Source organism: Medicago truncatula, chromosome 3, assembly GCF_003473485.1.
Source record: "Medicago truncatula cultivar Jemalong A17 chromosome 3, MtrunA17r5.0-ANR, whole genome shotgun sequence".
Lineage (NCBI taxonomy): Eukaryota > Viridiplantae > Streptophyta > Magnoliopsida > Fabales > Fabaceae > Medicago > Medicago truncatula.
In genome coordinates, this window is record NC_053044.1 from 13,365,908 (window position 1) to 13,510,086 (window position 144,179).

Genomic DNA, 144,179 nt, shown 5'->3' on the forward strand with positions numbered 1-144,179 from the left:
TATGTGTGTGCACAAATCCTAGGCCAACTGACAAAAATAAGAAAATTGTTAGGTCGGATGTCCCAATTGATGTTTGAAACGTGTCTCCTCCACTTATGCAGTAAATTTTCAATGGTTATTATCATTTTATCTATGTAACAAAAGAGAAAAAATGTAATTATGCAAGGAAAGTTAAACGGGCATGCAATGTAAGTTTTTTTTAATTTTGCAGTTGAATAAATACAAACAATGTTAAAATATATACTTTAAAGAATGATATCACATGGTCTATTATTGAACCTTAGTGTAAATTTGAATTTAGGTACCCGTGATTTGTCCTAGAAATGGGGTTGAAGAAGCATAAGATTGAAGATTCCCTCTTGTTTATATTATGAATTGTGTTGGAATCCAAGGAACTGTTTTATTAGCTAGACGTGATTTCATAGGAGGGGAGCTGCTGCTGTCGAATTTGTTTGACTGCTGTTGGTGCATCGGTTTTCTGTTGAAGCAGCTGCGTCTGTGTTGTTGGCTGCTGTCATGGTCGCATGTAGGCTGTCATATTGCCGAACTGCTCAGCTGCGCTGAAGATTTGGGGCTCGTTTATTGGGTTTTGGTGGTTTATAAGTTCCGCATATAAACGGTGTCTTATCTTGTTTGTTCATGTTGTTAGCGCGCTCGCATTTCCTGTGCAAGTGTTGCACTTTTTTATTAATAAATAATTTGTTGTTTAAAAAAAAAATTGAATTTATGAAAGTTTTTTACATTTTCAATTAATTGTGATCATCATATAATTAAAATGTCTATGATTAATCTAACTATTTCTGTCATCGTGAGCTTAACTCAGTTGATAAGGATAATGCATAATATATACAAGGTCTGTGGTCCAACACCAAAAAAAATCTAATTTTTTCTAAAGTTTCGTCTATCTTCGATTGTGATTTATTAGTGTATGAAAATTAATTTCAAATAATTTTACACTCAACAACACAAGATGCAAATCGTGCATCTATCAGAATACAAAATGGCATTATTGCACATGCAACAGGTAAATGACACATACCATGTGCATCAGCCATGAAGGTACAGGCTACAGTCTCATTTGGTTGGTGTTCTCTTATTATTATATGATGATGATGATAATATTGATAGAGAAACGATATTTGTTTATAGGATAACTTTTTCTCTTATACTCACATGAGATTTTTATTCTTTATCTTCATTTTTCTCTTTCAATTGTTTTTGACCAATAAGAAGAGAGAAAATTAAGGTTGTCACCAAAGTTGTTTGGATGTACAAATATCACTGCTTATATGGATAAGGCAATCTAGTGAAAAATGCATGTCATTTGTTAAATGCAAATTATATCTGGATGGATCTATCTACAGTGCACACAGTTTCGACCAACAAAGGCTGAATCACGTACTGATACTATTATCCGGAAAAGGAAGGGAGGAAAAGGCTGCATAAATATTTGGCTAAATTACACTTTCTCTTTGTTTAATTTCAGATAACAATTTTGTTTTGTCTTTCCTTTTTTTTATTTCAATTTTGCCCTTTTGACTTGATTACGCATAGTTTTAAAACTCGACTCGATCATCGACTCGGCATAGGTACTGGGTCATTGAATCGATGGTCGAACCATCGGGTCATTGGTTGAACCGCGTGACTGAATCGGATCAAACCGGATGACTCGGTAAAATAACCAGGTGTTTAGATTAAATTTGTATAGGTATTTAATGAGATTAAATCGGATTGAACCAGTGACTCGGTCACGCCAAAAACTAAAATAATAACACATAGAATAAAAAATAATATCCAACAAATAAAATTTCATAAACTAATTATTATGAGCTTTAAATAAAATATTTGAGCTTAATAAATTATATATGAGCTCATGTTTTTAACAAAGGTTATATACATTTACATGTGAGGTTTTATCAGAAGAAAAAAAAATAGAAAGGTAATTGCTTTGCTTTATGGTAAATAGTCCGAAAATATGAAATGATGTTTACCTAAATATATGTTATTATAATTATGTTGAAAGAATATTAAACACCAATTGGTGTTTTCTACAATTGGTGTTGCAGTGGTTTGGAGCGTTTTCTACAATTGGAGGGTCACAAGTTCAACTTCCATTGAGGCAATTTTTTGCAGCAGCAGAATTCAATTAAAATTTGTTATTGCTTCAGATCGGTCCGGTTCAAATAGAACCGTCAGGTCACCGGGTTTTACAGGTTTAGGCCGAGTTGCACCAGTTCTTATCGAGCCAGTTGCATGAACGATCCAAAACATAGACCGGATCGGTCAAAGGTCCGGTTCACAGTCCAACCGCTCGAACCGTCCGGTCCAAGTTTTAAAACTATGTGATTACTTATGAATTTTTAAGTTTTATATTTTTACGACTTTTCAATCTTTAAATCTAATGTCTTTATCTGTGTTTGCATAAGAAATCATGAATTTGAAATTTGAAAAATCATATGAAAATAAATCAGAAAGACAAAATTATGAAAAAAATAAAAATAAAAAATCAAACTATTATCGAAAATTAAGTTAAGAGACTAAAAATATAATTCTACCTAAATATTTCAGCATATTTGTTATTCGTTATCTAATAGTTCAACTAATGTGAGTTGTAAACATATTCGCTATCCATTAATTTATCATTGTACGCTACAATGGATCAAACATTGCCTAAATATGTTTTTTTTTTCTTTCTAAATAAATAACCATGCATTAAGTAAAGAAAATATCGGTTGGTAGCTCCATTTACATTGATATGTAAGGGCTAAAGTTTGAGTCATGAATTTTTCACTTCTCCACACATATAGTATGAGTTCAGCCACTCAATTATTTGACTATTAAAAAGGTTTATATCGGATAAAAGATGACTTAAACATATGCTTATAAGTGGAGGACAATCCTCCTTCAAAAAAAAAAATTGGGGGACAATCGTTTTTTTTTAACAGGCTAAAAGATATTAAATTACCACAAACACTGAGTTATAAGCAACACAAGTTGTGTCGGTCTAAAACTCAACAAGTGTAATCTGAACAACTGCAAAGAGAACCAACAAGATAACAATATAAATGACCACTCCCAAGTATAAGAGGAGATTAAACTACAAAGAATGAAAGTCAAAAACGAAATTATTAGTATTTTTTTTCCTTCAACCACCAATAAGAAAGCACTTTTACTTTGTCAACAAGAGATTGCAAATATTCATCCATCTGTCGAAAGAATTTAAAAAATTTCCTTCCAAATTATTCAATCAGTAGATAACCAAATATGATGTAAAGATGAATACAACTTTTCAAAAAAGAACGTAGATGATCGAGCTAAATTAGGTGGTCAAACAAACACCACAAACCGACTGAAACCATGCCAAACCAATTTGCTAACAATGGCCAGATACTATCATACTACCAAAGAAAACACAGCCCAAAAATAGATGATCAACATTTTCAATGCTTCTACGAACACTCACACACAATTAAGAATTAACCAGAATATTGCCTCTATGAATCAAATTATCTTTTGTAAGAATTCGATTATGGAACAAATCTCCTTGGTTTTGTGAAATTGCATTAAACTCAAACACATTTTTTTTTAAGAAACTAAATTATTGATAGTGTAAATCCGTAAGTGCACGGTTTACCGATGTAGTAATAAAGAGTATCGTTCTGACAGTGAGTTATGAATTCAATTAACGTTTAACAATGATTAGAAGAGAGTTCAAAAGTTGAAGTTGGGATTTTGTTTTAAGAAAATTACTATAATAATAAAAGCACCTTGGGATTATTGGTTCGTCATGGCGACAAATCCTTCACAAACCAAACCCTAAACCTAGAACCTTATGTTGGACCTATTTTCTAAAGACAAGTTTCTCTTTAGCCTATCACATCTCCTTTCGGTCTCAGTGAGTGTGTTTCGTTAGCAACCACGCCTATTTCATGGTTGATTGCCATTGAAACCTTGAAGCTCGAAACTTTATTGTCTCAAGGTTTTGCTAGACTATTTTCATGTTTCGCAATCCTTGTCTAATTTCACTTGTTCCAATATCAAAACTTCATATTTCGATCCTTTGCTTGATATTTGTGATGAATCAATAACAACTATTAACCTTCATCTTTCGATCCTTCAATTAATACTTGTTATTGATTATAAAAACGGTGAATTAGATTAGAAAATAGATTTACATAAAATTAGGGTTTGAGGCTTGGTTTGATAGGGATTAGGTCGTTAGACTCATCCAACAATCCCAAGACAAAGAAGTTTACTCACACATGTTCATTGTAGACAAGAAGAAGAAGAAGAAGAAGAAGAAGAAGAAGAAGAAGAAGAAGAAGAAGAAGAAGAAGAAGAAGAACATAAAAGTAAACAACAATAAAATAAAGGTGATCTTTTATTCAATGAAATAATTGTCACCTAGAATTCCCAAGAACAAAAGATGATTCAATATAAAGATCAAACCAGCGGCTACGATGAAACTTTGAGAACATAAACTGAGACACTCTCAAGGGACTAGGTACTCAAGTACTACAATAGCCTTTACACGTGGCCTCAAGGAACCAAAGTTCATGTCTCCTCAGTCTCACCCTCAAGACGTGGACATTAATGGCTTAATGACAAACGATCAACGCTTTGACGAGGGAATCTTTCCATCTCTCAGCAACATAGATGAATACATGTATGCCGAACACACCTTACACAAATCTGGGGACTTATCCTATCTTGAATGACGAGCACATACAAGGGTTTGGTGAGCATAGCCATATGCATAACACCATTAACCCTGATTTCGACATAATCATCAATATGATAGGTCTTGAGGTAGGTTCGCTTCCTCCAACGAAACAATTCGCTCTTGGTAGAACTTGTGAGGTTGAGAACAATCTAGTTCCAACCGAGCATCCCCAAGATCCTGACGGGCACATTCTTGTGAACGACATCGTTAACCCTAACGTCAACATAATCGCTGATGTGATAGATTATGAGGTATTCTCATATCATCCACTTATCTAGTCCACTCATAGTAGAACTTATGAAGTATCTCATTGCAAACAATCATTGTTCTATCGTGGGTATACCAAAGAAGCTTCAACACTAAAGCGGGCTCATCCCTCGCATTATTCACTTTACCAAGATATGCGGCAAAATCTTCACAAGGCATCCGCGATCAGTTCCCTCGCTCGATCTTAAGTCATCACTCTTCGCCAAGAGCAACGACTTAGGGGACTACTGTTCTAGACCAATCAAAGACCTAGGGCCCAATTTCTTAGGCTCAATAATAAGTCAAGCCCAATATAGTATTTGGCAGTTTACTCGCAACACATACCTTCTCCGCGAGGGGGGTACACGAAGCAACTAAGACCAGTTCAAACGAACTGCAATGTTTCTTTCCCACGTTCCCGCGAATCTCTCACTGGCGGTTACACTTCCCACGATTTTGTAACCACGGGACACACGTGTACCATACAACGGCTCTACATACACCCACCTCTATATAAAGGGGACTCCTCGCAATCCCCGAGGTAGAATCTCTCTCAGCTATTAATCCTTATTTCTGACCTCTATTGACTTGAGCGTCGAAGTGTCTGCAAGTACACACACCCCCGTCAATCCAATACTCAAGTTGACGCATTTCCACCACCAGCAACCGCCACATTAAAGAGCACCGACATTCACCTTCTGATCAGGTACGTTTAATATATATATATATATATATATATATATATATATATATATATGGGAGCTGCTAATTTACATTACACCCACCCCAAAACACTAAGGTGTAAGTTATTGATTCAATGGAAAAACAACGTTTTTATCATTAGATTAATAATTATCGCACCATAGTTCGTTTAATTTAATGGAGAAATTTATTGATTCAATGGTTAAAACTAATTTATTCATGATACAAGGATTCTTTAAAGAAAATGATGCAATAATTGTCCCACTTATGCACCATAATTGGTCTTGATTTTGATAGACCCCATATGCTTGTTATTTTATTGATTCTAAAACATATGTTTATGCGATGCTTGTTATTTTCTTGATTCTAAAATATATGTTTAAGAGATTGAAGTCTAAACTGGTTCCTATCAAGAAAAATAAAGTATAAACTGAATAAAAAAGTATTATGGTTTCATTTTCCACAAAAATAATATATATTTTGACAAAATTATTTTATGAATATGACAAAATTATACTAGAATGGTATTATCTATCATTATAGAACAATAAATTACCACATGATTTTTCAACAACGAATGCTTTTCTTTTACAAAAGCTATAATTCTTGTATAAAAGCTAAAGTGAACGTATTCATTTAGCTTATGTTTGCCATCACGATGAGTATGTGAAAATTACGTTGACCTACCATAATTTTCTAAAAGCTACATAATGTATTTTTTGTAAAATTATATTGGGTCACTGTGATTATGCGTATCGATATAGTCTTATATAAGTACAAGTATTTAGATAAAAAATTTAGGCACACATATAAATAAAAAAAGTAAAAGATAAATAAAGTAATCACATCAATTAATATTACTTTAATCCTTTTCTTTATAATTTTTTTTAATTTTATGTGTGTACCTAACATGTAATATTTAATGTTGTGTATAATCATGTATTTCTCCTGCATATCCACCTTTGTACCTTTTTTTTCAAATTTGAGAAGATTTTATTCATACAATTGTGCCATACAATTATTTTTATATGGTTTGTGTTCAGTTTTGTGTATAACCATGATTATATCCATTGAGTTTGATATGCAAATGGGGATGTAGCTCAGATGGTAGAGCGCTCGCTTAGCATGCGAGAGGTACGGGGATCGATACCCCGCATCTCCAATTTTTTTTATTTTTTATTTTTTATCAATTTTAATTTTGAATCGCATCAGATTGTGTTTGTATTGTAATGATCTGGGCACTGGGCTAGCTCTAAGTAGCCAAGTTTGCGTTGCCACACTAACTTTTACTCTGCTACGTGCACTTCTAATAGACCCACCACATTTAAGTTATCTTCTATGTTAATAACCCAACATGTTTATGTGTCACATTTTTCCTCTACCAAGGCAACACATTTTTCCTTATTAACTACATCTACTATTGTTATTATATAGAATCTTTATATAGAATTCTTTTTGTCTTCCACCGATTAATAATTACAAGCTAGATGCTCATTTGTTTTGGAATTTTTGTTCTTGTTCACTTTATCTTTCAATTAATTTGTGTTTGTTTATATCTTTGCCGATCAAAATTGTTATTCGTTTGAAAATGGGGGCAGGAAATTATCATTAATGAAAGAAATACTAATGGAATGGATCAAAAGGACTTGCATTTAGATTTTATTGATTTTGAGAAGGCATATGTTAGAGTGTTTAGAGAAATTTTGTGGAAAGTCCTATAAAATAAAGATGTTAGAAATGTCTATATTTAAGTTATCAAGGATATATATAAGTCGATGTTTCGACTTATGTGAGGACACGTGATGGAGACACTGACGATTCCCCATAAAAATAGGATTTGTAGCAAGGTTCAACAGTAAGCCCTTATCTTTTCACTTTAGTTTTGAATGTGTTTACGAAACACATTCTAGAACGGACACCCAGATGCATGTTTTTTGTGTATGATATTCTCCTACTTGAAAATTCGAGGGAGGAATTAAATAGGAAGTTGAAGACGTCATACTACAAGTTACAAAGTTTAAATATATCGGGTCTATGGTACAAAATGATTGAGAAATTGATGGAGATATAAATCATAAGATTCAAACTGAATGGTTGAAATGAATGAATGTCTCAGGTGTTTTATGTGATTCGAAAGTATCGCTCAAGTTGAACGATAATTTTTATAAGGTAACAGTAAGACCAGCGATGTTGTACGAGACAAAGTGTTGGAAGGTAAAGAACAAGAATGAAAATAAATTAAGTGTGGAAGAGATGAGGATGTTGCATTGGATGTGTAGTAAGATAATACAAGATGAGAGAGAGAGAGAGAGAGAGAGAGAGAGAGTTAGGGTAGAACCTACAATAGAAAAGATGGTAGAAACTAGACTTAGGTGGTTTGGGTATGTAGAGAGAAGACATGTGAATTATGTAGTAAGAAGAGTACATCAGATGTAGGTGAGTCAAATCACTAGAGGTATGAGAAGACCTAGAAAAACTATAAGAGAAACTATTAAGAAAGATCTATAGATAAATGAGTTGAAGAAAGACATGATTTTTTATAGAACATTATGGTATCGTTTGATTCATGTACCCAAACTTAATGAGATAAAGCTTGATTGTTGTTGAAAGAAATATTAATGATCATTTAACAATTATCTGCCTTAATTGACTAGATTTATGTCTATTAAGATTACAACGTTAAACCCCTACCAATAACACGTAATGATTTTTTTTTGGAGTAAATTACACTTCCCTCTCCTTAAAGATGTTTGAATTACATTTCTCTCCCCTCTTATGTTAAAATATACACTCCCCTCCCCTCTTATTCAAAACATATTAGAAAACTTTTCACTCCTCTCCCCTAAGAGAAGCTTGAATTACATTCCCCTCCCCTAAGAGAAGCTTGAATTACATTCCCCTCCTCTCTTATGTTAAAATCTACACTTTACTCCTTCAATAATTTTTTTTATTTCTAATAATCTAGCAAAAAAATAATAATCTAACACACTTCGAAAACAAATAGTATTGCGGGTCTATTTTAATATAACCAAAATTTGAATACATATTTTTTCGCTATTTTTTTCACAATTTCATTAACATATAGTTTTAAACCCTATTATAAAATATGAAACAATTCAAAATAAAATTTAAATATGTTAAAAATTACTAAAGATAATAAAATATGGTTATTTAAAAGTTAATTTTATACTTTAAATTATAAAATTGATAGCAAAATATTTAAATTTAATTATCATTGACATTTAAACTATAAATAAATGAATTTACTCTTCTAAGAAAATAGCATCTAATTAGGTACATAATTTTATTTTACTTTTGATAAACATTAAATGCAAAAAGTGTGTGGGAAAAAATTAGGTTAAATATAGCGAGACGAGTTAACATTTATATATAAGAGAAATAGCGAGACGGGTTAATGGTTATTTCTTTCCAAACAAATAGCATCTTATTAGAAACATAATCTTTCTAATACAGCTTGTCTGGTCAAGCAATATCATACCCTAATTTTAACCTAATATTTTCCCTCCGTCATCCAAACATTAAATTCTTCTTAGTGTTTTTCCTAATAATCACTCTAGGTTCAAATCTTAAATTTTCCTCCCACAACAGTTGTAGTCTGCCTTAGTATGTACTCCCTCCGTTTCAAAATATAAGCAAAATTCTTTTTTTAGGTTCATTCATTTAATGATGTATGTGGTTTATAATAAAACCACATACATCATTAATTATAAACCACATACATCATTAAATGAATGAACCTAAAAAATGAATTTTGTTTATATTTTAAAACGGAAAGAGTATCTAAGACATATATGAAATATGACATTTAATAGCTTCTGCACTCATTTCCGTTTCCAAGCTGCCTATTACAAGTTTCTATATTGCATTGCTCCCACTTAATTTGAATTTGAAAGGCCACATATCAACTTTCAAAGACCATCGGCCAATGAATGACACACTAGCCGCCTAATAGTTAGTATCCTTGAAAAAGCAATTAGTGAACCATTTAACTTATCACTACAACAACTATGATTGATTACAATTTTTCAGATTTCAATTTTATCTCTGCACGCATCTTTCCTCCTTTTTCTATACCTAATATATCAAGAGCAATGCTAAGAGCAGTCGCTTGAACTAATTTTTTATGTTCCTAGTTAGATGCTATTTTTTTGCAATCTTTTATTTATAAATGTTAATCCATCTTGCTACACTTAATCTAATTTTTCCATTCACACTTTTGCATTTAATGTTTATCTAAAGTAAAATAAAATTATGTTTCTAATTAGATGCTATTTTTTTTGGAAAGGAATAATCGTTAACCCGTCTCGTAATATCTCTTACTTATAAATGTTAATCCGTCTCGCTATACTTAATCTAATTTTTCCCTCCACACTTTTTTTTAACAAGTCCAATTGAGATTATTAACAAAAGGTGTTGGTCCCTAGCACAAGGAGTGCTAAAGGAAACAAAACAAGGTTACAAAAGAGTTCTGATCAAAACCACAAAAGACAGCAAGAAAAAAATATAAATCAACCAATCCCGAAACAAGCAAGGAGACGCTGCCACCACATATGGTAACCAAATGGAAAACACACATTTTTTGCTTTCAACAATTTGAGAGATGTAATCTTAACCTTCTCAAGTAATTGCTCTGTTGTTCTTGCTGTGTTGGCAAACAATCTTTGGTTTCTTTCATTTCAAAGAACCCAAATACCACAAAGCCTTATAAAATTAAGAAAGGACATTCTTGCAGTATAACCACCTGAAGAATAAACAAACTGATAATAATGATCTGAAACCTGTTGAGGATCCACAGAAAACAGACCAATCCAAGTCTTAATTTGCTGCCAAAGATCACCCAAAATAGGACAATGAATGATCAAGTGATCTATTGTTTCATTTTGGCCACATCTTGTAACAAATAATTGGGAATCATTAGAAATAACACCCTGTCGCACCAAGTTATCCTTTGTTGGACATCTATTGAGGAGAAGACACCACACGCAAATAAAAACTTTCAAAGGAGCACTCCTATGCCAAGGAGAATCCGAAACGACGTCGTGGTTGTGAATCTCCTGTCGCGTGAGCATTTGATACACACCACGATTGGTGTACCCATCACTAATGTTGGGCCGCCAAAGCCAAACATCTAATTCAGTATCCTGCAAAGAAATGTTAGTAAGCAAATTCCTGATCTCCACCACCAACTCCTCCTTCCAAGCTAACAAACGACGCCTCCACCTCCAAGCCTCCCCATATTCGCCCAAATCTAAGTATTTAAACTATTACCTAAACCATATTCATCCAAACCTAAGTATTTAAACCATTACCTAAACCTCCAAGCCTCCCCATATTCACCCAAACCCCGTCCCCACCTAGCAATCCGACCAAAAAATAGTATTCAAACCATTACCAAAACGTTTTGTTATACTTTCTTCGAACCAACTACTACCCTCCACACCTATTCCATTTTGAATTTTAGCTCTCTCCCTCCACCAAGCTAAACCTATCGTGCCACCCTCCCTCAACCTACCTCTCTGCTCCCCATACCGAGAGGACAAAACCTTAAACCACAGACCCTCCATGTCCATTAAACACCTCCAACACCATTTACCAAGAAGAGCAATATTAAACTCATGTAAACTTCTTACCCCCAATCCACCAACCCCCTTTCTCATGCAAATAGTATTCCAGTCTACCCAAGCAATTTTTCTATGATCCTCACCCCCACCCAAAAAAAAAATTAATTAAAATAGATTCAATGGAGGAGATTATACCTGCGGGAGCTTTGAAAAAAGAAAGAGCGTAGACATACAATGAAGATAGGACAGACTTAAGGAGAATCAAGCGGGCACCGTAAGACAAATTTCGACTTTTCCATTCCGGCAGTCTAGATTTTAAGTGCTATAATACTGGTTCCCAAAAAATCAAGCGTTTAGCATCTCCACCAATGGGCAGCCCCAAGTAAATAAAGGGAATTTTACCAATTTTACAAGACAAAATAGAGGCGGCTTCATGTAACCAAGATTCAGCAATATTAATACCAACAAACATGCTCTTGTGGTGGTTTACTTTCAAACCAGACATATTCTAAAAAATAACCAAAATTGCCCTCAAAGCGCGAACATTCGCCCAACTCTTGACACCTAGCAGAAGTGTGTCATCTGTGAATTGCAAGTGGGAGAGCACAGTGGGGGTGTGCGTTCCTATAGAGTAACTAGTAAACAGATTGAAATTTACCGCTGAAGTCATTAAAACATTCAAACCTTCAGCTGCTAAAAGGAAAAGAAAAGGCGAGAGTGGGTCGCCTTGACGTAATCCCCTTTGCATTTGAAACTAATCAGTATAGGGCTGCCATTTACCAGAACCGAAGCAGTTTTTGTACTAACACATTCCTTCATCCACTTCCGCCACAAAGCTGGAAACGCCATTTTCCCTATAACATCGTCAAGATAACCCCAATCAACTGAATCAAACGCTTTTTGGAAATCTACTTTAAACAAAAGCAAGTCTTTTTTCAACTTGTGAGCCTCATCTACCAACCGCAGGTATAATCTCCTCCATTGAATCTCTTTTAATTAATTTTTTTTGGGGTGGAGGTGAGGATCATAGAAAAATTTCTTGGCTAGACTGGAATACTATTTGCATGAGAAAGGGGGTTGGTGGATTGGGGGTAAGGAGTTTACATGAGTTTAATATTGCTCTTCTTGGTAAATGTTAACCTGTCTCACTATATCTCTTACTTATAAATGTTAACCCGTCTCGCTATACTTAACCTAATTTTTCCCTCCACACTTTTGCATTTAATGTTTATCTAAAGTAAAATAAAATTTTGTTCCTAATTAGATGTTATTTTTTTTTGGAAAGGAATAACCGTTAACCCGTCTCGCTATATCTCTTACTTATAAATGTTAACTCGTCTCGTTATACTTAACCTAATTTTAACCTAATTTTTCCCTCCACACTTTTACATTTAATATTTATCTAAAATAAAATAAAATTATGTTCCTAATTAGATGTTATTTTTTTAGAAAGGAATAACCGTTAATCCGTCTCGCTATATCTCTTATTTATAAATGTTAACACATCTCGTTATACTTAACCTAAGTAAGAGATTATATTAATTATACTTAACCTAACTATTTTATTATTACTTATTTCCATCATATATTACCTTCGATATGACCCTTGTTAGAGGTGAAAATAAGTCTGACTGCTCGCCAGGGTTCTATGGCCAACCTACTTAAAGTCTGACTTGACATAAGACATAAGTCGTTTAGGCTTGGCTCTGACCACTGCATTTTTTTTTATTTTCTTTTGCTTTTTCTTTTTATCCCTAAAGTTATCATCGTATTTTGTCAAATCGGTGAACCTACCGAGTTACGACATGGATTAATTGAGTTATGAAGAGGTTATTGTTGTTTCTTTTATCTGTGCAATGAATACTTGAAAATTCAAACTTTGCTAGTGACATACATGTGAAAGTAAAAATACGAAACCGATTAATTCATCTTTGAACTTTGAATATGCTTTGGACGGAGCAATATGTTTGGTGAAAGGTATTAATTGGTGTACTACTTTGTTTTATACCCAAGTCAAATTTACTTTTTTTTTTTGTTGACAATCAAATTTACTCTCCTAGCATCCGGTAAAATTCCACGAACATAATAATAATAATAATATAATAATAATAGGATTTTTTTTAAGTGGCTAAAATAGAATATATTACCAAAATAAAGAGTTCTTCCTAGCACAAGATGTACCATGGAAGAACAAAAGAGTCATTACAATAATTACAAGATAAAAACGAAAACACCAAAGAACTAACAGAGAGAAACAAACTAATTAGTGCTCAACAAAGTTAATGGACTAAGCCACCACCCATGAAAATTTAATAAAAGAGAGGCTAATTTTGCCTTCAACCACTCATAGGAAAGTGCATGGAGCACTCTTTTGCCTTGAAATAGAATTATATGTAATCAAAATTTATTTGTAAAAAAAAAGTAATCAAAATTGATGTAAATGCATTCATAAAATCTATTTAAATTCAGCTCCTGAAATAAGATCTATTAATTTTTTTTGGTTACAAAGCTAATAATAACAGAAAAGAAAAAGAGAAGGGTAAAATAGAAAATTAAGCTCTTAGGAAGCAGGTTCCCATAGCATCAATTTTAAGCTTGCGGATCAGATCAAGAGGAGGGGCCTCGTGCTCCAAGAGAGCTGCATTTGACGAGGCTCCAAGCTTGGCTAAAAAATCTGCGCAATGGTTTCCTTCTCTAAGAGTGTGAAAGATACGGAAGTTATGGGAAGCTATTATATCCTTGATATCTTGGATTATCACCGCATAGACATGGTATTTAGAAACGTCTCCTGAAAAGAGATTTACTGAAAGCTGAGAGTCTGAGAAGCAGACTAACTCCTCAATTCCCATGTTCAATGCCAGGCGAAGTCCTTCAAGGATTGCGGTGAGCTCAGCTTGAAGAATGCAGGTTGAGGCTTGAATAAATCCGAAAAACCCCTTTAGAAATAGCCATGCACTGTTGCGGATTAAACCTCCATAACTGGCACGAATTGGAGTGCCAAGACAGCTGCCATCGACATTGAGGATGTGGCAATTATAATTTATGTTATTCCATGAAATTCAGCGATCGGAACCAGCAGCAATGACAGCGGACTGAAAACTCTTTTTGATTGTTTCGGCTGAGTTATGGATGCTGATGTTCAAACGCGTGAGAGACCATACCTCGTTATTGAAGCACAAGTTGTTGCGGTGCAGCCAAATCCACCAAAGAGAAGCCAGAAAGATGATTGAACGGTTGCTGTCAACGTTGTTTTTTATCCAATCTTTTGCGCAGTTAATAGAGAAGGAATGTGAGTCCGAGAAATTAAGCTTCTGCCAGATAAGTTTCGAGAATATGAAAGACTCTACTACAATGTCAATCAGATTATTAATAGAGATTAGTTGTCGATAAATAATCCATATGTGGTCTTGTATAGACGATGAGTTTTTTGTCATTATTGTAAACAAATATTTATCTTTTTTCAGATTTATTGAATAAATGATATATATATATATATATATATATATATATATATATATAAATCATATACATCAAATATTAATCATTTTAAAAAATGAATAATTATTTAAAATAGTGATCAGATGAAGTAGTTATAAAAAAAAAATATAGTCTATTTTGGTTTGCGAGGTTAATAAAATATTTTTCTCTAAAAATGAAAGAGTTATGGTCGTTTTTTCGGTTCTAGTTCTAGTAATTCTTTTCAAAAAGTTGGTTAATAAAAATATTATTATATTATTCTTAAAAATATTATTATATTAGAAAAGGTTACAATCGTGAAATTTAATATTTGCTAGAAACTTTGACATGCATGTACGGACGACCTGTTTTAGTCCTCAAAGGTTAATATACAATGTTTCTTAAAAAAATGGTCTATGTTCACACACACTGGTAAACAAATTGACCAAATTCAGTTAGTGATGACAAAAGACTGAAACAGAGAATTATGTGAAAAACAGAACTAGTTGATGCTCGATAGCTAGTTATTGTTAATTGTTAAATTGCATTTAAGTTTAAGGTACTCATTTTCATGAGCAAGTGGCAAGGACAGTTTTTACTTGCATAAATTATAAATATAAAAAATAAATGATAAATGGAAGTAAATAGGTGTAATAATCCAAGCTAATCCGTTTGTTAAAAAGAAAAATCCAAACTAATCCAAAAAATTGTTTTTTTATGTTTGGGTTTAAACTCGAATACGGATGGTTCATTTATTGATTAACATGTGTAAATCAGGGATACAAGACCTGTTTTATAGAGATTTAAGACCACTTTTACACAAAAATAGGTCAGAAATCTCTAATAACAAGTCTTGTATCGCTGATTTACACTAGTGATTTTATGTCATCAAAATCGATCTCTTGAGAATCATAATCAAACCATTATATTTTATCGTTATTTTTTATAGGACAAATGTAATGTGGATGCGACAATCATCAAGGAACAAAGTTGTTATGGCATAGGAATGAGTAGCATAGGGGATGGATGCGAGTTCATAGCAGAAAAAATGACAAGGTTTTAAGGATTACCACAACCTCATAAACTGAAACTTGAGGCTCAAAGGAGGTGATGATTTGATTTGATATTAAACTTGATTGTAAATAAGGGGAGGAAATTCTCTCTCATGTGTAATCGAGACCCTCCATCAAATAGGTGAGACGATATGTTGTATTATTAAAAAGGGAGAGAGAGTGTAATTAAAGGTGGATGATGGGCCACAGCAGAAAACAGGAGAGATCTCCATCGGAGAGGATCCACTCCCTATTTGTTAACATCTCTAATAAATTTAGTACCAATTCTGAATTTGGAGCTGACTTAAATATTTTAAAACTTCACTTAATTTACAATATCGGAAGTTGAGTTTTATCATGAGAGATTTAAACAATGATGTTCACTTCTCAGTAAAGTTGCCATTGTCGAATGTTAGTTCCCAAATTCATAACATACATGTCACCTATTATTCAGAATAAGGGTGAGAATGGGTTGGGCCGAACCGAGCTTTGCTTAAATAGGTCAGACCTAGTTCAAGAAACTAAAGCTTAAGTCTGATATGTTTGTTAAGAGTCTCACATCGGTTAGGAGTTGGCCTGACAATTTGTTTATAAGTGGGGGCAATCCTCACCTCACAAGCCGGTTTTGTGGGGTTGTGTTAGGCCCAACCACGATTTCTAATATGGTATCAGAGCCTCTTCACGATTCTTTGGGCCACCTGTTATCAGGTTTCCGTTATTGGGTCACCTGCCATTTATGTTCACGCTTCAGATGTGCAATCCTGAGCGTGAGAGGTGTGTTAAGAGTCCCACATCGGTTAGGAGCTGGTCTGACAATTTGACAATCCTCACCTCACAAGCCGGTTTTATGGGATTGTATTAGGCCCAACCACAACTTCTAATACTATTAACTTGTCAAAGGCTTTAATTTTAGTCTACCTATTCCCACCCTTAATTAGGAAATATATTAGTAATGAAATGAGGTTTCTTTTTTTTGAGAGATAGTAATGAAATGAGTTGATTTAGTATATGTAAAAAAAAAAACTCTACAGAAATACAAACGTGAGTTTAGAATGTCTACACGTGTCAATCTCTTAGCAAAGTTTACAAGAGAAAAATAATAATAAAAAGCACATGGTTTACGAGTAGCATTTTGTGCTTTGCATAAAATACGAAATTGCCGAACTTGGCGGTATTGGGTCCCCACACTTCACACATGTGTCACTTCTTTTGTTATGACGTTGGTTTATTAAGCAACAATACTCTTTGTTCCCTCACAGATTTTGATTCTCTATCATGACATCGGTCATCCAATTATTAATTTCAATCGTCTGATCTTAAATCAATAGTTAAATTCTTTTAAAATTAAATTATTAACAATATATTTTAAAAAGTATGATCTTAAATCAACGATTGAAATCTTCTCTGACGCGTAACCGTGTGAACATAATACCATAGACTATCCAAGTCCCTCTCCCCAACATTCATCTATTTATTCTCCTTACATTCTCATCTTCTTTTCCTCACAACTCATATTTTCATTGCCTCTCAATTGAGGTATTGATTCAATTAACACTATAATTTTTCTCAACACTCACCACTTTCTAAAGCAAAAAGATGGCTCTTTTGGTGCTTTTCTTTGTTGGATTACTCTATTTAGCATCAAGTGTCTTTGCATCCAATGATGGTTGGATTAATGCTCATGCTACCTTCTATGGAGGAGGTGATGCCTCTGGCACAATGGGTGAGTAATTAACACTTCACAATTATGCAACATAAAAATATTTTTCCACACCAAAATTGGTCTCCTCTTTATGAATTGAAATGATCTATGATATTTTAATTTTTTGTCTCAAAATTGCACCACGTACAAAAGGTTTTATGGTGCACAAAGTTGTAGACCATTAGAATTAAAGAGGGAAAATTTCACTCTCTTAATCTAATGTTCAACAATCAATTGCACCACAAAATGGACAAGGTCTTGCTGTTGTAACAAATGCACGCAGTTTTCAATCTCAGCCGTCCGTTTGAGATCGAACGGTTGAGATTAAAAATCGTGTCTTTAGTTAAAACAATCTCAACCGTATAATTGTGATCGGACGGCTATCAATCATTACAACACCCTGCTGTAACAATATTACTGGATTTCAGTCATAATATAAAACCTTAAATATTATAATTATATAATTTTGTGTTCATTGTTTATTGTAGGTGGAGCATGTGGATATGGGAACTTGTATAGCCAAGGGTATGGGACTAACACAGCTGCTTTAAGCACTGCTCTATTCAACAGTGGATTAAGCTGTGGAGCATGTTTTGAGATAAAATGTGTTAATGACCAAAAGTGGTGTCTTCCAAAATCAATTGTGGTCACTGCAACAAATTTTTGTCCTCCAAACAATGCACTTCCAAATAATGCAGGTGGTTGGTGTAACCCTCCTCTTCATCATTTTGATCTCTCTCAACCTGTTTTTCAACAAATTGCTCAATACAAAGCTGGAATTGTACCTGTTGCTTATAAAAGGTATTTTAATTTTTCCTATTGTGTATAAGCCTTTTCGGTACACCTTATGCTGAGGAAACTGCTATAACAGTGTTAATATGATTCATTTTTGCTTGTTAAAAAAAAAATTCCTATTCTTTCTCTCTTATTTTCAAGGTAGTTTTGGAATATTTTAGTAGGAAATTGTCGACACCGCTTAATTTTACCAAATGTTTAATTACTTTTGTTAGTAATTGTGGTTACTAACCTATCTTAAACATAAAAAATAAAACTATATATGATTTAAACAGTGATATGTCGTTGAGGTAGCTTTAAAACATAAGTTGTCTTCATAAAATCTTTTAAATAGTCTTACAAAACTTATGTCAATAAATAAATTTAAATCAATCAACTTAAAGAAACCCTAAATCTTTTCTTTGATTTTCAATTTCAAATTATGAAAGTTTTAATGCATTTTGTTGGTCGTGCTCAAAATTTAAGTTTTAATATTTTTCTCTATAAAATATCTTTCAAAAAAAAAAAATTCTCTATAAAATAAAATAATATATGTGTAATTATATATATATATATATATATATATATATATATATATATATATATATATATATATATAAGAAATAAAATCCAATTCTCAAACCGCTAGGGGATTCTCAAATTCCATTTTTATCCCCCAAAATTTTCTTGATTATATTTATATTAAAAGCTTAAATACATATATTTCTATTTTTTACAAGAAGACAACATTATATTTAACATGTTCTCATTCTAGGAATATTTTCCACTGGCATGGTGACGGCACACCTTAACTTGTTATACCCCAAAATAAATCTTGTTTATAAAAAATGATATATGAGTAATTATATAAAAAAAATAGTGAATTCCCAAATTCCATTTTTATCTTCCAAAAAATCTTGTTTATATTTATATTAAAAGATAACATATATTTCTATTTTTTACAAGAAAACAAGATATATTTAACATGTTCTTATTCTAGGAATATATTCCACTAGCATGGTGACGGCACTCCTTAACTTGTTATACCTTATCTTGCCACTTTAATTGATTCTCTTTTAAGTTTCTCATTTAATTAATTGTTGATAACGTATAGGGTCCCTTGCCAAAAGAAAGGAGGCATTAGATTCACAATCAATGGTCATTCATACTTCAACCTTGTACTAATTACCAACGTTGGAGGAGCTGGTGATGTTACAGCAGTTTCCATTAAAGGTTCAAAAACTAATTGGCAACCAATGTCTAGAAATTGGGGCCAAAATTGGCAAAGCAACTCTAACCTTGATGGACAAAGTCTCTCCTTCAAAGTCACTTCTAGCGACGGTCGCACCGTCATAGCTAATAATGTTGTACCTGCCGGATGGTCCTTTGGTCAAACCTTCACCGGCCTTCAATTCTGATCGGATATGATCCAGTGCATTAGTGCTGGTACATTTGCACTTGAGGATATAATATAAACAAATAATAATTTTGTCATTAGGTGTGTTGGGTAGGCAAAATTAAGGAATTACTATAAATTTGTTATACTTAGTAGTAGTATGATACAATTGGGGTATATAATAGAAAAATATCAAATTTAATAATATTGATATATAGGAGTGAGTCATTAGTGATGAGTTTTAGAGGCAAATGAGAAGGGCTTATTTTAAGATGCCCCTGTCATTTGAATTATGGTATGAGGCATTATATGTTTTGCTCTCAATTTGAAGAGGGAAGAGACAGTTTAGATAGCAGAGGTGGATGCTTGCTTGCAATTTACCACCCGCTAGTTTATTTTATTGTATGGTTTGTATTATGTATCAACCCCATATTAAAAATAAAAGTATTATATTTACTTATAATCGAAGGTTCAATTTTTGTTTTTAGTCTCTCAAATATTGTTTACATAATTTTGATCTCTACTTTTGAATTTTACAATTTGGTGCCCAACTTCAGTCCGCCATATAAATTATATTTACTACCGTAGGTATGCTAGAGAGGGAAGAAATGAGTGAATTGCGGTTGAAGCATATGGTTAGACCTCTGTCTCATACTAGATGTGATTTAGGTTCTAGATCACAATGATACTAGATGTGATTTGGGTTCTAGTTCACAATTTCGTCATTTAATCAATAAATTATAGGTAATTTCATTCTAAATTTCAAGTGAAGTTGTACCACCAACCTCATTCAAAATGTAATACTTTTTCTTTTTGAGCAAAGACAAAACTAGTTCATATCATTTAATAATAAAGTGTTCAAACCAGACGGTACATCAGAGAAAATATGGGGACTAGGGTGAGATAAGTAAGCTCTAGCTGTAACGCCCACTTTCGTTTAATTAATTATTTAATCGAGTTTAGACGATTATATTATATTTATATAGTATATGTGTGAATTTTGTTGATTTATGACGATTTAGATGATTTGGACGATTTTGATGTGTTTTGATGATTTGATGAGATTATGAGACTTATTTTATTGTTAAATAAAATAAGATTTGAAAATAAAATAAAATATTTAGTTGAGGGCTGTTTTGAGATTTTAGAGAGTTTTGGGGGAGAAAGTGAAATAAGATAAGATATTAGGAAGAGATATAAAAGAGAAAACCTAGTTTTAGAAAAACACTTTGTACGTACGATCAAAACTTTGGAAAAGGAGGAAAAAGCCATAGAAGGGAGAAGACCAAGAGGAGAGCTGCGATTTTCATCTAACAAGGTAAGGGTGAGACTAATGATTCAGTAATGTTAATTAGTATAATTCTGATGATTAATTAGCAAGAATTAGGATTGAATTGGAGGAATCGAAAACTAGGTCAAATCCCTAAAATTGATGATCAAACGGTGAAAATTGATTATATTGATGTAGAAACTGTCCCTTGACCTTATAATACGTTTAGAATGAATTCTGGAATCGAAATTAGGCTTTTAACCATGAGTTTAGATGAATTTTTGAAGAAAACTGCATTCTGCCCGAGCCAACATTCATCGCTCGCCCTGGCGAACGATGATCCTCGCCTCGCGAGTGATGAAGTTCATCGCTCGCCACGCGAGCCAATACCCTCGCCTCGCGAGTTACAAGTCGTAGCTCGCCATAGCGAGCAACCTTACTCGCCATAGCGAGCATGACCAGAGAGCATGTTGATTTTCGTATTTTGGACTTTTTAGTTGAACCTTAGATGCTTTTGAGTACCTTTAGATGTGTATTAAAGATTAGAGGATGACTTAGAACAAGATTGAACCTGGAACAACCATAGTTGGAAATCTGGCAAGTACTCGCCATGGCGAGCGGATGCTCTCGCCTCGCGAGCACTTCCAGAACTGAGTGATTTTGATAATGTCGTGACCTGAGTTGAATGAATTTATTAGGAATGGACATTAGGTAGTAATGAAACCTATTTAAGATGTTAACTGAGACCTGTGAAGTTGTTAAGAACTGTTAAGTTGTTTATAATGTGATTTAACGATTAAATGCATTACTTGAATTATTCTCGAATAAACTTGATGTTGTTGAAAATGAATTGTTGTTATGAAATTATAATGTTGTTATGATCTGATTATGCTGCTGCTGTTATTTAACTAAGTTGCATGAGTCATTATAAGATGAATAGATGTTGTTGAGCTCCAAATTATTGGATGCATATTGAGATGTTGATTAAGATTGTTTTAGATTGATTGAGTCCATGCATTAGCATACTTGATGGGGGCTCATGCCCTGGAGCTTTGTCCTCACCACGAATTGAGCTTTGTCCTCACCACGATGCCTTAATAATATATTAATACTATGATTGTTGGGGGCTCATGCCCTGATTGGTACCACATGCATAAAGAGGTTTAGATTTGCATTGTCGCATTTGTCGAGTCAAAAGATGTTTTGTTATTGATGATGATTGAAATGATGTGATTACTTGATAATTGTTTATTGAAGATGCAATGATGCTTAAGATTGATTATGTTGTTAATTATGATTTTGAATTATATTGATTAATATTATTGTGTTATGAAATCTCACCCCTTCTGCTTGAAAATGTTGCTCTTCGTATGAGTAACTTGCAGGTGATCGTGCTTAGAGTGCAGTTTGCTGTCGTGAGTGGCCTTGCCTCACCGAGTCGTCTAGGTCGCTCTGATACGTAACGGGATGGGGTCTATGTTATGCATGCTTCATTTCTTTACGTGAATCATTTATGATATGTTATGATGTTGATTATTTAATTGAGATATTTTGATGGGGCCTACGTGCCAAAACGATTTACTGATTTTCGAATTAATTTCCGCTGCAAAGTTTGAGATATTTGTTGAAGTTAAATTGTTATTTAACTGATTTTGGATTATGTTTCGAATGTGATATCCCGTTATTCGATGTTTACTCTGATAATTGTTTAGAAATTTTTATATTGGAAAAACGGGGTGTTACACTAGCTATGTTATGAGCTACCTTATTTGTTTGCCTCCTTACAAAACGCACATAATAGTTAGTGTGCAAAGACAAAAGTTGTTTACAATAAGAAATAATGTCACCAAGTTCATTGTGGGGGTTGACACTAGAGTTTACACCATCCATCACAATTTTGCAATCCGATTCAAAGATAACAGATTACATGCCTCGTGCAATAGCCCGTTTGACTGCTTCAAGAAGTCCGGTAGCTTCCGCCTCAAATGGAATGACTATAAGAAACTCATAATTAGACATGCCAAGGAGAAAAAGACCCATGGAGTCTCTGACGCATAAACCATATCCCATGATAGAGTTATTGTTAAATAGCGCGCAATCAAGATTACATTTAACAACTGTGAGCGGCGGCTTCTCCCACAAAGCATCATGTGTTATTTCTTGCACCAGATGTTTTGCTTGTTGCATGTAGCTCCATTCATAGAGTGTGTCTCTGCTCGATCAATGACCACAAGCGGCGGTGTATCAACACTGTCCCAAAGTTTGCTCTTGCGAAATTTCCAAAGGCTTCATGGAGTCATAGCTGCCATTGCCACTTGAGAAATGGATAACCTATCAAAAAAAGCGAACAACATAGAGGGAAAATCGCTGACAATGAGAAGAAGATCACGATAGAGATTATCCAGCTTCAATAATTTCCAACAGCTTGTTGCCTTAGAGCAAACAAAGAAGATATGCATTGGTGTTTCTGCTAATTCATTACACACCACACAAGTATCGTCGCAAGGGATCCCCTTTTGCGCAAGTCGAGACTTTGTTGGAAGGCATTGGTGTACAAGACGCCAAATGAAGGAACGAACACGCGGTGGTGCCTTCAACTGCCATATTCTGCTGCACATTATTTGTCTCGGCAGCAAGGGCTATGCAACTATTATATATAACACTTTTAAACTAATTTATTTAAGGATTTTAATAAACTATTATATATATTTCAAGGAACTAGTTATATTTTTAAAAGTTTCTTTTTGTTTCTCTCAAAGAAAAAGCAATGTTATTTTTGTTTTATAATCCAATCAAACACATTTTTATGAACACTATTATAACAATGAAAAAGTTTTTTTTTTTTTTTAATACAATAGACCAACTATACCTTTTGCATACTTCAATGTTTTCTTGTTGTTTTTCTCTAAATGAGACAGTAAAGAGTAACACTAAAGTTTACATCTCTTAAATGGGTCAACCGTCTGTCGGTAATTAATAAGTTCATTTTTATACTTTAAACTAGTTACAAACCCGTGTTTCGCACGGATTCAATAATGTATTCGATAAAAAAAAAATTGAAAGAAAAGATATTAAAACGACGAAACATTGTGATTCATCATAAAATATGTATAGGCTGATTTAGAGATCATATAATCAGTTTACATGTGAATTATGATTACATATTATCCAAAGTTATAAAAAAGAGTGTTGTTCTTATAGAGTTACCAAAAAAAGATTGATACCCATATTTACATCAGATGAAATCAAGCAAAGAAGTAGCATTGGTGAGTGAAGATAATCTTGTCTAAGATTAGAGTTAAGGTGATCTGTTGAAAGTGCGGATCATGAACACCAAATCTTTATTTGGGAACGACTTGAATGTGCATATTTTTAGGTGGCTTCTCTAGATCAAAAATTAGCTTATCACCTACCTCTAACATATGTTCTCGGCAAAAGTTGAATCATTGACCGCCTAAGTATTTTTCGTAACTTGCTCTCATTGCCGTTATCAAGCGAAACTTATACATATTTTTTGAGTTTGTTTTTCGATGAGTGTGATTTTTTCCCTGTTCCTTTTAGAAATGTCCTTGATATCTCATTTGGGAAGTTCTAGGTACAAAACAAATTGCACTGTTAATTAGATATTATATATATAAGTACATTACTAAAACATTTACCAAAGCATTATAAAGATTTGCTGTAGGAAAAGAACATGTTCTATTTTGTTCAAGAGATTAGGAAAACAACATTATAATTAACATGATAGTAATTGGAATCAATGAAGGAACCAACAATGTGCAGATTAACGTTACATAATAGTTAAAGTTTATAAAAAAGACTGCAAGTGTCATAAACTAACAAAAAATGGTTTTTTGCCAATGTTTACATCAGACAAAATGAAAAGAACAAATGACATCCCAAAGTCAAGATAGTTTACGATAACAGTCCAAAGCAATGCGTCAAAATAGTAGAAGTTCAAATAGTTTAGTAGAAAAGATCTACTTTTGAACAACTCGAACATGCAAGTACTTCGGTGACTTTTCGAGATCAAAGATGAGCTTACCACCTTCTTCCATTACACGTTCTTTGCAGAAATTGAACCACTTTCCACCCAAATATTTTTCATAGCTTTCTCTTTCGGCAGTAATGAGGCGACACTTATATTTTCTCTATGTCTGGTCATCAATGAGGGTAATTGTTTTGCACTTTCCTTTTAGATTTGTTCTTGACACCTCGTTTGGAAAATGTTAAACAGAGAAATAACAACAATATTAGTCTAATGCATATTAACATGGATAAGACGTATGCGAATATAGTTACATATAATTTATAAAATAAAGGTAACGTAAGTGATTTTAAGCTAAAGAAAATGTATCATGACTTCTAATTTATCTTCCTATTATCTTCCTAAAAAGGCTAGATAAATGCACTCATATGCATTATATGAACCCCGTTGACCAATTAACATTGTTGAAACAAATGGAAATTAAGCATCGCTCCTGCATGTGCATCTATAGCTAGCACCATTTGACATTGATGTCTTCGAACATTTGGTGCAACTCTCATAATATCATCCAAACTGATTAGGATTGAATTTAGTTGCTTTTCAAATAGTTATGCAATATCTATCCTAACACAAATTATGCACATGAAATAAAGAATAATGCAATATGTATTTTTAATTTGTGTGTAAAAAAATTCAAAGCATGTTTGTGCATAAAAAAAGCAGACCTTGACTAAGTTTATAAATTCAACAATTGGCCTAACCTGAGGCAGATTGGAAAAATCGTTGTACGGAGTACATTGAGAAGAAGCCGAACTATGACTTAAGTTCTGACTGATGCTTTGACTCTAAGCTTGAGAAGTGTTAAGGTCACGACAACAATTCAAGAAACATTGTCATAAAACAATCAAATCAGATTTGTGAAATAATAATTTACTCTAACACTATTATGTGAAATCATAATGCAAACTTACTAAGTTTTAAACTTCTCAACAACCGGATAATGTAGGTAGATGAGCAACCTCGAACCTGACCAATTGTTACATATATTTGGGTTGCCATTGACTACAAAATGGAAGCAAAGAACTCAAGGTAAATGATAAAGCTACGGAATATTTTTTCCATAGTGTTACATCAACTATATTCTCACTGCATAAGGAAAGACATCTTTCAGGTCATTATCAAACTTATACAAAATCCTATCATCTGATGCTGACAAATTAGAAAATAATATCTTTTATCTTTCAACACAATGTTTGTACACAGTTTCTTTCTAGTCCCAATTGACATTGTCTTGACAATCTCATGAAGAAGCCCGATGATTTCTTAAAAAAAAATTACTATTATAAATGTTGGAATTTAATTAATGCCATATTTTTGTATAAGAATACCATATTTTTGGTGTCTTTCAAAAAGATAAGAATTTATATTATATGATATTATATTTGTTACATTGTTGGTGTCATGGAAACATATATGTTTAGTTTTTTTGAATAAGAAAAAGATATACATAGTTTGTTACAATATAAAGGTGCAATATATATATATATATATATATATATATATATATATATATATATATATATATATATATATATATAGGGCATTTCAAATGAGAGGAGTGATTATTATGAGAGATGAGAGGACTTAATAATAACCATTGGATCTAAACTAATCATGTTACTTCATCAATAGCTATGCAATCAATTAAAACAAAAAACACATCTCTTCGTCTTTCCTCTGCACACGCTTCTCAATGCAACTTGTACAGAACCCTTTAGCTGGCGATGGCGATGCTTACTCCTTTTGTTAGAAGATTTCTATGGCCACCTAAATCATACATACCCCAATTGAATGTTTTTTTCTATTTTCCATTTTTGTGACCCGTTTCTTATCAATTGATTGAATTTTTTAAAAAGGGTTAATTTAAGTTGGATTTGAACAATAGTAGAACTAAACTATAAATTCACTCTTAACCAAATCAGCTTGTGATTATTTGTTAGTCTTCTACGAAATTACTCTAACTAATTGGAATTTCTCTCCCAAAGCTATCATAATCTTTCTTTTCTTTGACAAAATCTTATTATGTTTTCTTTCTATTGAATCTAAATTGAGGGAGAGGAAAGAAAGGAACAGAAGAACGTTGAAGAGATCCTTTCTATAGAGAGAAAAATCAAGGAAGAACAATACATAGAAGAGGTAAAAAGAGCAGTCACTTATGACTTATGCAATAGAGAGAGAGAACGGGATAAGAGAAATGGAGAAAACCAATTTACTCTTAACACTCCTCTCATTTGATATGCCTTATATATATATATATATATATATATATATATATATATATATATATATATATATATATAAGTATAATTTTTTTAGGCATCTAGACCTTTTTTTGAAGGAAAGACATCTACAATTTTACTTTTAATTAAAATCAAAATTTTATAAAAAAAAAACTATAGGCATTATGCAACTCAAAAAAAAAAATTATACGCAGTAGCGTAACAAAAAAACAGACACACATAAAATATTACTCTAAATACTAATGTGTGTGTGTGTATATATTTGTGAGGTTGAAGAAAGAAAATAAAAATATTTGGTATCATTAAATAACAACGTGAATAAAAATATTTGTGAGGTTGTGATGATTAAACGATATTGAAATTAAATATATAAATGATAAAATAATAATAAAATTCCCTTGAAAAAAAGGTAATAAAATTAAATGGGACCTCCTTAAAAAAAATTAAATGGAACGATTCAAAAAAAAATTAATTGGAAGAAAAAAACGTATTGAAATATAATATTAAAAAATAAAATAAAAGGTTCCCAACCTGAATTGAAAAGAGATACTTGTGAAATAAATTGTCGAGAAGTAGTTTTTTGAAGTAGCATTCAACAACTTTTGTCCAAAGCTCATTCCATTCAATTTTATGCATTAAAAAAACCGGGTCAAACGGTATCTTATTCACCCATAATGGTAGTGTAGAAACAACTGAATTTGGGAGAAAAAATTGGAAAATAGTTAAAAATAAAAAATTGTAAAATAGTTAAAAATATAAAAATTGGAAAATAGTTAAAAAAAAATTGGTGAGGTAGCACTCAACCAAGCAACACTAAAAAAATTATATGCATTAGCGTAACAAAAAAAAACATACAGACGGACATAAAATATTACTCTAAACGTTAATGTGTGTGTGTGTATTCGCGAGCGAGGTTGAAGAAATGAAATAAAAATATTTGGAATCATTAAATGACAGCGTGAATAAATATTTGTGAGGTTGTGATGATTAAACGATATTGAAATTAAATATATAAGTGATAAAAAGATAATAAAATTTCTTTGAAAAAAAGATAAAATTAAATGGAACCTCATTAAAAAATTAAATGGAACGGTTAAAAAAAATAAAGTTAAATGGAAGAAAAAAAACATATTGAAATATAATATTAAAAAATAATGAAAAAGTTCCAGCGTGAGTTGAAAAAAGGTGCTTGTGAAATAAATTGTCGAGAAGTAGTTTTTTAAAGTAACATTTAACAGCTTATGGTCAAAGCTCATTCCATTCAATTTTATGCGTTAAAAAAAGTTCTTTTTTTAGTAAGTACTTAATTGATATTGTGTTTGGCCTAACTTCTCCTTAAAAATGTAGAGAAGTTTGAAAAAAGTCGGGTCAAACAATACCTTAATCTCCCACAATTGCAATGTAGAAGCAACTGAATTTGGGGGAAAAAATAGTTAAAAATATAAAAATTGGAAAATAATTAAAAGTTAATAATAATATAAATATTAGAAAATAATTAAAAAAAAATTAGGTAGGGGCAAAAATGGAAATTCATAGGCCATTGTTCAGAAAAAAAACACTCAACCAATTAATAGATTACTGAATTGCCCCTTATAGGGGCAAAATGGTAAAATCAACGGACATGGATTTTTATATTAGTATATAGATAAAAAATGAGAATAATTATAATATATTAATTATAATTTATTATAAAGACCATATTGATTACATGAAATCATATAGGGCTTTTAGCTCCTTTGTAGAGTTATTTTAGAGTTAAAGTAGCGAGTTTGATTGTATTTTTGTTGAGTTTTGCAAATGATTCGATAAAAATTCATGAAAGGGCAAAAAAAGGAAAATACCGTTGCAACCATCGAAATCCGCCTAAACCATACAACTATGTAATCGTGCTATGTTTTTCACAAGTCTATCATGATTGATTCTTGGAGCATAGTTGTTAGAAGCGTTTTGGTTAGAAGAAATGGTGCAAGGAGTGAAAAAAATAGCTTGACCCAACATCGGCCTCACTCGTGATATACACTATGAGTATAGTGTCGCCGGATCTCAAGTAATTAACCATGTTCATTCTCGCATTGAATCACATCACATATTATAAGTTACGCATCATGGGATTTAAAAGAAATGCAAGGTGTTAGCTCTCGTCGTAACTCGCATCGTGACATGAAGAACTTGCATTACAGGAAAATTGTTCCTGAAAAGTAGGGAAACACCTAGGTCAGTGGAAAAACACCTAATGGCAATTAGAAGAAGGAGATAATATGATTTTGGAAGATTAGGAGTGACTGGAGCCATTCAGGAGCCAATGAATCATCCATGGTGATCCTTTATTTATATTTTCCTTTTCATATGCAATAGTTTATATTTAGGAAGCATGAATAGCTAATTCTCTAGGTTAGGTCATGAAGGAGAAACTTCTTTGTAATTGTTTGATCATGTAACATTTATTATCCTTTGAATACCGTTGATTGTCTTGATTTTATTGGTTAAATTTATCCTTAATGTTTTTCATGTGTTTATGAATATTCATAAATCGATCTATATTCATAAGATCGAATGTGAGATGTGGTTCCACGTGTAAGAATTATCATGGTGATTATTGCAAGGACCTTATATAGAAAAAGAAGAGTAGTTAGTGATCGACATTGATTACAACTCTTAACTCCAAAATACTTTAGATGAATTCTTGAGGACTAGTCAAGTTTCATTTGATAGATTGAAACTTCAATGTAGTGATCTAGTTGAGAAAGTAGATGATTGTGAGAAGAAGTTGGTTGAAATTGAGATGGAATATCACTATGTTGTAGAGAAAGAAGAACAATTGAAGAATGAAAGAAACGACATAGATGAAAAGCCATGAGTGAGGGGGGTCAATCTTTATCCAACAATGGAAACTCAACCAATAGTGTTTAAAGAGAACATTCATTTGCAACAAAAAAATTATTCTTCTCTAAGTTGGAGAGCACAAATCCCAAATGTCAATTTGTGGGAGCATGAAAACATCTATTTATTTATATCAAATTTATGAAATTCCTACCAAACAAGACGAAAAAGAAGTATGATGTGTTCTTTCTGTCATACATACCACCCTAAAAAATCTAACAATTCATACCCACCCACATGCTTTTATGAAAATTAATTTTAAGCCTTGAAATCATCTTAAAGAGGATAAGATTGGTCTTTAGGGACCTCATGTAACCCCAACTTTTTTTTTTTATACCCAAAATCAGTGTATCATCTACAAATTGCAAATGAGAGACCAACACCCTTCAGAAGCGCCTAAATTATAATCAGAAAAAAGTCCAACTTCAACGGAAGCATTCATCATAACATTCACCCATTCAATATCAATTAGAAACAAGAGCATATACAAAAGACCACCTTGCCTCAATCCCCTGCACAACATAAACTAATTTGTGGAACAACCATTTACTAACACATAAGCCAGTAGCTGAGCTTATGTACTCCATAATCCACTTAAATTGGTGGGGGACCAAAAAAATTTGTTGACTTTCTTAACACGGGGACCAAAACATTGGTTTTAAAAATAGGGGACTAAAAGTTAAAAATATATAAAATGGGATCATAATTGCATTTAAGTCTTTCTATTTTTCTTTTACTCAAATCAAGTATGCTACAACACACAATTATCGCCAACTCACTATACAATGAAATATTAACCTTAAGATTTGATCAATGATCATGATCATAAATATTAATTTCAACAATTTATTTGAGTAAAATAAAAAGAAAGAGTTCATTTGATTGATTGATATTGTGAAAAAAATTACATCTGTACTATTAAGTCTATTTTTTAGGCAAATATCAATTAAATTTTTAACTTTTATTCAATTAGAAATTGATTTGATTTGAATGCCTTGTCTCCAATATGGAATGAGCTCTCTGAATTCTTTATTTTTAGGCAAATCAATTAAGTATTTATTTTTTATTCAATTAGAAATTGATTTGATTTGATCACCAAAAAAATATATTTGATTTGATATGGAATGAGTTCTCTGAAATCTTTACTTTTGGCAAATATCAATTAATTCTTCAATTTTTATTCATTTAGAAATTGATTTCATTTGATTGCCTTGTCTTGAATATGGAATGAGCTTTCAAATGTTGCAATTTTCTTTGAAGGTATACATTAATTCTCATCTTATTGGTGAAAATTAGAAGCTTTTATTCAGTTTTTAAATATTGTTTTGGCGTTTTGTCCCTCACTGCCTCTCTCTGCCAAGTGAGTGTTTCCTAGTCGCTTCTCTTTTACTCTTTGTTTTTGATTGCCTAGTCTCTTCAGCTTATAAGTCTTTTTTTGCTTATGTTACTTGTTTTTACTTCAAATGCCGTTTGTTTTTTTATTGATCGTGTGTTGTACGATACATAGTAAGATTTGATTCAATAGTTCGAAAACAGTTCTTAAGATTCATGATTCGAAAACCTAGGCTGTGCCAATTCTCATTTTCTGATTGGACAAAAGAAGATATGCATAGATCTTGAGTCGATCGTTCAATCCTAAGCGTGACGATAAAAATTCTTTTGTGCTTTGAATTTATTCTAGAATGTGATTTTTCTTGCTTAAGTATATTTCATAAGGTTTTACTATTTTATTTTAATGTATCAGGTGCTAGATTTCTACGAAAATCAAATGCATCGTACAAAATTTTGGCTTACACCCAAGAATCAAGCGGAGGACCTAACGGGTTCAAGTTTTTCCGATCACATGTATGTTTCTTCTTCTTCTGCTTCTTCTTCTTCAGATGATGAAAATAACCTCTCTAATGATGACACATCTAAGAAGTTAGTCCTTTATGACCATGTGACAAATGGAGACAACACAAATCAACTTGCCCCTGACCCTCTTCGGCGTAGACCTCCACGACCTTTGCGAAGCAAACCTCCAAGTTCAGCTCCTAAAGTTTTGCCAGTAGTTGGTGCGTTCACTGTTCAATGTAATTCCTGTTATAAATGGAGGTTGATTCCAACAAAGAAAAAATATGAAGAAATACGGGAACATAACCTTCAACATCCTTTTATTTGTGTAAAAGCTCGTGAGTGGCGACCCGATATATCTTGTGATGATCCAGAGGATGTTTCTCAGGATAACAATATGATTTGGGCTATTGACAAGCCAGAAATTCCACAGGCTCCCGATGGATGGCAGCGACTGCTACGAATCAGAGGTGAAGGAAGCAGCCAATTTGGAGATATGTATGTATCCATTATTAATAGTCATTCCTTTTATCTTCTGTTGTTAATTTTGGTTAGGAAAGTCTACCCTCATGGAATTTCTGATTTTTTTATCGTCACTTTCTGATTTTTATTTTTTTATATTTTAGATACTATAAAGCACCATCAGGCAAGAAATTGCGCTCAATGCCCGAGGTCGAGAAGTATGTCCCTTCTGCTTCTGCTTTACTATCTATGCAATGTGACCTTGAAAGCTACCTTGTCTTAATTGAAGTACTGTCACATCATTATTAAAAATCGCCTTTCAATCTTTCTTACATTTCGTTCCCGGTGCTTGTGTTTGAAGGTTCTTTGCCGATCATCCAGAGTACGTGACAAATGGTGTAACTTCTGCACGGTTCTCATTTCAAATGCCTAAGCCCTTGCAAGAGAACTACGTGAAGAAGAAGCGTTCTCATGCTAAATCTGTTGAACCTAAGCAAGGTACATAAATTTTTAACTAAATCACAAGGGCTCAAATGCATGATTTTAACTTGATACACCGAAGTTTTCACCCTTTTACACGCTTTCGCTTCACGTTTTTCAGTACATACATTTTTATGTTATTTTTTTATTGATCTTCACTCGATTTGCCGTGTATTTTGTCCAATGGTGGAGTATGGTGTAGTGTATAAAAAAGTAAATGTTAACCTAACTCTAGCACCCTCTTTTTGAATGAAATGTTGGCACTAATGATTTTTGTGCATGGTGATATGTGTGATGCAGTTAGTCCTTTAGCTTGGGCAGGTCCAGAAGCCGGTACTAATTCGAAAGAGGGAAGACATGTTTCCGACCCTGTTAGACGTCCTGCAAAGAAGCAAACAACTCAGAGTTTCATCCATAAAGATACAGTTTAGTAAGAAAAACCTTGGTACACTAATTAAAATCATGCATTTGAATAAAAATTTATGTATATTTGGAATTAGTAAACTAAGTGTTGAAAATGAACTGCTACATTGGATGAAAGGTATATCAATTCATTCCTTTGAGCAGAATTATAACAAGGAAACATAAAATATTTGCATCAACAGTGTAAAAACAGAATTTATTTACTTTGCGCAGAGTTAGTTATCAAATATGTACTTGTGAGACCGTTTGTATGAACTTATGAAAACAACTTATGATAATGACATGATCATAAGCTATTGTCACTTATTTTTATAAAATTAATTTTGACTTTTTTTTTATCTATTGCTATAAAAATAGGTTATACATAATCACTGATATAATAAGTGCTGATCTATAAGTGCTTAACTAAGATGTCTATCCAAAATGTGTTACTCCTTTGGTACTAGCAACCATTTTTAGTGGTTTCCAATTTGTTTGAAGCATATCATTCAACCGTCTTGACGAGCCCATTATCATCGAAACAAGCTCTGAAAAATTGAACCGAATCAAACTGAAAAAGTATTTGATCTTGTCGTGTTTAGTCCAAAATCAAACTGAACAAACCTAAACCAACCTGATATGGGTCAGTTATTGATTCTTGATTTTGAGATCCAAAGAACCAATTAACCAAACCAATGTTAATCCCACCATCGTTTTACTAATATCATCCCATGAGACATAGATTCTTTAAAATAATCCAGAATTTGATTCTAGATTGCATTTGTGATTGATTAAGGCTTGCTAGACTATACAAATAGTGTGTTGTCGGTCATACCTAAAATTGGGTCGTGACAATAATGAATTTATGCATGTTGTTTTAAATATGGAATGTTGTCGATCCTAAATAGGTTCCCTGTGGATTTTTATCAAAATTCATGGAATGTTGTGGGTACCATTGATACATGAAATTTGGTTAGAGTGATGTGAACGGATTCAAGTCTTCTAAAGATTATAAATTTCAGTGTTTGCTTGATCCCAAAGATAAATAATTCAGAATTTGTGAATCAATTTTGACCTATTTCAATGTGCAATACTCTATATAATCATTGGTAAGTTCATCTTTCATGCAAATTATGTATGGCGATTAGAATTAAAGATAGTATTGTGAGTTTTTTTTTTTTCTTTCATACAAATTTTGTATCATACATAAAAATGAGTTTATTTTTGCTAAATTTAGCTTTTCTCTATTTGCTTTGTCCAATTCATATATGTCTGACATGTGGCAAAAATAAATCCAATGATTGAGATTTAAATGACAAAAATAAGAGTTTATTTAATTATGATTATTGACAATTTGACGCTACCAAAAACTTGAAATTGATTTCAATTTATACTTTGAAACTCAGAACAAGAACCGATCCGAGTTTGTAATTTTTGATTGAAAAGTCTAGATCTATGAGAAATCACTACTATGTTATGGGTTTTGATTGTGGAGCCTTAGCGAAAACAAGGTGAGGCTATAACCACCACCCCAAAAGCAACTACGACCGTCGTCATCGCAAGTTGGAGGTGGCGTCGGTGGTGGTGAGAGGAAGACGAAGGAACAATGATGGATATGATGAGATGAAGAGGATGAAATTGCGGAGTTGAGAGGGGAATGAAGAGGGTGGGGGAGAAAGGGATCAAGTGTGTGAGAGTCAAGAAAGCATGCTTTGAGGTTTTTTTTTTTTTTTTTTAATTTCATCCCTTAGATTTATTATTTTTCCAACTGACACATATCTATGCGGAAAAAAAAGGAGTGAATGAGGCAACATCTAAATGAAGCAAAGTTGAACTCCATGAAAACATTGCAATTGTGAATAATAGGTGTCATCATTGATTGTGTGACATGTGTAAACAAAATGCTTATAGAGCGAGTTAAAGATATCTCATAACAACTAAGTTCATGAAATGGTTAAATGATCTAACATGTGAAATTGCATGAGCACCGGTTATGCATGTCTTGCTCGAAGTGTATGTTTTGTTTGTGATTCTCATTTACAAACATCCTTGAATAATCTACGTAGATTATTGAAGTTCCGCAGAAGTTATGAGTTGTAATGTCATGAGTGAAATGATTCGAAGTCACTTATTTCAAGTTAGATTATGTTATTATTATATGACATTGGTGTTAAGAGTAGTTTAATTTTGTAATTAGGGATATTTTGTATTAAGTGATGTCTTTGTAGAATGAATTATTAGAAGTAATTATAAATTCGTTATTTTAACAAATTTTTACAATTTAAACATTATTTCCGCAACTAAGGGCAAATTGTGTCACAAAACACGTATACTTCTTTTTTTTTGTTGAAGGAAAACACATATACTTCTATTTTTTATAAGAAAACATTATATTTTAAATTGATTGAACCACCTCATTCATCCGAATGAAAGGCTAGTTCGCCAATTTGTTTTATCATGTTTGTATTTTAAATTGATTGATTGAATTAAATTAACTTTTGTTGGTTCAATCATATTGTTTGTTTCATTTTTTTTCTTCATATTTTTTGCTTTATTTATTTATTTATTTGTCATTCAATTCAACTATGATTGAATCAATTGAATAATGACTCAAATATTGTATCAACTCGATCTTCAATTAGATTTTTTTTAAGGATCTTCATTTACATTATTAAAACAATAACGATTTGTTTGCGAGTTTGAAGGGGAAGATTTGAGAAAAAATGAATGAGCAAGTGGAAGAAATAGAGGAATATGAGAGGGGAGAGTTTTGGGGGTTAACTTTTTCTATAATACAAAACTCTTCTCATTTGGGGAAATATAAAAAATTGTATTAAAGGAGAGTTTGAATAAATTCTTTAAATTTAATCTATATTGCTATAATATTTTTAAAAGTATAGTAATTATATGCATTAATTTATCATTATCTAAAAAACTACATTTTTAAAAAAATTTGAAAGATTTTTTCATTTTTTTTTTCCTCCTATTTTTCACCCTTAAAGTCTTCCCTTTCCTTCCGCTCCTAACTTCCAAACAAAACCTAAAAATCAAAGAACATAGTTTTGAAAATCGGCTCCGATCGATCGGTTTAACCAATCTAACCAAAAACCGAAGGTGTGTCCGGTTCGATCTATTTATTGAATTGGTCATGCAAACTATTAACCAATAAAATTGTAAATATGGTTGAATTTAATATATTAGATATATCAGAATCTAAAAGAATGTTAACCAGCCAGATGTCTATCAATAATTGGATGACTATGATATTTCAATCTCTCCCAAAAATCATCCATCGTTACATTTCATGTCCCCACAGAATCTTTTCCCAGCCAACAACAATGAACAAATTAAGATAAAAGGATAAGCCAATTCACAATCCAACCGTCCGATCAAAAATATCACCAAAACCAACGGTTGATCATAAACAGATCACAACAGCCACAAGAATGGTTCTAAACCGAAATACATATGAAACATGCAATGCTGAAAACAAAAACAACCTAAAACATTTTCATCTTCATTTTCAACCTTTATTTTTTCTTTGTCACTGCCACCGCTACTACTACCTCTAGTAGTTGAACATGGCCACTGTTACTACACAGGCTTCAGCCGCCATTTTCCGGCCATGTGGATTGAAATCAAGGTTCCTTACCGGTTCTTCTGGTAAGTTGAACAGAGAAGTGGCTATTAGGCCAATGGGGTGTTCACCTTCTGCTTCTTTTAAGGTTGAAGCTAAGAAAGGAGAGTGGTTACCTGGCTTGGCTTCTCCAGGTTACCTTACTGGCAGGTATGTCAATCAAATCTATTATTAACTATCACGGGTACGGACATCAGACACAACACAGATACTGACACGCCAACACCGCTAATAATTTAAAAAAATCACATAATTCAGTGTAGTTACAAGTGTCAAGTCGTGTCCGACATCGGGACACGCCTAATCTGAGGAGTGTCCGTGCTTCATAGATTATTAGTTTACTACTTTGCAGTACAATGAAGCACCGACACAAACATAGACATCTAACAGAGACACTTAGAGACACGTAGACATTAGTTATAATTAAGTTGAAGTGTTTGAGCGTAACTATATGTGTTGATGTTCTATCGATGACACTGACACTAGAGAGATCTTCAATATGATATTTCCATGATCCAGATCAATATTTAATCCTCCTTGAGCTTATGCAGAGCTATATAGGATCTGTCAAGTAGTACTTCAAATATTCAAATTTAATAATTTATTTTTAAAAGGGTTTGTCTAACATGTGCAATATTGCACATGTTAAGGCAACTAAAAGTAGTAACTTTTCATTGAAAACCAACAATTATTTATTAAAAGTTACATATTTAATATAAAAAACACAAGTTCCAAGTCAAAGTTACTACTTTAAACTTCTTATCATGTGCAAATTTGCACATGATAGAAAAACCCTTTTTAAAAAAATAGACATTAAATATGGTTCTGAAGTTTGTTTGATATTACTGTATATTTTTCAGTGTGTATGATAAGTAAATAAAATTTCTGTAAACAAATGTTTCATTCATATATTTTATTCGAAATTATTTGGATTACCTGGAGTTAGATTATTTCAACCAACATTTTTTTTGTTATTTTGTATGTCAATATTCATCTTTAGTTTGTTAATCGTCGATTGATTATACCCACTTTACGCTCTAAATTGAGTTGTTCACTATAGAGTGGCTGGATCATGTTCAAAGAGCCCTATCAAGTTTTTAAACTGCTGTTATAATATTATTATAATACTTAATATTGAGCTCACAATTACTATTGTAGATTATTTTATAGAACCCAGATCTGCAAGAAAAATCTATGTTAGAGGAATCATCACTAACTATAGGCACCTCCGAAAGCATGAATTCGTATAGAGGTTTCTGACTAACCTCTTCTGCTAGACTCAATCAGAGTTGTTTATTGAAGATCACAAATTGAAACTCGATTTTTGCACAAGCTACCAATATCTTTATCCAAATGTTAAGGATACACACTTGATGAATTGTGAAACTGAAAATGAATGCATTTTTTATATATAGTTAGACTAACTTGTTAATATGTTTGTTTTGTGTTGCATTAGTCTTCCCGGAGACAACGGATTCGATCCATTGGGACTAGCCGAGGATCCAGAGAACTTGAAATGGTTTGTTCAAGCCGAGCTTGTGAATGGACGTTGGGCTATGTTAGGTGTTGCAGGGATGTTACTCCCTGAAGTCTTCACCAACATTGGAATCATCAACGTTCCAAAATGGTATGATGCAGGGAAAGAAGAATACTTTGCTTCATCTTCAACACTCTTTGTGATCGAGTTCATTTTGTTCCATTACGTCGAGATTAGAAGATGGCAAGACATTAAGAACCCTGGTAGCGTTAACCAAGATCCTATCTTCAAGCAATACAGTTTGCCAAAGGGTGAGGTTGGTTACCCCGGTGGAATTTTTAACCCTTTGAACTTTGCACCAACTTTGGAGGCTAAAGAGAAGGAAATTGCTAATGGTAAATGCTTTATTATCTCTACTCTCTAGCTATGCCTGAAATACTGCATTAAAGTCTTTGCTTAAATGGTACCTGGGTTGGCCTGGTGGTATTCACTTGGGAGCTGGGAGTGTGCTCCTCCTTAAGGTCTCAGGTTCGATGCTCCCCGGTGCCAATTTAGGTCGACTAATTTAGCTTCTTAAAAAAAAAAAGTCTTTGCTTAAATATATTTTTGACCATACCTAATTAACAAATCAAATTTGATCAATTTCATAAGGATTACAATTATATTTAACCTGTCTTTTTTATTATGAAACTTTGGAGTTAAACTTGTGTATTTCAAATGTTTGCAGGGAGATTGGCAATGTTGGCATTCTTGGGATTTATCATTCAGCACAATGTGACAGGAAAAGGACCATTTGATAACCTCTTGCAGCACCTTTCAGACCCATGGCACAACACCATTGTTCAAACACTGAGTGGCAGCAACTAAAATCTTTGATGTATCCAATGACATGAAAGCCTATGTTATTCTAATGTAATCCTGAATGGATGAATTTTGAAAGACATCCGGGCATGATTGTTATGATCCTTAATCTATTTCCATGTACAGAGGAACTAAGATGGCTTTATATTACTCTTTATATTATCAAGCATAATAAATAGAAATTAAACATCTATTACAATTCTTAGAATATGGGTTGAATCTAGCTTAACCCTTTCGAAACAGTTCTCTATGGTTAGGGACACTTCCCGCTTAGAAAGTCATTTTCAGAACGTATCTCATCTAACGAGACTCTCAACAGATTTCCTTTTGCTTAGGACCGAACATTCGAATGGTGACTTTCAGTGGCCTCGTAACTGGTATCTCAGTAGATTCTGATCAAGTTCTAATACTATTTTAGAATTTAGGTTGGATCAAACTCACTTAATTCATTTCAGACTATATCTCATTCAATGCGGGTTTCTCAGCAACAACAATATTCTGAATTATTTAAATTTACTACCATTTTCTACAAGATTAAATTACCAACTTGGTTCACTGGATGAAATTTCATAAACTGTATCATCAACCAACACATCTTGCTCCAAGCATTGAGAAAACTAGTTTCCTTAAAAAGGTTTGTGTCTTGAGTATTAGCAATGGAAAAAATAGAAGTGAAGGGGTACATATCCCTTATATAGGTTTACTCAAATCGACTTTCCGCGCTTATAGTATAAACTAGCCTTTTATTATCTTTTTTATAACAAAAGATAAAATAAAATCAAATTATTTTCTTTTAAGATGTTAGCTATTTTCATAAACTAACCTAAAAAAAGTTATGAAAACAAATTGACAACGGATATGACATGTCCATTAGTTGTTCCTTAAGATCGCTCTGAAATAAATAATTTCAAACAGACCTACCAGGGTCCAATGTGACTCCCAGAGGGTTTAGAAATAAGGAAGGCCTTTAATTGATGACAATTGCAGCAAATTCAATATCTATAATGAGATTATGAACTAATTAAATTCAAATATGTATTCCTATCCTATGGTAGCCATTCTCATTCCACAAAAGCAATGCCACATTTCTCAAGCAGAATTTTTAATGCAAATAAAATAGCTTGTTAAATCGAGGAACAATTTTGATGGAAATCTTGTAATTAAACTTTTGTTACTACAATCTGACCTGCAACATCACAGTTTTAATTTTTTTAGAACCTCAAAGCAAGACTGAAATGTGATTCTTCGCAATGTCAAGGATAGCGATACAACAGAAAACGTTATTGCAACCACTATTCAAAACGCTGATTCCAGGTAACCCAACAAAATGGTGGATTGTTTTTAAAACTGGGAAATAACATGCTTATCATTATTCAAAAACCATGAAAGGAGTTAGGATTATCAAAGAGGAAGAAAAATGCGAAATAACGTTCATAACGAAAAAAGGTAAAGAGGCCAAAACTTAAAATTTACGTGTATATTTTTCCTTTTAAGGTTTACTCACAATTTCGAATTTGAATGTCGTCTCAACTATAGAAATCATAACATAATCGTATTTTAATTGCGAAGTAGGTGTATGGATGACCTTTCATACATATTTACTACGAACACACACTAAATTATTGATATTCTAAGTTAACTTATAGCGGACTCAAAAGACTAGGACTAATACTTTTCAACCCAAACTCATATCATACCTTAAATCCAATATAGCAGTTCATCTTCAACAATTGGTTTACTAATAAAAGAATCATACATTTCAATATTTGTAAGACATTAAAGAGTAAGATGCGATCTTAACGTTAAAAGACACAAAAAATGGGATTTTGCGATTTGATCACGTCCTTCCTTCTGTTTTAATTACTGCATCATTACGGAGGACACTCTGAGTTGTTTGCTTCTTTGCAGGACGGCTAACAGGATCATTCGAATTAGTGCCGTCTTCTGGACCTGCCCAAGCTAAAGGAGTCACTGCATCACAGATATCACAATTCACAAAAATTCTTGGTGTCAACATTTCATTCAAAAATAAGATGATAGATTAACATTTACTTTTTGATACACTATACACCAGTTCAGAGTTTCATCTCTTTCAAGTCATTAGCTTAGCAGTGTAAAAATCATACTTCTCCACCGGACAAAATATACGGCTAATAACAATAACAAAAATGGATGTACCGAAAAAATAGAAGTGGAAACGTGTAAGGGTGAAAAAGATATATAAAGTAATAGATAAATTCGACTTTACCACCCTTAAACTCTTATGGATAAATACATTGGTGCATCAAACTAAAATCATATAACGTGTAAGGTTGATTTAATTAAAATTTTATGTACCTTGCTTAGGTTCAACAGATTTAGCATGAGAGCGCTTCTTCCTCATGTAGTTTTCTTGCAATGGCGTAGGCACTTCAAATGAGAACCGTGCAGGAGTTACACCATTTTTCTTGTACTCTGGATGATACGCCAAGAACCTTAAAATACAAGCATGGGGAGAAAAATATAAGAAAGATGAAAGCCAATTTTTAATAATGATAAGGACGATAGTTCAATTAAGACAAGATAGATTTGAACATACCTCTTGACCTCGACCATTGAGCGCAATTTCTTGCTTGATGGTGCTATATAGTATCTGAAATATCAAAAAATCGCAAGAGTGATAAAATGATGATGAACAAATTAGAAATTCATAGCCAAAATTCATAAAAGTGGTATTGCTAGCTACATATGTTTTTTTTTATACTTACATATCTGCAAATTTGCTACTTCCTTCAGATCTGATTCGTAGCAGTCGTTGCCATCCATGTGGAGTTTGTGGAATGTCTGCCTTGTCAATAGCCCAGATCAAATTGTTATCCTGAGAAACATCCTCCGGAACATTACAAGATAGATAGGGTCGCCACTCACGAGCTTTTTCACAAACAAAAGGATTTTGAAGGATATATTCACGTATTTCTTCATATTTTTCCTTTGTCGGAACCAACCTCCATTTATAACAAGAAGCACATTGAACAGTGAAAGCAATAACTTCTGGCAAAAGTCTAGGAGCTGGACTTGGAGGTTTTCTTTGCCAACACAGCATAGGTTTAAGCAAAAGTGGATCAGGGGCAAGTTGACTTGTGTTGTCTTTATTTATCACAGGCTTATATTCATCCCAAGAAGAAGATGAAGAGGAAGACGAAGACGAAGACGAAACAGATATGGAATCCAGAAGACTTGCTACTTCATTATTGAGAAAAGATGAAGCTTTTTGGTCCTTGTTTTGATTCTTTGGTGTAAGCCAAAAGTTAGCACGATGCATTTGATTTTCCTTAAAATCTAACACCTGATACATTAAAAAAAAAAATCAAAGAAATATACTTAAATCAAACCCTAATATTGTTAATCAATAAACCTTATGTAAATTCAACCCACGTTAATCCACTCAAGATCTATGCATATTTTCATCAAATAAGAATTATGCACAGCCAAGGTTTTCCAAACATGAATAGTAAAATACACAGTTAATGAAAAACAGCATTTGATGTAAAAACAGGTAACATAAGCAAAACACTTTTCGAACAATAACACAGAAAATCAACAAATAGAAAGAGAGAGAGAGAGAGAGAGAGAGAGGAAGTGAAGGCTAAGAGAGAGAGAGTACTGTTCGAACAATATGCTGATTGCTGAAAAAGCGTATGTAGGAGGAAACGATATGCTAGGGCAGTTGTTTGGGAACAGTATTAGGGTTTTTCGCTTGTTTGTCCCATTTAAAGAAGAAAAAAAAAACGAAAATAACTATAACCCTAGTGGGCTTTTTGAAACTGCCTTGGACCATAACCCTACAATAGAACGAATTTGGACCCCCTAACTATTGAGACCTACAATATATGTGAAAAATAATGAATAAACAGATAATAAACAACCAACTTTTTAAGAGCATTGTTATACACAGCGAAATACATGATCAAGAAGCCTTCGCGAAAATAACAAAAAAAAGTTAGCCGGTGAAAATAGGTAGTTTTGACGAATACATGGTAAGACGGAGACTCGGTAGATAACACAATAGTCACTAAATGAGATGTGTTTGATTGATTTGGAATCAATGATAAGAATGTTACCTCTTGAAAGAAAAAAAAAAACTTTGTTGTGGAAACGCTTTCAATCACGAGATACTAGTCAAGTCAATCAGAGAGCTTGACAAGAGTTTCTTTTCGGTTAGAGTTTATGAAAAGTGATACCATCTTCAACACCCTGTGACTTCTATTTATAGAGTAACTTATGTTTTTTTTAAATAAAATATATATATTTTGAAATAATTTCAAAACCATATATTTGAATTTATTTAAATCCAAAATATATTTTTTGAAACAATTTCGAAATTATATCTTTAATTTTATTTGAATCCAAAATATATATTTTTCAAACAATTTCAAAACTGTATCTTTCATTTTATTTGAATCCAAAATGTATTTTTTTGGAAAAATTTCAAAACCATATATTCGTTTTATTTAAATCTAATTTAGATAAATAAATATTTTTTAAACAATTTCAATATCATATATCTGATATTAATTTATAAATAAATTGTATTTATTTGTTTATTTATTTAGTTTCTCGACTCTATTTGTCCTTTGTGTGTGACCTTGTAGGTTTAACGTTGGTAATAATATTAAATTGTGTGTCTATATATATATATATATATATATATATATATATATATATATATATATATATATATGGCATTTCAAATAAAAGCATTTTTTAAATGAGAGGGTGAGAGGAGTAAATAACAACCATTAGATCTGATTCAACGGTTGAGATAATATTTTCCTTAAAAACTGCACCATCCATCACTTTTTCTCTTCTACGTGCGTGTTGTTCATCAGTACTGCCTCTTCCTTCTCTCTTCTTCCTTTTATTTTTTTTCTTTCAATCACACAAGTTCTTCCCTCAAAAAAAAGTTCTTCCCCTTTTTGTTGTTGGCAGAACCTACTTCATCGCAACAAATAGGAGTATCAATTGAAGTAAAAAAAGAACAGATATGGTTATTATTCATAGAAAATTTTATGATGCACAAAATTAATTTTCAGCTTCATTGCCGCCGCCGTAAGCCATCAAATTTTCAGCTTCATACCCTCTCATTATACCCACTCTTATCTTTGAGAAGATTTGTGCAGACTCTTTATATTTCTTTTCAAGATACGGGTGTGAATCATTGAAAGAAGATTAATTAATTAATTTAGAGCTGGAATGTTTGATATTATAATATTAATTAATTAATCGCATCCTTTTGTTATAACAATTGGAAATTTGGATCTTTTTTCATGGTGGATTGATTTTGTGCAAATAACCATAACTCTATTCCATTTTTTACTTTAATGGATACTTCTATTTGATGTGATGAAGGGACGAATTCTGCGAACAAAAAGAAGAAAGAGGAGGGACAGAAGGAAGAAGGATGAAATGAGAGAGAGATCAGAAGCGCAGCCTGTAAAAGGAAGAAGAGAGAAGGAAGAGGCAGACTAAACAACACGCGCGCGTAGAATTGAAAAAGTGATGGATGGTGCAGTTTTTAAGGAAAATATTATCTCAACCGTTGAATCATATCTAATGGCTGTTATACTCCTCCCACCCTCTTATTTAAAAAAAGTGCTCTTATTTGAAATGTCCTATATATATATATATATATATATATATATATATATATATATATATATATATATATATATATATATATCATTCCATTCGCCAAAATTTAGACCCTCTTGATATTCATCGTTTGCTTTAATTTTTAGAGTTGGATCCATTTTGTGGATTTTTTATTTTCTCTGTTTACTGGGTTCGGTTTTATGTCATCCCAGTTTTTTTGTAATTTTTCTTTTTTTAATAATATATATGAGCAATTGGCATTAGAATAGAATAGACTTCCAACTTAGTTGGACACTATTCTTTTTTATGTTATTTTGCTCTTGCCTTATAAATATATATATATATATATATATATATATATATATATATATATATATATATATTCCATTTTATAAACGGTGATAGAGATATATATTTGTTATTAATTTATGAATAAGTTGTATTTATTTATCATTTTATCTCATCTATTTGTCTGTTATGTGTGACCATGTAGGTTTTTATAATGTTGATAATAATATTAAATTGTGTACACACATTTCATATTATAAACGGCGATATACATATAGTAATATGTCTCTGTCACCCAAAATAACGAGAATGTCATATTATGTGTCAAAGCCGTTGCGGGATAACTATCAGTCAAAGGAAACGCCCCCTCATCAAGGTTGTTATAGGAGGGTTCCCACCACCAAGGAGTCCCTTAATGGAACCACAAAGAGAAGATTCACTTAAATACTTTCAATCGACTTAAGAATGAAACGAGTGTCGATCAACACTCACTATTTTTTGGTTCAAGGACCAAGCAAGGGTAGATGGAAAGCCCTACAAGACATATCTTCTTAATCATGGTGACTATGGTGAACTCGCCAAGTTGGGAATGAAGAAGAGAGACCCGATACCATACAAAAGTACCAACCTGTATGGGTTCGATAGTTCAATGACCCATCCCTAAGGGTTTGTCGAGATACCATTGATATTTGGGGACAATGAGAAGTCCAAACAAACCGTAAACACACGGTTCGTGGTCATCCCCTATAAATGCATCCAGAACCACATCAATGACATGTCTTTGAGTCAGAAGCTTGGTATAGAGGATCTTATGTCCAGAGGCTTGAACCACAAAGCGTTTACTTCCACGTAGTTTGACCTTGATCTTGATACAAAGAGTTGTCTTTATCTATGACACATAGCTTCATTTAAAGGTATATAGTATTGATCATAGTACATAGCTTTGACATGGCCCAGAGGCAGGACTTCATTTACATAGAATTCCCTTTACATTTAAACGCATATTAGAGCATCTTAATTGTTCTCATGCATGCTTTGTCATCATCAAGACATGAAGGCTTATGTTTATTAACAAATTTTGGTCTAACATTAACCGATAACCTTAAACCTTGTCAGAGTGGTTCTATGTAGAGCGTGTGTTACTGCATTCGGATTCTAAGAATATGTGTAAAAGATAATCATTATGTTATAGATCTCAATGACCGCTTGTATCTAATAACTAGATGAGTTAGCCTGGTTGTTTAAGGCTTGAGACTTATGAGTGTACTCCTTTTTAGGTATCAAATTTGAATTCTCCATACGCTCGCAACTTATGTGTTCGATTAGTTCATACAAGGCTTCAATATGACTTCAATTGTGCACCCTGCTAGTGGACAGTGTGATTGACCCATGGATTAATCGATTCTTTGGTCGGATGCCAAATTTCCATAAATAAAAAGAAAAGATATTGTACATAATCATAATCATTTTAGACAAATTTGTATGCTTCTCATAATTTATCAGTCGCCTTATTCTAAACAATTACTAGGATGTGAAAATTAGCTTGATGTCTTAGCTTAGGATATTAAGCATGACTTCATGTTTAATTCTAATAAATTATATTTTAATTATCTTATGAGTATTTAAATACGTGATTATCATGTTAACCTTGTACATTTGATCTTTGCATTGAGAATGATATTGATTTATAATGTTGATTATATTTTTTGAGTTGAATGTGTTTGATCGTTATGTGCTGGTTCAAATTATCTCGAGGGGGAGGTGAATATATAGAATTATTTTAAAAGTTTTTCAAAAGAGTTTGCAACGAGAAGATGAATAACTTGAAATATGCTTATTTCAATACACAAACGAGAACTTGGCCTATAATGAAGATCAAAGCAACACAAGAATTACAGAATTAATGAAAAAAAATGAATAAATCAAATTAAATGATAAAGAGAATCATTTAATTTGAAGATATTGTTCAATAAGTTAAAATTCGATAATCACTTATATGGGTAAGCACTTAACTTGTTAGAACTTATTTTATGCAATATTGAAATATTAACAAGTAAATGATAACAACACAAATTGATTCAATTGGGGTTATTAAGATGATGTATTCTAAGTGTCCCTTTCAATGTTATTGAACCATTGTGAATATTCAACACACAACTAAGTTTCTTTCAAATCTATCAAAAATTATGTTTTTAATTTTTTTTATTATTATTATAGGAATTACAAACGAACTTTTCAAATTTTATATGAACTAAAAATATATTTAACTTTTCACTTAATTCATTTACAATTGATGCGAGACTAACTTACACTAAAATTTTAGGAGTTTGTAATGGAGGACTGTATATATTATAGAATTTGTATCAATCCACTCTAATGATTAGGAAATTTAAAATTATGCCAACTACTAATGAATATTTTTGTCAAATAGTTTAGTGGCTGAAATTCCCACATTATAAATATAGAAAAGTGTGGTGTCCAAGATTCAAACTTCGACCCTTACATATATTATGCAATGTCTCTAACAATTGAGTTAAGATCAGATGGACACTAACGAACTATTTTGCTACCCAAATAATTAAAATTTGGCATAGCTCTATCAAGAAAAATAAATGAATGGTTGCTTTCTTTTAGAAAAAGAAAAGGGCAAAAAGGAAGAGAACCAAAAAGACAAAAGTAAAAAAGGGTGCAATGACAAGAGGAAGAGGATATAATGTCAATGTGTCGTGTTTTTGCGTTTAAGGGACCCATCCCAACTCCTCTTATTCACAATTTGTGGCTTGGATTTAATTGAAGCAAAGAAAATATCTACCATTTCATATGCTTGATTGGTTATAGACACAAGTTGAGCTGGTTTTGATGGATACACCACCCAAGTTGTGAGACAATTTTAGTTGTAATATCTAACATATTTTAATACAACTTTTTTGTCTATATATTTTAATATAATTTAAGTACGTGGTGAGTATACATTGAAGAATATTCAATAATTTTTAGATAAAAAGGTTTTTGAAAATATTTAAAATATACAAGATGTTTAATTATGATATAGAAATTTATCAAATCCTTATGATTTTGTACGAGACTATATTAAAAAATAATTCTTTCAAGATTGTATTATTTTTTTAGGGATCTTTCAAGATTGTATGAAAAGTAGTATTAAAATATACAAATAAATATTTTATAACTATTACTTAGATAGTAAGCCAAATTTTATTTCAAGAAAAAAAAAACCAAATTTGACATTATTTCGCGAGTTGTAATCATTTGGATTTGGAAGCATACGAATATGTTTTTGTGTTTTTATGAAGTACTCGTGAGCTTAGCTCAGTTTTTAAGGATAATGTATAAAATATATAAGATTCAGTGTTCGAACTTCAACCACCACAAAAAAAAAAAAAACAATTGTACAATTAATTTATAATAATTTTTTTAACAATTTCATCTCTTATATTCATGTTAGGTTTTAAGTTTCTCTTTATATTGTTTTAATTTTCGTGTCAATCATTATTTTTTTTAAAAATTTATAATTGTTTCATAAGTTATCAAGTAGATAGTTTAAATAACACTCATGATAAATAAAATATGTTTTGTTTGAACCTTCACTTGCCGTGTGTATGAAAGACATAGAGAGGGAGGAGTCGTTATCTTTGACACCTTATGTTATCTTAAAATAATCAATCTCTCATGATTAATGGTGTAGAATTATTTTATACAACCTTTATTGAAAATATGAAGCCTTTTTTTTTTTTTAATTTGAATAAAATTGGATAAATAATTATATTAATTTAACCATATTAAAACAGGTGGCAATATCTTCCACCCTGAAAACACTTCAGTGGGGGTAGGGGGAAAGTAAAGGGAAAATATAAAAAAAATCTATTCTAGTGGTCCTGCTTTTATGCTAGTTGTTTAGTGTTTAGATCCTAGTTTATCCTCTCAAGTCTTTCAAGGAGACCTTTGTGAAAGGTCTTCAATACTACAATATATAAATCCCACACAATTCTACCCTTCTTTTACCAAGGGCATTTCTTGGAATAACTCCTTAGGACAAAAACAAAACAAAATGCTTTCTTTTGTTGTTTGGAATTCAGTAATTTATTAAGGAAGAAAGAAACCTTTTTAAAGAGTTTTGTGAAGGTTTTATCTAAGATAAAACAATAGTCTCTACATTTGTGAGCAAAGTCGAACATTAATCTCTGTAGTTGTGTGTGGAGGTAAACATTAATCTCTGTAACATTAATCTCCGCATTTATGTGCAAAGTCGAATATTAGTCTCTGTACTTGTGTGTGGAGGTAAACATTAATCTCTGCAATATTAATCTCCGCAATTATGTGCAAAATCGAACATTAGTCTCTGCAGTTGTATGCTGAACCGAACATTAATCTCTGCAGTTGTGTGCGGAGTCGAAAGATACTCAGGTTATATAAAAAACACAATAGTTTTTAAAAGTTCAATTATAAAATATCACCTAAAATTCAAAATAAGCTACAATTTACAATTCCTTAAATTCTCTTTGAATTTATTTTAGTTCTAGGATCAAACTACCATTGTCGAAATTTAAGGATCAAATTGATGATTCCCTCATAATGTAGATTTGTAAGTGCACAAGAGACATGAATATGACAAGTCCATTATCCACTAATTATGTGTTCATTGTGTGTGGTTATATTAGTTTTGGACTTCTTTTACAATCTTTTGGAAAAAGGAGATTCCTCTTGTGATGTTCATGTTTAGAGAAATTGTGAATTATTAGCCACAGTATGCATTGATTCTTCTGCAGTGTGCCAAAATCATGTAAAACAAAGAAACCCCATTTTCCTTCAGGGAAATGTTAACTAGTGTCTCTGGGACATTGGTAAAGCACTTTCAATGGTAATTTTTTTATTAAAGTTTGTGTAAATAAGTGCAATGGAAATTGAACATTTTGACATTATTAAAGAAATATCACTTAATTTAAAAAGCTTAAAGAGTGCCCCGGAGACACTCGTTAACAAGACCCCTTCCTTTATCATAAGAAAATAATAAAGTAAGGAGCTCAAGAGTGAAGAGAACAAGCTTATATTTACATGTACATCAACTCAAACAGAACAAGCTTAGCACATAAAATAAAAACACCTATTTATAGTGTTACACAAAAAGAGACAAAATTAGTTCCCCTTTCTTGTGCTGAGACTACCAACCAAATGCACATTGGTGAGAAAGATGGTCACTGTCTCAAGAGAAGAAGTGACTAACCTCAATTCTCAAACACAATACAAAAAGGATTATTTCTTATTTAAGAGTTCTCATGGAAATTAAGCGATCTAGCTAAAGCTGCAGGGTTAGCCATCAACATTGGAGAGGTTTGAACATGGTTTTTACCATCTTTCTTTGATTGAAAAGCCTTAGTCATACCACCTCTACTCAAACCTTCATTCTTAATTCCAAGTGTTTCCCAAATTGAACTCTTTGCAGCTTCGGTTGGATCATCAATTCGCAATGTTTTAGGAACCAAAACACACCCATTTCTTTGTTTTGGTGATTCTTCTGTTTGCAAACTGTCTTGTTTAGCATTTTCGTCGTTGGTGTTGTCATCGTCCCTCGAGTGTTTCCCGAGCGTTGGAGATTTCGGACTAGATCTTGGAGTTGTCGCGGGAGTATGAGGCGGAAACCAAGGAACATTCCAAAAAGGAGCAGGGTAAAATGACATGGGAAATCCCGGAGGACACAAAGTTTGCGGCGAGGGAATTGCGCCAGAACTCCAAGTATAAGGCCAAGGAACACTAGTCATACATGGAACTTGGGGAATGAAACCATTATTTTTCTGTGGCAATGATTCTTGTGTCATGTTTTTACCACTTTCCTCCATGGATTTTGAAACTGTAACAGAAGACGCACTTGAAAAACGATCACCATTATTTCGAGTGTCGTTAAGAACCTTTTTCTCTGCAGGATTGAGATCATTTGACATTGAATCATAGATATGTGGATGATCCAACCCAAAGTTGAGAACTCTACCATTGGTTTTCAAATTTTGAAGATGATGAGTTCCATTAGGAGAAATAATTCTTGCTGCATCAAGAGCCTCAGAGATGGTGATGTGGCGATAATGCGACGAAGAGTTGTTCTTATTTTTTCTTCTTCCTGCACCCACCGGAACATTTCTCATGGTTCCACCTGCAGTCCAATATCTTTGACACGCCTTGCAGAAATAGCGCGGCTGATTGACGTTGTAATTATTGTAGTAACAGAACTTTGTGTCCGCGCTGTTGCAGCGTGGACACAGGAGTAATTTGTCTGGTTTCTTTAGTGTTTTCTCTTGAGTATCGTTGTTGTTTGCTGTTGTTTCACTTTGTTCGTTTTCGGATTTTGAAGTTTCTTCATCTATGGAAGGTGTTTTTGGGTTACCCTCCGGTAATGTTGCTGCTGAATTGTTGTTGTTCTTGATCTCTGCTGCATCTGGTGGAGGATCAGCTTCTTTCTTTTCCTCAGTATCTTTATCTGCTTCAGGATCCTATTAATTTGACACAAGTTTTCATTAAAGGTTAACGATGAACATGAGACATGGCACCAACACTAACATGTCGACACCACTAATTATTTGAGACAACATAAGTGATTTAATGTAACTATTGTATGTCGACACCACTAATTATATCAGACACCTAACATGTTTCCAAATCTGAAGTATTAGTCCTGCATATCCAAGAGCATAAATACATAATTCCGAATTTTATAAATTCAAATTAGATTATAACTCAAACAAGAAGAAGATCAAGAAAAGGTTGAAGAAATTTAACATGCTTATAAAATAAAATAAAAATAAAAGCAGTATTGAATTTTTTTTACAGTATATCAAAGTATTGAATTTTTTTTACAGTATGTCTCAATAGATTTGACTGAAATTGTTTGACATATGGTTTTAATTGGTAATGAAATGAAAAAGAAAGTTAACCAAAACATCAAAAATAAATCAAAAACTTTATTTCGAGTCCTTACCAACTTCATGTAAAAAATTGAAAAAAAAATTAATCAACTCTGTTTCGGAAGTAAGTAAGAAAATTGAACTAGAACTAGAAAGCACGATCCTAAATTTTTTGAATCAGAAAACTTATTAAAAATTGAAAATTCCCTAAAAATCTAAACACTACTACAAAGATCTTCAAAAAAGGGGTAAATTTCAGAACATGAAAAATATCAAAACCATATAGAAAAAATTGTAAAAAAAAAGGTTAAAGAAAACCAATCCATTACCTCATGGTCAAATTTATTTAATTTTGACATCTAAATGAGAATAAAGGTCAAAATAAGAAAATATTCTATAATAAGATCATACAAACAATCATGTAAAAAAAAAAGATCATACAAACAAACATCTCCAATAAACACAGCGAATTGATACTCACGGTACATGTTTAGTATCACAGTGGATTCGTTGCCGTCTATGATTTGACAAAGCCACCGTGATATCAAACATGCACGATACAGAAAACAAAAATGTCTCCTTAATCATATAAAAATCTTAAGTATCCATAATTGCGCGAGATAACATACTTTAATTTATCAAAAAAGTTGTACCTTCTCCGTTTCTTCTTCATCATCTTCATTCTCAGACTCACTATCTCTTTCTTCTTCTACATCCATAGCCGCCGCGGGCGAAACATTTTCCTCACCATCAATCATAAGAGCTTCACCTTCCCCAGGAAAAAGAATCTTCTTCCCAAAGAGCTTAATTTCAGGGTCCTTAGTTTCAATCATTTTTTTCTTCTTAAGATCCAAACATACACAACGAAACTAAAACAAAAGGAAGTTAAAAAAAACGCGCGAGACAGTTATTAGTTAAGGTTATGTTTGTTTTGAAGAAAGAGTTTCGGTTTTTTCGATGTTGGCAATGAAATGAGTGCACGAGGAATTGGATTTTGATCCGTTTAAGCTAAAAGCTGTTTGACACGTCAGCATTGAGCTTTGATTCTTGGCCACAAGTTTTTGTGGCTTGTAATAGATTTTCTTTTTCAAACGTGGTTTTTCAGATTCTCTAGTTACAATATAACTTTTTGTGTACCCTACTTGTGGCAATTGACACGTCAACTTTTTTGGTTTTTTGTTTGTTTTTTTACTGGTGTTTAGTGGAATTTTGGGTAACGTGGTGGAAGTTGATTGGTCATGTTGTGAATGACAGCGTTCAAGGAGACAATGTTGTTTCGATTTTTTTTACCATAAAAGATAGGAAAAGGAGGGGTAGAAATAGTAATAGAAATAGATAGATGTGATATTTTTGTGATGTTATAGAAAAAGCCATTAGAAAAAAATGAAATGTCCAGTGGATGTAGGATGAACAAATATTATTACTCTAATAGATTTGTACAAACAAAAAAGTGAATATGTTGGTTTATCTTTGAATTAATCATCATCATTAGTCATTTTCATATTTTATTTTTTGAAATAGTCAATCGTCTTTCAATTTACTTCATGTTTATCAAATAAGTGTCTAGGTGAAGTTCAGACGTTAGACATACTGACATGCATTGTTAAAAGTTGATGTGTTCATCCACAACACCATCTTTCATCAATCTTCACCATTTTTTCTAATATTTTTATTATGTAAATTTCACCATCAAATTGATCCCGGTTAAATTTGACTATCAAATTAGTCCCTACATATATGGGAGCTGACGTGGACGAATACTTTGAATCCTAATTAAGTCGATAAAAGAGCTTCATAACATCTCTTTATAATCAAGTGAATCATAATTTAAGTGATATGGTTCCAATGATAAACAATTTAAATCCTTTTAACATATGATTATAGAATTTTGATTTAAAATTCATGCGTACATATATATATATAAAAGCTTACTATTTAACATAAGCAAGTACATATAAATGTTTACTATGTAACACAAGCAAATCATAAATATATTATAGATCTATGAAATGAATAGTCTCCAAGTTCCGCGTAGGTAACAACATATTTACAATTGATTAAGACAAACGTTCAAATATCATCGAAAGATCGAGTTAACTATGGCAAAACAATGGGGGTTAGGTGCAAGTTGTAGTATGAGTTTTCGAGACTCATAAGTACAAGTACATATCGTACCTTTTATGAGGATATGATATAGGTTTATAGACACGTTGTACAATGATTTTGACTTCAAACCTTTATCTTAAAGTGAACCAAAGGATTAGGGCTTCCACATGCAAAGTCAGGATTGAACACTTGGATTAGTGTTGAAGTACGGTTCAGGGGTAATATTGTAAACTGGATTGTAGTACTATATATTGCTTGTAACACTAAAACCCTCATCACAGTTGTCGCGTCATTTTTCGGAGATCAAGGCTATTTGATTAGCTTTTGACTCACTAATTATTTCACGACTGAAGATTTAATTTTATTATGAAAAGGGGGAAAAAGTTCAAACAACCCCATATTGAAAAGATTTTGGGTTCGGGGGTTAGTTACATAAAGGGAAGGTATTAGCACCCTCTATGTCCGTAGTACTCTACGGGAACCTCTTGGTTTTATTTAATTTAATGTGCTATAACTTGCTTGCTTTTGAAAAAGAAGTTAATGTGATGATTAAAAGAAAAAGAAAGTGAGACCTAATTTATCTACATTTTTTATTGTTTGGAAGGACATGGTCCTCTGCCTACGTACCCGTGAGGGATCAAAACCTCGTAGTTCGGGGTAGAAATTGACGTTTGATTGGTGGTGTGTTTTTTTATTAGTTTTGAAAAAAGGTTTTAAATTGAAAAGCCAAATGGCAAATAAGAATTGGTTTGTGTTTTTTATTAAAAGAAAGATGACTCAAAGTATAATTAAATTGATTGATATTTGATTAAGAAAATAAAATAAAAATGCGGTCACTTGATTTGGATCAAGGTTTATTATGAAAAATGTTTTTGTGATTTTTGGTTATTTGCATGTTTTTGTTGTTTTTGAATAAATGAATTAGAATATAAACTAACGGAGCATAAAGAATAAAAACGCGGCTACCCTAAGTTAGAAATATAAAATCTATGACTATTACATAAAAAGCCTATTTACATTCTAAGGTCTGCAATAAAAATTAAAATGCTTAAAAAAATAAATAAAATAAATAAATACGAAAAAAAAGAATAAAAAAAAAAGGGTCCAAACACAAGGTGGGGGTGCAGTAGTTGACAGGGGGTGCAGAATAACAAGCAGAAAGGGAAATTGGGCTTTAAGGAAACGAACCGGGTCGCGGGTCATGGGTCATGGGCGACCCGGTTTGGGGATATATAAGGGTTGTAGGGGTTTTTTTCTTTCATTTTTCATTTCTCTTTCTCTCTCTTATCCCTCAAATCCTCTCTTCTCTCTCTACTTCTTTCTTCTTCTCCGGTGGAGGTGAGGGGCGGCCGGGAGAATTCCGGCGCGGTGGCCGGCGAGCCATCGCGGCTGCGCCGCCGCGCCGGAGCTAAAAGCTCCTCTTTTTTTTGATTTTTTTTTGGTTTTAAGACCGGCTCACTCTCCTAATCTCGTTTCTTCACTCACAACACTTGAATACTACCCCTAAATTTCTAGATCTACAAAAAAAAAACGCGAAAATTACCTCCTTTGCGCGTGTGTCGCTTCCGTACGCTTGCTGTTTGGCTTTGTCGTGATGTTTTGTCACCGCTTGCGTGTGCGACTGTGATCTGGAAATCGTGTTTGTATCGCGATTCGGATTGCCTTTGTGCGGTTCTGGCTCCTTCTCTGTGCGCCCCCGTTCTGCTTCTTGTGCGCGTGTTTTGTTGTGTTGCTGCGTGTTGACGCTGTGTGTATGTGTTTGTGCGATGCCGTGTTCTGTTGCTCTTGCTTCTGCGTTTTTTCGCGTGTTCTGCTGTGCTCTGTTGTTCTGTAGTTTTTTCTGTCTTTTTCTTTGTTGTGCAGGTCTCTATTTATAGAGTGAGTTTGAGGCTAGGATTTGTTACTGATGAGCAAAAAATCAGTAGTTTGTGGAGGAGAAAAAGGGAAATGCGTCTGTTTTTTTACTGGATTTGTTTCAGATGAGGCAGTGTGAACTGGATTTGGACTGGAATGGAAAAGGAACAGAACGTGCATAAGGATTGAGATGAGAGACTGTTTATCTGAATTTGGACTATTTTGTTGGACTTATCTTTGGACAATTTTGGGACTTTAATTAAAAAGAAAAAATTAATAATAAAAGGATAATGTCTATATTTTTGGTTTTAAAAAGGATAAAAAGGAAAATTTAAAATGGGAATAAAAGAAATTTAATCTAAATTGGACTAAAATTAAAATTAGAGTTCTAAATTAAAAGATGGAAATAAATAATTAAAGACTGAGAGAAGAGGGCCCGATTCGGAACTTTATGAGGTATTTCAAAATACCTCCCTGCCGAATTTTTTTACTGAAATGTGAGTCTTGGTCCGAGTTCGGAGACGTGTGTCAGTGGGACCTTAGGTCAAAATTTGGGGTATGACAGATGCCCCTATTTAAGTTTCTTCGCTTAGAGATTCGAAGGTAAAATCTTTGACTCGGCGAGCCGAAGAGACTTAAATACAAAAGTGCACCAATTTTGACCTAAGAGGTTTATGAATGCTCATGATTTAATTATGAATGCATGATGACAGTGACGGCTCGACTGGAATGAAAAGACACTAGGATACCCAAATTCTTCGAAGAAAGGGATCCGACTTTACTGGGGAATCTGGTTTCACTGGGGAAGATGGTTGTTCCTCATTGTCTCGACATCTCGAAACAAAGTGCAATGGTTCAGACTCTAATGTCCATTTGTGGACTTGGTTTTGAAAATGAAATAATAGAAGGATACAAGCTATTTGTTGGTTGAAATTGGCCACTTGTTACAGGTTGTTCGTTGGTTGGAACTGGTCGCTGAGTATAAAGATAAAAGATTGACATGAGTTGTTCGTTTGTTGGAACTAGTTGCTCGGAAGGTAAAAAACATTGGCATAGGCTTATTCGTTTGTTGGAATCGGTCGCTGGGCGTAAAGATAAAAGATTGACATGAGTTGTTCGTTTGTTGGAACTAGTTGCCCGGAAGGTAAAAAACATTGGCATAGGCTTATTCGTTTGTTGGAATCGGTCGCTGGGCGTAAAGATAAAAGATTGACATGAGTTGTTCGTTTGTTGGAACTAGTTGCTCGGAAGGTAAAAAACATTGGCATAGGCTATTCGTTTGTTGGAATCGGTCGCTTGAAAAGTTTGGATTGGTGACATCTCTAGAACAGCTACGCTGGGGATGATACCTGGAGTTTGAAGTTGACATCGAGTTTAACTAGCGTTGTGACTAGTACGGCTTTCCGCCGGGGATGATACTTCGAAACTAAAGTTGAAATTGGCATTGATTAGTGACATGACTTAGCACGGCTTCTCGCCGGGCATGACACTTTTGAAATATGGAAGATAAAACGAAAGATGTTTTACTCGTAGAAACTTGCGGCTTGACGCAATGGTAAGCTTTGACTGATGCAATTATGTGTGAATTGATGTTATGCATACGTCGTGTACGCGTAAACGTATGATTATGTGAAAATATTGGTGAATGCATGATTGCATGAATGTATGGATATATGAATGTACATGACACGTGAATCGATGAACTGAGACAAGACAGGTAAGATGGGAGTCGGGCCGACATTGCATTACAAACACTCGGCAACCTTCCTTGGAGATGATATTATTGTGAGCAAATCGAGCCGTTGATGGTGTAAGAACCTGGCACTAGGTAGCCACTGATGCCTCATGGGGGTGAGCCCATTGTTGATGAAAGAAGTCTGGAAGAAGTCGCCATTTGTAAACCGGCACAGAGTGTCCTTCCATTGGTATGCTTCAGCAGTCATGCCTTTTGTTTTATTGAAAAATCCCTAATTTTTGCCTGGACCGCCCTTTCGGGTTTTCGGTCCACCGGGAATATTTTTGTTTTGCCCCTAATTTTTGCCTGGACCGCCCTTTCGGGTTTTCAGTCCACCGGGACGCTCTCTGTTGCCTAAGTCGCCTTTTCAGGTTTTCAACTTAGCGAGCTTCTTTGTATTATTTTTGTATTTGTTTATTCAGAGACTTTCCTTAGTGTCGAGCCATGCTTTTAGCAGGATCTAACCTCTCTTGAGTTGATATATGCCTCTTTTACTCCCGAGTGCCAAGCTGTATCTATTTGTTTATGCTTTTTATTATATAATGTTTTAGAAATCTGTTTCAAAATATTATCATCAATAAAAGAGGAAAAATTCGTGAAACAAAACAAATGGGAATCAAAAAAAAGAGGTAAAGGCTCAAAATTTATTGATCGAATGACGCTATGCCAATGGCATGACTTCATGGAGTTCTTTACAAAGTTTGAAAAGTAATGGTAATTTAAAAGGGAAAGGTACGTTGAACTTCATAACCCTATCCTTCTCTAACAACTTTGAAATCCGTTATCTTGTGGCTCGAATACTTTTGATATCAGGTATGCCCCAAGTGTATCTGTGTTCGTCTGGATGCAGTTACTTTGTCTCTCTTTTTTTTTTTTTTTTTTTTTTTTAATTTTTTTTTTTTTTAATCCTTACTTTTTGCATAGACTGCCCTTTCGGGTTTTCACTCTATCAGGATAATGATCTCTGTTTATTGTCTCTAATTTTTGCCTGGACCACCCTTTCGGGTTTTCAGTCCACCGAGACGCTCATTTTTGCCTAAGTCGCCCTTTTCGGGTTTTCGACTTACCGAGCTGTTCTTTTAAAATTTTTAGACAAAGTATTTCTTGACTGCATCCGTGTTCACAGGTCGTGGAAGTTCTTCACCGTCCATGGTTTGTAGAGTCATGGCACCACCTGAGAAGGCTCTTTTAACAACATACGGACCTTCATAATTAGGAGCCCACTTGCCTCGGGAGTCTGGTTGGAAAGAGAAAATCTTTTTGAGCACAAGATCACCTTCTTTAAACTCACGGGGACGAACTTTCTTGTCAAAGGCCTGTTTCATCCTTTTTTGATATAATTGTCCGTGACATAGGGCCGTCATGCGCTTTTCTTCAATTAGATTCAACTGGTCGTATCTATTCTGAACCCATTCAGCTTCTGATAAGTCAGCCTCCATTAGGACTCTCAATGATGGAATTTCGACTTCTACAGGAAGTACTGCCTCCATGCCATATACCAGGGAGAAGGGAGTTGCCCCTGTTGATGTGCGTACAGAAGTACGATATCCATGTAATGCAAAGGGAAGCATTTCATGCCAATCTTTATAAGTCACCACCATCTTCTGGACAATCCTCTTTATATTCTTATTTGCAGCTTCGACAGCACCATTCATTTGGGGTCTGTAAGGTGAAGAGTTATGGTGCTCGATCTTGAAATCATCACACAATTCTTTCATCATCTTGTTGTTTAGATTTGTTCCATTGTCGGTGATGATCCGGTTGGGGATGCCATAACGACAAATGATATGATTCTTGATAAATTTGACCACCACTTGTTTGGTCACATTGGCATACGATGCGGCCTCAACCCACTTAGTGAAGTAGTCAATAGCCACTAGGATAAAACGGTGTCCATTTGAAGCTTTGGGCTCAATCCTTCCGATCATGTCGATGCCCCACATAGAGAAAGGCCACGGAGAGGAAAGCAAATTGAGTGTAGTTGGCAGCATATGAATCTTATCGGCGTATATCTGACACTTGTGACACTTTCTGGTATGCTTGTAGCAATCTGATTCCATTGTCATCCAGTAGTAGCCTGCTCGCAATATCTTTTTAGCCATTGTGTGCCCATTAGGATGAATTCCGAAGGATCCTTCGTGTATTTCATGTATCAATAAATCAGCTTCATATTTGTCTACACATCTGAGCAAGACCGTGTCAAAGTTTCTTTTGTACAAGATATCCCCATTCAGGAAGAAATTACTAGATAATCTTCTGAGAGTCTTCTTATCTTTGTTGGATGCTCCAGGAGGATACTCTCGAGTTTGGAGAAACACCTTAATATCATGAAACCAAGGTTTATCGTCGAAAACTACTTCAGCGGCAAACACATAAGCGGGTCTATCAAGGAATTTGACACTGATTAGTGGCACGTCATTGTGATGATTCACCTTGATCATTGAAGACAAAGTAGCCAAGGCATCAGACATCTGATTCTCATCCCGAGGAATATGATGTAATTCCACTTTGTTGAAGAAGGTCAATAAACGTCTTGCATAGTCTCGATAAGGTATTAGTCCTGCGTGAAGAGTTTCCCATTTTCCTTTGATCTGGTTGATTACAAGAGCTGAATCTCCATATATTTCGATGTTCTTGATTCTTAGATCAATGGCTTCTTCAATACCCATGATGCAGGCTTCATATTCAGCGATGTTGTTTGTGCAGTCAAACTGGAGTCTTGCTGTGAAAGGGATGTGAGCACCCTTAGGAGTAAGGAGTACTGCCCCTATGCCGTTGCCGTATACATTGACAGCCCCATCAAATATCAAACCCCACACTGAATCTGGATCAGGTCCTTCTCCGAATAGTGGCTCGTCGCAATCTTTCATTTTTAGATACATAATCTCTTCATCAGGAAAGTCAAACTTGATAGGTCGATAGTCTTCAAGTGGTTGGTGAGCTAAGTGATCAGCAAGAATACTGCCTTTAATTGCCTTCTGGGAACGGTACTCGATATCATACTCAGATAGTAGCATCTGCCACCGTGCAATCCTTCCTGTCAAAGCGGGCTTCTCAAATATGTACTTGATTGGATCCATTTTAGATACCAGCCAAGTAGTGTGATTAATCATATAATGACGGAGGCGTTTGGCAGCCCAGGCTAGAGCACAACATGTCTTCTCGAGCATGGAGTAGCGAGATTCACATTCAGTAAACTTCTTGCTTAAATAATAAATGGCGTGCTCTTTTCTTCCGGTTTCATCTTGTTGTCCGAGCACACAACCCATGGAATTTTCTAGCACTGTTAGGTACATGATCAAAGGTCTTCCTTCAACTGGAGGGATGAGAATCGGTGGTTCTAGCAAGTACTCCTTTATGCTGTCAAAAGCCTTCTGGCAATCTTCGGTCCACACAATACCTTGTTCTTTGCGGAGTAGTTTGAATATCGGCCCACAAGTTGCAGTCATATGAGAAATGAACCGGGAAATGTAATTTAGTCGTCCAAGAAAACCTCTTACTTCTTTTTCTGTTCTCGGAGCAGGCATCTCTCTGATGGCTTTGACTTTGTCAGGATCTACTTCGATGCCTTTCTGGCTGACAATGAAGCCTAGAAGCTTTCCGGATCTGACACCAAAAGTGCATTTGTTGGGATTTAGACGAAGTTTGTACTTCCTCAGGCGCTGGAACATCTTCTGTAGATACTTGACATGGTCTTCTTCAGTAATCGACTTGACTATCATGTCATCCACATAGACCTCAATCTCTTTATGTATCATATCGTGGAAAAGAGTAGTCATACCCCTCTGATAAGTAGCTCCTGCATTGATTAAACCGAACGGCATTACTTTGTAACAGAAAGTGCCCCAAGGTGTAATAAATGATGTTTTCTCTCTATCTTCGGGTGCCATCTTGATTTGATTATAACCGGAGAATCCATCCATGAATGAGAAGACTTTAGACTCTGCAGTACTGTCAACCAACACGTCAATATGAGGTAAAGGAAAGTCGTCTTTCGGGCTAGCTTTGTTTAAATCACGGTAGTCAACACACATTCTGACCTTACCATCTTTCTTTGGAACAGGCACTATGTTAGCTAACCACTGGGGGTAATTTGATGTGATGAGGAAACCAGCGTCGATCTGTTTCTGTACCTCTTCTTTGATTTTGAGAGCCATGTCAGGACGTGTTCTTCTCAACTTTTGTTTGACTGGCGGACACTCAGGTTTCAAAGGTAGGTGATGTACCACAATATCAGTGTCTAGACCCGGCATATCTTGGTAGGACCAGGCAAACACATCAACATATTCTTTGAGGAGCTCTATCACTTGCTTTTTAACACTTGTTCCGAGCGATGCCCCAACCTTGATTTCTTTCTTGTCTTCTTTGGTGCCCAAGTTAATCACTTCTAGTTCGTCCCCATAAGGCTGAATGGTCTTCCTCTCTTGTTCGAGTAGTCGAGAGATTTCGTCAGGGATCTCTTCATTCTCTTCTTCCTCCGCCTCATACACAGGGAGCTCAAAGTTGGGAGAGATCATAGGGTTATGTTGTTCAACGGGTTCGTCGATTTCTAATCTGCACATGTGATGGATGATTTTTAGAAAGAAGATACATGCAGATTTTTTTGAAAATTCATGTTGGGTTTTTTGTATTACCACTTTTCAGAAAAGCATAAAAGAAAATGAGACAAAACATCGGAAAAAAAAACGACGTTTTTATTTTATTGATGATAATTTCTTGAAATGAAAAGCCCTAGATAAGCTCACTTTCGCTTGGGGCGGGGCGAAAGGATGTTTTTTTGAAAAGAAAAGCATAAACTAGACAAATGCATTACTTGGACAAGTGAGCAACAAAAGGAACATCTATAGCAACCCAATTGTGGCTGGATACTCCTGGCGTTATAAAACCTCGTGGCACACTTTCAGGATCATCTTCAATGATTGCATGGATAAAGCCCGAACTGTGGAAAGTGCCCTTCTTTGCTGTGGACAAACCAGTAGATGGGAAGAAACCCAAACCTTCTCGGTGCTTGTTTTCTGGAAGCTCTATCAGCTTTCCCCAGCTTGTGGACCCTCCTGCTTGTATGACCTTCTGAGCATCTTTTAGAGACGAGATAGAGGCTTCATTCCTCTTGGTATTCTTATCTTCTATAGTAAACCCTTGAAAAGGTGTCCCTTCGACATCGTCTGCCCCAATGAAAGAGAAAGACGACAAATGACTCACCAATAAAGCCTCTTCACCGTTTACAGTTACTAGTTTCCCATTCTTCACAAACTTCAGCTTTTGATGCAGCGTGGATGTGACAGCCCCTGCCTCGTGAATCCAGGGTCGACCTAGTAAGCAACTATACGAAGCTTGAATGTCCATGACTTGAAAATTAACTTGGAAAACTTGTGGCCCAACTGTGATAGGTAGAACCACCTCACCAAGGACATCCTTCCTCGAGCCATCAAAAGCTTTCACCATTACCCCACTTCGTCTTAAAGGTGCGCCTTGGTAAGCGAGTTGGGTATAAGTTGTTTTGGACAACACATTCAAAGATGATCCAGTATCCACCAGTACATTTGACAAAGCATCGGTTTTACAGTTCACAGATATATGCAGCGCCCGATTGTGGTTCCTTCCTTCTGCTGGGAGCTCTTCGTCACTGAAACTCAAGTTGTTGCATGCGGTGATGTTCCCTACTATTCCGCCAAACTGACCCACCGTTACATCATAATCCACAAAAGCTTGTTCTAAGACCTTCATTAATGCATCTTTATGGGCCTTAGAATTTAGTAATAAAGACATTATGGATATTTTGGATGGAGTCTGCATCAGTTGGTCAACAACCTTGTACTCGCTCTTCTTTATTAACTTGAGAATCTCATCAAACTCTGCACTTGTACCAGCCCCATTGGGTTGATCCACTTCTTTGGCGATACCAGCATCTTTAGTCCGAACCTCCTTGTTTATTGTAGCATCAATCTTCTTTGGGAACACTATGGGAACAACGCGCCCATTTCTCAGAACTCTACTGTCTTCAACAATATTATCCACACTAGACAAAGGCGGTATTGGAACCTCACGACCCTCTTCAATCATGGTGGCATTGTATTTGTATGGAATGGCTTTTTCAGAAGCATATGGCAGTGGACCCGGTAAGCAGATCACCAGAGGGGTGATAGTTGCCTTTCGACTGTCATAAAATACCTCCAAAGGTCCTTCGGGAGTTATTACACACACATCATCACACTTCCTTTCGACCACAAGCTCTCCTCGGTCTAGAAGCCCTTGAATATCATTTCTTACTTTCTGACATCCTCCGGAGTTCATAAGGCATATTTCACAGAGATCATGATCATGCTCAAAAAGGTCGACTTTGCATAACTTGGCATGGAACGGAACCAAGGGTGTTCTGATATGTTGAACATTCTGAATGGGACGAGTCTTTTGACAATCTTCGATCATGTTGACTGTTGCGGCACCATGATTCGGCAATGGGTTTGTTTGAACATTTGGCGCCGAGTCTGTGAAAGTTATTTTTCCATCATTGATCAACCTCTGCACTGTGCTTTTAAAGGCATAACAAGTTTCAATGTTATGGCCACGGCCCCCTTCATGGAAGTCACAAGTTTGGTCGAGTCTATACCAAGATGGTAGTTTTTCTGGGATAGGAGGAGCTGTTCTAGTTTGGACAAGGTTTTTCTTGAGTAAGCCGGGAAGTAATTCTGCATAGGTGACTGGTATTGGGTTAATCGGCATTCTTGGTGGTCGCGGTTGTTGTGGGCGTTGTTGATAAGGTTGTTGTTGGAAATTTTGTTGAGGGTGTTGTTGGTATGGGAATTGTTGGTATGGTTGTTGAGTATTTTGTGGTGAAGGATTTTGTGGGAATTGAGGATATTGTGGTATTTGAGGATATTGCGGTATTTGAGGATATTGCGGTATTTGAGGATGGTTATTTGTTTGTTGAAAAGGGTGAGAGGTGGGTGTGATGGCGGCAATGTGTTGATAGGCTGGATAAGTTTGTTGAGGCCTTCCATGAGTCACCATACCGACTTCTTGCTCTTTCTTCCTCGGGAAATGATTCCCGGTCTTCTTGGTCCCACTGGCAGGAGTTGTATTCTTTACTAAGCGTCCTTCTCGGACTCCTTCTTCTAACTGTACTCCCATACCAACCATCTCCGCGAAGCTCTTTGGTGTACTCCCGACCATCTTTTTGTAATAAAAATGATTCAGAGTTTTTAGGAAGAGCTTGGTCATCTCTTTCTCCTCAATTCGTGGGCTGACTTGGGCAGCGGTGTCTCTCCACCGTTGGGTGTACTCTTTGAACGTCTCTTTATCTCCCTGAGTCATGGCTTGGAGATCACTTCGGTCCGGAGTCATGTCTACATTGTAACTGTACTGTTCCACAAAAGCTTCACAAAGGTCACGGAAAGTTTGAACCCTTGTTTTGTCTAGGTTTGTGTACCATTTTGAAGCAGGGCCGGTCAAGCTTTCTTGGAAGTAGTAAATAAGAATCTGATCATCTTGGGCATACGCAGGCATCCTTCTCACATACATTTTTAGATGTTCCTCAGGGCAAGAACTTCCTTTGTATTTCTCGAAATCTGGGATCTTGAATTTGTGAGGCACCTGCACACTCGGTACCAAACAGAGATCGTACGCAGTCTTCCCAAATTTCCCTTTTTCACGGAGGGCTTTCATGTCTCGGCGTAGTTCGTCATACTTTTCTCGTAGATCGCTTACTTCCTCGTAAGCCTCTGCATTCCCTGAATGAAAGATAGGCTCTTCGGTTTGCGGAATTGTATGTATCACAGGTGCTGAGTAGGTCATGGTGGCTGGAGTGACCCTCATGGCAGGTAGGGGTACTTGAGCCGTGTACTGGTGAGTGGGCATCTGAGCTTCACAAGTGATAGGACGAAATATCTCCCCAGCAGTGAAAGGTGGAAACCAAGGCGTGGAACGTTGCGGAGCGGACTGCGTTGGAGTGTCAGCACATAGTGTCCAAGAAGAAGATGCCTCGGCCTGCGTTCTGACAGGAGGAGGTGGAGGTGCTTGTGATCGGGCCTGCGCTTCTGTTATGGCCTGAGCTTGAGTTTGCGCTTGTGCCAATGCTTGCGCTTGTGCTTGAATCTGTGCTTGAGCTTGAGTCTGAGCTTCCGCCATTGTTTTTATTAATTCAGCCATCTCGTCCATCCTAGTCTGCCTGGCTGTCATTTCTTCACGAAGTACCCGATTTTCCTGCTCAAGATAATCCATCTTCTTCTTTACGTTTGCTCGAGTGTAGTGAGTACGGGTTGACTTGTAGATGATACGTGGGGCCACCGTATGAAACGAGTTGACCCTTTTTCTGGAAAAGGAAGTTTGTGTGAGACTTTGATTTGAGACTATGAAATGCAGGATGATGCATGATGTTTATGCAAAAATAGACGTATATTTTTTTTTATCGAAGGACTTATGAAAGTATTTTTGTAAATATCATAGTTGAGAGTTCCATTGAATAATTCGCATACTATAAGATAATTCCCTTTCTAGACAACGAAGCCAAGGGATAGACTTTGCAAAAAAAAAAAAGATAAATATCTAACTTAAAGCTAAAAACAAAAATAAAAGAAAAACTGGGAACTCTCAAGCTCTTTGAAGTAGACTATTCATCAGAATCTGAATGTGCATCTTTGAAGAACTCCCAACGCTCCCCTGCGCTGATAAATTGTGATAGCCTTGTGCTCTGAGCTCGGATCTGAACATTCTTTTTTACTATTTGTCGTTTCAACTTGTGAACCTCATGCTCTCGTTGCTCTATCTCACCACTCATAGTCTCCATCTTGAGCATAGCTTCATCATATTTCCTCTTCCAAGTAGCACCCACATATTCCGATCGGGCCAACTTCTCTTGACATTCCTCCACAGTTGCGGGGGCCAAGGGTAAAGCCGGAGCTGGGGTTGTTGAAGATAGGTACCTTGGCAAATGATATGGTAAGACCAGATCGGAAGCTCTATTGATGACCCATTGAGTGTAAGACCCCTGTAAAGAGTCTGATCTCCTCGCCAACTGGCTTCTATTGAGTGTGCGAATGGCATGCCATGCTTGGACAAATCTCCCTCTTTTGTTTGAGGGATCTTCATGGTTGAAGTAGAATTCACCCTGTAAGTAGATGTTATCTGGCTTAGCTTCCATTGGACATCCGAACTGACGTTTGGCAAGGATAGGATTGTAGCTGATTCCTCCTTGCGTACCGAGAAGGGGTACATTTGAGTATTCTCCACAACCGACAATGATGTTCGTGAAGTTACAAGTGGCACGGTACCAGGTTATGTCGGATGGGGTAAGGGACATGATTCTTTTGGGCCAGGAGAGATTTTCTGGGTTGGCTTGAAAGGAATGGGTCTGAGGTAAGTGAGAGGTAAACCATTTGTATAGTAAGGGTGCGCAACCAAGGATGGCTCCACGACCTACTTGGGTTCGATCGTGAATGGAATGATATATATCAGCTAACAATGTGGGGACTGGGTTCTTTGTGAGGAAAATTTGGATGGCATGGATGTCAACATAGTTATCAATATTTGGGAATAATACTAGGCCATAGATGAGTAAAGCTAGGATAGAATAGAAGGCCTCAACATTGTTTGTTTTGGAGAAATCGGAGGCTTGTTGGTAAAGAAATTTAGTAGGTAAGCTTGGGAGATTCCCTTTTAGGGTAAGTTTTTCTTTTATGAGGGAGGTTTTGAGATGGAGGGCATTTGCAATGGTGGCAGCTTTGGGAAAGGGTTCTAAGCCAGTGAAAGGTACCTTATCAAGTACGGGTAGGCCAATTAAGTGAGAGTATTCTTCGAGGGTAGGCATAAGCTGGTAGTCGGGAAAGGTGAAACAGTGGTAAGCAGGGTCATAGAACTGGACCAAGGTCTCCAAGCACCCCTTATCGATATTTGTCCAGAGGACACCAAGCAACTTCCCATGACGATCACAAAAATTCTCCAAGCTAGTTACTTCAAATGCAAGCTTCTTTAAGTTCTCTAGATCCAATTTCCTGAATGTAAACTTCCTAGTATTTCTTCTTTCCATGCCTATGATATTTACAAAAACAAGTATAAGCCCTTCGATATTTTTGATGAAAAAAGATAAAATTATGAATGAATGCATGTATGCATGATTATGCGTAGGTTAAGCTCATCATGTTGGAGTTTAAAGGTAATAACCCCATTTGGTAAGGACTATGGTTTCATTTGTACCTGTATCACGGGTTCTATCCAGTTCCCAAAGTCATCAACTACCTCCGAATGTTATCAGGTTACAAGACTACTCTTGATCCAATAATATCCGTAGGAAAGTTTCATTTGAGTGTAGTATCGCGTATCAACTAATTCAAGACTACTCTTGATTAGCCACCGCACTACGTCCTAAAAAGGCTAAGATGGGTTAAGGGTAACTAAAGGTCCTCAACTTCAACGGTCACTTGAAAATATAATGCCAACACGACTATTCATGCCAACATAGATTACTTTCAAGATTCCTCCATTGAGTGGGGTTGTACCACATGAACCTAAACACGAGACTTGACTCTCGGAAAGGCACTTTGGTTATACCACCGTCCTATCTTATGTTTCTCTCAAGCCCGGGTGTAGGGCTTTATCTCACCACTCATATTTAAAAAGAAAGGAAGAAAGAGAGGAGATAAAAGATATATACAATTATTTCCATCTTTATTTTTTTGTTTTTGTTTTAAGCAAGTTATAGCACAAAGAATTAAATAAAGCCAAGTTAGGCTCAACCCTCTTAGGGGAGGTCCCCAGTGAAGTCGCCATTTCTGTCGCGTCATTTTTCGGAGATCAAGGCTATTTGATTAGCTTTTGACTCACTAATTATTTCACGACTGAACATTTAATTTTATTATGAAAAGGGGGAAAAAGTTCAAACAACCCCATATTGAAAAGATTTTGGGTTCGGGGGTTAGTTACATAAAGGGAAGGTATTAGCACCCTCTATGTCCGTAGTACTCTACGGGAACCTCTTGGTTTTATTTAATTTAATGTGCTATAACTTGCTTGCTTTTGAAAAAGAAGTTAATGTGATGATTAAAAGAAAAAGAAAGTGAGACCTAATTTATCTACATTTTTTATTGTTTGGAAGGACATGGTCCTCTGCCTACGTACCCGTGAGGGATCAAAACCTCGTAGTTCGGGGTAGAAATTGACGTTTGATTGGTGGTGTGTTTTTTATTAGTTTTGAAAAAAGGTTTTAAATTGAAAAGCCAAATGGCAAATAAGAATTGGTTTGTGTTTTTTATTAAAAGAAAGATGACTCAAAGTATAATTAAATTGATTGATATTTGATTAAGAAAATAAAATAAAAATGCGGTCACTTGATTTGGATCAAGGTTTATTATGAAAAATGTTTTTGTGATTTTTGGTTATTTGCATGTTTTTGTTGTTTTTGAATAAATGAATTAGAATATAAACTAACGGAGCATAAAGAATAAAAACGCGGCTACCCTAAGTTAGAAATATAAAATCTATGACTATTACATAAAAAGCCTATTTACATTCTAAGGTCTGCAATAAAAATTAAAATGCTTAAAAAAATAAATAAAATAAATAAATACGAAAAAAAAGAATAAAAAAAAAAGGGTCCAAACACAAGGTGGGGGTGCAGTAGTTGACAGGGGGTGCAGAATAACAAGCAGAAAGGGAAATTGGGCTTTAAGGAAACGAACCGGGTCGCGGGTCATGGGTCATGGGCGACCCGGTTTGGGGATATATAAGGGTTGTAGGGGTTTTTTTCTTTCATTTTTCATTTCTCTTTCTCTCTCTTATCCCTCAAATCCTCTCTTCTCTCTCTACTTCTTTCTTCTTCTCCGGTGGAGGTGAGGGGCGGCCGGGAGAATTCCGGCGCGGTGGCCGGCGAGCCATCGCGGCTGCGCCGCCGCGCCGGAGCTAAAAGCTCCTCTTTTTTTTGATTTTTTTTTGGTTTTAAGACCGGCTCGCTCTCCTAATCTCGTTTCTTCACTCACAACACTTGAATACTACCCCTAAATTTCTAGATCTACAAAAAAAAAACGCGAAAATTACCTCCTTTGCGCGTGTGTCGCTTCCGTACGCTTGCTGTTTGGCTTTGTCGTGATGTTTTGTCACCGCTTGCGTGTGCGACTGTGATCTGGAAATCGTGTTTGTATCGCGATTCGGATTGCCTTTGTGCGGTTCTGGCTCCTTCTCTGTGCGCCCCCGTTCTGCTTCTTGTGCGCGTGTTTTGTTGTGTTGCTGCGTGTTGACGCTGTGTGTATGTGTTTGTGCGATGCCGTGTTCTGTTGCTCTTGCTTCTGCGTTTTTTCGCGTGTTCTGCTGTGCTCTGTTGTTCTGTTGTTTTTTCTGTCTTTTTCTTTGTTGTGCAGGTCTCTATTTATAGAGTGAGTTTGAGGCTAGGATTTGTTACTGATGAGCAAAAAATCAGTAGTTTGTGGAGGAGAAAAAGGGAAATGCGTCTGTTTTTTTACTGGATTTGTTTCAGATGAGGCAGTGTGAACTGGATTTGGACTGGAATGGAAAAGGAACAGAACGTGCATAAGGATTGAGATGAGAGACTGTTTATCTGAATTTGGACTATTTTGTTGGACTTATCTTTGGACAATTTTGGGACTTTAATTAAAAAGAAAAAATTAATAATAAAAGGATAATGTCTATATTTTTGGTTTTAAAAAGGATAAAAAGGAAAATTTAAAATGGGAATAAAAGAAATTTAATCTAAATTGGACTAAAATTAAAATTAGAGTTCTAAATTAAAAGATGGAAATAAATAATTAAAGACTGAGAGAAGAGGGCCCGATTCGGAACTTTATGAGGTATTTCAAAATACCTCCCTGCCGAATTTTTTTACTGAAATGTGAGTCTTGGTCCGAGTTCGGAGACGTGTGTCAGTGGGACCTTAGGTCAAAATTTGGGGTATGACAACAGTATATACAAACGGAACTATAATTGCTTTATAGTCGTAGATGTATGCACAATTGGCCAAACTGTGTTAACAAATATCGTATGATCATTGTCTTTTTCTTTTGTTCTCTTATTTAATCTTTTTGTTACTAGTTGTTTTAAAAAATAAGTTAAAATAGTTTTCATCAAATTGAGTAGTGTTTTTTGATACATGGTTCCGACTTTATAGTATTACGAAGTGTAAGAGGTCATTAGTAAGGTATCTTCAAGACCCTTCCCATCAATGTCTTTCTAATCATTCTTCTTTGATAAAATAAGTAATGGCATTCAACATGACCTATTGAAGCATATTTAACTATCAACGTTTAAAATGTCATTCTTCTAACAAAAACATTGTCAGCAATGTGACATTTATCCATTAAAGCTTCTTAGTAAATCAATACTTGTGATGTCATTATTCCTTGATAAACAAAGTGATGACACATAGCATCGATATGTTGAAGCAATCAACTACAATGGAAGAAGAATACATGGGAGGGGACATTGCACATTGTTTATTAAATGTGCGAGCACGCATGCACATTGAAACATGTAATACAAAATCATTGAGTTGTGTGTTATTTGAACATTCATTTATATGACAATTTTTGAGACAATTAAAATTTTACAAAGAAAATGAAGTATTGATATAAAAACCAAAGTAATAGAGAGAAAGTAAAAATATAATAAGAGTATGAAAGAAAAAGTTATCACAAAAGTTGTCAAGAAATAATTGTTCAAATATTATTTCTCAATTAATATTATTCTCACAATGATTGTTTATGAAATGTTAATATTGAAAATAATTTAAGAATAAATGATAATCAAGACATGTGGTAATTTCAAAAGATACAAACAGTTAGGAAACAATTCCTTTATAAGTAATTACTTAGGTTGGTGTGGATGCTCTCTTGGCTAAGCTGCGTGCGAAACAAATAGCGATTGATATTTATCATAATCGAGGTTACACAATGTGATTTCTGAAAATGATTGTTTGGAAACCGTGAATATCTTCATTGGTTTCAGTAGCCATACCTTACATATTCATGCTTCAACCATTCTTCATATCTCGGAGGCCTTACAACAAGAAGAGAATTTTACTTTTTTCTAGTGCATATTTTGCCTGAGCAAAATACGAGTGTAGACTGCAAACTTGATGACTAAAGAAGGCTTTCATTTGACTTCTACCGTTTGCTGAAACCGTCCTCCACCAAGTATGGAATCACTCATTCTAAAAGACAAACTTAGAACTTAAATTTTCTTCCATTTCTATTTTTTTCTTTCTTTTCTAATTTTCGTTACTTTGTAACCCTGCCAAAAAAATTACTTAGGTTTCCTAAAACACTACAACACCATTACAACATTTTGAGGGCAAAAGAAAACATCAAAACAAAACAAAACAACATGCAAATATAAAAATATTTTGATTTGGTCATTGATGGTTTGTTATAACCCCAAGAAATATATTCATATTGAAATTGTTTTCTATTATTTTTATTTGAGTCTTTATTTTGAGAGGTTAAATTAAATAACCTATATGTTACAAGGATCAAATCCAAACTAAATCAATTCTACAAGGATTAAAATCAAAACGCTTTTTGATGGGGGTCGAGGTTTGAATATTGTTCATACCAACTGAGTTAAACTCACGATGACAAAATCAAAATGCTTAATATTTATAGGACATTTTGCATATTTAAGTTTGTTTTTAAAAGCTCATGTTAACCGTTATTGTTTTTCAGTACCATGCCAACATAAAGACACGTGTCCTTCTTAGTGGGAATGTATAATATAAAGAAAAATTATTTGAAGAAAAAAGGTGATGTTGGAGCATAAAGCTCGAAAGCTTTCGGTTGTCATGGCCTCATAGGTCAACCAATTTTGGATTAATATTATACGAAAAATAACTACTCCTCCCGTCTCATAATTATTGTCTCTTTAATATTATTTTTTTTTAAATAATTGTACTATAATATCAATGTAATATTTATTATTTTTTCACTATTATACTTTTATTTATTGAATTTCATCCAACTTAACTTTTCCACTAACTACAATTAATAAAGGTGTTTTAGTAAATACTACTAATTTTACCGTTGAAATCAACACAATTAATCATTTTTTAATAATCGTGCACAAATCTTAAATGACTAATATTATGAGACGGTGGGAGTACCAGTTTTTCGTTAGTTTTTAATACAAAAGCACAGGTGAGGGAAAATTTAAATTAATTAAACTAAGATTAACACTTAATGTCTAACTTTGAGCCGAGTGGTTAAAGGTGCTTTTGATAATGCTAGGGCCGGCCGCATGGTTGATTAAGCTTTTTAATACTCATAGATTTTCTTTTTGTTGACAAAGCTCGTTGATTTCTTATTCATTTTTTTCGATAGTTTAAGGTTTGTTTGTTATCCTTATCTCTTTAACTGTAGGGATTTCTTTATTTGATAAAATATAGAAATTTGTTTATTCATATTTTAGAAATTAAAATATTTGACTTTTTTAATAAATATATTTTAATTAAAAATGTTTAAAAAGTTCTCTAGAAATACTCGTTAGCAAGACACCAACATTAAAAGATATTAGAGTAGGATGCTAACGTAAATTTTCCTTATTTACCACTGCATCAAATTTTCTTTATCGGAAACTCAATCCACATTTTCCTTAGCCTTTAGTCTTTAATACTAAGTAGTATTATGGTGTAATTGCTTGTCTTTACTGCACTAAACAAGTTTTTATGGGGGTAATATGAAATTGTATATGGGATCATCTAAATTTATATAGCTATTGGTTACCAAAATAATGAACAAGTGGAGTCAACAACGCCCAATTACCACAATGTAGATCCATGCCTGACAAGTTATGGGTCTGTTTGTTACGGATTTAAATAAAAGTGATTTTGACATAAAATAATTTAGAGATTATATTTTAAGAATTTTGTGAAAAATCAAAATCTATTTTGCGTTTGTTTACCGTAATAAAAATCATTTTTTTTTAAATAAATAATCTAGTTTGTTTGGATACAACTATATAAAAGAGATTTTTTATTACAAAATTAGTTCAATCTTTTAAATCATATTTTCTCTCCTCTAAAAAAAATCTATTTTTTGAGAAGCTGCTCTTAACAACTTTTCATTTGAAGCTGTTTTTAGATTTTTTTTAGATTTTGATTTTTTTTTTTTAAATATGTAACAAACGGATGCAAAACTCTTAAAAGTGATTATTTTTTTAAAATAAGTGATTTTTTTCTTAAAAAAACTATAACAAACGAGCTCATATTTGGATTCGGGTTCTTACAATTTAGAGATTGAAGATAGAACAAAAAGATATCACATGAAGTGAAAATAGGCATGTGGAGAAGTAATTTTGTCATGAAAACTAACATACGTAGATTTCAGGTGTGATCAATTGTATCAAGAAAGTATAAACTAAAAGGTCATTCTTTGTTTTGAAGTAGAATAGGAAATTGTGGTGGTCAAGATAAGGTAGTAATAACTATTACTTACTATGAGGTTAATTTTTTTAATGACAAATATATAATAAAAGAGAAATGATATTTGAACATCCATTTAGCAACAACTTTTGCAACAACTTTCTCTCTCATATTCACATTACTTTTTACTTTATCTCTCTATTGCTATGGTTTCCGTGCCAATACCACTTTTCTTTTTGTAAAATATGGTTGTCAAATAAATTATCACCAAATTGGTTGTTCAAATAACACTCCTCGTAAGAAAATGGATAACGAATGTACACAGAGAAAATGCACACCAAAAGTTGTCCATCAAAAATCCCCAACAAATACCTAAAAAATTAACAAATGAACACCGATCAGAGGGCAATAAAAAGCCTAGATCAATTCTATAGTGTATAAGTGAGATATATTTTGCATCACGCACATGCTAGTTTGTTGGAAAATTAGATGTGGAATTACAACATATAAGAAATTAAAGAGAAATATCATAACAAATAAATATGACTAATAATAAAGTGAAATAAGGCAAAATGAACTTATCGAATTTGATTGCAGACACAGCTTCATCAAAATCTTCACAAATCAAATTAGAGGAAACCTGCAAAACAACACGTTGTTATGTAACATCAAAATCTTCACAAATCACTCTGTTCTTGAGGATTTTATCCACCTCGTAAACGCATATCCTCCCAGGATACAACATGTCCTTCCCCGTTATGAATCATAACTGCAGGTAACACAACAACTCAAATTTATCTAAAAATAACATAAGATGCAACTCAGAAACTCAATATTTTGATGATAGAAAATAATTGTGTATAGAGAAACATAAAGTGAGAGAGTATGTATGTGTATACTATATGCAAATATTTTTTCTGCAATAGCAATTACTATGTATTGTAGTAAGTTACGTGAGGCTTATTTGGAGGAGAAAATAAACGATATATATGTGAGAGTTGTGGTGAGTTGTTCCTTATATTAAGGAAAATGAGGCATAATAATAGGGAATGAGATTTAAGCCTTTGACCAAACCGTCAAGTATCAATAGTTAGAAAAATAAATATATAATAAATTTGATAAATAGGGCTTTGACTAAGTAAATATCACATGATTAAATCAACAACAAATAATGAACAACTTTTAATAACTTTTGAAATATAATATCAACTCAAAAATACAACAATCCCCCACATATTTCAAAAGTTAAAATAAAAAGTTAAAAAGTGTTTTTCTGGGTAAACATCGTAGATGTAATGCATCAGAATGGTATATCAAGCTATGGAACCCGTCCTAGACTAATAAGACTTAAGACACGGTGAATTGGTTTAGCAAGCTATGGAACCCAGACAATTGTTGCATGTTAGAGGCCTCACAATCATATTACACCCCCCTAATTCTTGTTGTTACACAGTTGTGCGTTAATAGGTCATGCGCGTGCCTGATATTCATGAGTGCTCTAGAGATTTTGCTAAGATCTATGCAAGCGGTCCCACTTGACACTCATATAAGAGATTTCATCAAGATATTCTGAAAGTCATACATCTCCCATAAGGGATATGATAATCGCTTAAAGCATTATATATTATCTTCTCAATAATGCAGTGTCTAGCACTTTCTTAAATACCATAGGAAAGAGACTAAGATTAAATTTTGCGCTAGCAGAACTAACATGTGACTTGTTCTTACCACATTGAACCTTCTTCATGGGATCTCAAATCACAAAGGTTGGGTTCCTATCACTTGTCGATTTTCATTGGCTTAAGTCTCAATCCCCTCGATGCTGACAATTTTATTTCATCCCAAGGGCTTTATTAGTACAAACTTTACACACAGTGATGAAGAAACAAATTTCTTTCATCATAAACTATATTGACTAAGACGTCTCTAAGTCAATGAATATCATATTTACCAAGTTTATAACAATAAACTTGTTCTCCATAATAAATTAACCAGGTCTTCTTAGTTGACTAAGCGACAGCATTTCCATTTAGGATAATATATATTGAGTTAGATACTTCCATAATATACTTCATCAGGTCTATTTATATAAATTCCAAACGACAACATCTCCATAACGGGAATAATTAAATTCTATGAGTAACTTTAAACTCGATTGTCCCAACTAGTTACAAATATTCTCTAGTACCTTTACAAATTGTTGTTTCAAGGGGTGAATGAGGGATTGAATCCATGATTTAATTTCCGTAGGAGTGCCTAACTCAAATTTTGTGTATTATCCAAATAATATCCCATCTTTACCTAAGCCTCGTTATAACTCTTAAATACCTCAAAGTGTGTAATGACATTGATTTTGATTGACGTTTAGAAACTTTTCAAGCGTATGGTAATATGTAGACTTGCACGTTGATTGTGTGTGAACCCTTATCATATTGCTACGTGGAGTTGTGAATGGTGGATGCAAGCAAGTCAAACTGGCTCATTTTAGCTAGTTGGGAGATGAAATTTTGGATACTATCGCTTGATTAGGTAATTGTTATTTTACTGTTGATTGTCAATTTTGCAAGTAAATTCTGTGAGGACAAGGAAAGGTTCAAGTTTAGGGCTGTGATGATATCTTGTCATTACGTAATTTTTAATGTAAATTCATGATATTTAGAGTTCACAAGCAAGCTTAAACACAAGAAAAGCAAGAAAAACTGAAGAATTGTCAAGACCTTAGGAAGACAAGAATGAAGATTCAAGAGGCCTCAGAAGACTTTACATAGGAAGGAATAAGGTTCCCTAGTCTAGAGGCAAGTTATTTGAAGACGAAGACCTAAAATGACGGAAAATCGGAGAATTTGGGCCCAGGAAAGACCTCATGCGCCTAACACATTTGAAAATGTGGGGCACAAGCGTCTTTTCATGCTTTTATTTTGGGTAAAGCCCGCACTTTAAGCCCAAACCCAGGTCGAAACTCTCACTATAAATACCAGCCTTCCTCATTCAGAACTGAAGGAGTTCAAGAGTAAGACTACTTTGGATATTCGGGAGAGAGTCTATCTTTTCCTTGATTTTTTAGGGTATGTTTTTATCTTTTATATCTTATTTTTTAGTTACCTTGTGTAGCTAAATCTCTTAGAGATTAGGTCTGAGATGATTCTGATGTAACCCTAATTGAACCATGTTGCTGTGAAACTCTATTATTGTGAATATCAATCTAGTTTTATTCAATTCAATTGTTCTTAATGCTTTTTATATCCTGATTAAATATAAACATAATCCTGCACTTCGTATAACCATCCATACAGACAAGTAGGCGGTCAAAACCACTGGGGGTAAGCTTTACATCAATCATAATCAATAAAATAAATTTGAACATAAATGAATCATTTCAAGTAAACAATTAACATGAATATTTAATCTCAATAATAATTCATAATGATAAATCCAAGTATCACAACCAATCCCTCACAACCACAAGTATATCAATTATTTTCACAATTAGGACTCATGCCACAATATGATATGCCCCTAGACACGACACATAAATGCATGCAGTACCGTCATCACCAACGTCTAGGCCGTCACCCCATGATGCCAACATAACACCATAATCACCTCAATTGGATATAAAATCCGTCACCATCAGTCATGAATGCATGAACATATGACTCGACACAATGCATATGTTCACACAAACCATTCACCACATTGGATATAAAATCCGTCACCAAACACTTAGCATATATGCATTCACCAACAATTCACCATCACATGTCATATATGCACTCACCAACAATTCACCACAATCATTCAATATCAATACATGAATTTCCACATTCCAAGTAAAGATGAAATTCAATAATCTTATGATAAACATCATTTCCATCACTTAACAAGTCACTCACATAACTTCATTCAACCATACAAAGCTATTCACCACCAAAGATTTACAAGTTAAACGGCTTTAAAGAATCATTATCGACAAAGTCCGTATCAAGTGGCAAAATGGCCAACATTGATAATTTTCAAAGCTAGATAACTTATTCAAGTTTTAAAACCTACAACTCCATCTTAATCAATCATGCAGTCATGAGCTTAAGCCACTTACGAACTATTAAACATTAGTTCAAAGATTAGCTTAAGTTCGTGTGAGAAAACCCAAAGTTCATATTTCCACATTCCCACCCGAAAAACGAAGTTTAACATGATTAAGACATTAAACCACTATACAAGCCTTGCCTAAGTCCACATGGACTGTAGACTCAACTTGTAATCCATTTTAGTTCACAAAAGTCCATTTCAGGCAAAATCCGAAAATTACCAAAAGTTCAAGTTTCAACCAAAATAGGAAATCCCAAATTCGAATGAGTAAATCATGTTTCAGTAGGTTTAGGAGTAGAAACAGAGATTAAAAAAGTTGAAAGAAGCATTTTACAAAGTTTGGATTGGCCTCCTAAAGCCCGGAACGAAATAAAAGGTTGCTGAAACTGGGCTTGTTCGCTTAAGCGACCACCTGGTTCGCTTAAGCGACCAAGTTCCAAAAGCTACAACAGTTGTTTGCTTGCTGTTCGCTTACTAGTTCGCTTAAGCGACCGAGTTCCAGAACCTACTGTGATTTTTCGCTTACGTGTTCGCTTAGCGTTCGCTTAAGCGAACAGTCATCAATTCTGAAGAAAAATTACAGGTTTCAACCCTTTTTCACCCATAAATCCCAATTTTGATCTCCCAAGGTTCAAATATGTTTCCAAAGTTTGTTTATAGGTCATAGTACTTAAAATGGCTCTCAAGAACACATCAAACATTACAACAAATGTCATTTAAACACAATTCACCAAATCAGCCCATTTCAACAACAACTCATTTCTTATCATCAATTCATGATTTATACATACCTAGGCTATGAATCATCAACACCAATATCTCTGAATAACAACAACATCAATTAAACATGAATCTCATCACAAATCAACAACAACATAGCACAATTCAACAATTAAAGCACAATTCACAATATACCATTTTCACATACTATGAACATGCAATTTCACCAACAACAATTCAATTAAGAGCAAAATAATCAATTACTCAATTAAGCACTTAAGCATGCAGTTAATGAAAAATTACAACTAATTGATTATGGTTGAACTCTAACCCCCTTACCTCAATTAGCAAATAATCCTAGCCAAAGCTTCAATTTAGCTCCTAGAATCTCTATCACCTCTTGAGTTTTCAAGCTTTTCTCCATTCTAACCCTTTTATCTTCTCTTGAACTTTCTCTCTCTACCTCTCTCAAAATTCTTGTGAAATGAAATGAAGATCTATTTTCTCTAAAGTCTAGAACTTATATAGGCTCTTCTCAAACGGGCTTAACCCTAATGTCTTAGTGGGCTTAACCCACTCATTCACAAATTCTAAAATGTTTCTACTCACTTAACGGTAAAATAAATACAACGATCACTTACCGGCTCACAACTAATTATCACACTAGTAACTTAGTAAAATAATGGTTCTCACTTGAAACACTAAAAATAATCCTCACCATGAAATTATTAAATTACCCTTACTCACAAAATGACCAAATTACCCTTCTAACACGAAAACCCATTAAAATGTAGCCAACAATAAATAATCACACATATTAAAACAATTTAAATAATTCTAGCGAAAATCGGGCTGTTACAATATGTATGTGTATACTATATGCGGATATTTTTTTTGCAATGCGAATTACATAATATGAGAAAAAGGCCCCTTACATAATACATCATAAAATACTGTAGAAGTAGAGAATAAAAGCACATGCGAAATAGACTGAAGTTTTAGCACCTCAAAACATCGTATGTCAAATGCAGCTATTGATAAAAAGAAAAGTTGATGTGTCTCACATATATATATTTTTTTTGTAGTGATCTCACATCAGTTTCATAATGATGAATGTTTTTTTTTGAACAATCAAAAATGGAATTATATTAACCACCAAAATCAACTCTTCTTGCACAAGGTGTGCCAAAAGAACTACTTTACAAATACAGAGTCATACAACCAACCAAAACAAACCATTACGCGATGCCCAAGCATTGTAAGGGACTTGAACACCACCTATCTGAACCAAACCTAAAAACCACCTTTTTGGCTTTCAACCAGGCTAAAGACATATATTTAACTTTATCTAACAACCTGGGAATAGAAGTTACAACATTATTGAAAACCTTGTTATTACGTTCGTTCCATAAAACCCAAACGCACAAGAGCCAAATAAGCTGAAGAAAGTTTCTAGTAGCTTTACCTCCACCTGTCAAGTTCACAAACCGAAGAAAATGATCTAGAAGAACATTGGTGTCAACACCTATAATACCCAACCATAATGATGAATGTGTTTCGCATGTTCTTACAATATCAAATTCAGTTATGCAATCCTTTCAATAAATTCAAGAAAATTGACATTACTGTATTGATATAATTTATTTTTTTGGAATCTTTGAAAGACTATATTAAGGTTAATTTCTCAAGTAGGTCCATTTTCAACTAAAATAAAATTTATTTTGTTATGAAAATTATCCCAATTTCTTGAATAATAAATATCATCGATATTTTTAATATTAGTGAGGTACATCATTATGAATAAAGGACCAAACAAATATCACCAATTTGTTTGCTAATAAATTTTTGAGCACATAATTAAAAATAACCAAATTTATTTATATGAGGGTGTATATAGAAGTTTATGTGCTACATGAGATGTATATAGCAAATCACGCCAAAAGGGCCAATATCATTATCAAATTTCAGCCCAGCCTTTCATCATGACAATGTTTGGTGCATTTTCAGTGAATTTCTATATATACCCTCCAAAACCAAATATTTCTATATACATCCCCACCTTAATTTTTTTTTTGCTCCCTACCAGCATGGGCCCGAGGCCGTCGCACTCCCGACCTATTTCCTAGGGCTGTACCTGCTTATTTGAAGGAGAAAATGAAGGATGAGTGCGACCTATTTCCTAGGGCTGTACCTGCTTATTTGAAGGAGAAAATGAAGGATATATCTGTGAGAGTTGTGGTGAGTTGTTCCTTATATTAAGGAAAATGAGGCATAATAACAGGGAATGAGATTTAAGCCCAGGGACGGATCTAGACTTTAGGTACATGTGGAGCTAAAATTAAAAAAAAAACAACAATGCAAACTATTTTTTTTTTTATTTTTTTTAGAATCAACTAAATTTATTCACGTCGAGTTATACTAAAATCGTACCACTCGCGAATAAAACAAAAAGGAACAAAAATTCGTTGCCGTATATAGACGGAACACCTTAAACAATCAAAAACTCCCATAACCGCAAAATTCCAAACCAAAACAACCTACATCCCAACTAGGCCTGAAGCTAAATTATACTTAATGGTAAAAATATAGCAGCAACCAAAAAAGCTTTGGCAGTACACTAAAATCTAACCAAGCATACTTTATACTATTGCTTAAAAAAACAAATCATGAAGCTCTGAATGTTATGTGTGCTAATGTGTTTTGTCTACTTTTAAAAAAAATTAGGGAAAAGCATGTGGAGCTATAGTCCCACATAGCTCTCACATGCATTCGTCCAGCTTAAGCCTTTGACCAAGCCACATCAATAGTTACAAAAATAATTATAAAATAAATTTGACAAATAACGCTTTGACTAAATAAATATCACATTGATAAATCAACAACAAATAATGAACAACTTTTAATAACTTTGGAAATATAATATTTGAGTTAATAATGAACACTATTTTTTGGTGTACACTCCATATACGACTATTTGAGTTAGTTTATTTCTTTTTTCTATAAATAGTAAAATCACACTCCATCCATATATATGAGTTTATTTTGGTTCCGTAAACTAGCTTACTAAGTTTCACATCCGACCATATACGATAAAATCTTACTTTGATCAAACGATGTATGTAACTCCGGTACAAAAACCAAAATATTACAATTGATACAATTTTTTACTTAGTTTAATGGCATTTAATCAGAGATCGAACAACTCACATGATAATTATACAATCACTAAATCAATTATATATAAATTATTTATATATAATTCAATAAAGCAAGAAAATTCACATATGCATAATCCACATCCGATCATATGCTTGTTTTCTCTTCTCTGCTTTTGTGTACTGACTCTGTAACTCTGTAGTGGTTTCTAAGACACACCTTGTGTTTGGAAATCGCCGCTTTTTGATTTGGTTATAAAATTTTATTTTAATTTCTCCAAAAAAAATTATATATAAATGATCACGATCGTTGACATGAGATTAAAAGATCCAAAAACTATAAATGTATCAATAAAGCAAAAAGGAAAACCATAAAATAAGATGCAGCCATTTTTTATTAATCATCGAAATTTTTTTCATTACTTAAGTTTACAATCTGTGGTTAGTGACACAAAGTATTACACAAATCGTAAGTTGGAGGACATAAACAAATGGGACCCACACAACTGTCGCAACATGCTCTAAATAATGGACCTTCTTTTAAACACAGACACTGGTTGTTAACACAAGTACTACCTTCTTTGTAATAACAAATTTTTTGACAACCTATATGCACAACACCTCCTTCTCTTGCTTCAGATTTAATGTACATATCTGCATATATACACAAATTATATTAAACTTTTGGAACAATTTTTGTTTTGAAGAAGCTAAACTAACCCTCTTAAATTGACACTAAAGATAATCGAACCTGAGACCTTGAGGAGGATCACAATCTCAGATCCCAAGTTTATACCAGTAGGCCAATCCAAGTGGGTTTAGACATTTGGAACATTAATTAGAGAACAACATTGTAAGTAAAAAATTTGAAACTAAATCAATTAGTTGAAGTGAAAAATAACAATGTGATAAGAAATTCACTTATTAATTAACTTCTGACCTGAAAGAATGAAGGAAAAAAGTACTAATAATACGAGTTTGAAAGAAAAGCTGATTTTCATTGTAGCTTCCATTCTTCTTCTGTTCATCTACAAAATGTTCTTTATGCATTTATATACAGTATATGAGTATGCCAACTTATTAATTAATTAATCAATGTACTATGACTTCTCTGGTCAAAATACATATTCGTATATTTTATCCATTGGATATCCCTATAAAGATTCCTTTATACTACTTTCCCAAACAATCAAATGATTTTTACCTTAAAAACCATTTTCATCACTATATATAACGCTTTTTTTTTGGGGAGTTGGATACCGAATTTTTGAAAAAGAATATTTACGACACATTTTTTTATCAGGTATAATTTCACCATATATAAAATGCTTTTTTTTATCAACAGTACATATGGCTACTTATACTTCTGATCCTTTAAATTATTTTAAGATTTCACTTTACTCTCTTATATTCTTTTTCTATATTTTAGTCCCTAAAGTTACAAATATATATATTATACACTATACTCCTCATGGATTTTTTCGTCTTTTAACTTAAGAAATTGTTAAGGATGGTGTCCAACAATAAGTTCCTTCGAAAAATGAGGACAACAAGGATAAGGAATTTGAGGGAGATTTATAAGAGGATGAAAAACAAGAAACCTCACCATCATCTTCTCATGATTGGATCACCACAAGAGATCATCCCATGGAAAACGTTCTAGGTGATATTTGAAAGGGCGTATGTACTAGGTCTCAATTCTCTAAGTTGATGCAAGGAGAGTGCGAGATGTCTCTCATGCGAGAGCTCAACTTCTTCCTTGGTCTTCAAATAAAGCAAACATGTGACGGCATCTTAATAATGCAAACAAAGTATGCACTAGAACTACTCAAGAAGTTCGACATGCAAGATTATATGTCCATCGGAACTCCTATGGCTTCAACACTATCAATTGAGAAGGATGAATCCGACATTGAGGTAGATGGTAAGAAATACCGAGGTATGATCGGCTCCTTGCTTTATTTAACCGCAAGTAGACCCGACATTATGTTTAGTGTTTGTCTCTGAGCTAGATAACAAGTCTCCCATAAGGAATCATTTTTAAAAGATGTAAAAAGGATTTTCAGATATTTGAGTGGGACCACTAACTTTGGATTGTGGTATCCAAGGGGGAGTTCTTGTTATTTAGTTGGGTTTTTGTAATGCCCTAGTCGTTATTTTATTTATTGTTGATTTATTTAGAGTCTTTTATATGATTTTAAATAATATTTGTGATTTATGTGGTGTGTATTATTTTATTATATAGTTTATTTTAATAATAATTAGAATAAGTGGGAAATTAATATTATTTTGGAGTTTGGGGAGTTAATTAGAATTAATAGAATTAAGGGGGGAGTAAATGAAATAAAGGGGAGTTATTATTTTGGGAGTTAAGAGAAAGAGAAGTCAGAAACGTTTTTACGTGAAAGCAGTCAGTTTTGGGAGAAAAGGGAGAGAAGAGCAAGTAGAGCCAAGGAACCCGAATTGCTGCGCATTTTTCTTTCTGAATTAAGGTAAGGGTGAGGTTTGCTTCAGTAATATAGTTGTTGAATTCTGATTTTGATTTTTAACAGGTTTATGTTAGAATTGAGAATTTTGGGGTTTATGTTGAATTCTAGGTTTTTGGGTGATTTGAGTGTAGAGATTGCTGTTCTGATGTTAGAAATAGGTTCTGAGTGCATACAACAAGTTATTTCACATCTGTAAACTAATTTAGGGAGTGAATTGGAGGAAAATGGGCTTTTTGGGAAAAACCTGTGTTCTGGTCGTGCTGACATTCATCGCTCGCCTAGGCGAGTGGACTTTCCCGCCTCGCGAGTGAGCAATGTTCATAGCTCGCCCCGCGAGCAAGCCAACTCGCCATGGCGAGTACCTGTGAGAAAAACATGATTTTTGAATTGTTGTTATAAGCTGTAATAAGGATACTTTTAAGTGCCTAGATGATTTTAGAGAGGTCTGGGACAATTTTTAGATTAAAAAGATCAATAGGGAACTTAAAAATGAAGATTTAGTGAGAAAAATGTCAAAACTCCCGAGAGCACCTGTTTTTCGTTCGCCTTGAGTTCGCCACGGCGAGCAACCCGTTTTCTTGTGCTCGCCATAGCGAGTAGATGTACTCGCGAGGCGAGTTGCCCAGTTCTGAAGCTGTTTGTTATTTAATTGAATAGAAATGGGTGAACTTGAACGTATGAGCATAGTTATCATTAATTGTGCATTCTTCTGGACTGTTGGATTGATTATGATGATCTGTAGTTGACTGTGATGTATGCGTATTTAATTAAATCATACATGTTGTTGAATTGTGGGTTGTGAGTCATATATACATATATGCATTTGTTGAAGTTGTATGTAGATATACACAAGTGGAGTCAGTTGCATAAGCATATAAAGCGGGAGGGCTCTTGCCCTGGAACGCCTTGTCGTTCAAAGCGGGAGGACTCATGTCCTGGAACACTTATTGTTCAAAGCGGTGAGGGCCTAGGCCCTGATGAATGCTTTAACCATTCAATATCCGGTGAGGGCTACTGCCCTGTAAATTGGTGCCACATGCATGTGCATTGTAGACGAGTCTTAGTGGAGTTGTCGAGTGTTGCATGAGTCGTCGTCTTGGTTGTACATACCATTGTTGATGATGTGTTGATTATGAAATATACATTTATATTTGAATTATTATTATTATGTTAGGGTGTTAGATTCAATGGATGAATTTATTATCTATATTTATTGTTGTGAATCTCACCCCTTCTGCTTGAAAATATTTCCCTTCCTATGGGTAACTTGCAGGTGATCCTGAGTAGTAGGTGGTGGCTCAAGTGTCTAGGGCTCTGATATGTACGGGATGGGATTTAATTGCTTATTTTCATTCTTATGTATCAATTTTTGGAACATGATGATGTAGCCCTTGTATTTGATTATGAACTTATTTTGATGAGGCTTTTATGCCAAGATTACTTTATGGAAAATTAAACAGTTGTTGTTGTTGCTTTTGATGAAAATATTCCGCTGCAGATTATTGAAGTTCATGGAAGATGTTTAATTAAATAGTTTTTATTTAATTAGCGTGACATGCCCGTTTTTGGGATATACTCTGATGTGTTTATTTATTATTTATTTGCTTTGGGGTAACGGGGTGTTACAGTTTTCGGATTCAGACTTTGCCGGTTGCAAATCGGATCGGAAAAGCACAAGTGGTACGTGTCATTTGTTTGGAAATTGTTTATTCTCGTGGCATAGAAAAAAGAAACATAGTGTTTCTCTTTCTACCGTTGAGGCTGAATATGTGGCAGTCGGGAGTTGTTGCTGTCAAATTTTATAGATTAAACAACAACTCCTTGACTATGATTTAAAACTAGGTTGTGTTCCAATCAAATGTGACAACATTAGTGCTATTAATCTTACCAAAAACCCAGTCTTACATTCAAGGACTAAACATTTTGTGATTCGGCATCATTTCCGTAGGGATCATGTTGAAAAGAAGGATGTAACGTTTGCGTATGTTGACATTAAAAGTCAACTTGATGACATTTTTACAAAACCTCTTCCATCTGAGTCTTTTCTCATGGTCCATAGGGAACTAGGTATCTTGGATACCTCTTGCCTTAAATAAGCAAGAGTTTCTTCTTATATATTTTTTGTTTCATACATGCGTATATTTTCTTCTTTGTGCCTTCATTTGCATGTTTCATGTAACGCCCCGGATTTTTAATCAAAAGACATTACATATTCTTTCTTTTTAGAAAAATAGGACTAGAAATATAGGACTATCTTTTTTTTTTTAACAATAGTCAAGCATAGTAAATTCCTAACTAGAGCTTAACAACAATAGTTAAACTAATTTAATTACAATTTAGAAAACCCAAATTTGTTTCCCCGCGTACACGCTTTAAGCAAAACACCAAGCACACATCATATCTCCTTTGGTACCTAAAATGTTGGTTTGAAGGGTTAGTCTTCAACACCTGTTATCACGATTTTGGGGTGTCAAGTCATTAATTAGGCTTGAACCTTTCAATCTTTGATATTCTCTATTTTTTCTTGGGAAGGGCAAAAATGAGAAAACCCTTAGAAATTCTAAGTTCGGGGGTCGTTTTCACTACGGGAAGGTGTTAGGCACCCGCGATGACTATAGTACTCTATAGGAGCCGTTTTCTTAGTTTTATGTCTACGCTTTTTTAATGCTATTTATTGAAAAGAGGAGTTATTTATGTTAAGAATGGGGGGAGAAGTGTTTGGAATTTTGTTTTATTGGACTTGGAGAGGTTTTGACCTCATGCCTACATACCCTTTTAAGGGATCAAACTCCATGTAGTTCTCTTTCAAAAGATGTTTTTGTGTGTTTCAATTGATTTTAGATTTTGGGAAAAAAAGGTTTTGAAGAAGAGAAAGAGGCCTTAAAGGCATGAGAGAAGAAAATGGTGAGTGGTTGGTTCAATTGTTATTAAAAAGGTCTAAGTGGAAATTTAGAGTTCATTTGGATTTGATTAAGAAAATAAAGAGAAAATTCAATGGAGTTTTGACTCCAAGGTTTATTTGGAAAAGTTTTCAAGTGATGGAATTTGTTTATTTTGGAAAATTGGTATTTTTCTAAGTATCGCGTTTCCTAAGCATACATCTAAAGCGGCAAATCATGCAACGTGTGTGCGTGTCGGTGCTTGTGTTGGTGTACATCATTAGAGTCCATTGTCCATTACATTGGCCCTAGTTTACATTCTATGGTCTTGCAAGAAATTAAAAGGGAAAATTAAACTACCTAAAATATTACATGACATTTTAACATAGATAATAAAAGGTAAAAACCTAAACTATGAGAAATTGAGATGAAAGAGAGTAAGATGCTCATGAGATGGATGAAACATGAAATGAAATGGTTAGTAATATAAGGCATAAAATGGTAAGAAAAAGTAAGCAATATTGAAATAGGATAGCAAAAAACCAAGCATTATAACACATTCATAGAGATATTTTACACTTTATTTTTTAACAAAAACACATTACTTGCCAAACAAGAAAAAAAAAATGAAAATTCACATCCACAAACAGCAAAACACACATATGATCAGAGACATATTCAGCATGAAATTACATATTAATCACTCATATCATGCACCAAAACCATGAACACAATGTGACGAAAAATTCACAAGAAATTCCATTAAAAAGTAAAAAAACATCAAGAACTATCACATGCATTTTTATTAAATTTTTTTATGTGTAAAAACATCACAAGAAATACCAAAAATGAATTAAAAACATATAGGAATTCTTTTAGAATTTTTAAGAGAAAAAAAAAATGAACATGCAGGGGTCCAAATAGCAAGAAACAGGGGTGCAAATAGCAAGAAATTAACAAGACACAAAGGAATCTGCGCAAAAGGAGGCCCAAGCCCAACGCAGACTGGACCTGGATCATCCAAAGGCATCAGAGGCGTTGGATTGATCTAGATCTAGATCTGACGGTTCAAAAACACGCAGCGCATGGTAACACAGATCAAGCACATGGAAACAAAACATCACAGCCATTCAATCAACAAAACACTAGATCTAAAGGTCCAGGATGAAAGAAAAATGAACCTGACCGGTTCAGGTGTCTATATAAACATATAGACACCGGTCCAATTCATTTCTTTTTCTTCTTTCTCTCTCTATGTCTCTCCTGGTGAGAGAAGCTCTCATCTTCCTTCGCCGGTTTCTGGGAAGAAACGGCCGGAGAAGATGAAGATTCATCGGAATCTTCATCAGTTCCGCCGTGAATTCCAGATTCCGGCGAGCCTCAAACTCTCAGATCTAAACCTAAACCATACCTAATCTACTCGTTCTTTCAATCTAAACACATATCTAACATCAGAAGTTGCATGCAAGCCTTAAATCAACGTGGATAGAGAAAAATCTTTACGGTTTTCAAAGAAAATTTTAGGTTCTCAATTTTTTGAAAGAAACTTCTAAGAAACTCACAGATCTACGTTGATTTTTCGTTGATACTTTTGAAAAGAAAAGGAGAAGGTTTACATGTTACCTGAGGTTTTAATCGGAGATTGCAACGGAGATCTTCGGAAAACTTCGTCTTGTTGCTTTATCGCTTTGAAACCGAAAATAAATTGGTGTTTTCCACCGGTTTGCTTTCTTTATCTTCTTCGCCGGTTTGAATCTCTAATTCTTTCCCTCTTCTTCTTTACTTTGATCTCTGTGATCGGTGCTTGAGTCTTCCATCAACAATGGCGGATTCGCGCCTTGAATTCCAGAGATAAAGGTTCAATGATGATGATTCTGTGTGAATCTCTGAGAACAGCAATGAATTCTATTGCATTTGGCTTTGATTTGTGGTTCTGGAAATTTAGGGTTTGAGGATTGTTCTTGTGTTCTTGGTGAATTCTGAGTTTTTTGATCTAACTGCCAAGAGAGAGAAATTTCTCAGGTGTTTGTGATGTGGCGTGTGATTAATGGCCCCCTCTGGAATTTCTGACACTGTATTCTATTTATACTCTGCCAAGTGTGATTGAGATCTAATGAAATAGTGACATCTGTCTTTTGTGAAGAAGGCTCGGCCTTGGACTGAAATTTTGACTTAGGGACCTTTCTTCAAAAAAAGAAAAATTGAAGGACTGGACTGCAATTAAAAAAATGGACTTAAAATGAAATTTTAACAAATTTTGGACTAAAGCGCAATTCTGGAAACTCACTTGAGGGACCAGAATGCAATTAAAAAAAATTGAAATAAAATTGGTAAATTGAAAAAAAAAGTAAAGTGAAATCTTAAATAACACCAACAAAAGGACTAAAACGAACCAATTACAGAAATGAGGTATTTTAAAATACCTCCCTGCCAAAATTTTGATGGGAAAAGACCAAAATGCCCCTGGGGACTAAATTGACTCAAACTACCTCAGATGCAATTTTTGAAATGATTTTCTTAACAAAGACTCGATAATGACTTGTAAAACAAGTTAAAAGACTCAGAGACACTCACAGGGACTAAAATGGGTTCCACTGCAGGAAATGACCAAAATACCCTTTTATATGATTTTGAAATAAAAATGCAAGAAAACAAAGCAATGATTCAGAGAGACTTTTTGATAACTTGTAACACAAGAAAGACACTTTGGATGGTTTTATGCAAGAAATCACAGATAAAATCACAATTGAAAATATTTTGGGACAGAGACAGTAAAAAGGTGTAGATGAAATACGATAAAGGTTTAGAGTAAAACAATAGTAAATTGACAAATATCAGTGTTAGAAAAGAAATTTGAACGAGTATTTTTTAGGTCCAAAATCAGGGTATAACAGCTGCCCCTATTTAAGTTTCTTTGTCCGGAGGGTCAAGAGACGAAGTCTTTGGCTTGACGGGACGAAGATACTTAAATATTAACATTTGCACTGTGTTTGGACGTAAAAAAATACGCTTGTACATTTTCAAATATCATGAATGCCATGCAACATTTGGATTATGAATGCGAGACAAACGAGAGTTGGAACTAAAAGATGTCGTATCCATTGCGGGATTGGTAGACATTAGCAAGATAACAGATAACAGGGTAGGTAGGGAACTAGAAACAAACTGACGGGTACAAGCTGCTCTTGGATTGAGCTGGGCACTTGACCGGGAATAAAGGCAGACAGACAGGTGCGAGTTGTTCTTCGATTCGAACTGGTCACTCGACCAAAAATCATAGACGCATAGACAGGTACGAGCTGTTCTTGGATTTGAACTGGTTACTCGACTGGGGTCAGGGAAAATTAGATAGGTACGAGTTGTTCTTGAATTCGAACTGGTCACTCCACCGGAGACATAAACAAACAGACAGGTGCAAGCTGCTCTTGGATTGAGCTAGCCACTTGACCGAACAGAAACAAATAGACAGGTACAAGCTGTTCTTGGACTTGAACTAGCCACTTGACCGAACAGAAACAAATGGACAGGGATTAGTTTTTTTTGAGAAAATATAGATTGAAATTGACTTGACGTCGATTTGATTTGAAAGGTAGAAATTGACCAATATTGTTGGCTCACAAGGTTTTGATAGAGAACCTGACATGAGTATTGAATTGAGACTGATGTTGACATTAGAAATGCAATATGCATGGATGATATAACAGTTTTATCAAATGCATGGGCACGTAATATGCATGATTATGCATGTATGAATGCTTGTAATGTATGACTGTTGGCAGTTTGTAGACACAGTTTCGCAGAGACAGACAAGACATTGGAGTACTGAGCACGTAATGGCTCGTGCTATATTACACATTCCTGGAAATCCTCTTTGGAGATAACGCCATTGGGAGACGTATCGGAACCATGGCTGAGGGCAGGTAGCTATGTAACTTGTCGGGGATAGAATCTCGGAAGACTCCACTGGGGATAATGCCGTCATTGCCGGGCATTTCAGTGCCGGGTGTACTGTGGATGCCGCATCTGTGGTCAATGCTTTTTGCATGTTATTTTCTCAATTTTCATTATTATTATTATTTTTTGCATCCCATTTTTGCCTGGATCGCCCTTTCGGGTTTTCGATCCACCGGGGAAATAAATTCTTTTCATTGCCCCATTTTTGCCTGAACTGCCCTTTCGGGTTGTCAATCCAGCGGGGTGCTCATTTTTGCTTAAGTCGCCCTTTCGGGTTTTCAACTTAGCGAGCCTATTCATTTTCATGCATTTTCATTCTGTTTTTTCATTCTTGCCATTGACCACAGACTATCCTGGAGAAGAATCTGCTTGTAACATATATTGAAATAGACACCAACATACACTCGCTCATGCATGTTTCGTTTGAATGTACCCTGTTGCTCAGGTTTGCTTTCAAAACTTTTTCAATTTTCAAGATGTTTGTTTCAAGCATTTGTCATTATTAAAATAGAAAGAAAATGTTTTTTGTACATAGCTTTGAAAGTAAAAAGAAAATAGAGTTTTAAACAAAAGCACAGGCTCAAATTGATGTATAAGAGTGGTGGTCAGCCGAAGGCGTGACTCCACGGATTTACAAAGCTTGGAAAATGGTAATTTTATTGGTTGGTGGTACATTGAACACTGCAATCATTACATTTCCTAGAAACTTTGAATTCGCAAGCATAGGAGCTTTTGATGAAGATGGTCATTAACAGCTGCAGATGCCCCAAGGGAACGGTGGTTGGCCAGATATAGTTACTTGCCTTTTGTTTCAATCTCATTTTTGCATGAACCGCCCTTCCGGGTTTTCGGCTCATCGAGACGCTCATTCTTGCCTGAGTTGCGTACAATCTCAGCGAGCTTTTTCATATTTGTTTTTTCTTTTTTTTGTTTTTTTTTGTCCCTTATTTTTGCCTGGACCGCCCTTTCGGGTTTTCGATCCACCGGGAAGTGCATTTTTGCCTAGGCCGCCCTTTCGGGTTTTCGACCTACCACGCCGTTCTTTTCATATATTTAGGCAAAGTATTTCTTGACTACATCAACATTCACAGTATTTGGAAGTTCTACACCATCCATGTGTGTAAGAATTAAGGCACCACCGGAGAAAGCCTTCTTTACAACATAAGGACCTTCATAGTTAGGCGTCCACTTGCCCCTTGGGTCGGGTTGCTGGCTTATCCTCCTTTTCAATACAAGTTCACCTTCTTTGAATTCTCGAGGATGGACTTTCTTGTCAAAGGCAGTCTTCATCCTTGCTTGATATGACTGTCCACGAGTCATGGCATCCATACGTTTTTCCTCAACCAAATTCAACTGATCGTACCGGCTTTGGCACCATTCAGCCTCGGATAACTTTGCTTCCATGATCACACGGAGAGATGGGATTTCCACTTCCAAAGGAAGAACTGCTTCCATACCATATACAAGAGAGAAAGGGGTTGCCCCGGTTGAACTGCGCACTGTAGTACGGTAGCCATGCAGAGCATAGGGTAACATCTCATGCCAGTCCTTGTAAGTGATTACCATTTTCTGAACAATCCTCTTGATATTCTTGTTGGCTGCCTCAACTGCACCATTCATCTGAGGTCTATAAGGAGAAGAGTTGTGATGCTCAATTTTGAGTTCTTCACAAAGAGCTTGCACCACATTGTTGTTCAGGTTAGTACCATTGTCGGTAATGATCTTGCTGGGAACACCATATCGACAGATGATGTTGTTCTTGAGGAACTTAGCTACCACTTGCTTGGTCACATTGGTATAAGATGCTGCTTCAACCCACTTGGTGAAGTAGTCAATTGCCACTAAGATGAAACGATGACCGATTGAAGCCTTCGGTTAAATTCTTCCAATCATGTCGATGCCCCACATTGAGAACGGCCATGGGGATGAAATAACATTGAGAGCGTGCGGAGGCACATGAATCTTATCAGCATAGATTTGACATTTGTGGCACTTTCTGGCGTGCTGGTAGCAATCATGCTCCATGGTCATCCAGTAGTAACCTGCTCCTAACAACTTCCTTGACATAGTATGCCCTGTAGCATGGGTCCCGAAGGTACCGTCATGTACATTATGCATTAACTGCTCTGCTTCGCGTTCATCAACACATCTTAACAATACCATGTCGTAGTTTCTCTTGTACAAAATGTTTCCATCTAGCAAGAATTTACTGGCCAATCTTCTCAGGGTCTTCTTGTCTTTGTTGGAAGCACCCGGCGGATACTCACGGCTTAGCAAGAACTGTTTGATGTCGTAGTACCAGGGTTCATTGTCAACCACATTTTCACCAGCCTGATCGATCACATCCCCAATAGCGAACACATGCGAAGGTCTTTCAAGGCGTTGCACTTTGATTATTGGCACATCATTCCAATGGTTTACTCGAAACATGGAGGATAGAGTAGCAAGAGCATCAGCCATTTGGTTCTCATCCCGAGGGATACGGTGCAATTCGACCTTTGTAAAATATGTCAGCAAACGTCTCGCGTAATCACGGTAAGGAATCAGCTTGGCATGGTGGGTCTCCCATTCACCCTTTATCTGGTTGATGACGAGTGCAGAATCTCCATAGATGTCGAGGTGTTTGATTCTCATGTCAATTGCTTACTCGATCCCAAAGATAAATGCTTCATACTCAGCCATATTGTTTGTACATTCGAACAGAATCCGGGCGGTAAAAGGAATGTGATGCCCCTGCGGAGATACAATGACTGCTCCAATTCCTTTGCCATAAGCATTGACAGCACCATCAAAGACTAATCCCCACTTGCTATTGGGATTTGGACCTTCACCAATCAACGGTTCTTCGCAGTCTTTTGATTTCAAATACATGATCTCTTCATCGGGGAAATCGAACTCAATTGGTTGGTAATCATCAAGAGGTTGGTAGGCAAGATGGTCGGCAAGAATGCTACCTTTGATTGCCTTTTGAGTTTTGAACACAGTATCATATTCAGACAAGAGCATCTGCCAGCGTGCAATCTTCCCAGTAACAGCAGCTTTCTCAAAGATATACTTTATCGGATCCATTCTGGATATCAACCAAGTTGTATGATTCACCAAATAATGACGCAGGCGTTTAGCGGCCCAGGCCAGAGCACAACAAGTCTTCTCAAGCATTGTATACCGAGTTTCACAATCGGTGAACTTCTTGCTTAGATAGTAGATAACATGTTCTTTCTTTACAGTCTCATCTTATTGACCAAGTACGCATCCCATGGATTCATCAAATACTGCCAAATACATAATCAAAGGTCTTCCTTCCACGAGTGGGACAAGGATAGGTGGTTCCAGCAGGTAATTTTTGATGCTATCAAAAGCTTCTTGGCATTCATCGTTCCATACAATAGGCTGATTCTTTCTGAGTAGCTTGAAGATCGGCCCGCAGGTTGCGGTCATGTGAGATATGAATCGGGAGAAGTAATTCAATCGTCCGAGGAAACCTCTGACTTGTTTCTCGGTCTATGGAGCCGGCATTTCTCGGATGGCCCGGACTTTATCAGGGTCGACTTCAATGCCCTTTTGGCTGACAATGAAGCCTAGTAACTTTCCGGATCTGACGCCGAACGTACATTTGTTAGGGTTCAATCGAAGCTTGTACTTTCTCAACCTTTCGAACATCTTTGTCAAGTATTCAACATGTTGCTCCTCATCTGTTGACTTTACAATCATGTCTTCCACATATACTTCGACTTCTTTGTGAATCATGTCATGAAACAGAGTAGTCATCCCTCTTTGGTAGGTAGCACCAGCATTTATTAGGCCGAACGGTATCACTTTGTAGCAGAAAGTACCCCATGGAGTGATAAAAGACGTCTTTTCTCTATCTTCAGGGGACATTTTGATCTGATTGTAACCGGAGAAGCCATCCATGAAGGAGAACACCTTGGACTGAGCAGTATTGTCAACAAGCACATCAATATGAGGTAATGGAAAGTTGTCTTTTGGACTGGCCTTGTTCAGGTTTCTGAAATCAACACACATCCGGACTTTTCCATCCTTCTTTGGCACAAGTACAATATTGGCAACCCATTCAGGATACTCAACCGTCATGAGGAAACCCGCATCAATCTGCTTTTGAACCTCACTCTTAATCTTGAGAGCCATATCTGGATGAGTCCTTCTCAATTTCTGCATGACGGGAGGACATTCAGGTTTTGTGGGGATCCGATGCTCCACAATCTTAGGATCTAGACCTGGCATATCTTCATACGACCATGCAAAAATATCTGGATACTCTCGGAGGAGCTGGATGATCTTCTTTTTAACCCCTTCCTCTAGAGCAGCACCGATCTTGATTTCTCACTTGTTCTCCTCGGTACCTATGTTGATGAGCTCGATCTCTTCCTGGTGAGGCTGAATGGCTTTCTTTTCTTGCTCGAGCAGTTGAGTGATCTCATATGGTATGTCATCACCTTCCTCATCTTCGGCTTCATACACCGGGAATTCAAAATTCGGAGGAAACATAGGGTTACTGTGCCCAACGGGTTTATTACGGGTTTAGAAAGAGGTTTTTATGCAGATTTTTTTTTTGAAATTAATAAGAAAATACAGATGTTTTGGTTTTTTCTGGCATTACCATTATTTCCAAGGAAAAAAAGCACTAAAAAATAAAAGTCGTGAAAGAAACGACGATTTTTATTAATAACGGTGATGCCGAAACAAACATGCCCTTACAGAAAATATCACTTTCGCTTCGGGCGGAGCGAGAGGATTGTTATTTTGAAAAACAAAGCACTTAAGCAACAAGACACATTACTCGGAAACATGCATGATTGAAGGAATGTCGATGGCATCCCAATCTCTCGCAATGCCTCCTGGTATAACAAACACGGGCCTAGGACCAAATCCAGTCGCCTCTTCAGTAATTGCATTAACAAATCCAGCGCTATGGAAAGTTCCTGTGGAGACACCTGAAGTTGGGGAAAACCCGAGACCTTCTTTGTGCTTATTCTCACGGAGTTGGATTAACTTGCCCCAGCCGGCAGCCTGTCCTTCCTGAACAGCCTTCTGAGCGTCTTTAAAAGAAGCCATAACAGTCCCAGTCTTCTTAGGCTCCGTATCTTCAATAGTCAAACCTGGAAAGGCAATTCCTTCCGTAGATCCAGCTTCAATGCAAGAGAAAGATGACAGCTGGCTAACTAAATACGCCTCTTCTCCATGGACAGTAATAAGCTTTCCATTCTTCACAAACTTCAACTTCTGATGCAGGGTAGAGGTTACTGCGCCGGCATCGTGTATCCATGGTCTTCCCAGGAGACAACTATAAGAAGCATTGATGTCCATGACCTGGAATGTGATCAGAAAGGTTTCAGGACCGATAGTCATTGGCAGATCTATCTCCCCAAGAACATTCTTACGGGATCCGTCAAAGGCTTTCACCAGAAAAGTACTTCTTCTCAAAGGAGTCTCTCGATGGCTCAACTGATCCAGAGTCGATTTAGGCATCATATTCAGGGACGAGCCAGTGTCCACCAGCACGTTCGATAGCATGTCGGACTTGCAATTCACAGTGACATGCAAAGCCAGGTTGTGATATTTTCCTGCTTCAGGCAACTCATCTTCACTAAACCACAGGTTATTGCAAGCAGTAATATTTCCCACTATGCTGCCGAAGCGATCCACAGTGACCTCGTGATCCACATAGGCTTGTTCCAATACTTTCAGAAGGGTGCTCCTGTGAGCTTCGGAACTCAGAAGCAGAGACAAAATAGATATCTTTGACGGGGTTTGCAGCAGCTGATCTACAATCTTGTAGTCACTTCTCTTGATTAACTTCAAAATCTCGTCCAGATTGGAATCCTCTATAAACTGGCTTGGTTGGCTCGCATCTCTAGTAACAGGAGAAACATCGGTCAGGGTTGCTTTGTCAATGGATGGGGTGGTAGGTGCGTTTGCTTTCTTTTGAAACAACGGTGGACGGACCCTTCCGCTTCTCAAGGCTGCTGAAGTTCCTTCGGCGATGTTGCTCACCATGGCCAAGGATGCCAAAGGCACTTCTACTCCGTTCTCAATCATGGTAGCATTGTACTTGTAAGGGATAGCCTTTTCTGAAGTATAAGGTACTGGTCCGGGCAGCCTTATTACTAGAGGCTCAACATTCTCTTTCGAAGGCGTGCTCTTGACGGGCGGATCATGGAAGACTGGCACAATCACACAGACATCGCTGACAGTCAAATAATTGTCGTTCATCAAGCTTTGGATGTCATCTTGAACGACGTAGCACCCCAAAGGATTACAGAAGCATTCTGGGCAACTGACATGATCATGGTCAAACAAAAAGGCTTGGCATAGCTTGATGTGTAGAGGCACTAGAGGAGTTGCAACATTACGAACATCAAGTCTGGGAGCTTTCTCATATACCTCAATCATGTTTACAGCAGCGTGATTCGGAAGAGGATTGTCGAGGACATGAGGAACATTGTTCTCAAAAGTTAACTTTCCTTGATCAATGAGCTTCTTCACAATGTACTTCAAAGCGTAGCATCCTTCGACATCATGACCTAGAGCACCTTGATGGAAATCGCACTTGAGGTCAGAACGGAACCTAGGAGGCAACAGATCAGGTGGAGGCTTGCCCTGTCTGGTTGTGCAGTGCCCTCTGAGAAGTAGAGTCGGGAATAACTCAGCATACAACATTGGTATCGGAGGAAAGGTAGGTCTAGCTTGTTGATGTTGTTGCTGTTGAACTGGTGGCTGTTGTTGCATTTGCTGAACGACGGCATTAACGGGTACCTGAGGTTGACCCGATGACAAAGGATACTAATGATAGAATGGTGGAAAGAAAGGATGTTGAGAGTACGGCGCATATGGGTACGACGGAGGCAATTGGGCAGCATTAATAGGAGCAACAATAGCCATGGATTGACCGGCTCCGGCGGATACCATCCCTACTTCTGTTTCCTTCTTCTTATGATGTCTGTTACCGTACCTCTTTGATGCATTCACGGAGGATTCAACTTTCTCGAATACAATAATTCCTTCTCTGATAGCTTCTTCCAGACGAGTCCCCATGGTGACCATCTCAGAGAAGTTATTTGGAGCAGCAATGATCATTCTTTCGACATAATCATTTTTCAGAGTTTTCAGGAATGTCTGAGTCATCTCTTCTTCATCAAGAGCGGGAGTAATGCGGGCAGCTGCCCCCCTCCATCTCTGTGCATACTCGCGGAAGCTTTCATCTTTCTTTTGGGAGAGAGATCTGAGAAATTCCCTGTTTGGTTTCAATCTGGTATTAAACCCATAGTGGCTTTTGAAAGCAGCGGCTAATTCATCAAAGGTATGAACGTCATCTTTGCTCAAGCTAGTATACCATTCTGCAGCATCTTCCATTAAGCTATCTTGGAAGCAGTGAATCATTGTCTTTGTAGTTACCCATCTTTCGGACATACTTGATAATGTGGTTCTGGGGACAAGTCAGCCCATTGTATCGGTCGAAATCCGGGATCTTGAACTTCTAGGGGACATCCACCTTTGGTACCAAGTAGAGATCATGAGTCTTAAAAGAGTCCCCGTTCCCTCGGTTAGCTTTGATTTCATGACGGAGTTCTTTAGCAAGTTCCTCCATCCTTTCTTCCATGGTTTTGATCACGGGGATGCTTCCGTGATGTGCGTTGATGTTAACACCTTGAGATATGGCATGCACAAGAGGCTCAGGGACAGTCGCCGTTGTCTGAGGCAAAGTAGTATTGATGGAGACAGTGTTTGTTGCAGGAATCGGACCATTGTTAGCGGTACCAGAAGTGCCTGCTGCAGTACTAGGAGTGAAAAACGGTGGAAGTCCATACGGAAACCTAGTTGGCATAACGAAGCGAGCATCAGTAGATGCAGTTGGGATCACACTTGTAGTTATAGGGATAGCTGCGGCTATAGGGATAGCTGTGGCTGATTGTTCCTGGGCGGCTAGCAGAGCAGTCATGGTATCATTGGCCTTAGCCAATTCTTCCCTCAGAGAAGCTAATTCGGTACGGAGCTGAGCATTTTCCTCTTCCATAGCTGCCAAATTCTTCTTTCTGTATAGTCTAGTCCAATGTATTCTGTCAGGTTCGTAGACTTTCCGAGCACGAGCCACCTTTCAATCTGTGGCAGAAGAACCAGGAGGCAGTGAGCACTTGGAAACCTTTTGTGACTTGATGAATGATGCATATGATGCATGATATGTACAAATGCAAATGTAAAAAGCTTTTTTTTTTTTTTGTCATCGAAGAGTTTTTTAGACAAATTAGGAACTTTGTAAACAATATTTAAACAAGCAAAGCAAAACGAAGTTTTTACAAGGTAAATCCCTTTGAAGTACTAAGCCAAGGGAAGACTTTGAAATATAAGCAAATAAAAACTCTCAAGCATAGGAAGTGGTGGGATGATCCTCAGACTCAGACTCCGAATCTGAACCGCAATATCTAGCATAGAAGTCGCGTCATCCTCTAGCTCTCTTGGAGTCCCGCATAAGCAACTCATCTTTTTCTTCGAGTTCCCTTCGGACCTTGACCAATTCCTTCTTCAACATCAGGTTCTCATGAGTCTTCTGCTCATCCTTGCCATCCAAAGTCATGATTAGATTCTCAGCTTCATTGTATCGGGCTTTCCACATCTGCTTCTCACGACTCTCCATGGTCAGATGCTCCTGATACATCTCCTGAGTTGTGGGAGGTAGAGGTAAAGGTATAGATGGAGCAGATGCAGACACATGTCTCATAGCAGGGTAGGGCATACCAATCTCCTTGGCTCGATCTATTACCCACTGAGTATAGGCCTCATGAGCAATACCGGATCTCACACCCAAATGCTTCACACTCTTCCTACGGACTTTGGACCAAGCATCTATGAAGGCCTCCCTTTGTCCGGTGGGGGCATTCGAATAGTAGAAGAATTCCGGAGATGTAGCAAGATTAATGGGCTTTGCCTTCATTGGGAACCCAAACTGTCTCATAGCAAGTTCAGGATTGTAGTTGATTCCCCCACGGGTACCAAGAAGAGGTATATTGAGAAAATCCCCACAACCGGTAATAATTTCCTTAACCTGAGCGGCGGGAGTGAGCCAGACCACCTCATTAGGAGTGAGGGCCATAATCCGCTGTGAGTAAGACCAATTCTCCGAGTTGTCATGGAAAGAGCTTGGAAGGTGAGAAATAAACCACCTATATAGGAGAGGTACGCAGCAAAAGATGTACCCACGACCTTTGAGGGTTCGATCATGGATAGCATGGTATGTGTCAGCTAGCAAGGTAGGAACCGGATTCTTGGAATGGAAGATCTCAATAGCATTCATATCCACAAAGTTGTCGAGATTCGGAAAGAGAATGAGCCCATAGATAAGCAATGCAAGAATAGCCTCGAGCGTGTCCTGACAAGTGGTTTTGAGATTAGCCTGCTCAAGTAGATACTTTGAAGTGAACCCTCGGATGTGAGACTTGGTAGTAAGATGATTGGAGACATCGGAAGTCTTGAGATAGAGATCCTTAGCAATAACCAAAGGAGTAAGAGAAGTCCCGGGACCGGTGAAAGGTGTCTTCTCAGCTATAGGTGAATCTAGCAAGTAGGAATAAGCCTCAAGAGTAGGGACTAACTGGAAATCCGGGAAAGTGAAGCAACGGAAACTCGGGTCATAGAATTGCACTAGAGTGTGCACTAGCTTCTCTTCAACATTAGTCCGGAGAATAGTAAGCAAACCACCGTATCGGAGTCGAAAACCTGTTTGATTCTTAATCTTGAGTGCCAATTCTAACCAAATCAACCTCCTTGAACTTGTAGGATTTAGTCTTCTTCATACCTGTAATGTTTACAAAGTTTTTAATTTGTCCAGTCCTTCGATGAATGCATGAGAAAAAATTTATGCATGAATGCATGTATGCATGATCGTTTTTTCAATTACAGAGAAAACATGGAGGGTTGAGATTAAAGTCGAGGAGCCACGGGCGGACACGGTGCCCGGTAAACTAAGGCTTAGGATAATAGTAACCAAGGTCCTAATGAAGTTCCCAAACTGCAACCTCTCTTACGTATATCATGGTAGCACGGGACAACGTCCGTTCCATGTTTATTCGCAAGAAGGTCTAGTTTGAGTGTAGTATTGCGTGACGACTAAGACTCGAGACAACACTCGGTTTAGCCACCGCACTACGTCCTAAAAAGGCCAGGGATGGGTTTGGTAACTACGGTCCATAGCATCGTCGAACAATTGAAAGCAAAGTGCCTAAGCATGACAACACACGCCGACAATATTACTTCCAAAATGCCTCAGCTATGTGAGATTGATCGCATAACCCAATACACGAGGCAACCCTCGGATCGAATTGTCGATTATATCTCTACCTATTCATAAGTTCACTCAGCCCGGGTATAGGACTTTTGATATTCTCACCCCACACGTCAAATGAAAATAAACAAATATTCACATATGTAAGCAATAAAACAAAGCGTAAACATAAACTACGAAAAACTAGGCGTGACCCGCTTAAAACAATCCACAGTGAAGTCGCCATTTCTGTTATCACGATTTTGGGGTGTCAAGTCATTAATTAGGCTTGAACCTTTCAATCTTTGATATTCTCTATTTTTTCTTGGGAAGGGCAAAAATGAGAAAACCCTTAGAAATTCTAAGTTCGGGGGTCGTTTTCACTACGAGAAGGTGTTAGGCACCCACGATGACTATAGTACTCTATAGGAGCCGTTTTCTTAGTTTTATGTCTACGCTTTTTTAATGCTATTTATTGAAAAGAGGAGTTATTTATGTTAAGAATGGGGGGAGAAGTGTTTGGAATTTTGTTTTATTGGACTTGGAGAGGTTTTGACCTCATGCCTACATACCCTTTTAAGGGATCAAACTCCATGTAGCTCTCTTTCAAAAGATGTTTTTGTGTGTTTCAATTGATTTTAGATTTTGGGAAAAAAAGGTTTTGAAGAAGAGAAAGAGGCCTTAAAGGCATGAGAGAAGAAAATGGTGAGTGGTTGGTTCAATTGTTATTAAAAAGGTCTAAGTGGAAATTTAGAGTTCATTTGGATTTGATTAAGAAAATAAAGAGAAAATTCAATGGAGTTTTGACTCCAAGGTTTATTTGGAAAAGTTTTCAAGTGATGGAATTTGTTTATTTTGGAAAATTGGTATTTTTCTAAGTATCGCGTTTCCTAAGCATACATCTAAAGCGGCAAATCATGCAACGTGTGTGCGTGTCGGTGCTTGTGTCGGTGTACATCATTAGAGTCCATTGTCCGTTACATTGGCCCTAGTTTACATTCTATGGTCTTGCAAGAAATTAAAAGGGAAAATTAAACTACCTAAAATATTACATGACATTTTAACATAGATAATAAAAGGTAAAAACCTAAACTATGAGAAATTGAGATGAAAGAGAGTAAGATGCTCATGAGATGGATGAAACATGAAATGAAATGGTTAGTAATATAAGGCATAAAATGGTAAGAAAAAGTAAGCAATATTGAAATAGGATAGCAAAAAAGAAAAGAGCAATGAAGTGAAATAAAATGGCAAAATATACCTAAAACTTAGTATAACACTTAGACATGCACATGACCTATAATTCTCTCATCATAGCAATTTTAAAGAGGTTTGATTTTTAGCCATAATGTGAGAAGAATAGGGACACATTCAAACCAAGCCTTATAACACATTCATAGAGATATTTTACACTTTATTTTTTGACAAAAACACATTACTTGCCAAACAAGAAAAAAAAAATGAAAATTCACATTCACAAACAGCAAAACACACATATGATCAGAGACATATTCATCATGAAATTACATATTAATCACTCATATCATGCACCAAAACCATGAACACAATGTGACGAAAAATTCACAAGAAATTCCATTAAAAAGTAAAAAAACATCAAGAACTATCACATGCATTTTTATTAAATTTTTTTATGTGTAAAAACATCACAAGAAATACCAAAAATGAATTAAAAACATATAGGAATTCTTTTAGAATTTTTAAGAGAAAAAAAAAAATGAACATGCAGGGGTCCAAATAGCAAGAAACAGGGGTGCAAATAGCAAGAAATTAACAAGACACAAAGGAATCTGCGCAAAAGGAGGCCCAAGCCCAACGCAGACTGGACCTGGATCATCCAAAGGCCTCAGAGGCGTTGGATTGATCTAGATCTAGATCTGACGGTTCAAAAACACGCAGCGCATGGTAACACAGATCACAGCCATTCAATCAACAAAACACTAGATCTAAAGGTCCAGGATGAAAGAAAAATGAACCTGACCGGTTCAGGTGTCTATATAAACATATAGACACCGGTCCAATTCATTTCTTTTTCTTCTTTCTCTCTCTATGTCTCTCCTGGTGAGAGAAGCTCTCATCTTCCTTCGCCGGTTTCTGGGAAGAAACGGCCGGAGAAGATGAAGATTCATCGGAATCTTCATCAGTTCCGCCGTGAATTCCAGATTCCGGCGAGCCTCAAACTCTCAGATCTAAACCTAAACCATACCTAATCTACTCGTTCTTTCAATCTAAACACATATCTAACATCAGAAGTTGCATGCAAGCCTTAAATCAACGTGGATAGAGAAAAATCTTTACGGTTTTCAAAGAAAATTTTAGGTTCTCAATTTTTTGAAAGAAACTTCTAAGAAACTCACAGATCTACGTTGATTTTTCGTTGATACTTTTGAAAAGAAAAGGAGAAGGTTTACATGTTACCTGAGGTTTTAATCGGAGATTGCAACGGAGATCTTCGGAAAACTTCGTCTTGTTGCTTTATCGCTTTGAAACCGAAAATAAATCGGTGTTTTCCACCGGTTTGCTTTCTTTATCTTCTTCGCCGGTTTGAATCTCTAATTCTTTCCCTCTTCTTCTTTACTTTGATCTCTGTGATCGGTGCTTGAGTCTTCCATCAACAATGGCGGATTCGCGCCTTGAATTCCAGAGATAAAGGTTCAATGATGATGATTCTGTGTGAATCTCTGAGAACAGCAATGAATTCTATTGCATTTGGCTTTGATTTGTGGTTCTGGAAATTTAGGGTTTGAGGATTGTTCTTGTGTTCTTGGTGAATTCTGAGTTTTTTGATCTAACTGCCAAGAGAGAGAAATTTCTCAGGTGTTTGTGATGTGGCGTGTGATTAATGGCCCCCTCTGGAATTTCTGACACTGTGTTCTATTTATACTCTGCCAAGTGTGATTGAGATCTAATGAAATAGTGACATCTGTCTTTTGTGAAGAAGGCTCGGCCTTGGACTGAAATTTTGACTTAGGGACCTTTCTGCAAAAAAAGAAAAATTGAAGGACTGGACTGCAATTAAAAAAATGGACTTAAAATGAAATTTTAACAAATTTTGGACTAAAGCGCAATTCTGGAAACTCACTTGAGGGACCAGAATGCAATTAAAAAAAATTGAAATAAAATTGGTAAATTGAAAAAAAAAAGTAAAGTGAAATCTTAAATAACACCAACAAAAGGACTAAAACGAACCAATTACAGAAATGAGGTATTTTAAAATACCTCCCTGCCAAAATTTTGATGGGAAAAGACCAAAATGCCCCTGGGGACTAAATTGACTCAAACTACCTCAGATGCAATTTTTGAAATGATTTTCTTAACAAAGACTCGATAATGACTTGTAAAACAAGTTAAAAGACTCAGAGACACTCACAGGGACTAAAATGGGTTCCATTGCAGGAAATGACCAAAATACCCTTTTATATGATTTTGAAATAAAAATGCAAGAAAACAAAGCAATGATTCAGAGAGACTTTTTGATAACTTGTAACACAAGAAAGACACTTTGGATGGTTTTATGCAAGAAATCACAGATAAAATCACAATTGAAAATATTTTGGGACAGAGACAGTAAAAAGGTGTAGATGAAATACGGTAAAGGTTCAGAGTAAAACAATAGTAAATTCACAAATATCAGTGTTAGAAAATAAATTTGAACGAGTATTTTTTAGGTCCAAAATCAGGGTATAACAACACCCATGAAATAAAATCAATAATAAATTACAACATCAAATAAGAATATACAACTGTCATCAAGGAATTGTGCTAAGACATTTCTTTTTTAGTTTAAAGTATTTAAAATATTCGTCACTCCAAAATATATTAAAAGAAACAAACACAAGCTCATCGTTTTTTATTTATTTTCTTTTTAAACGAGACACAAGACTGAATGTTAATGCAGATGCATGAAATGTAACTAGACCATGATCCAGATATCACCCCAATTGGCATAAAAATATTAATCGCCCCATTTGGCAAAATAATTTTTAATCGCCTCATTTGGCAAAATAATTTTCATCGCCCCATTTGATAAAATAATTTTAATCGCCCCAATTGACACATGCATATGACTCGCCCCATTTGACACATGAATATGACTCGCCCCATTTGGCATCTAAACAACAACCGAATGCTATATGTCATATACTCTTCTATTATTATATTTTTCTTATGGTGACTCAAGTAGCACAAAGGAATGAACTCACGGTACAGTGCATACAAAACAATTACCGTGCATACAATACAATTACAAGGTCTTACAGAAAATCATAACTCACATATTTTCATTTTCATGATCATATAACTAACCCACTCAATTATTGCACAACAAATTCTCAGGTTTGCAGATAAAGCGGTTTTTCTACTCATTAATTTTCTGTAAGTCTCTGATGAACATTCACCATTCCTATTTATATCATCTTTTCAACAAAACCAATTTCACAACTAATCAATCATACTTATAATTATTCAAAATTCACATATTTTTCAAAATCAATAACAAAAATTACTAAACAACAATTCTTATATTTATTAATAACAATTAATGTCTTAACTCATCAATTGAATCAAGAAGCATATCAAATTCAATATCACAACCAATTATTTTCTTTTAAATCATGGTTAAGACTATAGCCCTTACCTTATATGCTTTATTCCTTAATCCACAACTTTAGCCTCAAACTCGCAGCTACGATACTGAAATGATGGGAAAATATTACATTGGTTCTACATGAATTTGAAGGAGAATAAGACCTGGAAATTTATTTTAAATGAGTAAGGTGGATCATTGTAAGGATTCTAGAGGAAACCGTCCGTGTAACATGTGCAGTTACTAGGTTTTCAATAAAAAGACATGGGAAGCTCTTGGAACGTTTTCCTGTTTCCTTGGTATGATTTGGTTTAGTTAATATTAGCTAGGTGTGGCTTGATTTTAGGAACACAATAATTATTTTATTTTATGAGAAATTCTTGTTTATGAACGAACCTAACATATCATTCTTACAAACAACAATTTAAAATATGATATATCATTGTTTTATTTTAAAATAATTTGGAAATAATTTAAGAAATGGAAAACAATGATTAGTGGTGGGGAATACCAACCGTAAGTAATGGTTGAGAGAGAGAATGACAGTCAGTTCTTTTCCATTTCTTAAATTATTTCCAAATTATTTTAATTTACCCCACAAATCAAGGCAACAAGGTGGCATGTAGAGAACAAATTCTGCACGTTGGATGACACTCCATTGGCAACTAAAAGTACTAATTGATATTATTATATGAGTCAGGATCCGTTGACACCAAATCTTAACTGTTGATTTCTTTTGATCTAAAGGCTTATATTTATTCATTAAGAATATAATGTGAACCACGTAAGAGTATATGTAGAATATCTTTTTGCGATTTTCATTTCCTAATTTATTTCGTCGGTTTTCTCTTTCTATATTTGCGATTTACATTCCATTAATAACTTTTTTCTATGTGTGCAGCAAACATAAGTAAAGTTTTTCTATAAAAAAAGGGTAAATTTCTCAGAAAAAAAATAATTACTTATTCTTCATTTTGTTCCAATGCCAAGATTCAACCTTTTCTATTTGCAGATGATAACTCGTTTTCTATAAGCTCCATTATTTCTTCTTCTTAATCTTATGCCAACCTTTTCTTTAAGCCATGTTTCTTCTTCTTCTTCTTCTTAATCTTATGCTATTTTTTATTGTTGCAATCTTATGTTACTAAAATGGCCTTCATATTTTTCTACTAATTAAAAATTTAAAGGAAAAAAAAATTGAACGAAAGCAATTTAAAAAATAATTTGGCACAAATCATGGCAAGTCAACCGTATTGAGGACATGGAATTCATAACAACAATGTATTGCCACTGATGAATTGAAGTGCTGTTCTACTTGTTCAACAAGTTCAATGCATAATTTATTTTTACATAATAATGCTTGTTAATTTAATCTTGATTAATATTTTGAATTCAAAATGATTGAGGCTGCTGTATCGTGCAAGCCCCATTTTTCTTCCCATTGTTTCTTGCTAATTTCTGGTAGAATGCAATTATACAAGTTACAATCTCATTATGAAACGAAAGAGAATTCGGTGCAACAAATTAGGAAATGAATCACAATAAATATGATATATATGATATTTTTAAGTGGTTAAATATTAGCCTTTGGATCAAATGAAATCAACGATTAAGATTTGGTGTCAACCTGGTGTCAACGGATCCTGACTCTTATTATATTATGAGATATGATCCATTAACATCAGGTGTCAACGGATTCGTTGACACCAAATCCTAAGCGTTCATTTCTTTTAATCTAAAGGTCAATAATTATTCATCAAAATCTTAATGTGGACATTAAGTATTTCATATCTCCTTTCCTAAAAATCCTCTTGTTTCCTAAATGGGACTTGTCTTCTTCTCAATGATGATACATCCTGTACCAGCATCATATTATCTTACAAAAGAATTGGTTCATGGTTGTTTAATTGTTTTATGTTTATCCTTGACATGAATCAAGCATTAGTTAGCATGTAATTTTTTTTAACATAAACCTTGAATCTAAGTTTGACAAATCGTATGCCACAATCTGGGAACCTAACTATTTCAATGATAATTTTTTCTAGTTCTACAAATTAAAAATTCAAGAATCGTGAAATTTCTACCTCCAACAATGGTAAATGATGGAAACATCATGGATGATAAATGGAAGAAATCGAAAGAAAAAAAAACAATAAGAGGTTGGAAACATGAGGCTTTAGGGATGAATGTGAATGAGATTTATGAGAGAGTATAATAAATAGTGAGTAAATAGACAATTATCCCCCTGAAATTGTAAGTTTCGTCAATTACCCCCAGAAATTAACAAAACTTCAATTACCCTCCTGAAATTGCACAACATCAATCAATTTACCCCCTCCGTCAAATTCTTCTGTTAGTCAACATGACGTTTTGCAAATACTCCCCTGAAGTTTTTCACTTATGTGCAAAATGCCCCCCGAACTTGAAAATTTATAATTTTTTTTTCTTATCCTTGACAAATGTGGAAGAGGAGATGAAGAACATTGTGCAATAGCTAAATGGAGATACATGAACCAAATGCCAAGACTTGTATAATTTGTTGACTAAAGTAATTGAAGAATGCTGCAAATTTTGATTGGAAAACATTGTAGATTGTGATTTAACAGGTTGCAAGTCAAGAGATAGAAGTATCATCATTTCGTGGGTTGAGGGCAAAAATATACTAGTTATCTTTGCTTTTGTTAGGGAATTTACTTTGCATCAATTTACTTTGAATTTACTTTTTTAACTTGATATAATCAGAAATCATTTTACACATTATTTTTGGGTTAGTGTTCTTAATAAAGTCTTTCCTTTTCTATATTGAAAAATATCTGTTTAGTTAATAAAATAACATCTTATCTTTTGTTAAAGAAAATCTAAACTAAAAATATTAAAATCATGCAGTAGTTAATTGTCAACCATGAATAAAGAACTTAAATTGCTTTCTCTAAAAGCAGTACTCATGCATAATAATCCAAATCTTCAACTTAAGAGAGTTTCTATCAACATAGTAGCCTCATTCAAGTAACTTTAAATGAATGCATCCTTGGCTCACATGTATCAGCAACATTGCTATTGTGCAGTCTCCTAAAAAGACAAAGTTTGGGGGTATTTTGCACATAAGTGCAAAACTTCAGAGGGTATTTGCAAAACGTCATGTTCACTAACATAAAAATTTGACGGAGGGGGTAAATTGATTAACGATGTGCAATTTCAGGGGGGTAATTGAAGTTTTGTTAATTTCAGGGGGGTAATTGATGAAACTTACAATTTCAGGGGGGTAATTGCCCATTTACTCAATAAATAGTCTTAAAAGTGAGATATAAAATATTGAATGCCTCCTTAAAAAAAAAAAAAATGTCCACATTAAGATTTTGATAAATAATTATTGACCTTTAGATTAAAAGAAATGAACATTTAAGATTTGGTGTCAACGAATCCGTTGAGATCTGGTGTCAATGGATCCTATATATATAGGGTGTTGCTAACCGATGTCACGGGGCACTGGTTAAGGAGCAATAAATGAACAGATTCCACTTATTTTACTTTAATTAAAGTGATAAATAAGATAACTAGTTAAAATAAAAAAATAAAAAAAGTTGTATTTAATAGTCCGTCAAATTTCCTTTTCCATTTCATATTTACATTTCTATATCCCTTTCATTCTTAACAAATTTTTTTCTTCATGTGGATTTCACTCAAATCAATTTTTCTTTTGTGAATCATATATTTTTTTTGAATCATATTCATTTCTATTTCTATATATATGAATGAGTACACTATATATAAAGAAAATGAATAGATACCAATAAATAATTAATAATTAAGGTATAATTAAGTAGAAGTATTTGACAAAAATAATAATTAAGTAGAAGTAAATATTCATATAGTAGAAGCCTCCACCTTAAGAAGTCTCCATAACTATTATATATAGTTTATTACAAGGTGATCATCCAAATAGTAAACACTACTTGGATAATATTGAGGTCTATAATAATATGTTTTCGTTCACATTGATAGAGGTGGACCACCATAGTTTGTTCTTACCGTTGTTCACATATATGTTGCTTAATATATACTCTTGCATCAAAATGTAGAAATTTAACTCTCACACGACGTATTACCATCTCTCCCATAAATGTTATACTTTTTGTGTTTGTGATCTGATGAGATAGCCAAATAAGATCAGAGACTCAACATGGTAAAAAATATGGGTGGTAGAGATTTCATCGAGGAATATTTTTGTTCATTTATTTCATTAGAAGAGAGAAAGTAAATTAGACAAACAAAGAAATGAAAAAGGAATTCAAACATGAAAGAAATTATAAGGGAAAAAACTAAAAAGTGCGTGTTTTATCCGTCAGAGTATAAGGAATAAAATGAGTTGACAGTAACTTTATAAATTTGTTGAAAGAGTTGGAGATTACTGAGAAATTATGCCACCAAAAGATTAGATTCATTAAAATAATGCCACATCATTTAAAATGTCTAATAAACATGTATTTGTCAACTTAGCAGAACACATCTACATTTTTTTATTGTAGGATCCCACCAAAGACCAAAAACAAAGGAATTTGAAATAATAGAGGTTGAATGATTTTTTTTACATGAAAGCGAATGACATCAAAAAACTAAAATTTTAGATAAAATATTTAAACAAATGACACCTAAAAACTACATTGTGTTGTATAATTACATTAGATTAAGAACAACCACATAAGTGAGATTGATATCACGTCTTCGTTGAATGTCTTAAGATATTAGGTATATGGGTGACCTCACTTATGTGTTCAACATTTACTCTTACATAAAACGTGGAACTTTAACTCACATTTGATACGTTAACATCTCTCCATTAAGTGTCAGACTCTTCGTGCCGCGATTGAGAATTGGTACATCTCTTTATTTTTTTTTTAATCAATTAATCAAATTTGTTAACTGAAGTTTGTTTAGTATAAAAAGGCTTTGTTCATATTTTTGTTTTGAAAAAAAAAATCAATTAACGGAAATTATACATATCGTTTTGGACCCATTTGATACATAATTTCTGACATGATTAACTGTTTGAGAAGATGAAATGTTTGATGATTAGATTAAAGCAAGAATACTGCCACATTTGTCCTTAGTAACTCCAGGTAATGAACTAGTAAAATGAGGCACATCTTGAAATCCCTTTGCAACTATCTTCAGGATCTTGAAAAACAGCTTGCATTGAATTTGCATCAGAATTGTGAAATTCTGGCGCTGGCGCGTTAGATTACAGATGTTCTATAGAATGTTCCAACATCAGATATGATTTACGAATGTTGAATGAGATGCTTAGAACATCATTCTAACTGAACATAAATAAAAAAAACGATGCAGAAATAAAAGACAAGAAAGTAAACAGGCATAGGAAGTTTGTTAACCCAGTTTGGTGCAATGTCACCTACTCTGGAGGCTACCAAGTCAGGAAAGAAATTCACTAGTGTAGTCCTTATCCAAAAGCTCTCAGCAAACTCCTCGTTTACACTTTATGACCTAGGACCTGCCCGTATAGCCTTCAACCTAGGAACTCCTAGATTTGAGTTCCCATCTCACTATCCTATGGCCAGTCACAGCCACTGTGACCTATCAGACCTAAACACAAACTCAAACAATGAAGTTACCTTCAAACAAACAACTAGCACCTTGTTTCACAACTTTGGTGTAGTACACAATCTACCTAGCTCCTTGCTTCAAAGCTTCGGAGTAGTGAACATGAGTTTACAACTCAATAAACAGTCCTAGACTTGCATCACAAACGATACAAGAGAAGAACACACATGGAAAACGACTCAAAACCCTAAAAACTATTCTTTATGAAAATCTGTGGGTTTGATCCATTACAACTCAACTAAAGGTCTTGTTCAATGCATCAAGGTGATACAAAGAGAGACTCACAATTAAAGCACAAGTCGAAACCCTAATGACTCAATTCAATAACATTGAAATGGTCAATAAAACTAGGGTACAAGTCTTCCTTATATAGCCATTCAAAATATGGGCTTTTTCGTCGTAGACTAAACATATATTTGTATCAAATATTCTTTTCAGAAATATATTGAAACAAATATTCTTCAAAAAAATATATTTTTTAAAATCTCTTTTGAAAATATATTTTACAAGTAAAAATATCCATTGAAAAAATATCTTTCTTCTGGATACACATATATTTGAATCAAATATTTTTTTAGAAATATATTGAAACAAATATTCTTCAGAAAATATATTTTACAAATATGATAACTCCTAAAATGTAGGAACATCTTTAGGAACCGCCAAACACATCACCAAGGAATCCTAAAATATTGATATTTTAGAAACAAATCTTCCAGCTGATTTTGGACAAAAACGCGCTGCTTGGTGAACAAGAAATAGGGCGTGATTTCCTTAATAAGATAAAGATTGCGTAAACCAAGCCACATAACCATGACACGCTGAACCGTGTCAAGATGTTGGAACATCGTATCCAACATACATGAGTATTTATTTTAGCAACAATGAAGCTAATACCCAAATACCCAACAAATTGGATTTCTTACCATAACTGGGGCATTATCATTCAAACAACTTAGAAACTGGATCACTTGATCTTCATGTCTAAATTCTTTAATATTGTGCACTGAAGCACAAACACATCTTTTGAGGACAAGTAAAAGAAGGTGTAGGTTTATGACCATCAAATTATTCCTAAAGAGATCTTAACTCAACATAATAATCACTGATAGATTATGTACTTTGTTTCAAATTCTTGATCTCAGTTTTGAGTTTACAAACATGAACACGATCAACTTTAGTGAATCTTTCTTTCAAATCTCAACACACATCAGAAACAATATCAATGTTTTTTTTTTTATAAGGCAAGAGCAAATGACATAAAAAAGAGTGGCTTCCAACTAAGTTGGTACCCAACTCAGGTTTGTCAGATGCTCATAAATATATTATTAAAAAAAAGGGAAAAAAATACATAAAAAAAAACTGGGGGACATAAACCTAACTAGTTTATCCACAAAATGGAGGTCTACCCGAACAGGTTATATGAAAATTAAAAACAACACAAGTGGATTATAACATCCTCGTAGAGGTCTAGTCAGTGGTGAATGGACCAACTGTCAACACGGAGCAAATCCACGTACCATCCAATGTCAATGTACACAATACTCTTACATATAGAATCTGAAACTGAATTTGTGATCCATGAATGAATGAGGTTGTTACACCTCTTTCAAGCTTGGAAGCTTAAATCATCTAGTTTAAGAGGAAAAATGGTTTCATATCTACGAACTGAAATTTATTTTTGCCACCAGGGCCTCTGCGCATTGCTCGCGCCCAAGCTTGGAAATTCGAGGTGCTTAACTAAGGCTTGATTGCACCTGAATGAGGTCCATGACTAAGTCGAACGTAATAAGGTGAAGATAAATCCTGCGTTGAATCTTGAACTCCATTGTTATTAGCATTTCCGTTGTTTCACACCATTGCTAATCATAACAAGAAGGATATAGAAAAACTAAGAAAATAGTGATGAAGGTTCAGGAATCAACTAAGAAAATTATGATGAATCACGAAGAACAAGAATCTTGATAATCAATCAAGATTGAAAGAAAACAAAAAAGGGAAAACACAGGATGAAAATGATGAATCTTCAAAGAAAAACAGAGAAAAGTTTGAAGCGTAAGGAACATGCATCCATGGCAGAATTCAGCGTAACTGAATCGTAACAACCTTCTTCTCATATAAGGATCTGATACCATATTAAGAAAGTGAATTGAGAATCCTAAAAGAGAAAATGAAGAACATTGTGAAAGAAATTCTGTTATTCATTAGTTGAGTTTGTTACAATGATGGTGAATTATTACTGCACTATATCATAGCCTTTCTAACTGACATAACAGTTGTACATTTTTATGTGGCAAGTTAGTTAGAGCTATTGGAGATGACTTGTTTATCAAGTAATCTCTCTTCTTCTTCTTCTTCCATTCTGAACAACACTTTCAAATTGATTTTTTTTTTTATCTATTATATAAGGAAAATGTTTCTTTAACATCTTAAAGGTGTATACACCTTGAGAGAGAGATAAGAGAGATTGGTGTGAAATGTTGATGATATGATTGGAAGAGAGATATGAACTACGAAGCACGGATACGAACACAGACACGGACACGACACAGACACTGACACACCAACATCGTTAATAATTTGAGAAAATCGCATAATTCAGTGTGATTATATGTGTCGATCGACACCGGGACACGTCTAATTCGAGGAGTGTCCATACTTCATAGGATATGAAGAGAAAATGAAGTATTGAATGAATATAGAAAAATTTAGAAAATGAGGAGTGTCCAAAAATATCATTGTTGATTCTTGATTGTATAATTTTGGAGCTGTTTGCACATCTTCTGCTAGAATTCTCTCTATCAAAACTACTACTCATTACAATCATAATAAAACAACTACAAGTTTTGTTGGACTAGTGACAACATATTCTATAGTGGACTCCATAATGAAAACTTATTTGAATATTGTGTCTATGGTAAAAGCTTGACTGCTGTGGTGAAATCGCTACCATATTTGGGGCCTGTTATTGTCATATCCAAGTGGAATTGACTCAAACGTGAAAGTGACTTTCATGGACATGTACCTATCACTACTCTTCAATGTTCAATAGCTATTCACATATAGAATATGCATCAGGTTAAGGCTATTTCCACTAAGCCTTGTACTGTATATGATGTGTTTTAGAATTTGAATTGCCAGTTTCGGTTATCCATACATTCACGCAGGCAGTATATCATGGTTGTCAAATTAAGATTAAATAGTCAAGATTTAATGAAATTTTATTTTATTTTTTAAAAATTAAAATATTGAATTTAAAACATCAATTATTGATCTCAATCCAAGAAATTTAAAATCAAATTCTAGTTTTAAACACACCCGCTCACGTCCAGGACTGGACATTTGGAGCATGGACATAAATGGTGGGTGGTCCGATAGCGAAAACCTGATAGCAGGTTGTCCAACGGATCTTGGAGGAGGCTCTAATACGATCTTAGACATCGTGGTTGAGTCTAACTCAACTATACAAAACTGGCTTGCGAGGTGAGAAAATCCCCTATTTATAAACACATTGTCAGATCATCTCTTATTCGATGTGAGACTCTTTAACGGTTTTGCCACCCCCAAAATTGTGTCATTTTCCACTTTACTTGTGTGCTTCATGTTTGTTTAGTCACTATATTGATCACTTAATAGATGTTCACCTAACTATTCCCACGCACCCCCAAGACCCCACATAATGATGAAAGCTTTACAAATTTGTGGAAACGCGTTGATATATCTTCTAAGAAATTATTAGGTTGCTATCACCTTTTTGAATTTGGCAACATGATTGATTGCTCCTCCCATATTCCATATTCCACATTCCATGCTAAAAGAAACCTATAGAAAAAATCTAATGCTAATCATCATGTATATAAATTGAGAACAGCGTTTGAGAAGAAACATAAGAAATCTAAGTGACAAGAATGAAAGGCAATATTTTTCACCTGTTTGTCATTTTTTTAGGGCTTTCCCATCTTGTATGCTTCAAAGCAGTTCCAATTACAAGTAAATTCAACTATATCATAATTTAAACTTCGTTTCTTTAAAAACTTAATTGTTAATTTCTTCTTGATATTATTATTTTACCTTAACAAAATCTTGCTTCTATAATCAGGAAGTGAAAGCCTTATACAACGTGCTCAAATTCATCTTGTATTGGAGAATGCCAACAATCACAAGGTACAAATAGATTATATCCTAAGGTCGTTAATTGCTTAAATCGCAATCGTGATAAATCACTCTTTGATATTGTATAGAAAATGTTAGCAAATGTTTGCTTCTCCGTTCGAGTTTGAATCTTGGACCTCCAACTCTTTAACTCTTAGCTCAAATCAGTTGAACTATCCGACCTCCTTTTGATGTCACGGTTTAAAACGTAGACATTAACCATCTTCTTAAAACAACGATCGTAGAATGTTGTTAAGCCAATAATCTTTATTATTAATGATTTACAGGATATGGTCATCAATGAAAGAAACTGGCCGCGAGAGGAGCCTACCGTTGTTGAGAGGATGAATCTGGAACTCCATGACTACCCGCCATCAGGGGCTAATGGTCGTCACACTCCAAGAGTACCATATCCATGATTTGTGCATGATGAATGCTCTACACATTATGATAGTATAATTCATCTATAAGAGAGAGGGAGATACTATTTTAATTTTAAGTAACTACTTATAATGTATGTACTATGTACAAGAGAGAGGCTTTTAAGTAAAATTTGTTTGTTAAGGTGTATAAGTTTACAATATTAAGGAATCATTAATGCTTATTTTTGTATTATGGCGCTCACTATTTATTTTTTATTTTTTTTCAATTCTTTTAATTTATGTTTTTCCATACCAGTAATAAAGGATGTTTTATAAAACAACTCGCAATTATTATTTTCAATACAACATCAACTATATTTTTTTTTGTTAAGTAATCTAGCAGTTAGAGAAAATTCACCTTAAAGGTGAATACGGGATTCGAACTCCGACCCCTATATAAATTATGCATTATCCCTTATCAAGTGAGCTAAACTCATACGGATCTCTATGTAAAATTGATAAAGTGGCGTATAATTTAGATGTATATATGTGTGTCGCAAACTACAATATCTTTACCGTTCACCATCTTCTTGAAAATTAGATCCCATTACTTGAACCTCTTCACTCATTTTCTATAATCAATCGGAGATACTTGATTTTACTATCCATCTAATTTTCTACCATTGTCTTGCCCAACTTAAAAATGAAGTATCAAACTATATGTGAATGTAAAACCACAAACTATTTTAATACATAAGGACTGTTGGTGTGTACAAGTGTGAGTTATATGTCCCACATCGGATAAAATAGTAACGGTTAAACATCTTATAAGTAAGAGGGCCTTAAGGTTTTGGGTAAGAGTGTGGTGTCTCTCTCCCAACTAGCCTGGCCTTGTATTTTGCAACCTGACCATCTTTCTTCCTGCACCTCATTCATCTGTATCACCAACTACTTCTTCTTGTTCTTCAGTTCCAACATCTTCTGTTTCGTTTTCTTCTCAGTTGATCAGGTACATGTCTGAAACACAATGAGCCAAAAATCTTCAGATGTTGAACACTTTGTTTTACTCCACACCATGCTCTTGGCTCCTTGTGCAGCAACGGCGATACATGCAAAGTAAAAAGCTTCCGCTCTAGGAGGAGCACGATAAAGTGATGGACTCACACTTTTGGGGAGTGTTGTTGTATGTAAGTGTGAGTTAAATGCCCCACATTGGATAAAAGAGTAAAGGTTGAACACCTTAAAAGTGAGAGGCCTCATAAACCAATTGCCTTAAGGTTTTTGGGTAAGAGTGAGGTGTCTCTCTCATTGTGTGGTTGTTCTAGCCTCGATGTGAACAGTCCCACGAGCTCCTCCAACGACCCAACAAGGACGGTCCAAGTGCGGTGATAAGTGAGATGATCGTCTAGCCTCACATTTCTTTAGGCCACAAATCTATTACTTAACTGATAATATTAGTTTTATTTCTATAAAATATTTTAGATCATATACTAAAAAATTTACTCATTAATTTTTTTGTGTTGTTTAAGATGGTAAAAACTAATTAGGCTTATAAAAGTATCAAATTAGTTGTTAGTTTTTTAAATACCTCATTTCAAATTTCGTTTTAGGCATCTAGATTTGTCATGCCCGCTCTGGCTTTATAGCATTTTCCGTCTTTATAATATAACAAACCAAATAAAATGAATCATCACCATCAAAAGAAAGAATTATCAATTTTAGGATTAAAAAAAATAAAATCTTCCACATATAGTTAATCCTAAATGTTGCTTACGATATATGGATGGAGATGCATTTGTGGCATTAAACCGACAAATAACAATATTTATAGCCCTTCTTTTGGCATATAAAGATATGTGAATACAAAAGTACAAAACCAGTGTTGCTTGGTGCTTTCATAACCAAAATTTCTTAGAAAGTGAACTAGCAATAAATCTAAATTGTTTAAGTTCATTTTTCTGTAATAATGTTCATTAGCCACTGAAATTAAGATACATTGTTCATATCTTGTATATACAAAACACACACTAATTAGCTTTTGTGTTCGGTGGGAGAAAGTGATGTACAAAGTTGTGGGAATAGACTTTTGTCTCCTGCTTTGGAAAAGTTTAAGGCTAATAAAATAACATTTATTCTAGCGTATCATGTTAGTGGTATTCAAATATATATTATAGTAAACAAGATCTGAAACTTTTTATTCATGAATATATATGGATATTGCATGAAAAGCATGGAGTTTAATTTATGAAACTTTAGACACAAAGTGATGTATGTATAACACTTAAGATTCGTATAAATACGGGACACCTGTAAACCTAACAACGATACTTCTTCATGCAGAGACCTTAATCTAATTTAGATACGTGTAGGGGTGTGGGATGATAGATATTTTGTCGTTTCTTTATATGATTAAACAATGTCCGGTATTTGTTCCTGTGAGCATAGTTCGGTTGAGAAGGAGATAGTATTATAAATGCATTAGTCGGGATTCGAGTCATGAATTTTCCGCATATTCTCCTTAAAGATGAATTTCTATCATTGGGTTATTTCACCAAAAAAATAAAATAATCTAGTGTTTAGATCTTGGGTCGAAAGTACAAAATGATAGAGAAATATAAGGATATGTAAACTATCGAATCCAAACGGGAAGTATAAAATGGAGGAGTACCTCAGGTGTGTTATGTGATGTGAAATTACCAGTTAGGTTACAGTGGAAATCTTATCCGACAACGGTCAAATCAACGATGTTGTACTAGACAGAGTGTTGAACGGTAAAGAACCAACATGGACATAAAGTAAGCATAAAAATATGAGGATGTCGCGTTGGATGTGTGGTAAGATTCGATGAGATAGAATTAGATATGACAACATATTAGAGAGAGAGAGAGAGAGTTTGGGTAGCAACTATAGTAAAAAAAAAACGGAAACTTATACGGTACACCACATGAATATCATTGACAATTATAATAATTAAATATTATTTTAACAAAAGCTTTGACGAAATAAGCAACTGATTTAATTATTAATTTAATTATTTGTTGTACCGGTAAATTTTGAGTGTACCATAGAATTTGTCAAAAAAAACATGGTAGAAAATAGTCTTAGGTGGTTTGGGCAAATAAAGAGAAGACATGTGAATTCCATAGTTAAGAGTGTAGATCAGATGGAGGGAAATTTGATCACTAGAGGTGGGGATAAACCTAGATAAACTATAAGAGAAGCTATCAAAAAAGATTTAGAGATAAATGAGTTGAAATACATGATTTTTTATAGAACATTATGACGTGGTTTAATTCATATAGCCGACTTCATTTAATGGGATAATAATTGATGGTTGTTGTAATGTATATTTTTAGGTTTGGCTTGAGTGGCCATCAAATAGAATGAAGGAAAACTATAGAGAAAAGATGGAATTAAGGGATGATGACGAAGATAGATACATAGATTGAGAGAGATATTTTTGTGTAACTTATTTATAGAGATAGCTTGTTTGTTAAGAAACTAGTTTAACCAACCAACAAAACTAGCCAAAGCTTAACAACCTGGTATCTAACTTTTATTCAATATTATGGACTAACTCACTAACAAAATATGTTGTCTCATTTTGGAAATTCTTTTTTAAGTACCTAGCAATTACTCGTCTCAAATTTCTAAAAATACCCCTCAACAGTAGTTAATGTGTTTGCATCACTTTTTAAATCGGTTAAACCCATTTAAAAGTGATGAACGGTTTGTAACTATTGTTCACCAACAAATGATAGTTAACTATCATTCGATTTTTATTAAGTGTCTTTGAGCAATTTTAGGAGCCTGAAAAGCAACTCCATTTCATTTTCATAGGAAGGAAACATGATAAGACTTCCTTAGTTATCCAACAAGAAATTAGTTTCTTGTAAGCAAAAATAGAACTATTATTAAATTATGTTGATTTGTTGTCTTATTTTAGAGAGTGGCCGGTGTTTATACGATTATATATACGCCTTAAGAGAGTGCAGGTGTCAATTTCAGTCAAGAAACCATCAAATTTAATAATTCGGTTTAGTTTGAATGACTCCTTTAAAAAATATGACTTGATTTGATTTGACTAAATTCGGTCATTAAATAAAATCTTATCAGAGCCATTTTCACCAACAAAAAAAAAATCCTAAAATATCAAACATTATTTAGTTTTGTCTTGATTTCAATTATTTTATATTGTTTACGCTTTGATTTGGATTGGATTATATGAAACCCCTATATGTTATGTCTTTTTGATGTATTACTTGCTTGTATTCACACTCTTACTATATGAATCCATTGAACAAAAAACAAGAAATTAAGTATGACTCATTATCATTAAAACCCTAAGACCATAACAAGAAATAAACTACAACTGATCAAGACAACAAAGAGGCAAAGAGCTATACTTTTTTTTTTGACCTAGAAACAACCTAAATAGGAATATATCGTGATAAAACAGACCAAGTGAACCAACCCTAATCTATTCTAACACAAAATCACTAGTCACAGGCCCAACCTAGCAATCCCGCGTGCGGACTCGAAACCAGATTACAAAGGCAAAGAGTGATTCTTGTTTCCATTACAATAGAAATTTAATGGCAAGAACAATCGCAGCATTATGCAAAGACAAATTGGTAAAATTAATCATCTGAAGGAGATGGAGCAACCTCTGGTGATGGTGAAGGAGTTTCTGCTTGATCAACACGTTTAAACCCAAACTTCTTGATCAGTTCAGTGGCAATTAGTTCATTAGCTTTGTCTGATGGATGATACTCATCCCAAAATACGTACTTGCTTCTATCTTTACACAATGTTGATGCTGGTATACATGTAAGAGCTGGTCTAATCCTCCCAAATGAACAACATGGTGAGTCTGCGTTTTGGAACCCTACATTGAAAATATTATGACAATGGAAATTATTCTCACGAGACAAGCTAACGTTTTCGTAACATCGAGGTCTAGCGCAAGTGGTTGGTATGCGATGTGTATTGTGTAAATCTTATTCTATTAGATTCAATTTCAGCCCATAAAAAAATTTCATTATTTTTTTAAGAGTGTATTTGGTTCCACAATAGAGATTATCATAGTTTTATTTTTTTTAGTTAATAAGTTTAATAAAAATCTATGAAGCACGAATATGGATACAGACACCGGACACGACACACACACTAACACACCGACAACGCTAATAATTTGATAAAATCACACAATTTAGTGTAATTATATGTGTCGGTGTCGTGTTGATGTTAGACACGACACGTGTCTGATATCGGAACACGCCTAATTCAAGGAGTGTCCGTGCTTCCAGGTAAAAATGCATATCTTTGTGTTTTTTCCTTATGAAAATACATATGTTGTTGTGAGAAAAAATAGAAATTGATTTTATCTCAAAAACTTGCATACAAATTGTAAAAAAATAATTCTTATAAATTGTACTTTTTTTACACCTAAAATTTGTTTTTGGAGTGGAAACATTCAAGCATAAATTATTTAACTTCGAACTAACTATAACAAACACAATTTTACAAAATCATTTCTATTCAAAGTCATATTTATCACGAAGATAGTCCTTGTACCATGAAGATAGTCCTGAGGTTATTAATATCATTTTAATTTCTTAAAAAAAATATTTATCACACGTTCATAAAAACACAAAAAATGTTCTAGAAATTCTAAATATTGAAATTATTTTTATTTGACTCTATTTTTTATATAAACCTTTGAAAACAAAAACAAAATAAATTAACATTTTCTTTATTAAAACTAATTAAGAAATTAAAAAAAAATTGTGAAGAAATTAATATTATACTTACCATACTTGCTGGGGTTGCTAATGACATCATTAACCACATCATAAGCATCACCAAATCTGTAGCTTGCATTGGGAAGTTGCTTCCCCAAATCATTTACTACCTTACTTGAAGCTTTGTTAAAGCTAAGAGCTAACTTGTTTGTTTTTTCTTGACAATTCCCAGATGTACTAAGCACTCTTTGAAGGGGAATACAGCCCATTGGGCCAAGCCCAAACACCATCAGTTGCCTTGCTCCTAGGCTATGCAGTACCTAAATATTTCAAAAGCATAATTAAGAAAGATTTTAAGTGCCTTAAATAAGACTATTTTCTTTTCCCACTTAACATTTTTTTATAGGCTTTTATTGATTATGAGTTTAAAATCCATACATTTATTTTCCCAAAGACCATTAGTTGCCTTGCACCTAGGCTCTTATTTTTGTCACCTAGGCTCTTATTTTTGTCTATGCATGCCAACAACGCAGGGCGGGTATAAGCATTATCGGCCATATCCCATGTTAAAAAAAATATATTATTAAGTTTGATACTTATTTGTAAGTTAATGGGTATAAGATTATTAAATATAATAAGAAAAATTTCAATAAGGAGGATAGGGCGAGGGTGGGTGTGGATGTGGGACGGGTATAAGCATCCTCGGTCCCGCCCTGCTCCGCCCCCGTACTAAAAATATGGGTTTTCTCCCCACCTGCAGCCACATTAGTTAAATCGGATTTTCCCCGTAAAATTTAGGGCAGAGCGGCCGGGTTTGAACGGAGCGGATTTTGTAAGAATCAAAATCCCAAATTCAATCCAGAGAAAAGATTGTGCTTGATTAGATTAAATAAATATAAACCTTTAGTTGTTCTTGAAGTGTTCCTACTAAGTAATCGATGAAGGTTTCATCATTGTATGTCCATGAATCACTATAAAGAGGCATCAAGTAATTGTTGATGAAGTCATTGCTACCTAAAGCAACAACATAACGTGCTTCCTGAAAAAACTTCTCTGCTTCAAATTTTCCAATTTTGCTTCTAATTAGTTCTTGTGTCCCCTCAAACAGCTCAATTTGTTTGTAGAGAGAAAATCTTTGAATCTGCAAGAGGTATGATTTTTCATTCAAATAAATAAAAATGTCAAATAACATAAAATTAAGAGTAATGATATTCAAACTCTCATTTCTACTTACATATACGACACCTTTTTAATCACGTTCAAAAATATGGTTAATTCGGTTGTATAATTGATTAATTCAATTCATGATCAGAATTGTGGTTAATTCAACTACACGATTAACTATAACTTTACCTTCTTCAACTTGATTTAAATTAACCGTCTACTCAATTAAATTAACCATAATTTTGAATACGACCAAATATAGTGTTTATAAAACTTTTTTTTTTTTTGTAAAATTAATTCTTGTAATCTTACAAAATAACTGCCGGTTTCATTCAATATGCCACCACCTCCTGAAGCATAGTTCACTCCATTTTCCAATATAACATCTTCACTTAGAGATGGGTCCAAAAATGCTGGAGGCCTAGGAAGCCCCATATTGTCACCTAAACATGTAAATAATATGAGTATGATATTAGCATGAGGTAGCAATAAGCATACTCAACATAACATTACAATATATTAGATTTACTTGATTATAGAAAAAACTGTATAAGCATCAATTTTTTTTTCTTCAAGTAGTCTACTAGTTATAATTCACCTTGATTTCAAGGTGAATAAGTGGGGTGTCCGTGGTTCGAACCCCGGCTTCTGCATATAACAATACATGTTCTTTTCAACTGAGTTATGCTCACGGGGACATATAAGCATCAATTTTACTTTCATTTTGGTAGAAAACCACCATAATTAGGAACTTTAACACCCCAAATGACTCTAAATAGTATCCTCAAAAGCTTCGATCCTTTGAACTAACTATGAAAATAATCTCAACTTAGATGCTTAGTTCGCACCTTAAAACTCATCTCACCTTGATGAGAATGTGTTATGCGGAGATCTAATTTGATCCTTCCGCAAATGCTCAGTGCTACTTAACCAACTGAGCCAAACTCATTGGTTAAATACCAAATTTAAAATAAAAGTCATATTATTTCTAAATAATGATGTGTTTATAGATTTGCTTAACACAGTAAAAAAAATCTTAAAAAGTAAAAGAGGTACCTATAATATCAGCAACTGTACGACCATTAGAGAACCTCCCATTAGGAAGACCATTTCCTATATCAATACCATACCAAGGCAAACTTGCTTGAGCAAGACTTTTAGATAAGTACTTATTGTTTCCAACATCAGATAAAGAATCACCAAAAATGAACTGCACCATCTTGCAATCACATCCTTCAAATATTCTAACTGCTAAAATAACAATTACAAGATAAAATTTCATGTTTGTTAGTGTAGAATAATTGATGATATCTCTTCAAAGCAAAAGGTTCTACTAAGATATAAGTGCTTGGTTTGTTAAGATTTTTTGTTAAATATATGGAATGGTTTGATATTGTTTGGTTGAGGAATATAGAGAAAATATATGTATAATGTGGAAAAGAGAGAGAGTGAAGTAGATTGTTTGATGAACCAACTATTACTGATTCAAACCTACTGCAACTACTCGTATATACTTTCTGTTGTGAGATGAAGTCATCATTTTTATTATTTTGTTTTTCCAAATTCATGATTTTTACTCTACTTTTTATTTTCTATGCTTTGTAAATTTGGTTCTCATATTCTTTTTAATTGTACTTGTGAATTTTGATCCTTGGTTATCAAAGTTTTGGAAACTTATTTGGCTTCAAAATATTGTCTTGTGGGGACCAGAAGTTCTCAATCTTTAAATGTTTTGAAATCTTGCTCTCAAAAGTTAGCTTAGTATATGTTTGATATCACGATGGGTGTGCCAGAGTCACGATGATCCACCATGATTTTGCTGAAGCTACGAAGTGTAGCTTTTGAAAAATCTCAGTGATCGCTGTGATTCTGGCACACCCACCTTAATACCAAACCTATACTTAGATGATAAAGGCTCTTGAGCACGTATGTACATTGCACAACTCTAGAGTCTTAATAATGAAGAAAGAAAATTAAATTAAATACCTACTCTCACTAGTAGTGTAAGCATGAGTCAAATTCGCAAAATATGCATGCAAAAAGTCTAACTTTTATATCATCTTAAATGAGTTTGGATTTAGGGTGACCAAATACATATATACAAGGCATAATTTAGGAACTTGACATTGTGTGACTTAAATGTAACTTCAATGTCCAAAGTGTTCAAAATCAAGTGTCACTAGAAGTACAGTTTTGAAAGTGGAGACCAAGCTTATAAATTAACATGTTTGTTTGAATATCCGACTCAAAAAAAGTAAAAATAAGTCACTCAGATCGTGATTTATGAAAATATAAGGTCCAAATTTAAACTGTATTTTTTTTTAATAGACAAGAAGATAGAACAAATATCAAAAGGAAACAACGACATCTCGATGATATTGACATCTTAAAGAGACCTATATCAAGTGGTACCCATATCATATGTGGTCTATCTCAAAAAAAAAAATTATTAAAAAAGGAAAAAGTGTATACAAACAAAGAGCCGAGTTTTTGTCACGTCCTAACTTGAAATCTATTGGTGTGAAACTTTGTATATCTTTACAAGGAATCAGGTTAAGTATTGGAGACAGATAGTGGAATGATATTGGTTGAATTTTCAACAAACAAGTTGAATATTCTCTAAGTGAATGTTCCGACGAGTTCACCTAATGAAACTATCATAATTTTAATATGAGGATAATTGGAAATGAAATGTGTGTGTATAAGAAATAGGCTAAATGGTATTTTTTCCCGCTTAATTTTCAAAAATTTGCAATTTTAGTCCCCTAAGTATAAAAACTATAATTTTGGTCCCTTATGATTTAGTCCCATTGCATTTTTTGTCCTTTTGATCAATTTTGACTTATTCAACGCTTACGTGGCAGGCCACGTGTGTAATGAATTAATTTAAAAATTTTAAAAACCAAAAAATAAATTTTAAATCAAATAAATTAAAAAATCAGAAAGAAAAGAAAAACAAAAAAAGGAAAGGAAAGGAAGAAGGAGAGGCACGTGAAAATCCAGAAAAACTTCATCTTCCAAAAAATTAAAACTTCATCTTCTCATTCATTTTCTCAACAACTTCATCTTCTTCTCAACCAAAACTCAGGTGTAAGATACAAGAGGAGAGTGAATGAGTTATGATATCCGCATATAAAACACAGGTGTCTTAAGATATTGTAGAAATCCGGAAGGGTTGCAGCTTGCAGTATTTTTAGGAGTTGTAATAATAACTATTATGTGTAAAGTCACAAAAGTGGAAATTAAATGATCATTTACATTATACGATGTAACGAGAAGAGATGAGAACCATGGTATATATTAGATCAAATCGTATACAAGTATTAACTTAACTTATTGAATAAAATGATGCTATAATTTCAAATTGTGATTGTGACGAGTTGGTGATGGGGTGAGACAAGTGAAAGGTATGCTCAGGTGAAGTGTAAAAGGGACAATGCACAAATGACTACACTAGGCTATGCATGAATTCTATGAAAAAAGGTAAGTGATTACCTGTGAAGAAGGAACCGATGGAAGTGAAAAGAATTAATTTGTTTTTTCTTTATGATTTTTTTAATTTATTGAATTAAAAAATAGATTTTTTTTTAAAATTATTTAATTAATTAATTACACACGTGACCTGAAGGCGTTGAATAAATCAAAATTGATCAAAAGGACCAAAGATGTAAAGGGGTTAAATCATAGGGGGTCAAATCTGTAGTTTTTATATTTAGGGGGCTAAAATTGCAAGTTTTTGAAAGTTAGGCGGAAAAAGTGCACTTTAGCCTAAGAAATATTGAGGTGCAAAAAGTGACAACCTAATTTTCATGATTTGGTCCACATGGCATGTTTATTCTATGGTTTTTCTATCATGTGGAAATTTACATGTGTTAAAAAATTTAAAGTAATAAATTTGTATTGGATTTTGAACATTTTGTACATGTTAGACAAACCTTTATTTCAATATACACTTGATGCAAATTTCAAATCGACCTATAATTTTCTGTAGGCGTCTTCTTTTTTCACTCTACAAGACTTCTCGCGCGTGCTACGTATTTTGGATTATACTAGGGATGGCAATGGATACCCAATGGATAGGGTACTACAATGCCCATCCCCATACCCGCACCCATTACCCGCACTTTAACTATGAAAAGACAATAAAAACATCACAATTGAAATAAAACTATGGTCAAATATTTTAAAATTAACTCATAAAATAATACGAATCATAGTATTTAGTCAAATTAAAAACATTCAAAATATCTTTAAAATATTGTACAGGATGGAGTTGTTATTGTATTAAGTAGTTTTTTGGTTTAGGTTTTAGTTTAGGCTTAAATAGCTAAATAAATTATTTAATTATACACTAAAAATAAATAAATTACTTATGATATTAAATAAATATGTATATGCGGGGTTGCGGGTCTGGGCAGTATAGTACCCTTACCCGTGCCCATACCCATTAAAATTCGTGGATATTACCCGGACCCGTCCCCAGACCCATGATAGCGGGGTTTTACCCTACCCATTGTGGGTATTTTATGTGGGTATCCATTGGGCCTGGGTCCAATTGCCATCCCTAGATTATAGAATCAAAACGGCATAAATACCCTATAAAACTTCAAAAACAACATGGTTCTAGAAAAACTTATAAGGTGAGGAAAGTAACAACTTTTTTTTTTACTCTGCATTAAGATAAAAATAAAATATATTAAAAAGAAAACATTAAAAATTGATTTCTACGTTCTAACTACTACTATATTACAAACAGCAGTTACATGCAAGGAGGAGTTGATTTGATTTATAGTAGTAATTACGTACAATTTACGAATAAATCAAAATAATTAATCAACTTTAATGTCAATTTTAGAAATATCATAGTTTTAAGAGGATGCATAGGGTTCCCCTCAAAAAAGAGGATCAAAAATAAAATCTAGGACTATTAAATTTTTTTGTTCAATTTCAATTATCACCACCGTAAAAAGAACTTATTACTAATAGTCCTTATTAATTCCCAATCCCTTGTAACCGTACATATTATTGCACATTTATTTGCTTTCCATCATATGTAAATCTAGCAAAATACCCAAATACATGCCACATATAGTCTTTAGAAATATCAAAATTAACATTATGTTAAAACAAAATAAGTGGACATGCTTGATGATAATTTTTTTATTATTAATAACCCATTTTGTGATTATCATCAACATTTGAACTTTCACTGATAGAAGACTGATCCATTAACCTCATAACCATGAGTCTTCTCTTCTTGTAATTAGCTTTGAAACAAGCTTGTCTAAGCCTTTTTGTGTTTTCTGCAAGTTGCAAATCTGGCTTTTCCTCTACCTTCTTCATTTCTTTCTGCAATACTTCCACAGCATTTCTTATTTTTTCATCATATTCATTACCTTGCTCCTGCATGACCAATAATAAATAATAAATAAAACGTTTCAATATTATGATTAGTTGATTAGCATATGTAAAATGAGAACATAAATCAACATTTTGAAGAAAAAAAAATAATGTTTGTGTTAGCAAGTCATTTTGATGTATCAAAAATAGTAATCCACATTAAAACAATTCACTACAAAATTTACTGGAAAAAAAATATTTGCCACAAAAACTAGTAAAAAAAGAAAAAAATTTGTGCAAGCAAATCATGATTTTAGGTCTTAAAGACTGCTTAACGAAAAGCCACAAAAAAAAAATGTTTGTGAAAAAAATGTTTTCTGCAAGTTGCAAATCACGATTTTTGATGTATAAAAAAAAATGTAATCCACATTAAAACAATTCACTACAAAATTTACTAGAAAAATTATTTTCAACAAAAATTAGTAAAAAAAAAAGGAATAAATATTTGTGCAAACAAATCATGATTTTAGGTTTTAAAGACGGCTTACCACCAAGTCGCAAAATTTAGTGATTGAAAAATCATGGCTTTTGATGTAAATAGTAATCCACATCAAAACAATTCACTACAAAATTCACTAGAAATAATATTTGCCACAAAAATTAGAAAAAAACAAAAAAAAATTGTGCAAGCAAATCATGGTTTTAGGTTTTCAAAACCGCTTACACCAATTCGCAAAATTTAGTGATGAAATTAAAAGATCGATTTTAGGTTTTTGTTTTCTCTCCAAATCTCTCTACACAATGTGATTATGAGCAAAGAAAAAATTACACAATGTTAATGTAATACCAACTAAAAAATTATTGGAACTTACTTGTACATTCTTTATTAGGGTTTGAAGACTCATTAATTTCCTATGTGGCCACCTTTGAATTCCAAGATCCCTACACCTTTTCTTCAAATGTGTAAGCCCAACATTAAGTTCTCTAGCAGCTTGTGATATTGGCATGTAGAAATACTCAGAAATTGTCTCTTTAGTTAACATTCTAGCACTATTCTCTTCTCTACATCTCTTACCCTTCACAATTTCCTTTGCAACATTTTCTCCAATAATGTTGCTAATAGAAAAGATATGTTTATCTGAATAAAATCCAGCATCAAGTTCATTCCACATTGGAACTACATTTTTAGCATCACCATAACCATAGTCTGTCATTGAATAATTTAAAAAATACCCCGTTAATAAAATAAATAAATTAATATTAGTAGAGTTAAATTTGTAAAATGATAACCTTCTACGCTTAATGGTGGTGGTACAAGTAATTCAGGTGGAAGAGTTTCATTTCGAAAATCAGGATAATAATTTTCCATGAAAGGATCAAAATTTGTATCTTGCATGGGAAATCCATAATGTGACCAATCATTGAATCTGTAAAAAAAAAAAAAAAAAAAAAAAAAAGGAATTTTTAAATATAATTTCATGGAAAGTAAAAAAAAAAAAGGAACTAGTAGTATAAGAAATTTGATACTCACTTGTAAAGATTATAATTATAATTATGATTATTATCATAAGTAGAAAATTGGAATGAAGGTTGCAATGGATCATCATAATCTTGTATTGCATGATGATCATATTTCAAAACTGTGAGTGGATCAATATTCTCCATGTTGAAGATGGCAAGTGAGTGTGGAATATGATTGAAGATATATAACTGGTAAATTTATATTTGAAATTAAGAAAGTAAATTAATTATGATTATGATAAGTAATGATGATGATTAGTGTAAAGAAGGGTCATTAACTTCTGGAGAATGTGCACGCCGCAGAATTTATTGTTTAACGTGTGGGCTACTTAGAGTTACAACTTACAAGATGAAATTAATTTAATTAATCAGTTACCATAGCCTATCCATTTAAAGGGCATGCATTATGGAATTAACTGTATAATAATTACATTTGTTATGCATTTTCATTTTTATCAATAAATTTTTTACTCCTTGTTAATAGAAAATATTTCTATTATATTATTTTCTTTGCTATCATTTGATCTATTTAGATTTTATTAAGTTTTTAGTATCTCTTAAGTAACATCAATGTGCTAGCTTAATTTTTATCAAAAAAAATAATAATTATCTTCGTTAGTTTTACTATATATTTATGATTATGATGGATGGATTATTTTTTAAGTGGAAAAAAGTTAACCGTAGAAAATTGTATAATTTTTTTAAGATGCATTAAGTATTGTTTTATGGGTTAAGTTAATAAACGTTCTAATAACACTTGTTAAGGAAACCAAAAGTGGTAGGTTAGCATTGGATTCAACAATATTTTGACATTTAAAAAGTTAAATTCGTCATTTTACCATTTTTCAATACAATATTTCTATTTTTATCCCTTTAAATAATGTTTTAAGGATACTCTTTATCATTTGTTTTTTTTTATTCACATAATTCTTATCAATAGTTGTTTCTTAATTACTGTGCTTTCCTCGTTTTTCCTATATCTCTTTATGAGTAAGGGATTACAAAATTGATTAGGATAGTTTTGAAAATCGGACCGGACCGACCGGTTGAATCGGTCCGACCAGGAACCGGTGGGGTGACCGGTTCGAGTTGATAAACGGATCGGTCATGTAATCAAATCGGAATGAACCGGCGTGACTCGGTCAAACTCAGGAAAAACCGGTGAACCGGCGGGTTTGACAAACCGGACCGGTTTGAAGTAAAGCAGAAATTAATTGAATTAATTAAGCCAAAAAATAGAAGCGCTGGGTATTGAACCCACATCCCCCAACTTGCAAGGCAATCACTTATCCACTGCAACATGAACCTATTTTGTTTTAAAATTACTTCTTATTATTTATATATAATAACTGAACAGTTTTTTTTAGGGCAACAAAGTACACTCTATTTTTTTTAAGTAACCAAGCACAATCTTATCATTTAAATATTATTGTCCGACATCTCAAATATTTTAATAAACATTTTTTTTACAATATTTTTTTTGAAAGAATTTTTTTATTTTACTATTTATTTGAATATGTATTACTCTCTTCGTCCATATATTTAAACACCCATTTGATTTTATTTTTGTCCTTAAATGTAAACCTTTTTTAAATTACAACACTCATTAATTATTTTAGTTTCTAAAGTGACCGAGTCACCGATTCAATCCGAGTTAATCCGGTTAAATAACTATATAAATTTAATTTAAGGACCGAGTTATCTAACCGAGTCATCCGAGTGGTTCCGAGTGGTTCGACCATTGACCCATTGACCCAGTACCCCGCCGAGTCGATGACCGAGCCAAGTTTTAAAACTATGTTGATTAGTAGTCGTTAGTGGATGATTGCTAGGTTAATGAGATCAGTTTCATCCAATTTATTTGGGTTAATAGGTGTTCATCCCCTACCATTTGAACAATTTTTTTTTTACCCTTGTAAAAAATAACTTTAAAATTTTTCTTTATAAAATGAAGATTCTTAGATTTTAGACGCTCGAGTCATATAACTAAGCAAACAAGTTGATGAGGCGTGTTGAGCGGTATTTTTTGATTATATGACAATAATTATATTTTCTCAACATCATCTTCGACATCTTCCCCTTAATATTCATCACTAAATTAAATTAATTTGGTTGGTAACTACGACTGCGGTTTTAACATCCTAACACTCCGACTTTTAATTATAAAATAGGGTCTTGATAACTAGTATCTCAAAGGCATTGATTAAGGAATCTACAAATATAAATTTTGTCTTGAAAATAAAAGACGTTACTTTTGATCAAATAATGATAACACAATTTTTTCTTGAAAACTTGCTTGTTTTGGATGTTTAACCAATGCCCTTAGAACACTTGTTTTTTTTTTTTTTGACAAAAATGGTGGGAGGACACTTGTTAGCATTCTCTTTTAAAATAGAAAGGTTAATTCTTCAAAATAGGTGTTACACATACTCGACTAATCATCTTTTTATGGCATTTATAATCACATATTAAAAACAGTGGAATATTTCATCAATTTCAAATAAAAATAATTAATGGTCTCAACATCCAAGCATAAAAAATTATCGTTTCAAAACGGTTATGAAACATCAATTACGACAAAACGTCTCATCCATAGTGTAACAGCCTGTTTTTCGCTAGAATTATTTTAATTATTGTGTTTATGTGTGCTTATTTGTCTTTGTGTGTATTTAATTTGGGATTAGTGGATTTTTGGCCTATAAGGGTATTTTAGTCATTTTTAGACTAAGGGGTATTTTGTCATTTGGCGAGTAAGGGTAAATTAGTCTTTTATAAAGAAGGTTATTTTTGGTGTTTTGGTGAGAATAGTTATTTTTACTAAGTTACTAGTGAGTTGAGGTAATTATTTAGAGATAGTAATTATTCAGTATTTTCTGAAAGCGTCCTTCCTTCTCAATGCCTAGGCATCCATCCAATGCATTCTTTTCGATCTCGTACCCAGCAAGAAAACAAATGCGTGAACGCGCAACTCAATCCCTTGCTTGTTCGGTTCGCATAGGCTACACAAGCGGAACACTTATCACCAAGCCAATCTCAAAGAAAAAAGTGAACTACACGCAACTACATCTGTGAACTGGGATGGACGAAATCTACGCTACTATTTTTCTTCTCTTATGAAATTTCTAGTTACATAAATAGACCATTTCTAAACCAGAATCTTAGGATACCACCACTAATAGAAGGACAAGGGCCGGAGACTTGAACACCAGCCATGATATGACAGAAGAGAGCGAGCACAAAATATGACAGAAGAGAGCGAGCCGAGCACAAAATGAAATGGGCGTTTCCATCTTGGATGAGGCTCACATCCGGAAAGAATCTTTTCCAGTCTAGAGACTGGTGGATTACCCTCGAAAGAAAGGATACAAATCCGGTTAGGAAAGACTTGTAAGAAATGTATGTGCTTGGTTGTTTTGTGTTACCAACCCTGAAAGAATTGTGACTCTTTTTTCTTTGTCGACTATAAACCAATTTCAATCTTAGCCGATCTCAGGTTGACCGTCTCTCTGGCCCCCTTTCGATGCACTTACTTATTGGAGGCTTTCTCAATCGAAAATGGAAAGAGTCAAGATTAGCTGAACGATTCTTTCTACCACTTACGTAATTTCTTCTCTTTGTAAATTCATAGAATAAGGGATTATGGGTTCCATTGAAAATGGTACTTTTTTGATTGAATTAAACCAAGAACTTCTTCTCTTACATCAACTATCAACTATTATAACATAATAAGTGACTTCCTCCGGAAAAGCTATTATTCAATTCAAGGGATCTTTCTTTCGGTTTTACTTATCATGGTCTGGTCTAAGGAAGCCCTTTTCTGACTCTCCACCTTAACGGGTTGAGAACATCTACTAACGATCAAACTCACCTAGGGTAGTGAGCGATCTATATTACTATATGAGTGAGGCCCGAAAGGAAGATAACAACTTTTCTTGTTCCTCTCCCAGGAATTGAAAGATGTAACAAACCCCCCGGGAGGAGAAGTCTCATTGGGTCTTGGGTTGCAAGCCTGTGAGCCAAGCAGTGAGGGAGCTCCCCAACTTGACTGAGCTCAGGGGTGCTCACGAACGGTATAGCCCCGCGGGGATGGACTGAGACCCACAAAGCTTAAGCTCGCTCTTATCGGGAAGTGACTAGTTGCAGCTGAGAGGCTCTGAAGAAGCCGCTGAGATAGACCCTACTCCTCTCACCCCTTTCTTTTTAATGCAAGCTTTCTCCGTGCTTACTCGATCTGCTCATTCAGGTATGAGAGTTGACGATAGCTTCTCTTCTGGTGCTATCACACTCATTATTATATTCTAGTTGTAGATAGTCAAGTGGCTATTCGGCTCCTAGCCTCTTTGTCCTTTTCTATACCTAAGCTCTTCACCCGCATCGTTCGTTGCTAGTCTGACCCCTTCCTTTGATCTGAGGGGACTGCCTGGTACGCTACTCTGTTATGATTATGATAGAGTCTTCGCATAGTGACGAGAATCACTAATCTCGGCCTTGCGGGATAGAATAGATAATAAAGGCTATGGCCCCTTCTTTCAACTCCAGTTGCTTTCGGCGCATGTTCTACTGGCTTGTTAGGAATAAAAACCTCTTTCTTTGGCTTTGCCTCTTGTCGAGGCTCTTTCTGTGACTTGGCCCGTGCGTGAAGGTCTGTGTCCGTTCTTTCCCCTTCCCATGGTACTGGCTAATCCAGGAGATCTGGTTCTAGAACCGGGTGAATAACTCATCTAAGTATGACCGTTCTGTCTGCTCACCCCTTCTTCCATTCCGAAAGTCAGTGCCCGCTCGGTACAAGTATTCCACTCGAACCTCTTAAGTAAGGTGAGGTGGTTTTGTGTGAACAAAACATAAACCTACCCAACATACGCATTAAGCACACAAACTATGAGTAAATCAACCAACAAAGAGAGAGAAAGAGAGATGTTGACCGAGCATCTTGTGGGTGAGCTACCTGCCTCTCTCACACGCTCAATGGCGTTGAATTCATTAATAAAATCATGCGCTTTTGATGCCTTTTGGCCTTTACAATGCACCCAATGCAATTCCCATTGGCACCCTAACAGGAAAGGCTTAGACTCTCTAGCTCTGCTGCTGGTGTGAAATAAATTAGAATGGGGCACAATTGAGTTTTTGTTGGTTATTGCTTTTCACAACTAGTGAAGATTAATTAGTTAATGAGTAGCAGAAATACACTAATTAGGAAAAAAATAAAAGTAGTAGATTAGTTGTTCAAGAAACCAACTTTTAATTTTCTTTCAAAAAAAACTTATAATTCTTTCTCCTCTATAAAAGTATAAAAATATATAGGGTTTACCGGTTAGAGTTCCATTCGAAACCCTAATTCTCTCTCTCACCAGCGGACAGACAGACGGAGTTTCGTTCATCCATTCGCGATGGCTTCAATGACAAATAAGAACCCTGCAGGCTCGAAGAGGTTCAAGTTCAATGAGTACATCTACCAGGTTCTGAAGCAGGTGCACCATGGCATTCATATTTTCTTGCGGAGCGTTGAAAAGCATGAATAGTATCATAACCAACATGATGGTGAAGCTTGTTCAGAAATCTGTCAAGTTTAGTTTACGACCTTGGAAGTCAAAATTGTCTGCCAAAGATATTATGGCCGCAGTTATGAAAACCTTTCCTCCCCAGATGGCGAAACTTGCAAGCTCAGCAGCTCGCAAAGCTCGAACCACTTTTGATATCCACAAATTGTGCGATGCAATGGATCGAACTATGAAAACCTTTCCTCCGCAGATGGCGAAACTTGCCAACTCAGCAGCTCGCAAAGCTGGAACCACTTACGCTATCAACAAATTGTGCTATGCAATGCATAAAACTATGCTGATATAATAGGTGTTGGAATATTTATTTATATTCTATTCCAATAATAATGGAATTCATGAAACACCAATGGATCAAACTATTATATTGGCGCTCTAATGTGTTGTTTATAATCTTTGTTTACAATCCCTGATTAATTTATTGTGTCAAAAAAATCCCGTATTTATTTATATTCTAATAATGGTGGAATTGATGATATCAAACTATGATGACATCAAAATGTTGTCAACTCCAGATTATTCTCTTTGATGTAATGTGTGTTAATTCACAGTTCCATCACAAATTTTTGTGAATTTTCAAATCAAATATGAATATAGCTCAGCTTTATCAAATCAAATACGAGAGTATAATTTTTAAGAGGAATGCAAAATTTAGTATCGTTTTCTTGTGTGGTTGGCTATAATTCCAATGAAACAGCTGAACATTAGTTCTTTGATTGTCCAGTTTCTGAAAAATTATCGGTAGATCTTTTATCTTGGTTAGAATTTAGTCATGGCAGGGATAAACGTTTATTTGTTTCGATCTTGAGGTTGCAGATGAATGTGTTTTTTGAACCAATGGAGAGGAGACTGCCCTTCACCTTTTCCTGCACTAGCCGGTTACTGCCTTATTGTGGGCGAAATGATTCTCTTAGTTAAGGGTCAATCTCATCACACCACTGAACTCATTGATTCAAACTGAGTATTTGTTGGATGGTGTCCTTAAAAGAAATTGGAAAAAGGCTATTGGCTTATTTGGCATGCGGCTATATGAAAGGCGCGAAATGGAATGATTTTTTTATGATAAGGGGATAGATGTTGAGGAATTGATGGAAGAGGTCAAAGTCCTTTCCTGGAAATGGAGTTGTCTAGGTTGAAGTCTTCTCTATGTATGTTCTACGAGATGTCGAGATGGTTGCCGGGTAGTTGTTTGGAAAGTATTCCGCTGGGTGTGGGGAGTCGTAGCTTTGTGTTTTGGTTCAGCTGTCTCTGAAGGGTGCATGGACCTTTTGCTGTGATGCTGCGGTTTGTGCTAGTTTTGCTGGGTTTTTGACTGTTTGTCTTTGATGTTTTAGCAGTTTAGGCTTGCTGTTCTGTTTTGGTGTGCTGGCCCCTGTTTCTTCGCACCAGTTTTACCGCTGTTGTTGCCGAGTCTTTTTAACTTGTTTTGGCCTTCTTGTACTATTTAATTCGGCCATTCTATGTACTGCCTTGTGCGGGTTTTTGAGCGTTAATAAACTTGAGCAATGGTATTTTGAATAACCATATTATTTGATACACTTTTTACTACAATCTTGTTTTCTTTCTCTTTTAATTGGTCAAAAACAATGAGATTAATGAATGTTATGGTAGAAGCTGAATTGTTCACCGCTTATAATGTTAGGTCAATGTTTCGCATCTACAATTTGCAGATGACACCTTATTGGTGGGGGCTAAGAGCTGGACAATTGTGATATTTGAAAGCTGTGTTGATACTCATTGAAGCGATAACAAGCCTGAAAATAAATTTCCATAAAAGTATGTTGGTGGTGGTGAATGTAAATGATTCTTGGTTGCATGTGGCAACATTGTGTTTAGCCTCTAATTCCAAGTGTTTGTTTTCGACAGGATAAAGTATTTGTCGAAAAGTTTGGTTGCATGCTACTATAATAACTCGCATTGAACTAATGGCGAAAAACTTCATTTCAAACTCAGTCATGAACCGAATCATTTCATATTAACTCTAGCTAGCACACACAACCATTTCAGTTTGGTTCGTTTAGCAGCCCTAAATGAAAATCCAAGCAATGATATAACCCAAAACTTTCATAAATTATAAATAACCATAGTGCCAAAATCATAATTATCAAGTAATTAGCAGGAAACATGAAATAGACCAGCCAAGTGTACATAACATTTTTAGATCTCAATAAAACACTAACCACCAGTAACTATTGTAATCAATATCTCCCCCTTCCCCCTCTTCCACGACCACCACCACCGCGCCAACCTCCTCTTCCACCCCTTCCTCTGCCACCATTTCCTCCATGATGCTTTCCTCCACCACCACCAAACTTCTTGTTCCCCTCAGATTTCAATTGCATCTCTTCTGGCAAGGGACTTATATGATCCACACACTTTCGGAAGCTGAAATCATCAGCGGTGTCATCTTCCCTGATGAGGAAATAGCACCTACTGTTATAACGAGGGTGGTCGCGAACTTGGAAGGCACAAATCCCTACACCAATCTTTCTATCAGGTTCTGCATGCCCATTCTTGAGCAATTCCAGCAACATCGTGTGCTCATACTACAATGAATAAACAAGTCAATGTGGATTCAGTAAGAACTAAATCAGTATTGCAACTACTGAAACATTTTCATACATGACTGAGAACAACGAAAAACAGAGAACCGTAAAATAAAACTGTCTCATATCCAACCAAGGCTTTAAGATGGGGTTGGTTACTGACCAAATCATCTATGGTTTAAGAGGACTGTGGAATAGTCTCAAAACCACACTAAAAATCAGCATTTATCTATAACTTTCCACAAGATCAATGAACATTGTACAAGCGAAACAATTTTTGTAAATTTAAACAATGATTGCAGTTTAATCTGTAGCATTCGGCAACAAGTTTTCACACAGTTTCAATACATTAGCCCGAAATGAAAATAAGCAGTGAAACTGTGTTCTCAACATCATTGTCATGTCACTTTTTATTCAAAGGGTCGGCTTAACGAGCAGATCGTATGATTACAAAAAAGTTATGTCAGTCGTATGTCTTAAAAGCCTTACAACGCTCACCAAAATGATGTGTGTGGCATAATTAGCTAACTGACCTTAAAAGAGATTAAAAAACCGATCCAACGACAACTTATTCTATTGAAGTTAAGGAAAACATTGCAAGGACTGCCATTAAAGATGGTGAAGTAGATATAAATGGCACCAGATATGGATAGCACATGTTCTGCTTGCAACAAGTGGGAAAACACATAATTACATATGGTCATTGAACATGAAACTACGAGTCTCCAAACCAGAAGATTCAACTTATCAAGCAAAACAACTTATGAAGTATCTCCTTTCAACTTAGTGTTCTTAGTTTAAAAGTGCAGAAGAGTATCTCAAAATTGATATCATCTCCTCTCCAACATACTTTTAACAAAAACAAAGATATTCGCTCACTAAAAAAATTCAAATTACAGATACCCATTGTTTAGATAAGTACTTTTTTACAAATAAAATGACTTTATATACATATCTGAAAATTACACATTAATGGAAGATCAAGCAACATCGGTAAGCATTCGAGGATTGTCGTGAAAAAACTGTTTTCACAAAGTAAACAAACCCTAAACTTCTTTCACTTCAGGTTAAAAGTCTGGAATCAAGTTTGCACTACTAGAATCAGTAAACTTTATATTAACTACACTAAATTTACATCAAACATAGTTTTAATGGAAAAATTATTCAAACACAATCGAATTCGAAACAACATCATTTTTAACCAAATCAATCTCACTATATTTCATTCAAAATCAGATATTAGACAAAAACTAACCAAAACTCTGTTAATCGAAAATCAATTGAAATAAACTACTACAAAAACTACCAACCCATATAGATAAGTAAATGACAAAAAAATTAAATTGAATAAATTAACAATAAAACGAAGAAATCAAAGAAATACCTTGTTAACATTGAGATTCTGAGGCCAAGCATGAAGAAATTTGTGAAAGTAATGAAACATATCCAAAGAAGAACCAAACGTTTTGGGTCCCAATTTCACATCACCAGAAGCTTCCTTTTCATCTTTTACATCACCTTCGTTTTTCTCCAACTTCTCCAACCTTTCTTCTTCAACTGATTTTTCCTCGTCTACTTTAGCCTTCTTCGAAACGACGTCGTCTTTGGGTTCCTCTTCTCCTTCTTCTTCCCTTGTTCGCTTTTCTTTGGACTCACTGACGTTTTCGACTTCCATGTCTACGGTGGTGGCGGCGGCGGCGGCGGTGTTGGGATCAACGATTTCGGGAGCGGTTTCTTCTGCCATTAGGGTTTTGGGGAAATGGCTTTGTTCGTGGGTTAGACTCGGTGGAGTGGGTTTTGTTCGTGGCTTTAAAGGAACTTTTGGGTAATTGTTTATATACTCCCCCTATTTTCAATATCGTTCAAATTTTAAAGTTTTTACACACATAAAAAATAAATAGAATGATTAAAAAAAATTAAAATATTATCAAATTATCTTTATTAATTGTTTTTTTTTTTAGGAAATATTTATTTATTGTTGATTAGTTTTTCACCTACATCTTCTATTAATCTATTAAATACTTTTCGGTTTGGTGTTGTCTATTTTACATTCTAATTTTATCCTCTAACTTCCATTTATTATGTAACTTCTAAATTTAACATTTTCTTTTAAATGAAAAGGCAGGAGTTTTTTTTTTTTTTTTTATGAAAGACAACAATTTCTTTTTTATTGAATCAAAGAGAGCTCATTCACATCAACTTCCAAAAAATCCCCATTTAACACAGACTTTTATTCAACTTTAACTTTTCATCAAACCAATGAGATTCATGGCAATATACTATCCCAAACTTGCGGGTGGTACAAGAAAGTGTACTAAATATTGTTTCTATCTTTTCCTCTCATTATCTACTCAAAAACATTATTTCCTATTCACATCACTTCAAAATTAAATTGGTGAAATGGAAAGAGATTGATTCAAGAGAAATCAAAATAATTGAAGAATAGTGAAGATCAAAGTGAGTGGAAAGCATCATTGCAAACAAAGGTATCTAAATTTATATCATAGATGAGATCATTATCTATCTGTAGCATATATAAACCCAAAGCATTGTTTTGATGTAACCTATTTTACTTCCCATTTTACCGTAAACTAAAATGCCATTGTTGCTATTAATAAATCAATCCCACATGCGGTTCCACAATTTTTCCCAAGAGAGACAAACAATTGAAGGAGCATCGAGGTTAGAAGTTTTTATAATTTGTTTGAATTTTTTTCCATTAATTAGACTCTGCAGAATTTTGACTCTATGTTTCACTCTCAATTTCAATCTATTTTAATTAACGTTTTCATTCTAATGTTGCAATACACTCTCATTTGCTGGTTACACAATCTTACTTGATGGCGGATTGTACAAGAACAGCCAAAAGGATGCAATTACTTAAGAACTAAGACTACCGTGGACGCATATATTGTAGAAGTGGCTTTATGGATGTTTTATTTTATAGGGGGTGTTTGTTTCAAGGTTAAGAATGACATTATCGGGAATACATGGCTAAGGAATAATTATACCCATGTTTGTTATGAGGTTGAGAAAAAAATATTCCTGGGTATAAAGGTTCCTGGGAATGGAGTAACTTCTCATAACTTCCATTATTCCCATGAATTTATTCCCATGTAAAGAGATGGGAATGTGCATTCCCATGATATTATGCATAGATTTTAAAAAAAAAATTGTAACTTCCAATTTTTACAGGAATGTCAAGTTATTTGCCAAACACTTTTTTTAACAAATACCCAAGAATCAAATTTTCATATTTTCATTCTCGGGTATGTTATTCCTATGAATAATTTGTGTTTCCCAAAAACAAACGCTGGTGTTTTTTTTCCTTATATGCATTTGAATTCCTCGGCAACGAATTACATTACCATCATGAATGTGTTTTTTTGGTTAATCCTCTAGGTGCAAGAGTTAGAGTATGTATATGCAAGTTATGCTTTGATGATTTCTTATGTTAATTTTATTTTTTAATAATGATGGTGTTCTTTTTTATCCATAGGGGCTCTCTACCTCTTGCAAGAGTTGATTGATGGTTCTGATATGCTTCCTAACATTTTGTGCTGTTTTAGAGTATGTTCTATATCCTAATTTTGTAACTTTGCATAAATATGTATGTGATTTGTACAAAAAAATAAAGAACAATGAATGTCTAAAGTATTCAAATGTTTATACTTTGGCGACAGACAATGGTGGCGAAGAAGAAAAAATCCATATCAAATTGAAAATGAAAAAAAAAAAATCAGAGAAAATATAATTGAGGTATATACATGAATCAAAGTGAGGGTCATTGTCCTAATTATATCTACTGGTACATATTTACAAAAAAATATTTTCACTATTAGTCTTTCATTTCCTTTATCAACATTTAATGGATGGGGGATGTCCAATATATGTTTGTTAGATGATATTTATCTGAGTTGTTGTCATTCTATTTGTATTATATTTTTCAAAGAAAAAAAAACTCTGAAAAAACAAGAGACGACGAAGATGGAAGAGGAACTCCACATGCATGCCGCCACCAAAGAATGTAATAAAGCATGCCACACTTGACACTCCACCGCCAGGGTACCTTACACCTCAATTTAAGGGTCAATTGCATCTCAATTTTTTTTTTTACGATTATTATTTTATTCAAATCATATGTCAAAATAAATTTAAAGGAATCACATCCCTCCATTGTTATCACTTCAGAGATGATCCCACCATAAAGCATTAGAAATTTAGAACCCACAAAATTGGAATAAAATGTCTTCTAGTTTAATCAATTACAACAATGAATTGATACGTGGTATTGAATTTTTTTGGTAGACATGTGAAATGATTGTAATAATTATTATAAACTCACAGACTTAAGTGGAAGAGTCGGAATTCGAACTCCAAATATGACATCTGTCATAGCAATTCTGACATTTGTTCCAATTAAGCTAGTACATATAGTATTGAAATTAAATTGTTTTAGAATAATAAACTTTTGTTCAGTTCAGAGAAAGAACCATGACTTTTTTTTTTGACTAATCTGACTCATACGTAGAGGCATGCGCACTGGCCAAGCATTGTTCCCCCTGAGAATCAAACCCGGTATTCTCCAGGTACGTCCTTGGAAGGAGCTTCTTGCCACTGGAGCCCAAACAACTTGGTTAAAGAACCATAACTTTAAACTTGAACTTTTGTTGAGAGAAAGATCTATAAATTTAAATTTGAATATAATGAGAGTTAAACTCAGCTTATACAACATAAAAACAAAGTAATCTTTACATGTATAACAAAATATCCCCTTGCAATAAATATTGAATAGCTCATATCGCCTTTAATTCCTTCATAAGAAACTCAGTCCAACTTCCAACATATGCAACATAAATTTACTGACAGAACAAAATCATATACACTGTAGGAAAATGAACTTGTAAACAAATGAAGTAAAGAGTTCTTAAAATACAAAACAATGAATGACCAAAAGTAAAGGGAATAAAAACCGATTATCCGCTGCGAACTTTGCAGCCTGAAGAAATTAAATTAAATAATTATTGCAGAAAGAAGTTGTAAAATGACTAGAGTGCAAGTTCATCCAGATGCATTTGCTCGAGCCAAGACTCTACTTTAAGATTGGAATTCAGTTCAGCAGATGCAATAGAGCAGAACCTGCAAGCTTCTCTTTTTATCTTAGTTGACAAGAGATTGGACCCAAGATATATCAGGCTCTTCAACATTGTTTCCATGCTCAAAAGTGGTATATCTCAGCGAACGACCAAAGTCATTTCCGTTAACGGACCAATCAGGTTTTCCAGTACGGGATCCCCACTTAGACCAGGAGTTAACAGACCGACCCAATGAAATGGTACCCGGACAGGGCTGTGAGAAACAGCTCAAGTCATTTAGCATGTGCTGCTGACCATCAAAGAGGCCATTAGCATATGGAGACAAAGGCTGTGCAAAAGGTGGTGGATACATCGAAGAGATTGCTGATAGCGAACCACGATAAAGGCTCGTTGAAGCAGCCATGTCCATGACAATAGGAGCAGATGCAGCTGATCTAATGGAAGCATGCGATGGACGCAGCTCTTCAGCAACATGTGCAAAAAAGCACACCTTTCGGTTACAATTAGTACCCTCTTTGCAGAGCCTTGTGCGATACTGATCTGGATGTAGCCAGGTCTCGAATACTCCATGAGCATATTCACACATATCACCACGTTTGCAATCCCTAGTTTTAAAATCAGCGCATGGCACACAGCTGTAGGTGAACTTTCTAGGGTCTCTCCTTCGTGCATTCTCATTAGGATGGTAAAAAGGACACTCGGTCCAATTATGAGTGTATGCACGATGACAAAGAAGGACCTTGACCGAATACATGCGAAATTCATCTGTGGCATATATGCTGTTTCTTATATCAGGAATTGATGGATCAATTGGATATT

The 144,179-nt window shown here is 34.5% G+C and overlaps 12 protein-coding genes and 1 non-coding gene across 13 annotated transcripts in view; 4 read left to right on the plus strand and 9 right to left on the minus strand.

Moving 5' to 3' along the window:
* Nucleotides 1-6,760: 6,760 nt before the first annotated feature.
* On the plus strand, nt 6,761-6,833 carry TRNAA-AGC (transfer RNA alanine (anticodon AGC)). The gene has a single exon. It is a non-coding gene; the product is annotated as a tRNA-Ala (tRNA).
* A 6,972-nt stretch (nt 6,834-13,805) lies between these two features.
* Nucleotides 13,806-16,495, minus strand: LOC112420081 (uncharacterized). Its single transcript, XM_024778704.1, has 3 exons — nt 16,489-16,495; nt 14,415-14,490; nt 13,806-14,259 (listed from the first exon to the last, which is right to left on the minus strand). The coding sequence occupies exons 1-3, from the start codon at nt 16,493-16,495 to the stop codon at nt 13,806-13,808; spliced, it is 537 nt and encodes a 178-aa protein (XP_024634472.1).
* Nucleotides 16,496-17,236: 741 nt separating this feature from the next.
* On the plus strand, nt 17,237-20,101 carry LOC25490403 (expansin-A15). Its single transcript, XM_013603826.3, has 3 exons — nt 17,237-17,484; nt 17,952-18,264; nt 19,352-20,101. The coding sequence occupies exons 1-3, from the start codon at nt 17,358-17,360 to the stop codon at nt 19,653-19,655; spliced, it is 744 nt and encodes a 247-aa protein (XP_013459280.1). The 5' UTR covers nt 17,237-17,357; the 3' UTR covers nt 19,656-20,101.
* Nucleotides 20,102-31,821: 11,720 nt separating this feature from the next.
* On the plus strand, nt 31,822-33,526 carry LOC25490404 (methyl-CpG-binding domain-containing protein 2). The gene is made up of 4 exons (XM_013603827.3): nt 31,822-32,402; nt 32,531-32,584; nt 32,728-32,864; nt 33,147-33,526. The coding sequence occupies exons 1-4, from the start codon at nt 31,840-31,842 to the stop codon at nt 33,275-33,277; spliced, it is 885 nt and encodes a 294-aa protein (XP_013459281.2). The 5' UTR covers nt 31,822-31,839; the 3' UTR covers nt 33,278-33,526.
* Nucleotides 33,527-36,727: 3,201 nt separating this feature from the next.
* On the plus strand, nt 36,728-39,425 carry LOC25490405 (chlorophyll a-b binding protein P4, chloroplastic). The gene is made up of 3 exons (XM_013603828.3): nt 36,728-37,035; nt 38,342-38,757; nt 39,090-39,425. The coding sequence occupies exons 1-3, from the start codon at nt 36,830-36,832 to the stop codon at nt 39,227-39,229; spliced, it is 762 nt and encodes a 253-aa protein (XP_013459282.1). The 5' UTR covers nt 36,728-36,829; the 3' UTR covers nt 39,230-39,425.
* Nucleotides 39,426-41,966: 2,541 nt separating this feature from the next.
* Nucleotides 41,967-42,556, minus strand: LOC25490406 (methyl-CpG-binding domain-containing protein 2). Its single transcript, XM_013603830.3, has one exon. The coding sequence runs from the start codon at nt 42,522-42,524 to the stop codon at nt 41,967-41,969; it is 558 nt and encodes a 185-aa protein (XP_013459284.2). The 5' UTR covers nt 42,525-42,556.
* Nucleotides 42,557-50,188: 7,632 nt separating this feature from the next.
* LOC25490407 (cyclic dof factor 1) lies at nt 50,189-53,099 on the minus strand. The gene is made up of 2 exons (XM_013603831.3): nt 52,704-53,099; nt 50,189-51,639 (listed from the first exon to the last, which is right to left on the minus strand). Exons 1-2 carry the CDS (start codon nt 52,881-52,883, stop codon nt 50,422-50,424), a joined length of 1,398 nt encoding a protein of 465 aa, XP_013459285.1. The 5' UTR covers nt 52,884-53,099; the 3' UTR covers nt 50,189-50,421.
* Nucleotides 53,100-57,341: 4,242 nt separating this feature from the next.
* LOC120579501 (uncharacterized) lies at nt 57,342-62,330 on the minus strand. The gene is made up of 3 exons (XM_039831905.1): nt 59,394-62,330; nt 58,870-59,264; nt 57,342-57,359 (listed from the first exon to the last, which is right to left on the minus strand). Exons 1-3 carry the CDS (start codon nt 62,305-62,307, stop codon nt 57,342-57,344), a joined length of 3,327 nt encoding a protein of 1,108 aa, XP_039687839.1. The 5' UTR covers nt 62,308-62,330.
* A 224-nt stretch (nt 62,331-62,554) lies between these two features.
* On the minus strand, nt 62,555-65,965 carry LOC120579502 (uncharacterized). Its single transcript, XM_039831906.1, has one exon. The coding sequence runs from the start codon at nt 65,963-65,965 to the stop codon at nt 62,555-62,557; it is 3,411 nt and encodes a 1,136-aa protein (XP_039687840.1).
* A 54,725-nt stretch (nt 65,966-120,690) lies between these two features.
* LOC25490409 (GDSL esterase/lipase At1g74460) lies at nt 120,691-124,678 on the minus strand. Its single transcript, XM_013603833.3, has 5 exons — nt 124,359-124,678; nt 123,615-123,745; nt 123,040-123,279; nt 122,209-122,458; nt 120,691-121,282 (listed from the first exon to the last, which is right to left on the minus strand). The coding sequence occupies exons 1-5, from the start codon at nt 124,582-124,584 to the stop codon at nt 121,035-121,037; spliced, it is 1,095 nt and encodes a 364-aa protein (XP_013459287.1). The 5' UTR covers nt 124,585-124,678; the 3' UTR covers nt 120,691-121,034.
* Nucleotides 124,679-128,468: 3,790 nt separating this feature from the next.
* LOC25490410 (protein RKD2) lies at nt 128,469-130,307 on the minus strand. The gene is made up of 4 exons (XM_013603834.2): nt 130,174-130,307; nt 129,933-130,069; nt 129,515-129,849; nt 128,469-128,705 (listed from the first exon to the last, which is right to left on the minus strand). Exons 1-4 carry the CDS (start codon nt 130,305-130,307, stop codon nt 128,469-128,471), a joined length of 843 nt encoding a protein of 280 aa, XP_013459288.2.
* Nucleotides 130,308-137,764: 7,457 nt separating this feature from the next.
* LOC25490413 (protein EMBRYO DEFECTIVE 514) lies at nt 137,765-140,085 on the minus strand. Its single transcript, XM_013603837.3, has 2 exons — nt 139,649-140,085; nt 137,765-138,264 (listed from the first exon to the last, which is right to left on the minus strand). Exons 1-2 carry the CDS (start codon nt 140,006-140,008, stop codon nt 137,917-137,919), a joined length of 708 nt encoding a protein of 235 aa, XP_013459291.1. The 5' UTR covers nt 140,009-140,085; the 3' UTR covers nt 137,765-137,916.
* Nucleotides 140,086-143,424: 3,339 nt separating this feature from the next.
* The window catches only part of LOC25490414 (zinc finger CCCH domain-containing protein 24), a 1,362-nt gene continuing 607 nt past the window's right edge, over nt 143,425-144,179 (minus strand). The window contains exon 1 of the mRNA XM_013603838.2: nt 143,425-144,179. This exon is cut by the window's right edge and continues 607 nt beyond it. Coding sequence (XP_013459292.2) covers nt 143,425-144,179 — 755 coding nt within the window.

What these genes read in the sequence shown, in the direction of transcription:
- LOC25490407 (XM_013603831.3), bottom strand. Translation starts at nt 52,883, where the DNA reads ATGATTGAAACTAAGGACCCTGAAATTAAGCTCTTTGGGAAGAAGATT. An exon ending in ATGAAGAAGAAACGGAGAAG is followed by an intron (nt 51,640 to 52,703) that starts GTACAACTTTTT and finishes TCAAATTAATAG; the next exon opens with GATCCTGAAGCAGATAAAGA.
- LOC25490403 (XM_013603826.3), top strand. Translation starts at nt 17,358, where the DNA reads ATGGCTCTTTTGGTGCTTTTCTTTGTTGGATTACTCTATTTAGCATCA. An exon ending in TGATGCCTCTGGCACAATGG is followed by an intron (nt 17,485 to 17,951) that starts GTGAGTAATTAA and finishes TGTTTATTGTAG; the next exon opens with GTGGAGCATGTGGATATGGG. An exon ending in GTACCTGTTGCTTATAAAAG is followed by an intron (nt 18,265 to 19,351) that starts GTATTTTAATTT and finishes GATAACGTATAG; the next exon opens with GGTCCCTTGCCAAAAGAAAG.
- LOC112420081 (XM_024778704.1), bottom strand. An exon ending in ACTTGTGCTTCAATAACGAG is followed by an intron (nt 14,260 to 14,414) that starts GTATGGTCTCTC and finishes TGTCGATGGCAG; the next exon opens with CTGTCTTGGCACTCCAATTC.
- LOC120579502 (XM_039831906.1), bottom strand. Translation starts at nt 65,965, where the DNA reads ATGGATTATCTTGAGCAGGAAAATCGGGTACTTCGTGAAGAAATGACA.
- LOC25490410 (XM_013603834.2), bottom strand. Translation starts at nt 130,307, where the DNA reads ATGGAGAATATTGATCCACTCACAGTTTTGAAATATGATCATCATGCA. An exon ending in TATAATTATAATCTTTACAA is followed by an intron (nt 130,070 to 130,173) that starts GTGAGTATCAAA and finishes TTTTTTTTACAG; the next exon opens with ATTCAATGATTGGTCACATT. An exon ending in ACCACCATTAAGCGTAGAAG is followed by an intron (nt 129,850 to 129,932) that starts GTTATCATTTTA and finishes ATTCAATGACAG; the next exon opens with ACTATGGTTATGGTGATGCT.
- LOC120579501 (XM_039831905.1), bottom strand. Translation starts at nt 62,307, where the DNA reads ATGTGCAGATTAGAAATCGACGAACCCGTTGAACAACATAACCCTATG. An exon ending in TTACAGACCCCAAATGAATG is followed by an intron (nt 59,265 to 59,393) that starts GTGCTGTCGAAG and finishes GCACATCAACAG; the next exon opens with GGGCAACTCCCTTCTCCCTG.
- LOC25490413 (XM_013603837.3), bottom strand. Translation starts at nt 140,008, where the DNA reads ATGGCAGAAGAAACCGCTCCCGAAATCGTTGATCCCAACACCGCCGCC. An exon ending in AGAATCTCAATGTTAACAAG is followed by an intron (nt 138,265 to 139,648) that starts GTATTTCTTTGA and finishes TATTCATTGTAG; the next exon opens with TATGAGCACACGATGTTGCT.
- LOC25490406 (XM_013603830.3), bottom strand. Translation starts at nt 42,524, where the DNA reads ATGCATCGTGCTAACTTTTGGCTTACACCAAAGAATCAAAACAAGGAC.
- LOC25490404 (XM_013603827.3), top strand. Translation starts at nt 31,840, where the DNA reads ATGCATCGTACAAAATTTTGGCTTACACCCAAGAATCAAGCGGAGGAC. An exon ending in AGCAGCCAATTTGGAGATAT is followed by an intron (nt 32,403 to 32,530) that starts GTATGTATCCAT and finishes TTTATATTTTAG; the next exon opens with ATACTATAAAGCACCATCAG. An exon ending in ATCTGTTGAACCTAAGCAAG is followed by an intron (nt 32,865 to 33,146) that starts GTACATAAATTT and finishes TGTGTGATGCAG; the next exon opens with TTAGTCCTTTAGCTTGGGCA.
- LOC25490409 (XM_013603833.3), bottom strand. Translation starts at nt 124,584, where the DNA reads ATGAAATTTTATCTTGTAATTGTTATTTTAGCAGTTAGAATATTTGAA. An exon ending in TACAGTTGCTGATATTATAG is followed by an intron (nt 123,746 to 124,358) that starts GTACCTCTTTTA and finishes TTACATGTTTAG; the next exon opens with GTGACAATATGGGGCTTCCT. An exon ending in ATGAAACCGGCAGTTATTTT is followed by an intron (nt 123,280 to 123,614) that starts GTAAGATTACAA and finishes TACCTCTTGCAG; the next exon opens with ATTCAAAGATTTTCTCTCTA.
- LOC25490405 (XM_013603828.3), top strand. Translation starts at nt 36,830, where the DNA reads ATGGCCACTGTTACTACACAGGCTTCAGCCGCCATTTTCCGGCCATGT. An exon ending in CCAGGTTACCTTACTGGCAG is followed by an intron (nt 37,036 to 38,341) that starts GTATGTCAATCA and finishes GTGTTGCATTAG; the next exon opens with TCTTCCCGGAGACAACGGAT. An exon ending in AGAGAAGGAAATTGCTAATG is followed by an intron (nt 38,758 to 39,089) that starts GTAAATGCTTTA and finishes AAATGTTTGCAG; the next exon opens with GGAGATTGGCAATGTTGGCA.